Here is a 144,179-nt window from a genome sequence, read left to right on the forward strand (position 1 = left end):
TGCACAAGAAGCTTTTAATTTGCATTTTTAGTACTGGCAAGTTTCTGTGAGACGTCCCTTACTCGGCTACGCGGGGAGAAATAGAACAGGAGTGATTACATCTAGGTCATTTAGTAACGAACAACTGCAATAAGCGCATTTATAGACCACAGAAAGGGAAGCCGTGCAAGTGGCCGCGAAAAGAGCAGTAACCTGCAGCAGCGGCCCCGGGGAGGGGGACTTAGTTAAGAGGAAGCGGCAGGCTGACGTCGGGAAGGTGAAGAAAGAGGCTTTTTTCTGCCGCAGGCGCAGGGGGGCGGGAGGCGGCTGAGGTAGGAGCCGCGCAGGCACTGAGTCACACAGGAAGCCGCCGGGAGGAGGGCGCAGAGCGAGAGCAGCCGGCCGGCAGGCAACTTCCTCTCCCCGCAGCGCAGCGCGGCCGCTCCGTCCCAGCCATGTGCCCCTGGCGCTCCACTCCGCTGCTGCTCCTGCTCCTCGCCCTGGCTGCTCCCGGCCGGGCGGACACCGAAGGCAAAGCAGGTAACTCTGGCCTCTCGCGCTCTCTCTCATGTCCCCCCCCGCCCCTGATCTGGGCAGGGAGGCGAACCCGAGGCTTCCTCGCCGATGGCAGTGGTGGAACCGGCTCTGCCTCTGCCGGCGTGCGCCGCCAGGACGGCGATGCTTCCTCCTCCCCGTCGGCTGGCGGTGACCTGGCCGAGCTGTACGAAACGGGATCGTCCCTGGATAACTTCCATCGTTTATTCAGTTGGGGGGGTGGGACTTCTGTGCGCTACGGTCACTTTCGCTTAGATTGCTCCATTGTTAGCTTGACCTTTGCCTACTCGCCGGCTCTCTCTCGTTTGGAGATGTTGAGACCCCCCCCTGGAAGGGCGGCATTGCGATGCAGGCTTGATCTGCTCCCTGCAGCATCTTCCCTCCGCCTGCTGCACTTTTCAGGGTCACCGAGCTGTACTGCAGAGGACACGATCCCTTCCCCGTCAAATCAAGTCTGCTCGTAGACACAAACCAACAATCCATCCCATACCAGGTTTCTTAGAAAATAAATGCACTGTATTTTGAATAATGAACATATTTTCTTTTTAGTGACTTTAGACGCCAAGTATGCTTTCTCTGTCAAGAGATGGATTTAGACAGCTAGAACTTGTTATAAGCTTATCAGTGGAGGTTACAATTCTACGTGCATTGTACTCACACTTATGGATGCCATCTTGGTCTTTTGTTTCTAGTCCCCTGTCATGTTTTATGTATGGGCCACCAGCACGGGACATTATGCATTCTGCTCGTGGTATGGTATAACAAGAGTCTTGCTGAGCAGGAAAATCATGGCTTATGTGTGCATAATTCCTTAGTCAAAGGTGAACTTTCATGGTTTTATTTTCTTCAAAGTATTTTCTACTTGCTGCCCCCTACCAGGAGAATTTCAGAATCCTATTTTAATTTGAAATAATGGCATCCGCGGTTCCCCAGTCCCTCAGATCTGATGACATTTCTCGGGAAAAGAGAGTGTGCAGGGGAACTGTTAAACTTTAATGCCCAGAAGCCAAGAAATTTCATGTCTAAGTGTGAGGGGAAAACAAATATTGTACATCCATCCTTTTAAATTTGAGAATTTGAAAGTAAATTTTTCTAGTTTCTGTTTATTGAAATCCTGTTTGGTCTGTAGAAACAGGACAGACAAGCTATAAGGTAAAGCTATGCTATTATAACAGCAATATTTGCCTAGAGTGCGTAATAACAGCACTAACCTACTACTGGGTGTTCCTAGTTGACCAGTGACACCCAGAACCATTTGCTGATTTGAGTATACAAGTTTCCTGGCTCTTATGCTCGAATTGCATCACCATGATTGTGCTCACATTGTATCTCATTTGCAGAACTCTAGAATGTCTCTCTTTTTCAAGGCTGCTTTTTTTTAAAAATTCTTAACCTCTTCTCTCCAATAAATATATTGAAAGACTCTGGTATATCCTGTTTGTTTGACTCGACTGGATTGGAAGCTCCATGGAGCAGGGGCTGTCTCTTTTGTGTATCTATACAGCACTGTGTATATGCTTAGTGGCAGTTCAGAAATAAGTAGTAGTAGTAGTAGTAGTAATAAGTAATGGTGTAGAACAGATTCTTTCACAGCTTCTGTGTGTCCTCGGCTGTACCTACCATCCCATTCATTTTAGTTTTGTAAGCAAGCAGGTGTTCAAACATGATTTGGAATTAAGCATAAAGAAAAATGTATTTTATAATACATATAAAAAGTAGTGAATCAAATTTGAACCTTGAAGTAGGGATGTACAATCGTTTTTCCCAAATTAGCAATGTCAACAAAATTGCCTAATTTGGAATGGTTCGGGAGAACTGAAAAACGATTGATTTTTTTCCAAAATTTTGGGAAAAATTCATTTTTGAGTCAGTGTGTACTATTGGGAGTTAGTGCACGCTCGTTAGCGCGCATTAACTCCTGATAGTATGCACTAACTGCCAGATTAGTGCGCACTATAGAGAGTTAGTGCACACTAACCTGAAAATCGGGGCCCCCGAAAAAAACCCCCCGAACCACGGGAAAAACGAAATTCCCGCGGGGGGGAGAGGGCCCCGAAACAAAGCCCAACACGAAATGTTTACCCAAAGCACATCTTTACCTTGAAGTATTCAAGTACTTATGTCACACAATGAGGACTATTAATGATGCTGAAACAACCTCTTTTAGCAAGTGTGTACTTATCAGGACATTTTATCAGCCACTCCCTTACTCACTATTAGCAAACTTTAAAATAATGCTATATACCTATTTCCATTTCTTTGTTCACTTTCTCCATTAAACTATTCTTAAATATGGTATTGAAATCTGCTTCTACAGTACAATATTTTGAGAATATGTGGATGATCTCAGTAATAAGAGTTCTGTCCATTTTGTCATGCATCGAATCAGAACTGTACAGGATGGTGTCATTGAGACTATGTGTTGGTAGAACATGGGGTCTGAGTTAAAAAGATTTGTACCACTTTTGCCCCACTGATTTCCCCGTTGAACTGAAAAGAGTATTTTATTTATGGGGAGAGGGGGACATGAGGCAGACTTTTAATAAGTCAGCCATGGATGCTTCTGGATTAAGTGCACACAAACTGTGTAATAGAGACATTTGTCTCTACAAGGCTGCTGGTTCCTGGTTTTTGTTACAAGCAGATTCTCGTAGGGCAAGTTTTAGCTGTAATCATATTTAATCCTTTCTTTTGTTTTCTACTACTGCTGATGCAGCAAAGCAGGAGTAAAAACTATAATGCAAGGCTAGAACTTGTGCTTCCTAGATTTTGTTTTGTCTTTTGAACACACTTGTTTTGTAAACTGGTTATTTTTAACACAGAGTATTAGTGAGATTTTTCAGAACTCCAGCCTGCTAGTTTCTTCATTCTGCTATCTCTTCTTCTGGTGTTGTTCCTCGCTCTGCATACCTCTAGTAGTGCTATCAAAATGATAAGTAGCAGTAATCTTATTTCTTTCCAGTGTAAATTTTATTTCTTATATTTTCATACTGTTTCCTCAGATGTGCACTTTTTAATTTGAGCTATTCCATCTCTTTTTTAAAGATTCCCTTCCCTGACTGTACTTTTCAGTTGTTCATGTTATATTCATAATTTATACAGATCGATGAGATGCCTGCCTGGGATTCTGGTAATGATAAAGCATAGTGCTGCATACTTAAACAGAAGGAGAGGAGAATTGGCCCAGTGGTTATAGTGCCCGATTATGATTCAGAAGTGCTAGCAGATACACTGAAAACTCATCTCAGACATTGACCTTCTTTATGACCTTGAGGAAGCCACTTTGAGGGCAATTTTCAAAACAATGTTGCTGCATTAAAATGAGTTAACGTGTTTAAATTATCCTCTTCTGCCCAGCTAAAAGTAGGCATGGGCTTCCATAATGTACATACATTTAGTTGGATTGCAAGGAGATGTTTCTGTGGGCATGTTTTAGTTGGGGGAGGAAAACAAAGCATGTATTTGACAGGTTACTTTGCTCAGCTGTCCACACACAATAGCAGTTACAAACCATACATGGGCTAAAAGTGCCCATGTACTTTGTAACTATGCGGCTCTTTGAAATTTGGCATCTCTATCTCCTTGTGTCTTTGGAGTTCCTTGAAATGAAGGCATGTGACTTAAATTGTGTCTATGGGAAGAATACTTAGTATGTCCGACCTTAGTTTATTTTGACAATTTCATAAATGGTGTCTCCTCAGCATTAATATATGTATCAAAAACAATGATTCTGAATTACCAACCAAATTATCTAAAATATTATTTTCAGTTCTGTTGCTTGAATTTGCCTACTAGTAATTTTGTTTTGTATCATGTCTTTCACCAGCCTGGATCCTAGTGTAGTTTGTTTCAGAGCATGTGTATAGTTTTCTTGTGGAGGGAAAGTCTAGTTGCCAGTTGTGCTGGCTGATCTACATGACAGCTTCCAAAACAGAGACTGGTGTGGTGAAGAAGGCTGTCATTCTCTAATAATTGTTGGGTAAATGTACATTGCCCAGACTTACACAGGGGATAAGTTGGGGGGAAGGATTTGAACTTTGGAATTTCAAGAGCTCTCCTGGCTTGTAGTTTAATGCTGTAAGTACTAGCCACACGGCATTCTCAAACCTAGAGCAATTTTATCTATTATTTATTTGGATTTAGCTCACACCTTTTCAATGGTAGTTTAAGGCAAGATACATATAGGTACAGAAGGTATTTCACAGTCCCCAGAGGACTTACAGTTTTAGGGCCCTATTTACTAAACAATTTTCCCATTGACTCAAAATGGGAGAAAACCTTTAGTGAAAAGGCCCCTAAGTTTGTAGTGAATACAATGGAGGGTGAAGTGATGCGACCAAAGTCATGAGCATCAGCAGGATGTGAGCCCTAACTTCCCTGGTTCTTAACTGCTGCTTTAACTGCTGAGCTGCTTCTACACGGTAATAAAGGAAACCAGTCCTGGGTTTTGGCCTGTTAGTTTCCTCTAGAGATGTGCATTCGTTTTTGCCAAATTAGACAATTTCAACAATCATTTGGCATGGTTCAGGGGCAACGAAACCCAAAAAGAATTTTTGCAAAATTTCGTAAAAATTTGTATTTTGGGTTAGTGCACACTGACGGGACTCAGTGCACACTACTGGAGTTAGCATGCACTAACTCCTGTTAGCACGCATTAACGTTTTAATGCTAGTGTGCACTAACCCAAAAATTGGGGGCCCACAAAAAAAAACAAAACCTGATCCATGGGAAAAACAAAGTTTCCCGTGGTTCCCTGAAAATGAAGCCCGAAACGAAACTACAAACCAATGCACATCTCTAGTTTCCTCCTCCTCCTTTGGGCTTTCAGTTTAATTGGAACTGGCCTCTTACTGAGCTACAGTGCTATGGGTCTTCATTCGCACCTATCTAGGGAGTTTGTGGGGTTGAGTTTTCCCTCTTTTTGTATCTCCCTACCAGCTCAGCCCAGCCATCACAGCAACAGTCTTCGGAGAGGAGCATCAAGCATAGCATTTGGTCCTGAGTCTAGATACTAGTGGTCATGGCTGAGTGATGTCTAAGGCCTTCCTTCCTCCCCCCGCCCCTCCCAGGTGATATAAGTGCTGCCTCTGCATCATCTTCAGCCCCTGTTGGCCCAGAGAGCAGAAGTCCTACTAGGATTTGCACACAGATCTTCCACATGGCATAGCACTATTACTGATCCAGTGGATCACTGGTAGTGCTATGCCATGTGGAAGATCTGGCAAGAAGAGTTAACTCTCTAAGGGGCCGATGCAATAAACTTGCGTAGAAAGCGGGTACTGAACAGTCAGCTGGCGTCCGCTCTTGTAATGCCCCCAAGGTGGGCGCTATTAGATTCACTTTGCGTTGGACCCGCATTGAATAGGCGCTAATCCCCTTATTGCATTAGGGGATTGATTAGCGCCTATTCTACCTGCGTCCAACTGCACGTTAACAGTGCGCTCGGCTCAGCGCACCATATTGCCTCGGCCCCCTAAGGTCGAATAGCTTGTGGAAAGTGTAATACTGATTTAGGACAAATATAAGGATTATAAAAATGCTGACCGTTCAGTCTCCTTATAGTATACCTTCTGGGATACTATAGGTAAAGCATCAAGTTATTAGTAACAATTTTATGCCACTTTGTCACAAGAATTATAAAAACTAACCATTTACAATTTTATCTTCTAATAGATGCGTACATGGCTGAACAAAATGTTGATAAAGAAAATTCAAGGATCGTTTCTAATCAAACTGTAATGGTGCAAAGTATATCCATCCCAGGTAAATTTGCTTAAACTAGTACCAGTATAGAAAAGTTCTTAAATAAATAAATATGACAAGTTGTAATTAAATTTTCTACTGTTTATGATTAGTGAAATAACTGTTATACCAGCTCAGTCCAGGTTATGCACATATACATTAGAATTTAAAAGCAACACAAATTTTAAATAGCCAGGCATAGATTAAAAATAGGCAGAACATGGATGTTCCAGAGCTGGGGCCAGCACTGCCATGCTTAACCCCTAATTTTCCTCAGCCAGCACACGCATGTTACTGGTATAACTTTACTACAGCTCTTTGGTAGGTGTAGGGGAGAGAGAGAGAGAGACTGTTTGTAGGCCTCAGCCTGACACTCAATATATGCACTATTGTAAAGCAGCACTTTGATTCGGGGTGAGTTTTCGGGAGGTGGGTTGGGGTTTGGGGAGTTGTGTTACAGAAACATTCAGAGGTATTCATTGTAAAATTGACAAGAAATTTAGACCTTATAAGTGATGAAAATTCTAACCTGAGGAGTCGATTTGTTCCCTGCAGTCTGCTAACTGCATTGTAAAAATCAACTCCTTTTCATCTCTTATAAGGACTAAAATTATTTAATGATGCCAGTCTTACAATGATTACCCCTGAATGTTTCTGTAACACCCTCCCCCAAACCCCAAGCCACCTCCTGAAAACTCAATCCAAATCAAAGTGCCCCCCTTTCAATTGTCCATATATTGAGTGTCAGGCTGAGGCCTACAAAGAGCTAATAGTGAGAGTGCTGAAATTTGCTTCTTTGCAATTTACTAATGTTAAAAATTTTGAAGATTTGTGTCTACCCAAAGCATGCCCACTTCTTTGTAATGGAAAGTTGCTTCCATTTTGCTGAAATCTGTGAGCCAGACCAAATTCTTAGGAGCTGGACAGATGAGCTTAGCCCATGCAGTCCACTGGACAGTGGAATAGGAGAGTTTATAAAGGCCTCATGCCAGTTGATTTTCCTTCTATGTTCCCTTTCCTGTCACTCAACATTCTCCACTGTCTCCTTCCTGGTTATTTATCCTCATACTCCCTCTCACCCCCTCTACTGCCTCATCTCTATCCCATTGCTTTATCTTATGATGTTTTCCACTCTTCTTTCTTCTCCTTGTGTCTCTGTCCCCATCCACCATGAATTTCCCACCCCTTTCCCCAAAATTTCAAAAATAGAATTAGATGCAAAGTGAAGTGAAGAAAAAGTGACTGAAAGTTCGACAGTGCCACAAATTGTAACAACGAGGGCAATTTTCAAAAGCCATTTATGCATATAGATGCCTATTTACCCGTGTAAATCAGTTGTCTGACAGTTTGCTCATTTTCCCTGTGGGTAAAAATCCAGTCACTGTGGGACAACGCAGATACTATTAGAGATGTGAATCGGAACCAGAATCGGATCCGATTCTGGTTCCGATTCACATCTATAGAGATGTGAATCGGAACTGATATCGGATCCGATTCTGGTTCCGATTCACATCTCTAGATACTATTATTACCTGCATTGTGGGAAGGCATTCCTAGGGTGGGGAATGCCACAGCATGCACACTCGGTTTTGTATTATCAAAACTATGTGCACTGTTTGAATGGAAAAATGTATCCACAGAAAAAGCAGGTACAAACCTCTGTTGGTGCTTTTCCCATAGGCGGTTTCACTGTTGAGAACTGGTACAATGTCCATAGGTTCTAGTGCCTGAATTGTTTTTAATATTGGTGGAATTTTTGAAACATATTCATACGCTATATGATAAAACAGTGAAAAGTCCCACAATCCTATAACTGAGAATAAACTTTTGTTGTACCTTTGTCTGTATTTGCCTCAGTGAGGAGGAATAGCCTAGTGGTTGGGGGGGGCTATGAACCAGGAGACCAGGGTTCAAGTCCCGCTGTTGCCCCTTGGGCAAGTCACTTTACCCTCCATTACCTGGGGATAGGGAAATACCTACAATACCTGAATGTAAACCAATGTTGGTATATAATAAATAAATAAATGGAGGTGTTGCCTTTCCTCTTATTTGTCTTCTGACTCTTTTTCCTATTTCCCCCTTTCCAACCTCTCTCTTTTTTTTTTGGCTGTTTTCTCACCCATATTGCCTCTGTCTCCTTAATTCCCCCCCCCCCCCTTTTAGCCCTCTATCCTCCTTTCAACCCCCCCTTCTTCTAGGCTTCTCATGTTTTACCCCCTCTTCCAGCTCTTTTCATCCTCTTCTTAACCATACTTCCGGTCCTGTCTTATTTTCTTGCCTTCTCTGTCTCTCTCTCTCCACCACTTCAGCTCCCTTGTTCTCTCAGCTTCTCCCCCCACCGCCACCCACAGCCTTCTCTGAATTGGCGTCCGCTGGGAGCTGCTTTCCATCTGCGTGGGCCTGGACATACATGCCCATGCAGGCCAGTTGATGTGCTCAACTTTACACAGGCCAGGAGGAAATCCTGGTTACTGTGGCAACCTGGCACCTAGGGATTATTGCAGCTCTGTTGTAATAAGATATGGTTTAGACTTTAATTGATTCTTTAAAAAACAATTATGTATGTGTTTACATCTTTTTCAAAGTTTATTGCACACTTTCAGGGTTTGTTTTTTTTTTCAGAGAAATGAATCCCTGATATATAAAAATCCCAAAGTATTCTAATTCTATGAATAAACAGAATTTTTATATAATCCTTCAGTGAAAGAGCCTTTATCAAACTTTTGAATTATTTATTTGAGTCTAAAACACAAAGCACCTTCTCTGTAATGTTGTAGTCATTGCTCAGTTGGAGTCGGTCTGTAACTCTGCCTTCGCCAGGATCTTTTCTCCAACTGCTCCTCTAGTGTCTGTTTTGCCTTTCTCAAAATGCTCAATGCATCTGGGTTGTCTGGTCATTGATTGGACCCTGATGTGGGTCATTGAATAATTATGGATTCACAGTAAATTTAAAATTTATATTCTATTGTTTTGGTAGGCTATAATATAATAAAACTAGCCGTTAAGCCCGTAACAACGGGCTACATTAAAACAAATTTTTTTCGGTCCATTTCCTTCCCCCTCATTTTCCCTCCCACCTCCACCTCCCCCCTCATTCTCCCTTTCCCCTTCCTCTCATTCTCCCTTCCACCTCCCCTTCATTCTCCCTTCCACCTCATTCTCCCTCCTCTCCCTTCCACCTCCACCTCATTCTCCCCTCCCCCTCATTCTCCCTTTCCCCTCATTCTCGCTTCCCCCTCATACTTCCCCCATTCTCCCTTCCCACCTCTCCCTTCCACTTCCCCCTCCCCCCTCTCCCTTCCACTTCTATTCTCACCTCACTCTCTCTGCCCTCCCCCTCCCCTCAGTCATTCCCCTCCTCTCCCAGCTCATTCACAACCCCTTCGGGTGGTGCGCGCGTGCCGCTACAAATCCTGGTCCTCGCCGCCGGTCCGGATCCTGGTCCTCGCCACCGCCGCTGCCGCTACGGGTTCTCCCAGTGCCATTTTTTTTAAATAGGCCAACTCCGGGTCCTCGCCGCCGCCGCCAGTCCGGGTTATCGCCGCTGCCGCTATGGGTTCTCCCAGTGCCATTTTTTTTAAATAGGCCAACTCTGGCCGACGTGCTCGCATGCGCGGTAGAGCTGCTCTCTACTGCGCATTTGCGGCACGTCTGTCCCATCCCATTTATATGGTAGATGGCTATACATACAGGGGTAGATTTTTAAAGTTACGCGCGGGCGTAAATTTGTTCGCGCAACCCGGCGCAAACAAATCTACGCACAATTTTATAAACCTGCGCGTGCTGCCATGCACATGTTATAAAATCCAGGGTCGGCGCGCGTAGGGGGGTGCACAATTGTGCAACCTGCGCGCACCGAGCCGAGCAGCCTGCCTTTGTTCCCTCCGAGGCCGCTCCGAAATCTGAGCGGCTTCAGAGGGAACTTTTTTTCCGGTCTCCCCACCTTCTCTCCCTTCCCCTTCCTAACCCACCCCCCAGCCCTAACTAAATCTCCCCTCTACCTTTGTTCAGAAAGTTACGCCTGCCCGAGGCAGGCATAACTTGCGCGTGCCGGCTGGCTACCAGCGCACCATTCCCTGGCCCAGGGGCTGGTTCGGAGGCCTCTGCCACACCTCCAGAACGCCCCCCGGGCCTGCACCATGCCCTCGGCCCTGCCCCTGGAACGCCCCCGAATGCCGTGCCACCCCTGACACGCCCCCAAGCAAAGCCCCAGGGCTTACGCGCGTCCCGGGACTTTGTGCACGCCGGCGGCCTATGCAACATAGGCGCGCCGGCGAACAAGTCCCCTGCGCGTGTAAATCCAGCTGGATTTACGTGCACAGGGCTTTTAAAATCTGCCCCACAGTATATATATTCTAATTATAATTAAGAAAATAATTTAGCGCCTGCTTAGAAAATATAGGTAGGTTTATGATGGAATAAACCCTGATTATGCCATTTTGGCTTGACACCTGATTTGCATAAAATGTTTTACTGAAAGAAAATGTGATATGCCATGCACTGTGCAAAGTCAGAAAAGCACACAGCAAAAAGTGGTACTCGCAGTGCTCTATGTAAAGGCAGCCTCTGCCCTCCTTATCCCAAAGGCAACCACACAGAGGCCAACCTTAAGTTAAGTTGAACACAATAAGAAAACTTACTCTAACCAAAGTAAAGAAATAAAAAAGAAAACAGAGGAAAGGAGAAGAGAGACATAACCTTTGGCTTTTTTTTTTTTTTGGGCGGGGGTGGGGGGTCGCAGGGGCATGCATTCTCATCAGGCATGCCCACTGCACCAGAGTAAGTGAGCAGACTGGATGGGCCAATTAGACTTTATGATCACGAAGGACTGTAGTTTACATTTTTTCATTCTTTCTCTTTTGAGTCCACTGCATTCCAGGGATCTGCACTAGATCCAACGGGGGCCTACTGTTTGTTGTCACGAGGGGCATCACATACCATTCGAACCAGTCGGACATTGGGGTGGGTAATGTTCAACTAGGACTACTTTTAGAGAAATAGGATAGCTACAGCTTTTCAGAATTTTCCATTCAAAAGCATAGCTTACTAACTCATGAATGCCCTGAGCATTACAAATGAAGCCGATTTAAACTACTGCAAAACATGTGACTATAATTTAATCCATCAGATTTTTTCAAATTTACTACATTATGATGAAGCACTGAGAATTTAAACTGCTGTATTATTAGTTATTGTATTTGCTGAAATACACTTTTTTTTTTTTTTTAAAGAATTGTCTGTTGCGTTAGAGAAAACTGTTGTAATAGACAGACCTACCATCATGGAACTCTCATGTGAGCTGCCCAGTGATTTGGGGAGCTTACCAGCCATCGAAGTATTTTGGACGCACCATGATGAAGAAATCAATGGAAGCAGGTCTACGTTTAATAAAACCGGAAATCCGTGGCATACTCTTTATAGGTGAGCGACTCAATTTGATAGCTTGTAGATTTATTTATTTAAATAATTTATATACCGGAGGTTCCTGTATAATATACATATCACCCCGGTTGTAGATGTGTTATAAAGACCTCATTCATGTGGTTGCTAGAGAATATTTTTTGGTTTCTGTTGTCATGGAACCATTTAGCAAGTGCTGTAGCAAAAACAAGGTAGAACTCATTTTTTTGTGACATGCAGTGCTGTGGGAAATCACACATTTCAGGGCAATACAGTCTCTCTCTAAGCAGAGGTTGCCAGCCAGAGCAAAGATGCTTTTGTGAAGGCCGGGAAATGCCTACTTTCCACACTCCACCATTCATTGGACCTGTAGAATTCCATAGTCGGAGAGGTCACTTTTGACCCAGCTCCTGAAGTCCTGAGGTCAACACTCCAATGGAGTGGAGGGCAAAGAAGAGCATGAAAATGGAAACAAAATGAGACACAGGGATGTTTCAGAAACAATGTTTATTAGGGATGTGAATTGTTTTATGACTATTTAAAAAAATCATCAGATTTTTTAAATCGTCAAAAATCGTTAGTCGTGATACAATAGATATTCCCCCGATTTATCGTGAAAAATCGTAAATCGGGGGAGGGGGGAGGGCGGGAAAACCGGCATACCAAAACAACCCTAAAACCCACCCCAACCCTTTAAAACAAATCCCCCACCCTCCCAAACCCCTCCAAAATGTTTTAAATTACCTCGTGGTCCAGTGGGGGGGGGGGTCCCGGCGCGATCTCCCGCTCTCGGGCCATCAGCTGCGTTAAGAAAAATGGCGCCTTTACCATGTGACAGGCCTCGGAGGTGGGTTGGTCCAGGGGCAGGGCTAGAGGCGCCCGGTTCAGCGGCTATTTGCTGTTGTGCCAGGGGATCGTGTGCCGGCAGGCTGCTGGCATGCACAACTTGCTCCTGTGCAGGAGCAAAACGTAAGTTAAAGAAATGGGGGGGGCCTAGGATAGGGATAGAGGAAGGGGAAGGGAGGTTAGGTAGGGGGTAGGGAACTGGAGAAGCCTGACGATGCTTCGCCATGCGAATTCGCTACATTATACCCCCCTTGCGCGCACCGACCAGGATTTTATAACATGTGCCGCCAGCGCACGCATGTTATAAAATTGCGCATTCATGTGTGCGCGCCGGGTAGCACGTGCACGTGAATGCACGAGCGTTCTTTTTAAAAATCTACCCCTAAGTGCATAGGAAGGGGGATTATAAAACAGGGAAAATAAATGCAGATTATTTGCAAATGAAGGTTCATTATTCCATAGCTCAGTAGAGACCATATCTGATTGATTAATCAGAGTTGGATGCTCATAGGAGCAGGAGGAAACTTCTGGGCAAAAAAAAAAAAAGCTTTATATACATTATGGGGTAGATTTTAAAAGGTTGCGCGCAGGCATCCATGTGCGCATGCTAACTGGCGCACACACATGGACGCCCGATTTTATAACATGCGCACGCCGGTGAGCGCATGTTATAAAATTGGGGGTTGGCATGCGCAAGGGGGTGCACATTAGTGCAAACTGCTCGCGCCGATGCCCGCAGCCTTCCCCTGTTCCCTCACAGGCCACTCCAATTTAGGAGCGGCCTGGGAGGAAACTTCCCTACCCCCTAATCTATCCTTCCTACCCTTTCCCCTAACCTTCTTGCCCCCTAGCCCTATGCTAACCCCCCATAAAAGTTCTCTCACCTTTTGTGCCTGCCGGCAGCTTGCCCGGCACACGATCCCCCAGCACAGTGGCAAATGGTCGCTGTGCCGGGGGCCTCTAGCCCCGTCCCCTCTCTGCCCCTTTCCTGAAGCTCCGGGACTTACATGCATCCTGGGGCTTTACACTCGTGGCCAGGCCTTTTTGAAATAGGCCCGGCGCGCGTAGGGCTTTTAAAATACGGCCCTATGGGAATAATTTTCAGAAGAATTCTCTGCAGGTAAACTAGTGCTTACTCTGCATATCCATGGGGAAGGGCCCTTTGAAAATCCATTGTCCTTCCCTCTGGGGAGAACAGGAGGCAGTGGGGGTAGGGTTAGGGCAAGCTGCAAAAAGTACACATGGGAATTTCATTTTAAAATCCTTATGCATTCTTTAACCAATGCACTCTATGCCTGCAAATTATGCGGGATAAGAAAAAGTGCCTGCAGTGGCCAGGGAAACTCTGTGGGGAGCTTCCCTATGAAAGCTGGTTTGAAACTTTGTTAATATTCCCACAATGTGTTTCTTGTTTATGTTTCATAGTTTTTCACAAACTTTGCTTTTTAATTTTTAATAATGACAGGCAGTTCAAATTGTATTGTCTGTTTCTATATTATCCTGTCTATATATTCTATTTTGACTTCTCAATGATGTATATTAGAGAGAAAGTAGCAGGTTTTTTTTTTGGTTTTTTTTTAGATTTCATATCAATGATAGCAGTCACATGGGAAATTATTGCTGCATTTTTAAAGCTGATAAAGAAGTGAAAGCAATATTCCATTTAAAAGGTAAGACCTATCTGCAACTTTATTAAGAAGGGACTTGATCCTGATGATAGTTTTTAACTGGATCCATATATCTGCTTTGTTGATGAGGTTTACACATACACAATTTGCACTCTGGTTAGTCATATATTTTCTTTATGAAATGTACATAGAAATATAGTAAATAATGGCATAGAAAAGCTGAAGTGGCCTATCCAGTCTGCCCAGAAGTTTTTTAGGGTTGTAAATGTTGCTCTGTGCAGGTTACCTTCATGTTTTTCTTGAAAGCACAATTTAATCATTTCATTGCTGTGTTGGGTTGAGCCCCTTCTCCGTGCAGGTTACCCCAATGTTTTATTTCAATCTTCTTGCCAATAAAGGATCCTCTGTGTTTATCCGAATCTGTTTTGAATTCCACTGTTCTCTGGGAGGGCATTTCATGTATCCACCACAATCCCGTGAAAAATATTTTATTATGTTGTTCCTGAACCTAGCTCCAAGTAGCATCAGGCTGTGACCCTAGTTCTATAGTGTCTTTTCCATTGGAAAAGGTTTATTTTTGCATTATCTTTCAGATATTTAAATGTTTGTCTCATATCTCTCTCTGTCTCTTCTGTCCTCTGAAGTATACATGTTCAGGTCTTGATGTCTCACCTCATATGTCTTTTGGTGCAGACTCCACACTATTTTGGTTGCCTATCTCTTCTCTTTTTGAGACTCAACCTGTACTACTGAGCAGTATTCTAAATGAGGCCTCATCAAGGGCCTGTATAGGAGCATTATCACCTCCTTTTCTCTGCTGGTTGTGCCTTTCTGTGCACCCTAGCATCCCTCTGGCTCTAGCCACTGCCTTGTCACACTGGATGTATTTATATGTCGCTATCATGCCTCTAATTTCTCTCCTTTCCTCCAGGGTATACATTTCTAGATCTTTAAGTTTATCCCCATATTCTTCATGGTGAAGACATTTTTCCATTTTTATTAACTGTCCTCTGGATTGACTCCATTCAGTTTATATCCTTTTGAAGGTGCAATCAGTACTCCAGAAAAGTTCTTACTAGAGACTTATACAGGGGCAATGTTACCTCCTTTTTCCTGCTGACTATTCCTCTCCCTATCCACCCAATCATCCTTCTGGCTCTTGCTGTCACTCTGTCTACCTCTTTGACTACCTGAGGTCAACATCCCCAGATCCTGCTCTTGTTTTGTGCACAGAAGAACTTCACCCCTTATACTGTACTATCTTGGATTTTTGCCATCCAAAATGCAGACATGTGCATCTTTTTAGCATTCCATCATAGCTGTAAACTTTAGACCAGTCCTCAAGCTTCACTAGATCCCTTATAATGTTTTCACACCTTCCAGGATGTCTGTCCTGTTGCATATTTTGGTATCATCTACTAAAAGGTAAACTTTTCCCCGATTGCCCTTCCACAATATCATTTATGAAAACGTTGACCAGAACTGGATTGAGGACCAATCCCTGCAGCACACCACTGGTAACCTCACTTTTCATGGAGTGAACTCTGTTTACCACTTACCCTTTTTGGCCTCCCATTGAGCCAGTTTCTAACACTGTCAGTCAATTTAGGTCCCATACCTACAATGCTCAGTTTACTTATGTCTCCTGTGTGGAACCATGTCAAAAACCTTCCTGAAATCCAAGAACAGTACATCCAGCACTCTCCCCGATATAACTCTCTGGTCCCCTAGCTGAAGAAATTGATTAGATTTATATGGCACAGTGCCCCTAGCCTTACTGCCCTCTATAGAAGTATGGAAAGGGGTTGCTGACTGCATTGCAGCTTACCAAGGCACTGCTTTTTTTCTCACTATATTGATTTATATATGTGCCTATGAGTGCTGGAGTCTTCTCCATGGACTCCAATGGACTGGGGCTGAATAAGGGTTGAGAAGAGTATGTAAATGAGGCAATCTTATAATTGAAGCGCAATCATATGATTTTGGCTTTTTACCCTTACTTTAACCTGACATTATGGCCTGAACATGTTCATTGTTGTTTCTTCGTTGTTTTCTATTATATATCTCCAAAATGCATCATGAAGACTATACATATTGTAATTATCCTGACAACACATTCCACAGCTTGGAGCTGGGCAAACCTGTTCTCAGAGCCTCGTTTTATGCTCATTAGTGGTTAAATCTCCATTGTTTAGCCTACCACATTGTCTCTGCTCAGTCTTAAATTTACATTTTTTTTAAATTTATTTACCTGTCCTTCTCATATGCTTATTTACTATAGTCCCCTTTCTAGCCTTAAATTGGATGAATTGATTCCTTAGTAGAAACAATTATCTTCAGCCAAAGTTTTCAACAATTATTGGGATGATACCTGCTCTGAAACATTCTAGTGGAACATATGTATAGGCTGGCCAATTTTGTACAGGAAAAGATCAAGAGAATGAAGAAACTTGTTCCACAACATTTTTTTGGCAAAGACACTTGGATGGGTTGTGTAACAGGACATGAATGCATTGTTTAATAAAAGACTTAGTAATTGGTAGAATGAAACAGGCGAGGCTACTTTATATAACCATAATCGCCTCCTAGTCAGAGAAGGGCAAAGAGGTCATTTCCTACTGTGAATGCTGGCTCAGACTGGTCAGCTTACCTGAAATTTTAGCCCTGGTTTCTCAGCGGACAATCTGGTTTTCATCTGTATTTGAATTTTTGTGGTTGAGTCTATTCTTGGGTAGGAAAACTTGTGAGAGCAGTGTTAACTATTTCCTGTTGGATTTTGTTGTGTTTTGGAGAATTATGGGAATGAAAGTGTTGCATGAGAATTTAGGGTGAGATTTGAGATTTGATTATAGGTGATAAAGGCGATGATTAATTATTTTTTATTGTGAGCAGGGTACTTTGTACCTTTACCATTTATTTTCTCTTTCTCCATCCTAGAGAGAAATTTGGGCAACTTCCTGAAGCATGCCTAAGATTTTCCTCATCCTGGGTGCTAGGATCGCTCAGCTCAGCAGTATAGAAACCTGGCTGAGCATAGTTGTGTGTTACAGCTTTGGAAGGAGTGGAGTGGTTTTGCCAGTGCCTTCACAGACCTTGAAGAGGAACTGTCCTGTGTGAAGAGTTGGTTTGTTTTCGAACTGCTCCCTGCTCAGAAGGGCTGTTAACCCTGCCTGAGGGGAATGAGATAGAGGGCTACTTTGCCCTGCACTCAGTTAAAATGGGGACCATAGTTGCCAAGAAGTAAAGATTGTTATGGCGAAGTATTTATTTATTCTTGGATGGTAGGAAACCTTTTTATTACCACCTTCCAACTGACTTTTTGGAGAAGAGATTTCCTACTTTCTTGTCACCAGGAAGGGACATTGACTCAGTATTGGAGAGAAAGAGACCAAGGCACTTGAAGTTTCATTCCATCTGTATCTAGAAATTTTTATTTTTATATTTTAATGATTTTTCTATTTCCATTTTTGACCGTTTATTAAGAGTTTAAGCCTTTTGTCTGTGTTACATTTGGTGGCTCAGGGGAGGGCCCCACAAGACGCCTCACTTACCCCTGACATAGCTGGACCTGTCCTGCAATCAGCACATGGCTTCTTGCTGCGAATATTCCCCAGCGTGGTCCGAGATGCCGCCACCACCGCTCCTACTGCCATCCTTTAGGACAGTGGTTCTCAACCGGTGTGTCACCAAGAACACGCAGATGTGTCGCCACACTTCCCGGTCCCCCGCTGACCCAGCTGCTCCCTGGTCCTCCTCCGTCCGGGCTTAAAATGCTGTCAGCCCGGGCGGAACGCGGCAGATCAGGTGGCGTCAGCGGCATCGGCATGGTCTCTTCTTCCCGCCCCCGCGACCTGGAAGAGGAAGTGGTGAGCATCGGGTGCGTGCGCGGGAAGAAGAGACCTTGCGAGTTTGGTCAGCGTCGGCCCGAAGAGCAGAAGAGAGACGCGGCCGGAGGAATGAGCAGCGCGGCTCGGAGAAAAATGAAGAAGAACGTCAACCCCCGCGGCCGATGAGACTCCTTTCTCCGCTCGAGAGCTGAAAATGAAGAAGGTTAGGGTTGGGAGGAGGCTGCTGCTGCCACTAGTTCCGGGGAGGGAGGGAAGGAGAGAGAGTGAATGAGCAAGCATGTGTGTTTGAGATCCTATGTGTGTGTATGTGAGTGAGATAGCATGTATGTGAATGATTGAGAGCCTGTATATGTGAAAGAGAGTATGTCTGTGATTGAGAGCCTGCCTGTGAGAGAGAGAGCATGAATGTAAGTTTAAGATTGGGAACCTGTATGTGTAAGTTTGTGATTGAAAACATATTTGTGTGAAAGAGTTTGTGTGTATGATTGAGATCCTTTGTGTGTGAGAGAGATCATGTGTATGTATGATTAAGAGCCTGTGTGTATAAGTAAGGGAGAGAGCATGTGTGTCTGTGTGTAATTGAGAGCCAGTGTGAGAGAGAGCGCTGGTATATGACTGAGAGAGGAGAAAGTTCCAAGCAAACCACCCCTCCTCCTAATTCAAAACAATTTTAGGACACCTGGATATCAAACGTTTCCAGGTATGCAGAACAAAAAAAAAATTTGTATCCTTATTTTTCATTACTGGGTCTTTGTGTCTGCTATTTTGAAATATTTTATTGGTATCTAGAAATTTTTTATATGAGTTTTTAATTATTGGATATTCCACTCATCAGCTGTTTCAAAATAATCTGTTCTTTTTGTTAGTATGGTTTTACTGCTACTGATTTTATATTTCTTGATTTGTTTTATAAGGATGGGTGGTTTCTTTTTTCCTTTATTACACTGCATACAGAGACTGGCTTGTTGCGGTTTCCGATTCAGTTTTTTCTGCATGCTTCTACCGTGTTTCCCCGAAAATAAGACATCCCCCAAAAATAAGACCTAGTAGAGATTTTGCTGAATTCTTAAATATAAGACCTCCCCCGAAAGTAAGCCATCCCTTGTAAACAGGGGCGGATTGACCTATTGGGGGATCGGGCTTCCCCCGGTGGGCCGGGCAATCCTGTGACGTCATTTTTTTTTTTTTTTTAAATAAAGTTTCCAAGGTATTAGGGGCAGAAGCGAGCAGTGGTATCCCGAGGGGAGCCAATGCCCCCGGGCGCAAGGAGGCTCATGTGGCTGCTGAGCCTCCTTGCCCGAAGAAAACAATCGCGTTCAAACGCGCTGATGCTCTTCCTCCTTCCTGCCTGTGCAACCCCGGAAGTAAACGTTGCCGGAGCCGCATGGGCAGGAAGGAGGAAGAGCATCAGCGCGTGCAGAAGAGGAGGAGCCACCGCGGGCTGCTGCGAATCCCAAGTCGCAGCGGCCAAAGAAGAGGAAGAGGCCCGGTAGCAGGGCCGAGGAAGAGGAAGAGGCCCGGTAGCAGGTCTGCCGCGGCCCGAGAAGTTCAGGGCCGCTGCAGAGCCCATCCTGCGGCGACCCGCGAAGAGGAGGCCCAGAGGTGAGAGAGAGGCTGAGGGTCTGTAGAGGGTGTGTGGCTGACGCAGGGGCAGCCAGCAGCTCTATTAGACATCCCCTGAAAATAAGGCCTAGTGCATCTTTGGTAGCAAAAATTAATATAAGACACTGTCTTATTTTCGGGGAAACAGGGTAGTTATGCGTTTTGGTCTCTTTATTCTTTGTTAGGTGAGGGTCAGCACATGTGATTTAGGTGAGGTTTTCTGCTGGCGTGTAGTTTCTGTGTAGGGCTCTATAGCAGCCTGATTTGGTCCGTTTTCCTAATAGGAGATGTATTGGTGTCTTAAGGCCTGGTGTAATATTTCAGTGTTGCCTTTTCTTAGGTAAGGTGGTTACTGTTTAATTGCTGGAAATTGGTACTGTTTTGGTGTGGGATGTTTACTATTTATGCAATTTCTGTTCAGACAGAATATGTATCTTTTCCTTGTGTCATTTTAAGCAATAAAAATAATTACCGGACCTTTACTTTTTATTTCCACCGTGAATTGTAATGAGCAGTGTGTCACACATGTGAGCGTGACCTGTAAGGTGTGTCACGATGGGGAAAAAGGTTGAGAACCACTGCTTTAGGAACATGCATTATATAGGTCCCGTGGTGGGAAACATTGAACAGCACCCTCTGATGACGTCAAGCTGACTGGCTTACTTAAGCAAGGGACTCAATACTACCTTGTCTCAGCAAAGGGTCTCCTGCCATCGCAATGTGTGTTGTCTTTGAGTTCCTGGTTCCTGTGTCTAATGTTCCTGTTTCTTCGTCCAGCCTTGCCTCTCCAGCCTTTTTTGCCTCCTTTTGCTTCATCTAGCCTTTCTTGCCTAGTCTTACCTTGTATCGACCATCTTGTCCAGTGTCTTCCGTGTGTCCTCATCCACCTTTGGCCTGACTTCCGTATCTGACCTTTTGCCTGAACCTGAACACGATTGCCTACTGCCTGACCCTGACCACCCTTGTCTGCTGCCTGCCTGGACTTTGGCGTGCCATTGTACTCTTGCTCTAGCCACTGCCCTAGGGACCTGCCTAAGACCTTCAGGCCACCAGAACCCAAGAGTTCAACCTGTGGGGGGGTGCAGCTGGTATAAGTGAAGTTCCAGCCTGACCCGCTACAGTGCATGTTTGCCAGCTGCCGGTGTAGGCCTTGAAGGTTTGCCTAAGAGGCTGCATCAACTATGCTGTAGCACAAAGGGCTCACATCCATGCTACACCTCACAGCCTGCTCTTTCTGAATTGGAGAACCAATCTACTAAGATCTACTGGAGTGAGTAACTTTGTGAGAGAGGTTGAGTGTGACTGGAGAGATTGGCTCCTTTCTGTCGGTGGAACCTTGACACCCCAGTGGTTAAGCATGTTGTGAATGGAGAGAAGAGTTAGAGGTCCAGGAGAGTGAGATTGGCCCTGGGGACTATGTGACCCCTTTCATTCTGGCAGTAAACTGAAGAGGGGGGTTACATTTGTGTTTCCATTTGTTTTCCTGCTCTAACTCTGGTTACTATGTGGCCTGTCTTCCCTTTTTTAGTGATTGTCCAGGCAGATGTTGTGGAGGCTCCAGGAGGACACGGATCTACCTAGGCATCATAAATTGTATTCAGGTTCCATTTTAGGAGTTTGTAATATGACTGAGTCTGAGAAAATTGTAACGCTTTGTCAGATATTACAGTCTGTTAAGAAGAGCGAGCTGAAAGTGATAGATGTGTTGATATTGGGGGAGAGGCAGTGTTTGTTGCAATGGAGACTTTTTGGGAGATGTAGAGACCTTTAAAGAAAAACAGAGGAGTGGTGGTTATGGTTTATCTGTAGCCTTTTGACAAGGTAAACCTTTTCATTTCCTAATGGATTTTTTTCATGGTTGCCCACTGCTGATTTTGCCCTTTACCTCCAGAACCTTAGCATGGGGAAAAGAAGGAAGGGGTAATTTTGAACCATTTCACTCCTCAGTCACCTTGGAGGGGGGTGGGGTGGGCATAAGGGTCATTGCTGCCTTGGAAAGTCCATGCCTACCAGGGTTGCCAAATGGTGCCATTGGACCATATAAAAAGGAGGCCTGTTAGGCCACCTGGAACTGTGCCATACAGCTCCTGTACATAAGAATATAAGAACATAAGATATGCTATACTGGGTCAGACCAAGGGTCCATCAAGCCCAGTATCCTGTTTCCAACAGTGGCCAATCCAAGTCGCAAGTACCTGGCAAGTACCCAAACATTAAATACATCTCAAGCTACTATTGCTTATTAATTAATAGCAGTTTATGGATTTTTCGTCTAGGAATTTATCCAAAATCTTTTAAAACCCAGTTACACTAACCTCTGTAACCACATGCTCTGGCAATGAATTCCAGAACTTAGCTATACACTGAGTGAAAAAGAATTTTCTTCAATTTGTTTTAAATGAGCTACTTGCTAACTTCATGGAGTGTCCCCTAGGCCTTCTATTATCTGAGAGAGTAAATAACCGATTTACATTAACTTGTTCAAGACCTTTCATGATTTTGTAAACCTCTATCATATCCCCCCTGTCGTCTCTTTTCCAAAATGAACAGCCCTAACTTCCTTAGTCTTCCTCATAGGGCAGCTGTTCCATGCCCCTTATCATTTTGGTCGCCATTCTCTGCACTTTGTCCAGTGCAGCTATATCCTTTATGAGATGCGGCAACCAGAATTGCATACATTTTTCAAGATGTGGTCTCACCATGGAGCGATACAGAGGCATTATGACATCCATCGTTTTTTTTGCCATTCCCTTCCTAATAATTCCTAATATTCTGTTTGCTTTTTTGATCGTCACTGCACACTGAGCTGATGATTTCAATATATTATCCACTATGACACCTAGATCTCCTTCCTGGGTGATAATGCCTAAGATAGAACCTAACATTATGTAACTACAGCAAAGGTTATTTTTCCCTATGTGCATCACTTTGCACTTGTCCATGTTAAATTTCATCTGCTATTTGAAAGCCCAATCTTCCAGTCTTGCAAGGTCCTCCTGCAGTTTATCACAGTCCGCTTGAGATTTAACTATGCATAATTTTGTGTCATCCACAAATTTGATCACCTCATTCCTCATAACCCTTTCCAGATCATTTATAAATATATTAAAACGCTCAGGTCCAAGTACAGATCCCTGAGGCACTCCACTGTTTACTTTTTCCACTGTGAAAATAGGCCATTTAAACCTACTCTCTGTTTCCTGTCTTTTATCCAGCTTGCAATCCACAAAAGGACATCACATCCTATGCCATGACTTTTTAGTTTCTTAGAAGCCTCTTGTGTTGGACTTTGTTGAACGCCTTCTGAAAATCCAAATACACCATAATTACTGGTTCACCTTTGTCCACATATTTATTCACCCCTTCAAAAAAATGTAGGAGATTTGTGAGGCTAGACTTCACTTGGGTAAATCCATGTTGGCTATGTCACATTAAATCATGTCTATCTAAATGTTTTGTGATTTTATTCTTTATAACAGTTTCCATGATTTTTCCGGTACTGAGTCAGACTCACCGGTCTATAGTTTCCCAGATTATCCCTGGAGCCCTTTTTAAATAACGGGGTTACATTGGCCTTCTTCCAATCTTCAGGTACAACAGATGATTTTAATGATAGGTTACAAATTAACTGAAATAGGTCTGAACTTCATTTTTTAGTTTTTTCAGAACCCTGGGGTGTATACCATCTGGTCCAGCTGATTTACTACTCTTCAATTTGTCAGTCTGGCCTACCACATCTTTCAGGTTCACCGTGATTTGGTTCAGTTCATCTGAATTATCACCCTTGAAAACCATCTCCAAAACATTTGTCTCCCCCAACATCCTCTTCAGTAAACACCAAAGCAAAGAAATCATTTAATCTTTCCGCAATGGCTTTATCTTCCCTAAGTGCCCCTTTAACCCCTCAATCATCTAATGGGCCAACCGACTCCCTCATAGGCTTTCTGCTTCGAATATATTTAAAAATATTTTATTGTGAACTTTTGCCTCTAAGGCCAACTTCTTTTCAAATTCTCTCTTAGCCTGAATTATCAATGTCTTACATTTAACTTACTAATGCTTATGCTTTATCCTATTTTCGTTTGATGGATTCTTTTTCCAATTTTTGAATGAAGACCTTTGGGCTAAAATAGCCTCTTTCACCTCACTTATTAGCCATTCTAGCAATCTTTTGACCTTCCATACTGCTACTACTATGCAAGTGAAATTTATTTTCCTGGCATTTTCCTGACTGTTGCTGTTTTCTTTGACATCATTTCTGCCTCAGAAGATCCGTGCTTACCAGTGACATCATCAACTTGCACCATCAGCCTCAGCATAAAAAAGGATGTCAGTTAGGTGGAGCCCTGGACATTGGTGTTTATGGATAATGGATACTGGTCAGTGACTTATGTTAGTTATAGGGAGATTACTGAAGTTCTTTGACAATATAATGTTTTTTTTTAATTGTAAGTTTACAAAATTGTATTACCATGCTAGCTATGATTCTGGTATTATTAAATCAGGGCCTTTATTGTGATTTACCAAGTAGGAGAGGCATCCCTTAGAAGAGAGTTTTATTTTCCCTTTCAAGTCAACCTAACATACGGCTCGATACAGTAAGGCCGCGGTAAAAACAGTGCGGCAGTGTCAGGCGCACCCTTCCCCCCCGCACGCACAGTTCTCTTCACTAACTCCCCGATACTCTCCTCTAATCGCATGCAAATGCATGCCGCGGCTGTGAAGCATTAGGGAAGGGTTATGCCCGCGCAACCCATTTTACTGTATAGGCGCTGTAACAGCGCCTATACAGTAACCTGGGTGCGCTGGTACCTGTCATTTCAAATGACATTTGAAATGACAGGCACCAGGAAGTGTAAAAAAGTGTAAAAAGTGTAAAAAACAAAAAACCTGTGTGTTATATAAAAAAATAAAACAATTTTAAATACCTGTCGGAGGGCCGTGGGTCCAGGCGGCCGGTGGGCGGCGGGCAGCCATCAGCGGCATCCGGTAGTCCCTTCTCCCTTCCTCCCTCCCTCCCCTGCCTGGATGAGCGCCAAAATCGCACGGGCGGGTCGGCAGCGGGGGGGGGGGGGGGGCGGCAGCAGGATCCGGGAGCGGCGGGTAGGCAGCAGCGGGGTCCGGGGGAGCAGCGGCAGTGGAGTCCGGGGGGGGGGCAGCAGCAGCGGGATCCAGGGGCGGCAGCGAGATCCGGGGAGCGAGTAGTGGCAGCGTGTTCGATCGGGCAGGCAGGTAGGTGGCAAAATAAAGATGGCCGCCTGCACGGGAAAATCGTGCAATTGGCCGCTGAAGACGTGACGTCACACCCCGTGACGCCAAACGTCGTGACGTCACGTCTTCAGCGGCCAATTGCACGATTTTCCCGTGCAGGCGGCCATCTTTATTTTGCCACCTACCTGCCTGCCCGATCGAACACGCTGCCACTACTCGCTCCCCGGATCTCGCTGCCGCCCCTGGATCCTGCTGCCGCTGCCCCCCCGGACCCCGCTGCTGCCTACCCGCCGCTCCCGGATCCTGCTGCCGCCCCCCGCTGCCGACCCGCCCGTGCGATTTTGGCGCTCATCCAGGCAGGGGAGGGAGGGGGGAAGGGAGAAGGGACTACCGGATGCCGCTGATGGCTGCCCGCCGCCCACCGGCCGCCTGGACCCACGGCCCTCCGACAGGTATTTAAAATTGTTTTATTTTTTTATATAACACACAGGTTTTTTGTTTTTAACACTTTTTACACTTACCATAGCAGGCCCGAGCCTTGCTACTTTTTCATTTGGTTTTTTTTTGCTTCGGGAGGAGGGGACCGGACGGGGCTGCAGGAGACCGGACGGGACCAGGGCAGGTAAGCAATGTTTTTACACTACACTACACTACACTAACTCCTACTAGGGGGAGGCGGTAAACTAGCAGGTTAAGGCCGCGGCAGAACAGCGGGTTACGGAGGAGATAATATCAGCGCCCGTTACAGTATCGCAGGGGAATAGCTAATTCCTTCATTATACAGCTTTTTCGTTCATTTACATGCTGGGTGCGGAAAGGGTTTAGGAAAGGGTTTAGGAAGCGCTAAGGACGCGTGAAACTGGAGACTGTATCGCTGGATGGCCTTACTCGTCTGTATTGTGCGCTCCCAGCACGTTACAGACCGGGAATCTTTAACTCAACGTTACTGTATCGACCTGATAATTGTGAAGAATGTTGAGCCAGGGATTCAGATATGGTATATTAATGCCAAGTCTATTAGGGAAAAGGCAGATTGTTACCAATGTGATTGATCAATATAAGTTGGATGCATTACTAATTACAGTCATGGCATCACAAATTTGACAATGCTATTTTAAAGCAGTCTTGCCCACTAGGCTATTCTTATTTGCAACAAGCTCGCTTGGTTAAATAGGGAGGGAGTGTTTTGTTGATTTGTAGAAAAGAATTGTCTGCTTCTAGGATCAAGTCTATATTTCCTTCTGTGAGTTATTGTTTTTTAAGATCATTGATTGGTATTATAGTGTTATTTATTGTCCTTCAGTCTGTCTGTAGTAGAGTTGTCTAGTTTAGTATAATTTATAGCAGGTCTCCAGGTAAAGTACACTACGTTATTGCAAGTTGGAGGTTGCGGTCTTCAAGTTGAAATGGCATTTGAGCTTCCAGTTGTGTGTAATTGATTCAATATCCTACTCATTGGTCAGGTCACATTTTAGATTTATTAATCTGTTCTGAAAATTGGGTAGGACTAATTGTTGATCTTGTAGTTTTAGATGTTTCATGGTCAAAACATTTCTTAATTTTATTTAAGCTGAAAAAGATGGGTAAATATGTACTCAATACTTATGTACAGAGAATGGTGTGTCCACAGGTAGATATGGAATTGTTTAAGTCCCAGTGGCAAAGGTCCATGTGTGTTGAGGACTGGGACACACTCCTTGGGGATCAGGCCTTTGAAAAATGGCACACTAATTTAAATGATGTGTAAGAGGTACTAGCTCCCCAACAGGAAGCTGTTTGTAGAAATAAGGATAAGCATGCATCTTGGTTTTCTCAAGTAAAGATGCTAAGAAAGTCTGAGAAACTCGAGAAAATTGCATGGTGCTTCCTCTAAGGAAGAATATAAATCCTATTGAAACAATATACATCAATCTGTTTAAGGGCTAAACACAATTTTTTACACAAACCTTGGAAAAATTACTGAATCACCCTCTTGAGTTGTTTTCTTTGGTGAAGAATGTGTCTTCCAAGCCCTCTAGTAATAGTGATGTTCTCCCTATTTGGGATGCATTGGCATCTTTCTTTGAGGATAAAATAGTTAAAATTGAAAAACATTTAGCTGCAGTTGATCCTGTTCCTTCAGTAGATGAAGATAGTAATTGTTTGAAAAGTGGCCAATTATAGGCCAGTGACTGTGCTTAAACTGAATTCAGTGATCAAGCAACAAGCTCTGATCTGTGTCCTTTTGTGGCAGTTAAGAATTAGAAGGATAACTCTTTGAATATCATGAGGATTTTGATTAACAAGTCCTTGGATGAGGATTTAATGCCCTGGTATCTCAAGAGGGCTACAGTAATGCCCATTAAGAAGGACATTAATATCACTCAGATGAATTCTCTAATTACTGCCCAATTACCAATCTGCTAATGTTAGCAAAAATCCTTAAACTTCATTTTATTGCAACTGGATGATTTTTTGAGTACTAATAATGTGCTAGATCCGCTAGATTCTCAACAGTATGGTTTCTGAAAGGGACATAGTATGGAGTTTCTGCTGCTTTTCCTCTTGGATTCTTTATATTGTTGTTTGGATTGGGGCACATGAGTAGTGGACCCTTTTGCTGTAGTGTGGTTGACAAAGCCTAGTAGGCAAACTACTAGGCCCACGCTAACAGCTGGTGAACACACCCTGAACCTGCACTAGACTGGAGCTTCACCATACCAGATGACAGGGAAGAGTAGTCTGAGTTCATAGCAGAGGTAAATATCAGGCAAACAGGAGAGGGATCGAGACGAAGGAAGGCTGGAGGCAGGACTGAGCAAGACAGACTGGATGGAGAAGGGCAGGCTGGATGAGGCAAGGCAGTTTGGACAAGGCAAGGCTGGAACACTGGAACAAGACTGGAATGCAGGGACAAGGCTGGGTCAGGAACTCAGGAGCAACACGCACTGCAAAAAGCAGGAGGACTGGTTGCCAAGACAACATTAGGGAGCACGCTAGGGCTTATATACCCAGCCACGTGACACCATCAGAGCATGCCAAAAGTCTGGTGTCCCACCGTGGGTCCTTTAAATAGTGGTGTGCCGCATGCACATACCTAGGGAGGGCCTGTTGGAGGAGAAGAGCTGTGGCATCATAGTGACGTTCTGCCATCAAGCAGCTTCGTGGCACCCTGGGGTGAGTTGGCTGGTCCTGGTGCCTTGCCACAACTATCCTATCATAACAGTAACCCCCCCAAGCCCCCTTTCCAGGCCTTTAGGCTTCTGAGGGAAACAACTGAGTATTTCCATTACCAATCGAGGGGCTTAGAGATTATAGAAACATAGAAATGACAGCAGAAGAAAACCAAACGGCCCATCCAGTCTGCCCAGCAAGTTTCGCACTTTTTTTTTGTCTCATACTTATCTGTTTCTCTTGGCTCTTAGTAACCTTTTGGTTCTATTTCCCTTCCACCCCCACCATTAATGTAGAGAGCAGTGTTGGAACTGCATCTAAGTGAAATATCTAGCTTAATTAGTTAGGGGTAGTAACCGCCGCAATAAGCAAGCTACACCCATACTTATTTGTTTACCCAGACTATGTAATTCAGTCCGTGTTGGTTGTTGTCTGTATATAGATCCACTTTTCTTCATTCATCAATCAAATTTAAAGTGAGACGAACAGAACAGTGCCACATCAAGCTAGGTTGAGAGTACATTGCATAAATCTCATCTTTGGGTGAGTGGGGTCATCAAATCTTCACTAGAGAGCACTGTTCTGTTTGTACATCTCACTTTGAATGTCAAAGTGGCCCCTAACCCCTACACTAATACCTAAACCTCACCTCGGGTTACTAGATGGGCCTCCCATAGGGATATAAATATCTATCTAGTGTGAGTGCATTATGGCTAGTCTCTCTCACACTCTCTCTCTCTCTCTCTCTCTCTCTCTCCCTCTCCATTGTCCCCCCAGTGGTTGTATGTAGGAAATACCACATTCTGGCACTTATCTCAAAGTGCAAAAAAATTATTGCAATTTGCAGTAACTTAGCTCTTTGCATAGGTATTAGTGCAAATTGCGATAAAGTGCCTATTGCCATAAAACACACCCCCTTTTCTCTCGCAGGCGATATTTAGTGCATTTTGATTAATCCAGGCCTTAGCTTATAAGCCCTCTGGGGATAGGGAAATACTTCCATTACCTGAATGTAAAGCTCTGAAAAAAAGTGCAAAAAGCGGAATATAAATCTAAATAAATAAATAAAATAAATAAATGTATGAGCAGGAAGGAACCTGTGTGTGTGTTTAAGCATGTGTGTGTCTGAGCATATATGTTTGTGTGTGTTTGAACAGAAGCAGTGGTGAGTAGATGTCTGAGCATGTGTGTGAAAGAGGGAGCATGTGTGTGTATGCAAATGGGAGCACTGAGACAGATGCAAGCTCCAAGGATGATAGAATAACAGATTTAAATAATAGTAAGTTCTTTTTGAGCAGTAAATTCTTCATTGTATATCAGGGAAGGCTGCGGTATCGAAGCATAGGGCGTTCTCTTCGTGTGTGAGTCTGAGCATGTATATGTGAGAGAGAGAGATTGTGTGTGTGTGTGAGTATATGTAAGAGGGAATGAGTGTGTGTGAACATGTATAGGAGGGAGCGTGTGTGAGTCTGAGAATGTGTGTGAGGGAGAGCAAGCATGTGCATTTGAACATGTGCATGTAAGAGGGAGCATATACTCGAATGAGGGAGAAGAGCGTATGTATGTTTATATATAGATATATATCTAGAAGAGAGGAGAAAGTTTATGCATCCCTCTCACACTAATCTTTGACAATCTCAGAGTGACTGGAAATCAAAGGTTTCTAGGTATGGAGAGCGTGAATTATTTTATCTTTATTAGTTTTAATTTCTGGATACTGTTTGATATATCTGCTGTTTTGAAATATTTTATTCATGTTTGAGAAATTTAAAACATTGTTTAATTATTGGATCTTCCATTCTCCCACTGTTTTAAAATATTCTGTTTATTAGTATGTTTATGCTATTAAGATTAATGTATTTATTATATTCCTTGATTTTATTGTTTAATGTCTGAGGATTGGATATGTTTTCTATTTTCTATTGTTTCACGTTGTCACGTGGCACCCTCTAGTGACGTGTCCTTAAGGTGTCTTCTTGGGGTATTGGGACCCTTGCGTACTGCTTGTACTTCCTCAGCAGCCAGTACAAACGTGTGACTAGAGGTAATGGGGTGTAGTCTTGTCCATAGGGTATCTTCAGCAGCCTTGACTTGCCTGGGGAAGAACTCCTAGGCCAGTATTAACATGTGGTCAGGGCAGTCAGGACTCTTAGGAACTGGGTTTACCATCCCCCTGCTTTCTCAATAGCTTCAAGCTTCAGTGTAGGCTGACTTCCGTATAAGCATTAGGGATGTGAATCGTTTTTGAACGATTAAAATTATCGTCAGATAATTTTAAAATCGTCCAAAATCGTTAGAGTGCACGATACAATACAAATGCCCCCGATTTATCGTCAGGGGCATTTGTATTGTATCGTTAAATAGGGCGCGGGAAAACCGGCACACCAAAAAAACCCTAAAACCCACCCCGAACCTTTAAAACAAATCCCCCACCCTCCCGAACCCCCCCAAAATGTTTTAAATTACCTGGGGTCCAGTGGGGGGGTCCCGACGCGATCTCCAGCTCTCTGGCCACGGCTGCGTTGAGAAATGGCGCCGGTGGCCCTTTGCCCTTATCATGTGACAGGGCAAAGGTAGCGCCGGCGCCATTTTGGTTCCTGGCTCCCGACGTCACGCGTGCAGGAGATCGCTCTCAGACCCCTGCTGGACCCCCAGGGATTTTTGGCCAGCTTGGGGGGGCCTCCTGACCCCCACAAGACTTGCCAAAAGTCCAGCGGGGGTCCGGGAGCGACCTCCTGATTGCGGGCTGTATTGCCAATCTTCAAAATGGCGCCGGCGCTACCTTTGCCCTGTCACATGATAAGGGCAAAGGGCCACCGGCGCCATTTCTCAATGCAGCCGTGGCCAGAGAGCTGGAGATCGCGTCGGGACCCCCCCCCCACTGGACCCCAGGTAATTTAAAACATTTTGGGGGGGTTCGGGAGGGTGGGGGATTTGTTTTAAAGGTTCGGGGTGGGTTTTAGGGTTTTTTTGGTGTGCCGGTTTTCCCGCCCTCCCCCGATTTACAATTTTTAACGATTTAAGAAAAAAAACAAAAAACACGACGATCAGATTTCCCCCCCCCCAGCCAAAATCGATTGTTAAGACGATCGATCACACGATTCACACCCCTAATAAGCATACTACTTCTTTACCAGTGTCTATTCTAATGGTTAAAACTTCCCTTTTTATCTAACCGAGCAGGGAACCTCCCCTTCTAGTCTACCTGGGCAGGTCCCTTAGTCTGGTTACCCTAACTCTCTCTCTCTCTCTCCAGGACTCCACAGCCTTCAGTTACTACTTCCACTAAATTAGTCTCAGCTTGATAAAGGAGTACTGTCTCATTCCAGCTTTTAAAGCCCTTGATATACCACATACTGTTTTTATTAACACCAAACTTCAGTTTCTTTAAGTTTTTTCAATTAAGGATTTATTAACTTTAGAACAGTTTAAGCTTTGATACAGCTACTGCGTTTTCCCAAATAATACACACCTTTTGGTTTTTTTTTTTAGCCTTACAAACTCACAGAACTCATTGGTTACTGCTCAGTTATAATCAGCGGTTCAGTACACACATTTCTTCTCACAAGCCTTACAGACTGACAGAACTCCCTGGCCACTGCTGAGGTACCAACAGTGGTTCAGTACCCACATTTTCCTCTATAAGCATTACAAACCAACATAATTTACTTGGTTACTGCTTAATTACAAACAATGGTTCAGTTTCCCATGATTTCCCTATAACTTTCACCACTTCTACTTATTAATTAGACAGCTGCAAGGGTTCCAACTAACTTCCTAGTCCCTAGGAATTATTATATGACTCAACACAGTTTAAACCTACCCCTTTTACACTGTTCTTTACTCTAATCCCAACCAGGTCTATATTAACTCCATTTCTCTGCCTTACTCTCAGTGTACAAGAGCCCTAACTCAGTATTAAAGTCTTTTAATGGCAACCAAAAGGAACTTAGCTTAGTTGCTGCTAATATCTAAGTCAGGTGGCTCTGGATCTTCTTCAACAGCAGGGAGCTCTTCCATAGCATCCTCTATGGCTAGTTGTTTCAAGACTGTTCCTCCTCCTCTGCCCCTGCTTAACTGCTCCACAAGCTTCTTATTGCCCCTCCCCCAAGTCTGAGAGGTGTTAACCAACTCAATTAGTCCTGAGCCAGGTGTGATGACATCTAGCACAAGAAACTAGGTAGAGGCACTATGGGAAATTTAGTTCCCTGCATCCCTACTTTTGCCGCCTTCTCTCTTTTTCTTAACCTAAACCTGCACTGCTCCTAGAGGTCTAACCAGGGACTCCTGCTCAGAGACCAAGCCACAAATTGGTGCATCACCACAACTGCATAGAGTCTGACTTGTTGCAATTTTCCTATTCAGTTTTTGCCTGCATGTTTCTATTTATACTTTATGGTTTCTTTTTCTTGTATTTAGTGAAGGTCTGCCCGTGTTATGCATATGTGACTGAGGAGAGGTATTCTTCTAGTGTGTAGGATTCTATAGCAGCTAGATTTGTTCTGTTTTCCTAATATGAGGTATATTGGTGTTTTAGGGCCTGGTGTAATGTTTGTATTGTTGTCTTTTCATAAGTAGGGTTGTGCATTTTAAGTGCTTGTAGTTAATGCTGTTTTGGTGTGGGAGGTTTTTAATATTTTAATTGTAATTTACTCATGGCTTTCTGAGAGTCAAGCCCAGACCTAACGTGCATTATAGTAGCCCTAATGCCATATGAGTTCCAAGTGTCTTTTTAGTAGGGTTTTCTGGTTGGCACCAAAGAAATGCATGCAAATACTTGTGATATTTTTTTTTTATCTCAGAAGACTGTACTTTGAATATTCTTTTTTATGTAAAAGCTATTATAATAAATGCATAATTAACTAGGTATGTGGAGAAAGCAGGAGGTGGGGGTGCAAGGGTATAAGATTTGCCTAGGTCACCTAATACTCTTGCACCAACAATGGGTTCTGGGGGAGGGGTTAAAACCCAGAGGGTAGAGGGTAACAGTTTTTAAAGTTTAGGTCACTGGGCTTTTTTTTGGCAGGCCTGAGACAGAACCTGAATTAAGTGGGGTGGGGCGGGGGATAGCACATTAATTGTTCACACAGGGCAGCAAAAAAGCTAGCACTGGCCCTGGATCCACCAGGTGGGTACAGGGTTCCTTAGGGGCTGGCAATGGCTTTAACAGCCCCCAAGGGTGACCACAAGAGCTTTTATGCCTTGCACAAGTAGAAGAGGATACCACATAATGTTTTACATTGTGCTTCACTTGAGGCCACCAATAATGGCGACCAATTAGCTCCAGAATTTCTGGTGACCCAGAGAAGTTCTGCCATACAAGAATCATTAGCTCTAGAGTTCTGGTGATCCCGAGATATTCTGCCAAATAAGAATCATGAGCCCATTTGAAGTCTCTTTCTCTAAGTCATATAAGGATGATGGTTTTTCCAGGTGGTATGGTGATGGCAGCAGCTACCACAATCCTTGCTGGGTCTATGATGTGGTGAGAGACCTCAGGAGCATCTTTGGTCTCAAATGATAATGACAGAGTGTCTGCTTGTTGGTTCTTTTCTGCAGGACACTAGTGTAATTCAAAATCAAATCGATTGAAGAATAATGACACCGAGCTTGTCGGGGATTCAGCTATTGGGCCTGTGGTAGATATTCCAGATTTTTGTGATCCATGTAAATGGTAATCGCGTGTCTGGCTCCTTCTAATAGGTGGCGCCAGTCCTCCAATGCTGGTTTCAGTGCTAGGAGTTCACAATCCCCACTTATGTAGCTTTTCTTCGCTGGGATGAGCTTCTTTGAAAAGTAGGTGCATGGAAAGAGAGTCCTGTGGTCATCATGTTGAACGAGGACAGCCTAGCCTAAACCCCAATGGCAGAGGAATCTACTTCCCATACAAAGGGTTTTGATAGATCCAGATTGTAAAGACAGGACTCCCAGAGGAATTCTTGTTTGGGTCAGTGTCTTTCTTCATGAGAGCGGTAGGAGGAGCTACCTTTAGAGTTTCCAGGTTTGAACTGCCTGTAGTATTTGGCAAAGCCCAGAAAGCATTGTAGAGCCTTAAATCCCTCAGGCTAGGGACAGTCCAAAATGGCCTTCTGCTTTTCAGGGTCCATGTACAACCTATGCCAGGAGTTTGTATAACTTATAAATGGCAATTCCTCTTATTCAAAAGTGTGTTTTTCTAGCTTGGCCTATAGATGGTGTTCTCAAAGTCTCTGCAGAACCTGCTTCACGTGCTGCCAGTGCTGTGCTAGGGATTGGGAGAAAATGAGAATATCATCTAAGTACACAATCACATGTGAGTACAGGAGATCCCAAAAATCTCTCACTGACCATGTGTTGGAAGATGGCAGGGGTGTTACATAGGCCAAATGGCACCACTAAATACTTATAATGGCTGTATCTGGTGTTAAACACCATCTTCCATTCGTGTCTTTCCTGAATCCATACTTTCCTGAATCCATACTAAGTCAGCTTAGTGAAGATTTGAAATCCTTAGAGACGGTCAAAGTGACAGAGGATAGTGTTTTTTTCACAGGATCACATTGAGACCCTTACAATCTATGCAGGGCTTAAGGGATCCATCCTTTTTTCCCACAAAGAAAAAGCCTGCTCCTGCAGGGAAATATGAGGGCTGGATGAAACCTCTCTTCAAATTTTCTTAAATATAGTTAGATATGGTCTATGTCTCAGGTTTGGACAGAGGTTAGACACGCCCTCTAGAGGGCATCTTCCCTGGTAGAAAATCTATTGGGCAATCGTACGATTGATGAGGAGGTAATGTCTCAGCCTCTTATTTACTGAAGACATCCAAGCAGGCAGCACACTGGGGTGGCAGACCTGGTGAGAAGTGTAGCTTGAGCTATGATGACTGATAGCAGGACCTGAGCAAGGCAATTTTGTATGCAGAAAGGACTCCAACAGTCAATTTGCAATAGGGGTGGTAGCCAAAACATTTTTCTTAGTGTTTTTTTTTATTGTTTTGGGAGTGGGCCATTTCGGGTCCACCCTCGGATCTATTTTTGTTCTGTTTCATTAAAAAAACAAAACAGAACCCACCCCAAACCTTTCCATTGTATTTTAATATTGAGCTCACTCCCTGCCCCAGAGCTCACCAAAATTTCCCTAATGGTCTAGCGGGGGGGGTCCAAAAAGCGACCTCCCACTCCTGGCCCATTAGCTGTCATTATTCAAAATGGCTCCGGCTGCTTTTTGCCCCATCTTGTGACAAAGACTACTGATGCCATTGTCACATTGTTTTTTAAACTCACAAAATTAAACGAAATAGGAAATATCATTGGTTTTTCCTATTTCATTTCAAATGACTGCACATAACTAATTTACAATGTGTCTCAGTCTGACTGCTTGGTAAAGGTGGAGTCAGGGCAGCAGGAGGATAACATGATTGGCTGCCTTGTGGATCACATAGAAGTTGATACTTTCGCTGTGATGAAGATTTGTCTGCATTATAAGGGGAACAGTGACCATAGACAGGTGAACAGGCAGGGGATCGCTGTAGACAGAAGAGATAGTGAGCGCACATTGCAAGGTGGCTCTGAGCAAGTTATATTGCTGAACTAGTGCCTTCAGTAAAGTTTACTTCCTGACCCAGAGCCAAGGAAGACCTCTGTGTGGATCAGGGTCCCCCTGATAATGAGGCAAACAGGGACTACTAATTGTGGAGAATAAGAGATTCGACCTAGGGTTCCCTATACAGCCAGTCCTAGGTGTGTGAGTTTCCCGACTTCTTGGGGCAGAGGTTGGCAAAGTGCAGAGATTTAATTGTTTTTATCTACGCTTCTCCTCGGTAATTCTAGAGCAACCCAGCTGCATAGATTCTTCAGCTGGGACTGTCTGCACAGGGCTGGACGAGGATGCCAATGGATGTTTGAACTGAGGAGCCAGATTAATGGGATAGTGAGAAACCTTTTTCTTGTGCATCAACCCTGATGGCTAGGAAATCAGACCTTCTAGAGTTGGCGGGATATCATGCCCTGCTACCTCATCTTTGATTCACCGAGACAACCCTTGACAAAAGATGGCTGTCTGGCTGTCTTCTCCCCAGTCTATATCTGAGGCCAGAGTTCAGAATTGCACCACATACTCGCCTACAGTGAGAGTCCCTTGCTGGATCTACAGCAGTTCCATAGCTGCAGATGTAGCATGGCCTGGTTCATCAAACACCAATTGAAACTGCTGTAGAAAGAGACCAAAATTCTGAAGGAGAGGATCATCTCACTCCCATTGCAGAGAGGCCCACACAAGGGCAGAACCACCCAACAAATACAGCATGTACATTACCTTTGTGCAGTCAGACAAAAAAAAAACCATGGATCTCAAAAAGTATTTTGCATTGGTTTATAATGCCCCTGCACTCCTTAGGATCCCCCAGGTATTTGGAAAGCAGAGGAAGCTGTGGCAGAGATCAAGCAGATCCAGATGGAGGCATGGCCACTGAAGATGGTACTAGAGCGGGAGATGGTGGCTGGGCCTGCCAGTCTTCCATGTAGTCCTGTTGCAGCTGGATATACTGGGCTAGACCGGGTATGGCCTGGAGTGTGGACGAGTCCTCCGGGTCTATGGCCTCAGCAAACTTGTAAGAATAGTGGACCATTGTGCTGTGTTGTGGTAGATGCAGCCTAGTAGGCGAACTTACTAGGCCCATGCTGACAGCTGGCAAATGTACCCTAAACCACTAGAGTGTCCTCTACTGCATAAATAATACCCCTCCTTCTAGATGATATAATTGTCCGGTTACAGGGCCCACCTGCAATTGGGCTGAGGTCATTGTAGGCCCCCGCAATCTACTGATGGTACTAAAATCTGTACATGAGTCTCAGTCCTTGATTAGTCAAGAGCATAATTCTCACACGGTGGTGTCTCTGGCAGGGTGTTTGTCCAGAGCTAAAGGAGGAATCTGTATCTCTGGGATGACAGTGTACTTAGCATTAGGAAATCCCTTAGTCTCATGAGGCACTCCCGTGTTTGAGGATGAGTATAGAGATGTGCATCCCCAAAATTTTTGTTTTGGTTTGATTTTTGTTTCAGGGAGGGGGGGGGGGGTTGGTTAAGATTCAGTTTTGTTTAATTTTTTTTCAGTTTGGTTTGTTTGCCAAAGTGAAAAAAAATATAAACAAACACCCACTCAAAACAAAAAAAAGAGCAAAAAAAAAAAAGCCTTCACTGGGACCAGGCCTTGGGGTTTATGCCTGATATGATTCTAGGCAGGGCACCAAGGCCTAGCGCCTGCAAAGGGGCCAAGCCAAAGAACTGCTCCATGTGCCAAGGCCTCGACCTGATGCCTGGTCATAATGCTGAGGTCTAATCCTGTCACCAAGGTGCCATTTTGATGTATGGCCATATGTACTCCTGTGCATCAATAATGGCGCTGTCTGCTCCGGAGGATGGCACCACAGTGATATCTCACCAGGCCTATGACCAGTGTCATTGGGAAGCCTGATCATAGGTCTTTCGGCCAGGCTTTGGTGCCGGGCCTGTGCTTAGGCCTAGTCCAAATGACAGAAACATGTCTTGGTGCTGGGCCTAGGCCTAAGTGTGGGTCAGGGCCTCATGCCTGGTGCTGGGCCTAGTTCTTAGTGTTGGGACCAGACCTCAGCAATGGGAGCAGGCCTACAGTTGGACCTCAGCACTGGGATCAAGCTTCGGGCTGGGCTCCAGCAAAAGGCCTAGGACTTGGCATTAGGCCCAGGCCTTGGGCCTGGGTACCAGGACCAGATCTTGGCTTAGGCCCGGCCTCTGCATTGGGACTGGGCCTAGGTCATGGCACCAGGACCAGACCTCAGTGATAGGACCAGGCCTCAGCAATGGAACCAGGCCTCGAGTCTGGGTTCTGGCACCAGAACCAGGCCTTGAACTAAGCTTCACGATGGGACCTGGCTCCAATGTCAAGGCTTGGCCTCAGACCAGATCAAGTACTGGATCCCATTATCCGTGCTGTACTGCAGTGCTGTGACTAGCCCTAATCTTGGTGATGGGACAAGGCTGAGGTCTCGCCCCACCAGAGGCCTGGTTTTTTTTTTTTTTCTTTTTTTAATGCATGAATATGAAAATACCTGAAAATTTTCTGATGTTTTCATAGGAGGCTCTTTTCAGTTCATTCCATTTGGTGCGAACTGAAAATGGCCACATTTGTTGCTTTTTAGACATTCATTTTAAATGAATTCACATTACTACATGAGTGGTCTTGGTCAATATGGTCTAGATTTTGTCAGGGTAATTTTCAATCGGCCGCATATGTTGAAATGTATGGGTACTTTTTTACTTGCAGACTTTAGCCAGAATTTTCAAAACAAATGTATGTACATATAAAGGGTTTCTGTTAGACCCCCTACTATTTTATTTATTATTTATAAAATTTAGAGCCTGACAGTTCACAGATCTCAGTGGGTTACAGTAAATATACATAGTATTAAAAGAAACATAACTCAATACTGATATGTAATATTTAAATAGACAAGATAAAAACATACATACAAAGTATGGTGGCTTATTCTCAACCAGATGTATTACAGTGGCTGACATGGAAGTGACCAAAAGTGTAAATTAGACTGGAAATGCAGAAGAAAACAGATGCAATTTCAGAAGTTGTCTAAAGTGTAATAGGTCATTTTCTGCCTTAAGGATATCTGGGAGTTCATTCCATAGTTGATAGCCTACATATGGTCACAACACTAAACAAATCGGATCTTTTTTAAAATCAGGGACAACCAGCAGACCTTTTGATGTGGATTATAAAGAATGGGTGGGACAGTAGATGACAGGTTTGGGAAAACCACTAGGTGTAAGTCCTGTCATAAATTTAAATACCAATGTCAGGATTTTAAATTTAATGACACAGCATATGGGCAACCAGTGAAGCTCTGCTAGAGCTTAAGTAGAAGAATATACCAATTGGTGTGGGGAGAGACTTAGTGGTAGCATTGTGGGTTTATAACTCCCTCATGTGGAAGCCAGAAATGGTACGTTCCTTTAGTACTTAGAAGCAGTGCACCATTTTACCTTGTGGATTCCCTTTTTGATTTTGAAGAGGCAGCATGTACTGTGCTGTGCTCCAGATTTTCTATAAATTAACTTTTGGCGCCATGGAGATCATTTGATTTGGATGGGAGTTTCTTTCCACCCTCCCAAACTACTTTAAAGATTAATTTATTTAAGTTTGGCATTCTCAGTAATTTGGGACTCAGTTAAGCTAATTTAAGTTCTACCCTACTATCAACTGGGTGAAGTTCACTTCATATAAGATGGACCTGAGATCACCAAGATCGAAGGAGAGGTTGACTTCCAGCCATCCTACAGAAAGGAAGAAGAAAATGAGGAAGGAGGAGTTGGAGTGGACCCCAGCCGAGCCAATAAACATCTACAACAGATAAGGAAAAGAAGATCTACTTATATCTTCATGATACTGAGAAAGGAAGAAGAGAAAGACTTATGTCTTTCAGATACAATGCATGAAACTGAAGATTTCAAAGTGGAAAACTACAGAAAGGAGCTAGTAGATAAAATGACTATGATATATAAATTCCATCAATTGATAGTCTACCTACATTGGGAGAGAAGCCATTAACTTGCCCTAAATTCAATGGAAGGGAAAATATAAACCAACTAAAGACGTAAATTAACTTGCTTTTACATCTTGAATATGAGAGAGACTATGATAAGCATTAATTTAAAGAACTACATCAATTAGCTTTAACATTTGATTTTTAAAAGACTGAAAAAAGTCACAAACTATTAAAATGCACATTGATACACCTTAAAAGATAATATATCAGCTATAAAAAACATTATTTCATCAATTATATCTTATTAGTAAAGAGAAATGTTGGAAATCACCAAATCTCTCAAGTGTTTCATTTTGTGATTTTAATGATTACTAATGTTGTGATCATCACTGCTATATTTAAATATATTGAAATGGCACTTAAGTTTAAGCAATGCAAAGGTTCTTGAAAGTAAGCTTTCCTCTGCACAGGAAATCTGGCAATCACATCTTACTGCATAATATCAGTGTTCCCACTGAAATATACATTTCAGATAGGGCCTCTGGAACTGTTATCCGATTTCTACCATCACAGGGATTATATATTTCTGGCACCCGAACAGGGTCACAGCAGAGCTTGTCTTTATTGAATTTTGTGAAGAAGTTTTATTTGTGACTGTTTCTGTGCCCAAACCACTGCGTTTCTACTAATTTCATAGTTAAATCAACATGGCCACTGTTCCCGCCATTTGAGGTCTTAGACTTGCAAAAGCACACAAATTGTACCAAGAAGAACCCCTACTGCTGACCTATAAAGCACCCATGTGAGAAGAGCAACATTATTGTGTTGGTCACATTAATGACATCATTGTTAACGTAAACCAAACACATGAGGAGACAGCATGGCTGTGCATGAGAGATGGGGAAGCAGAATAACCTGGGTGCCATTGCTTGCTGTGCTACTCCTGTCCTGTATTGGACTGTCGTTTACACCACCAAAATTTCTGGTTAGGATCACTACTGCTGCCATCACCATATGCGCGCCCACAAAGGGATCGTGGACATTTGTCTTTGCATGCGCTGCACCTACTGATTGGTTGAGGTGAGTGAGATCATCAGGCCCCACCTTGACTGCCATATTGCCATCTACTTTGTGACATATTGCATCACCAGGGCTGGTGCTTCCATTAGGCAAACTAGGAGGTCACCTAGAGTACCAAAATTATGGGAGTGGCAAAATCCAACCAGCATGAGGTCCAGAGGGGGAAAGCCAATACTGCCAAAGAGGGGAGTGCTGTAGCTGCCACCAATAGGTAAGCTGGGCGTTTGGGGTGAATGAATAAAGGATTGCCTAGGACGCCAAATACTCTTGCACTAGCCCTGTGCAACACTAATTTAAGCAAATGAACAAATGGCAAGAGAAAATCATTTTGAAAATGCTAATGCCTACCATGTCATGGGAAGAGTGTGGTTTGAGCTTGATGATGCCATACCCCTTATCTGTTTTGAATGGACTGTATGTTGTATGCAACAACGTTGGATTCTTATTCTTTTGGCTTGTGAAGGATGCCAAGCTAAGCTATTTGTATGAAAAAGATCTGAAAATGTTTCTCCACCTCTTACTTACCCATTTCTGCCTGGGGCTCTGTTATCACCTCGGGACGGTGATTTTGCTGCTGCCCATGTGACTGAGCGTACTTTTAATTCATCTAGACTGGGAAGTGATCTAAGCCGGCCAGATATAGAGTTGCCCATCTTGCCTACAATTTTGGCTCCTAAACCACTGCCTGCCATCACAGCTAATTAAATTGCTAGTGCTGCTGATACATCTACCAAAGAGGCTGGCAGTATTAGTAAAGAGGATGATAAACAGGTGCCTACTCTGAGTAAGTACTAGCATTGGGGGCAGGGGTGACTCCTAGTTACTCCTGCCTGTGGGCGCCAATATTCAAAATGGTGCTGGCTGACCTGAGTTTCCCTTTCACCACACATGCTTTTTAACACATTTTAGTAATTAGAGGCCTGAATGACTTACATTCTTCAAGAGGGACCACTTTTCTTTTTTTTGTTTTAAGAATATTACTGTAGAGAAACGCTTGAGGATGATGAAATTTTAGAAATGGCATCTGTTTTATAAGTCATTTACAGCGGCGGAGTCACGATGTCGGACCGGCCCAGGTATTCGCCGCCCAGGACAAATCATCGTGCACGGCAGACCACATGACTGGAGCGATCGGCCCACCGGGGGATGCCCGATCCCCCGATAGGCCAATCCGCCCCTGGTCAAATATATATATATATTTTTAAACCCAGTACCTGTAATTGATTCCAATAATACCGTGCAATTGCATGAGAAGTTGAGTTCCCTCTGTTGGAATGCTACAGCATGAAACATAAAATGGACTACTGTTTGAAGGAGAAGGCCATTTCCAAAATTGGAACTTCCCATGGCAAATAATTATAGCATTCAATTGTGATACTATCTTTAAAAAAAAAAAAATCCTCAAAACTGTGTAAATCCTTTAGCACAAGCTGATGCAGTGTTTATAGTGCTCAAACTGACTTGATCACACTAGTAGCTATATTAAAAGATGGTATCAAAGATTAAATACTGTAAATTTAAGCAATGAAAGAAAATAAATTCCATGTCTTATTATGTGGTGTTAATGGAATACTGCATTTGCAAAAGATTTTGCTTAGGCTTGTTATTGTGTTTGTAAGCACAGACAGTTAAGGTATTGCTGTGGTAGGACTAATTTAGTTTTATGCATAGCACTGATTCTGGCTTTGCAGCTTACGTCTTTGCCCTCTGGAAGCAGTGGTTCTCCCACAGGTATGTGGGAGGTTACTTCCTTCTTTTTCACCCAGATCAGAGCAAGATATCAGCAACTCCTGTTCACGTGGGCCCGGCAGGACACCAACTTTATCTTCCCCTGCCTGGCCTGGCAGTGAGGCTGCTGATGCTCTCTTCACCCCATGGGGACATGAAAGCAGGAGCATGAGGGAGAGAGGTGCATGCTCCTTAGATCCACGGTTGGCTTCCCCTGCTGCTACCTCATCTTCTTCCTCTCCTCAATACTTCTTGCCCTCATCTGCTGTTGGTAAAGCAGAAGGGAGACTCTGGATTGGACTGAAGGCTTATGCTGGCTGGGAGCCAGGAGGAGGGGTAAATGTGCTGGGCAGGAAGGCCTTGGCAGATAGGGAGTCAGGAGTCTGCTGGGTAGGAAAAGGTGAGGGAAAGGAGGTTGGGGTTGCTGGGTAGGGAGGGGTGAAGGAAGGAGAGATGGAAGTGGAGTGAGAGATGGAGGTGTGGGGACTTCAGGGTTGGGGGAGAGGGGAGGTTAGGGAATGCTGAGCAGGAAGAGGTGGGAAAGAGGTGGTCAGAGGAATGCTGGGGAGGGAAGGGCAGGGAAAGTTGAGCAGGGGAGAGAGGTGGCACAGGGAAGAGGATGCAGAGGTGGAGGGTGTCGGAAATTTTGGTCAGGGATATGAGCGTGTGAAGGGACAATTGAGTAACTGGGAGAAGTGAGGGTTGATGGGGGCATGGAGGGGAGTGACTGGGTACAAAATCCATAATATGTCATTTCTGAGAATATGCATTTCTTCTGTCTTTGAACTTTGCTTAGTGGAGAAGGAAATATATTTCTGTTTCTAGTTCTCCAGTTTTGCATTGCAAGAGGAAGGTCTTAATGCTTCCGTTCCAGTTTTTGTTTTCGCATTTGTAATTTGTGGTATTTTATTCTATATTAGGTGAAGGTAGGTCTGTCTGTATTCTATAGTGTGTGACTGAGACGTAGGGATTTGTATCAATCTTATTTGTTGTATTTTCTCAATATTTTATATTGCACTGGTGGTGAATTGCTGCCTTTTCATGGGCAGGGGTATTGCTGTTTCATTTCTTGGAGTTAATGCTGCTGAGGTATGGCAGGTGTGATAAACATATACAGAATGGGGTTTGTTTGTATTATTTTACAGTGCACCTGATAGTAGAGGGAGTTTGTGATGCTGTTATTGAGATGAAACCAGAATCAGAAAATCTTTTTTGTATGGTGAGTTGTACAGGGAAATGTCTTAGTTCCGCTCTGCACTCTTTCAGGCCGATACAGTACAGTGCGCTCTGACAGAGCGCACTGTTAGCCTGCTCTTGGACGCGCGTTTTCCCTTACCCCTTATTCAGTAAGGGGAGGAAAACGCGCGTCCAACCCGCGGCACCTAATAGCGCCCTCAACATGCAAATGCATGTTGATGGCCCTATTAGGTATGCGCACGGGATACAGAAAGTAAAATGTGCAGCCAAGCCGCACATTTTACTTTCAGAAATTAGCGCCAACCCAAAGGTCGGCGCTAATTTCTTCCGGCACCGAGAAAGTGCACAGCAAAGTGTTCGGTCAAGCATTCCCATAATTTATTGAGTCATCCACAGCCTCCACAGACTGTCACATACTGTCGCTACCCAGGGCCTATGTTCATGCTTTTATTCAACCATAATTACTTCCCCCCTCCCCCCTCCATTAGCAAACTTCCCTCCCTACTTGGATTGATATCCCTTAAGTCCATTTCGTTTTAACTGTTCATATTATTCTTTTTTCCTAGTTATGTTTTCCAAGTTGTTCACACCCCTGTTCATTGTAAGACATATGTTGTCATTATTTACTACATGTTGGAATGTAAACCGGAGTGATAAGTAACTCTGTTACCTGAACTTCGGTATAAAAAAGTTATAAATAAATAAAAGCAGTAAAAACTGCTTTTCTGTGCACCCTCCGACTTAATCTCATAGCGATATTAAGTAGGAGGTCCCGAAGAGTAAAAAAAAAATAAATTTGAATTCAGCCCACGGCTGTCTGGCCGAAAATCGGACGCTCAATTTTGCCGGCATCCGGTTTCCGAGCCCATGGCTGTCAGCGGGCTCGAGAACCGACGCCGGCAAAATTGAGCGTCGGCTGTCAAACCCGCTGACAGCTGCTGCTCCTGTCAAAAAGGAGGCGCTAGGGACGCGCTAGTGTCCCTAGCGCCTCCTTTTCCCCGTTTCTACCGCGCCACCTAATTTGAATACTGCATCGCGCACACCGGCGAGGGGCCGGTGCGCGCGCCGGGAAAGCGGGCATTCGTCCGCTCTCCCGCGGAATTTACTGAATCGGCCTGATTGTTAGGAAGCAGGAGGACTCCTGTGGATGTAGAGTATATGCTTATATTTAGTCCCATGATGGTTATGTGTTCAGTGTGTCACGCATGTGAGCATCATCTCTCAGGTGTGTCCTGATAGAAAAAAGGTTGAGAACCACTCTCTGGAGGATGGGGCAGGACTGGTAGGGAGGGATCATTGTAAACTGTAGTTTAATCAGGAGGAGGAAAAGAGAATGTGTATCTTTAAAATGCTTATTCTACAATAAATGAATGCAGCTTGGAAAACCTTTTAATACATTTCTTGGCATATTTTCTCTTTATCTTTAGTTCCTAAGGTCAAGGGAGCTGACAAACCCATGGTTACTTATGAAAGGGATACTGTTGTTATGAAATGTGACAGCTCAAAATATGATCCTGTGGAATGGATTTGGTACAGGATGAATGAAAGTGGCCAGGTAAGATAAAATTTAATTGTTCAAGCAAATCAGAAAAATTAAAAAAAAAATGATACAGTAGCAAAAGTCTTGTCATGTTTAAGTGACCAAGCAAAACATAGGGGTATGCCAGTTGCTTTGAAGTGTCACAGGTATCTGGTGTTTAACAACAAATTCTATATTCATTGGAACTTTGGTTAAAAAATAAGACAATAAGGAAATGGATTACTGACCAAGTCATTGGCTGCATACTAGTACCAACCAGTGAGCAGAAACTTACATTAACTCTGTTCCATTGTGTATTTTAAAGGAAAGTTGTTGGTAAGCACAAAAGAAAATAGAAAAACTAGGTATAAAATTAGAACCAGAAAGCAATTTAGGAGAAAATAGAAGTAACATGGACATACAGAACATAATGGCAGAGAAAGCCCATGAGATTCATCTAGCGTGCACCCATTTTCCCTTTCTGCTACAATACCAACCTTCAACTATAAACTGGTTTCATAGCAACTAAAAGGCCAATATTAAAAAAAAAAAAAAAAATGTAGAACGGATAACCTATGTGGCTAAATTTTGCCACATAAGTTATCCTGGATATTCAGCAGTATAAATGTCCCATTGAATATCCATAAAGTTATCTGCCTTCGTGTAGCCAGATAACTTTATTTATTTAGATATAGTTGCTTCATTACCCTGCCTTCCCAGTTTAAAAATATTGCCCAAGTTAACTGGCTGTATCCCAGAGAATGTAGCCAGTAAGCGGCCTTACCATTGAACAGAACAAAAGGTTCCCCACGGGCTTGGTGGCTCAAATCACAGATCCCCACTCAATCTGTAAATCATGGACCTGCCCGGCCGAGCCTCTCCTACCTCCCCCCCCCCCCCCAAGCCCCCCAGAAAGCATTTTAACACTAAAAGTGCTAGAGATCAGGGGCTGGCCTTCCTCACCCACTACCCATTTCTAAATAATTTTGCAACAATGAGCCATCCTCTGCCTTCCAACCCTAACCCTCCCATACCTCCCATATCTTCTCAAATCTGTATCTTCTGCAGGGATTGTGCTTTGCTGCTACCACGCTCCATTGCTGTGACAGCTGCATCTCCACTTTCCCTCCTTTCCTCTTGGGTATACATATTTAGGTTCTTAATTCTCATTTCATAATGCTATGGTTCTGGCTCACCTCCATTTGGTAGTCCTACTTTGTATTGCCTCTATTTTGGAGATCTCCTTTTGGAAGTATGTTCTCCAGGATTTGACACTGTATTCCAAGTGATGTTTCATAAATGTCTTCTACAGACTTCTTATCACCTGCATTTTTACTACTGGTAATATGCACCCTTAGCACCATAGCGTTCCTTTTACGCTGGTCTCTGCCTTATCAATTTTTAATATGACCACCGTGTGATCTTTCTTGCTTGGTGCATATCAGTACCTTAGTCCTCTCCCATCCACATCATTTGGGTTTACATTTAATGACTCACTGTTGCGAGCGCAGCCTATGGCTGGTGTTGAGAGCATGGAGGCGCGGTCGCTAGCTCATAGGAGAGCATGAGCCCCTGAACCACGGCACGACTCAGGGAGGAGCCCCAAGGCACACCGTGGGAGGTGAGGGCATGCAAGCATGGGTGGAACAGGAACAAGACAGGACTGGAACTAAAGCAAGGAACTCGGAACAGGAACAAGGCAGGGTTAACCCTCCGCTGGACCTACATGCACCAATGAGACCCAGCAGCACAATGCTTGTCTCAGAAGTAGCCCTCCAGCCACTTAGAAGCCCTTCTGGACCCACCGCTTGGGAACAACGAGTGCGTGAGGCTAGACAGAGGCTGAGGGCAGGAACAAGCCAAGACAGGAACTTGGAAGACTCAGACGAAGACTCCTGGAACTTGGAAGACTCAGACGAAGCCTTGGAACTTGGAAGGTACAGGTGGGCAATCCCCCTCAGGGCGCCCTACACGCCCACCTGTCCTACTGTGCTCCCTACACAACCTGGGAAGGCTGGTCGTGGACCACGCGGGAGCGGGACAAGCGCCGTAAGGGGATCCAACCAAATGAGGCTCCAATGACCAGAGACAGGAACCGGATCAATACGGACTTACCCTTGGGGTGGTCATCTGGAGGACTCGGAACTTGGAAGACTTCAGGAACATCAGGACTTCAGGAAAATCAGGACTTCAGGAAACGGAACAACGGGACCTATAAGAACATGCCATGCTGGGTCAGATCAAGAGTCCATCAAGCCCAGCATCCTGTTTCCAACAGTGGCCAATCCAAGCCATAAGAACCTGGCAAGTACCCAAAAACTAAGTCTATTCCATGTTACCGTTGCTAGTAATAGCAGTGGCTATTTTCTAAGTCAACTTACTTAATAGCAGGTAATGGACTTCTCCTCCAAGAAGTTATCCAATCCTTTTTTAAACACAGCTATACTAACTGCACTAACCACATCTTCTGGAATTTGTTGCGAGCAGGGACGCAACACTCGCCTTTTCCAAATTTGAGCTTAAGGCAATTTTCAATGCAGGCACTGTAGCTATTTCCCTGCCCAAGTGGACTTAGAATCTAAGTTGTACCTGTATCATGTACTACTTCCTTAGATTTTTTTCAACTCAAATGTATGAATTTACCTTTATGTTGAAACTTAGCTGCTAAATTCTTTACCACTCCTTACAGCTTCACAGATAATTCCTCAATTTCCTACTCTTTCTGGAGTGTCCAACCTTATTGCAGATGTTAGTATTTTCTGCAAAAAGACAAACTTTTCCTTCTATTCCCTCTGCAATATCACATATGAAAATATTGAAAAGATTAGGACACAGAAATAATCCCTATTTCATTCTATTGATTGCCTGAGGAACTATCTAGAGCAGAGGTTCTTAACCTGGGGTCCATGAGACCATTCCAGAGTTTCCTCCAGAAGGGATCCAAGAAAGTTTGGGCTGCTGCTACCTGTGATTAGTTGAGTTGCTGCCACAGGCCAGGGGGGTGAGATGAGGGTTTTTATGGCCCCAAAAACTTCACCCCACATTGCTACAGACCAGGAAGCGGAGGGGCAGAAAGGAGCCAGTTGCACCCATTATAAGCCTCAAACCACACTACTGCATGTTTAGCAGAGGTGGGAAAAAGAGGGACCAATTGCAGCCCTCAAGAATCATAAACCCCACTGCTACACTTTGTGAGGATGTGGGAAAGAGAGAGGCCAATTGAGGCTCTCAGAGCTTTTGTAACCTAGGCTGCACACTGAGGAAAGGAGAGAGAGGCTGAGTTATCACAGTAGTGAGAAACGTTTCCCACTAGTGCCACGTCTCTCCTACTGGCCTGACAGAGATAGGAGAGGGGGAGCTTCACCAGAAAAGTGAGAGTGGCTCAAAGGAAGAAAAGAGGAAATGAGACTGGGGAAAGACAGGAGAAGGAAGGAGACAGGAATGAAGGAAGAAATGGAGGATAAAGAGGGAGACAGGATTCCATGATTGACCTGGTTAAGGGGGGTGAGAGTGGATAGCAGCCTATCAAGGAAGAGAAGGAGTGGACTCTCGGGAATCATGCTGAACAGAAGTAGAGAGAAAGGGAGGGACAGAGGACTGCCATAGTCCAGGAAGGAAGAAGGGAAAGGTGGCCACCAGGAATCAAGGCGGAGAGAGGATGAGACATTAAACACAAAAGTTATTTAGCGGGGCACACAGACAAAGATGGAGCTCTGATAAGCCTTCTTTCCTTTGAAAAGCAAGCTATTGTTTTGCTTTTTCTAAAATGTAAATAATTATTTAGTGACTATCATTTTCTGTATTTGTTGTAAGAATCATACAATAAAATAATAAAGTGTAACAGAAAAGCAGAATAAAAAGGGGTCAATTTTCCAAACTTTTTGTGTGGGTGAACCCCTGTTTATCCATGTCAAAAGGCCCTTTGAAAATTGCTGTTCCCCACCACTGAGGGTAAAAGTACCTGCGCTATGAGCAGCATGAATGCTTTTACCTGTCGGGGGGAAGCAGCAGGGATTTCAGTTTGACAGCCTGGAGCACACCTTCACGCATGTACTTTGCACTTGCTTCAAAGCAGGTGGTTTTCCCCTATCAGCCCAAGTTTTCAAAAGAATGCCAAGGGCAGTTTCCCTTTGAAAATTAGATTGCAGCTCTGCAGGTACCGGTGCTGATTTTCTGTCAGGTCATGCCAGGTTGCCAACCTAGAACTTTTTTGAACTTGCTTCCTTTTCCCCATTTCAGCTGGGTTGGAAGGTGGAATGGCCTCACCCTTCAATTAAGAGGGGAAATTTTAAATAGCTTTGGAAATTGCCCTCCCTGCATATTCAGTTTAGATAAAGTTTTATACGTTAGGAATGATTCTAGCGTGCAATCATCATTTCTTTTCTTATGGCATGCAAAAATTAAAGAGAATTGTGTTGGGGTCCGTGAAGCTTTTTATAGCTAAAAAGCGATCCGTGTTCCCTGAAGGGTTGGGAACCTCTGATCTAGAGAGTTGATATTGCTTGTCCTTGCTATGATTTTCTGGGTTTTGCTTACTATTCCTACGTTGAAAAGTAGCAATATAATATTCACATTGTTAGTTGTGCTGAATTTTGCTGTGGTAAAAAGCAAATTTTACAATAAATACTATGGCTATATATCATAAGAACATATAATAAGATGTGCCATACTGGGTCAGACCAAGGGTCCATCAAGCTCAGCATCCTGTTTCCAACAGAGGCCAATCCAAGTCACAAGTAACTGGCAAGTACCCAAACATTAGATAAATCACAAGCTACTATTGCTTATTAATCTCCATAAAAGCAGTTTATGGATTTTTCCTCTAGGAACTTATCCAAACCTTTTTTAAACCCAATTACACTAACTGCTGTAACCATATCCTCTGGCAAAGAATTCCAGAGGTTAACTATGAGCTAAGTAAAAAAGAATTCTCTTCAATTTGTTTTAAGTTAACTACTTGCTAACTTCATGGTGTGCCCCCTGGTCCTTCTGTTATCTGAGAGAGTAAATAACTGATTTACATTAACTTGTTCATGTCCTTTCATGATTTTGTAGACTTCTATCATATCCCCCCTCAGTCGTCTCTTCTCCAAACTGAACAGCCTTAACTTCTTTAGCCTTTCCTCATAGGGCAGTCGTTCCATGCCCCTTATCATTTTGGTCATCCTTCTCTGCACTTTCTCCAGTGCAGCTATATCCTTTTTGACATGCAGTGACCAGAACTGCACACAGTATTCAAGGTGCAGTCTCATCATGGAGCGATACAGAGGCATTATGACATCCTCCGCTTTATTTGCCATTCCTTTCCTAATAATCCCTAACATTCTGTTTGTTTTTTTGATCGCCACAGGACACTGAGCCAATGATTTCAATATATTATCCATTATGACGCCTAGATCTCTTTCCTGGGTGGTAACTCCTAAAATAGAACCTGACATTGTGTAACTACAGCAAGGTTATCACAGATAACCACTGTATTTGTTAAATATGATCTCATTTTTAGCACTTTTCAAGTCATATAAAAATATGCTTAGGCTGGGTTCAGCTTGACCATCTGTCTATCTAGAGGCATGACTGGATCAAAATGTGTGTGTTAATGGGGGTGGTGGGAGGGGTTGGGGTTAGGGTTGGGGAGCAAAGTGAAGCATGTGCCATGCACTTTCTGTACTTTTTAGAATTATTTTAAATTTAATTATATTTTTTTAAAGTGGTTTTTTTAGTGTTTTAATTGTATATTTTATATTATTTTTCAGATTAATAGACTATTGAAAGTATGTAAAAGTTAAACTGACAAGTTGCTTATATATATTTTTGAATTTGCTACTGCAAACTCTATGAATGTAAAGCGCCTTGACATGTATTTGAAAGTCGGTATATAAATTTGTATTGCATACAGGAATTCCGGTATATAAAATTAAAAATAAATAAATAAATAAAGTTGAATAAATAAATAAATAAAATAAATACTGAAAGTAACCGCAGTTTGATAAGTATGAGGTCATTTTCTTTAGGGTCAAAGATGAGAAGCATTAGAAAATTGATGCATATACATGGCTTTCACTTCCTTTTTTATTTGACACTATAACAGGATTACATCCTGTCGTGTTGAGAGAAATTGACCTCAGTTGGCACCAAAATCATTTTATTCTTATACAGCAAACTTATGTTTGCTGAATTTAGACATACATCTGAAAAGATATTGTAAAACTTTGAACCAAAATCTGTGAAAAGTTATAGGCATTGTAAAATTTCAGATTGTCTTCTGCTGACCCTTGTACACTCATAAAAAATGTTTCCTAGAAGTTCCATTATGAGTTTAGTCATTTTATAGCCCTTGATTGCCCCTATTTAAGGCTCTACCTGCTGCTAGCTGTCTGCTAAACTTAGGAAATAAAAATAAGTACCATACTCATGCTCAGTCTCATAGCTGTAACCCCACCCCGGTGTGCCTGTCCTGCATGGGTGGGCCATAAAAGAATTTATAGTCTCTTCGAGGCAGGGACTCTGACTAGCGGTTGACATAGTCTTTTTTTCTCCCCAAGGCATGGATCCTTTGTTGCATGAGTGGAAGTTATCTTCCAAGGCCCCGAGTGCTAAGGGAGTCTCTATGTCTGTGTGCCCCTGGGAGAGGAGCATCCTGAGATGAAATTCACATTCAGGCCAATTCAGTACGGTGCGCTCAGGCCGAGTGCACAGTTAGCACCCGTTTGGATGCGCGTTTTTGACGCGCTATTATTACCCCTTATACAGTAAGGGGTAATAGCGCATGGAAAACGCACGTCCAACCCCCCCCCCTGAAACTAATAGCGTGCTCATGAGCCTATTAGTTAGTCCCGCTCGATACAGAAAGTAAAATCTGCAGCCAAGCTGCACATTTTACTCTCAAAAATTAACTCCTGCCAAAGGCAGGCCCCAAAAATAAAAAAAAATAAAAAATCTTAAAAAAAAAAAAAAACATCGGCCTGCGGGTTGGAAAACTGACGCTCAGTTTTGCTGGCGTCCGTGTTCCGAACCCGTGGCTGTCAGCGGGTTCGATAACCGACACCAGTAAAATTAACTGTCGGCTGTCAAACCCACTGACAGCTGCCGCGTCCGCCAATAAGTAGGTACTAGGGACGCGCTAGTGTCCCTAGCACTTCCTTGTTAGCGCAGGCCCTCATTTGCATACTGAATCGCGTGCCCAGGAGAGTGGCCTGGGCACGCCTTGGGAGAGCGGGCGCTCGCCTCGGAGAGCTGGCTCTCCTGCGCATTTTACTGTATCGGCCTGATTATGGGCCATTATGCAAAAAAAAAACCACTCCAGACCCCGAGGTGGTCTCCATAAAATAAAGTTCAATTGCGGATAAGCAATGATAAATGGGCTCAATCTATTCAATTTCAGCCACACAATTAATCTGTAGACTTTATAGTTCTTTCTGTCAATCTCTGCAGAGTATCCCTCACAGGGACCCAGGATTTCCCCACTTCCAAGAAGTAAAAGGAGTGGAGGCCCTGGGTGGAAAAGGTACCTGCTTTTGGTGATGTGGCAGGGTTTCCCCTCCAACTCTGGATAAAAATATTCAAAACAGTCTTTGCAAAGAGAGTTGCAAAATTCTCTCCTTCTCCCCAGGGCAAAGACTTCTGTGTGGTGTTCTTAGTGTTCTCAATTTATTTGTTACCCACAATTTGTTGTTTCTTGGTGCTTGGATCCCTTTATAGGAGGAATCCAGATGGAACAGCAACTTCTGATGCTCCCTTCAGGAGGAGGGGGCAGTCAAACACTTCCTCCTGATTCTCAAACACAAAGTTTCTTCCCTTGTAAATCAGTTTATCACCAGGGGGTCCTGGCACCGGGTCACCACCTCCTCCGTCCTAACTAAGGTGTAGAGGGTTAGGTCTTCCTCACCTGGGCAGCCCCAAAAACAGGGCTCCCCAATCCTTGAGTCCAGGTGGTGCCAGGGTTTCACCAGGCCTCCTACCAAGAAAATGTAAAAGCCCAACCAGCTAGTTAGTAGACTGGATGGAAACCCTTCCAATCCTAGTCAGCTTCCACAGGCTGGGTTAGCCTGTTTTCCTTGATTGGGCCTGAAAAAACAACAAAGGATAAGCTCATGAACTACCTCCTAACTTCACAAAACCCATAATAGACTGCCCACAGAACTGCTTAAAAAAAACCCAAAACTCTCAGGTGGATGGTCATTCCAGAGTTCTCAAAGGGAGGGGTTGCATTTATTTATTTATTTATTTATTTATTTATTTAACAGTTTTATATACCGACCTTCATAGTAAATAACCATATCGGATCGGTTTACAATAAACAAGAATATAACTGGGGTAGCAATTCAAGTAAACAAAAGGTAAACAATAGGTAGGAATAAGTCAAAAAAAAAAAAAAAAAGAGTCAAAGTTACAATCAACAGGGTAAGAGAACTTGGAAGCTTGCAGGAAGCTGGAAGGAAGAGAAAGCAGGAAATAAATACATACAAAGTGATAACATATTGCGTACGGGTTAAAGCTTAATGGTGCTTTAATCTGGAAGAGTCAGAGTCTATTCGTGAGAATAAACACCGTGATGGGTAAGCGTGAAGGACAACTAGTGATTGTCTGGTGGGTTGGCGAATGCTTCTTGAAAGAGCCAGGTTTTAAGTCGTTTTCTAAAAGTTAACAGGCAAGGCTCTACTCTGAGGCTTGATGGGATGCTATTCCAAATAGATGGGCCAGCTATTGAAAAAGCTCTGTCCTTTGTCATCGAAAGGCGTGAGGCTGTAGTAGGAGGGAATTTCAGAGTGCCTTTGAGAGTATCTCTGGTTGGTCTGTTAGAGGAGTAGAGTTTGAATGGGATTTCCAGGTCGAGTTGAAGATGATGATGGATAGCTTTATGAATTACTGTGATTGATTTGTATAGAATTCTGAAATTAACTGGTAACCAGTGTAGGTTCCTGAGGATGGGAGAGATGTGTTCGCTGCGTCTTGTACTGGTCAACAATCTCGCAGCCGCATTTTGTAACATCTGCAGTGGTTTGGTAGTAGATTTGGGGAGGCCTAGGAAAAGGGCACTGCAGTAGTCTATTTTGGCGAACAGTAGCGCTTGGAGGACTGTCCTGAAGTCGTGGAAGAATAAGAGTGGTTTAAGACGTTTCAGAATCTGTAACCTGAAGAAACAGTCTTTGGATGTTGTGTTGACCATTTTCTTGAGGTTTAGTCGATTGTCTAGTATTACCCCAAGGTCTCTAACCTGCTTGCAGGTAATGTGAGGGCTGTGTGGTGATGGTGGGGAGATATTGATTTTGTTTGAGGAGATGTGGAGCAGCTCTGTCTTAGAGGCGTTGAGAACCAAGTTTAGGCTGTTAAGTAGGTTAGTGATGGATAGAAGGCAGTTGTTCCAATGGGTGAGCGCTTTTGAGATTGATTCTGTTATTGGGATTAGAATCTGTACGTCGTCTGCGTACAGATAATGAATTAGGTTGAGGTCTGTTAACAGTTGGCAGAGGGGGAGGAGGTAAATATTAAAGAGGGTAGGAGATAGGGAGGAACCCTGAGGTACGCCAAGAGTTGATTTAGTTATGGGTGACTCTTTATTGTTGATTTTGACTTTGAAAGTCCTATTGCTGAGGAAGGACTTGAACCAGTTGTGGGCAGATCCGGAGATGCCGATGTCTGTTAGGCGATCCAGCAGGCTGGTATGGTTGACGGTGTCAAATGCCGCTGAGATGTCTAACAGGATTAACAGAAAGGAGTGTCCTTTGTCTAACCCCATGATAATATGGTCAGTAAGTGAAATGAGAAGGGTCTCCGTGTTGCGTGATTTACGAAAACCATATTGCGATGGGTATAGGATCTTGTGGTCTTCGAGATATTCAGAAAGTTGGGTGTTTACCAGTTTCTCCGTTAGTTTGGCAACGAATGGGAGGTTCGAGATGGGTCTGAAATTAGCTAAAACATTCGGATCTAAGTTGTGTTTCTTGAGGAGGGGCTTGAGTGAGGCGGTTTTTAGACTGTCTGGGTAGCTTCCTTGCGTTAGAAGACTGTTTATGATACTGGTCAGAGGTCCTGAGATCGCATTTGGGATGAGAAGCAGGAGTCTCAATGGGATGTTATCGGCCGGATGGCTTGATGGTTTCTGCCTTTTTAAAAGGGATTCAATCTCTTTGGTGGAGATTGACTCAAAACTGTCGAATTTAGGTCTAGTGAGAGACTGGGGATTCTCACGTGACTTGGGAGGTGTAGTATTTGAAGGCAGGAGGGCGAGAGTATTTAAAATCTTCTGTTGAAAGAAAGAAGCGAGTTCATTAGCCTTGTAAAGAGCATGTTCATCTGGAATAGGTGGGGGGGTAGATTTGGTGATTTGTGTCACGTAGGCGAATAGGGCCTGGGCATCATATTGGAAATGATGTATTTTGTTTGCATAGTATTCCTTTTTTTTCTGTAGAATGGCGGTCCTGTAGTGATGTAAGAATCCCTTGTAAGTGGAAAGTGTAGAGGTGTTGGGGGTTTTGCGCCATCTATTTTCTTTATGGCGTAAGGTCTGTTTCATTTGTTTAAGTTCAGCGCTGAACCAGGGTTGATTTCCCTTTTTTGTTGGGTTGATTGTTTTGGAGACCATAGGGCACCATTTATTTGCGACAGCTTCTGTAATTTTTTGCCAGGAGGAAAGGGCTGAGTCGGGGTTGGCTAAGTCTAAGTTAGAGAGTTCTTTGGAGAGCTGATCGCTGAGTGTATCCGATGGACATGCTTTCCTGAATTGAATGGTGGAAAGGTGTGTGGCGGTGTGTGTCTGTTTGTGTGTGGAGAAGGAGGATTCTATCAGGAAATGATCTGACCAAGGGATTGGGGTACAGGAAGGTTCTCCTTTGCAAGTGAAATTGGAATTGATAAATATTTGATCCAGAGTGTGTCCAGCTTTATGTGTAGGGCTGTTGATGGTCGGAGTAAATCCCATAGCGCCGAGGGTGGTGAGGAGGGCTTCGCAGTTTGCAGAAAGAGGTGTTGCGTTTGTATGGAGGTTGAAATCCCCCATGATCATTGTTGGAAGGTCTGAGTTAATATGTTTCACGATGGATTCTATAAGGGGTGAAGGGTCCGCTTCTAGAACTCCCGGGGGAGCGTAGACTAAGAGTATTTGTAGGTGTTTTGACTTGACTAGACCCATTTCCAATTTGGACTCTGTCTTGCTTGAGAGTATCCTGTCTTGATTTGAATAGTATCCTCCCCATTAGAGAACTACACTGCTCTAGCTTTAAAACGGGATTTACCCAGGGCTTACTGGTGACCGAAATTGATTATCGGTCACACATCTATAGCAAATACACAAGGTTTCTACTGATACTCCATACACCTTTAGCCAACTGATGTACTGACTTATGGTATGAACCTTGTGTGCTGCTGCCAGTGTTTTCAAAGTTTCTCCCTGATCTTCAGCTTCTTGAGTTTTCCATCCTCAGCCTCCAATCAAGATAGATGGTTCCTCATTTAAACGTTGTGCAACATCATCAAGACTTGATGCACTTGATTGGACTAATTAGGCCCAAATCATTGGTGTGGTCTAGTCATCAAAATCAAGTTTTCAGAATATCAAATGTCTACTCTATAACGACCCTGGTAGAATTAATTGCACAATTATAGCTCTCCTCTGGGCCAGAATATAGATAGAAGAATGGAATTAGCAGCCAGAACAGCAATAGCTACTAATTATCCCCTGCAGAGTAAGAGGGTCATCACACAATGTCATCTACTACTGACTTCACACTTTTCTAGACCCACCCAAAGTCTCCGTCTCTGCTACCCAGAGGATCCCAACCACTTATGCTTTCATACAGAAATGTTTGTGTTACAATTCTGCTCGCGGGCCTAGCCATGAGCAGCCTCTCACCTCCTGCAGCCCAAGTGCCACCGCCATCCTTGCTCCACGGCAGGCGGAGCCGCCGTCGACCTTGCCCTTCTTCGCGGCATGGAGCCGCCGACATCCCGGCCTTGTCTTGCAGCCCGGAGGCTGCCAATGTCACCTCTCCCGGCGCGGCATGGGAGCCGCAGCTGCCTTCTTTGTGGCAGTGAGCCGCCGACATGCTGTTCCTCCCTTGTGGCCTGAAGGCCACCAATGTTCCTCCTTCTCCGCAGCATGGGGCCACCATTGTTACAGTCTTCTTTACGGCATGGACGCCGCCGCTGCTGTCCCCAGTCCTGGCCTTTCCCTAGTTGTGCGGCAGCTCCTCTCCTCGATATTTAAAGGGCCCGTGGCGGGAAAAGCCCCATGGCCTTACCTGATGACGTCTCCTGGCGTCACATCTTCAGCCCTATAAAAGGGCTCCTCGCCTGTCCCTTGTCGCCTTCGCAAGGAGCTTGCCTGCTTCTGGATTCTTCATCTCATCTCTTCATTCCAGGAGGCTCTGAGGTCCACCTTCACTTCTTCAAGGTCCTCTCTTCTTCGTGGGAGCTCCCTTCATCCGTGGTTCCTGGTCTCTCGTCGGATCCTGCATCCTTGTCTGTCCTGTGCCTTGTCATTCCAGTTCTCTGGTTCCTGCCTCCAGATGTCCTCGTCTCCAGATGTTCCTGTCCTCAGTCCTCGTCTCCAGTTGTTCCAGTACTTCAGTTCTTCCCGGTTCTTCCAGTTCCTGGCTCTAGATATTCCAGCCTTGTCTTGCCGCCGGATTCCACAACCAGATGTCCATCCTGAGTTTGCTGAATCCGTGTTTGAATTTAAGCCTGAGTCCTGTTCCCTGTCATTGGAGAACTGTTCCAGTCGGATCCATCTTCTGGTGCTGCCCGGATTCCTCTTCTGTCCTGAGCTTCAGTCCTGTGCTTGTCCCGCTCTCCGTGTGGTCCGCGACCAGCCTCTTCAGGTTGTGTAGGGCGCGCAGTGGAACAAGGTGGTCCGCGACCAGCCCACAGAGGGCTGTGAAGGGCACCATGAGGGGTAATGCCTGCCTGAGTCTCCAAGTGCCTCATCTTGTCAGAGTCTCCAAGTGCCTATGTCTTGTCCAAGTCTCCAAGTGCCTATTTCTCATCCAAGTCTTCTAGTGCCTATGTCTTGTCCTTGTTCTACAGTCATCGCCTGTCCTCAACCTCTGTCCGTTTTGTCTCTCCTGCCGCTCTCAGGCAGTGGGTCCGAAAGGCTAACAAGTGGCCGGAGGGCTACCCCAGAGACCAGCATTGTGTTGCTGGGTCTCTTCTGATGTATTCAGGTTCGGCAGAGGACAGGGCCCCAAGTCTTCAGCCTGTCTGTCTGTGCATGGATATGTCTCGCTGCCTCGGCGCTTCTCCGGAATCCCCTCTGGGGCCGTGCTGTGGCCCAAGGGCACACTCTCCTGAATTGAGACCACTCCCTAGTGCTCTCCAACATTTTGCCTTAATATGACTATCATGACATAATTCTGTAAAAATGGCTGGGACCAGATGAAGATGAGAAATAGATATAGGTATCATGCCACAATTGCCTCAAGATCAAAAGAGAGCAGCTGAGGTTTCTGCGCCTTCCAAACTGCCCAACAGCACAATTTCACTAACAATATAAAGGACTCAGAAAAAAACATATGTGTGTGTGTATATCTATATAGTTTTATATATAGTATTTATAGTATGGAGGGTCCATGCACAAGAGAAGGGCAGGAGTATACCCTAGTCACTCATGCCTCATCAGAATCCTTATAAAAACGATACCCGATCTGAGACAGGCACCATTTTGATGTCACATATGGTGTGAAACTCAGGGTTGACTGGCACATTTTGAAAAGCATTCCAGCAGGGCAGGAATGAGTAGTGATCACTTCTTCCTAGAGATGTGTTTAGTTTTTACATGTCAGCTTGGGCTTCGGGTCGTTTTTTTTTTTTGGCGATTTTTCACTAAAAGAAAAACCCCACCAAAACCCTTAAAATTTAGTTTATTACATCCTCCCCACCCTCCGGACCCACCCAAAACTTGCCTAAAATCCATGGCGGTCCAGCGGGGGTCCCGGGAACGATCTCCCGCTCTCAAGCCGTCGGCTGCCAGTAAACAAAATTGTGCCATGGCTCTTTGCCCTTACCATGTGACAGGGGCTACCGGTGCCATTGGTCGGCCCCTGGCTGCCGACGGCCTGAGTGCAGGATATGGCTCCAGGACCCCCACTGGACCACCAGGGACTTTTGGCAAGTCTTGGGGGGGTCAGGAGTCCCCTTTCTTGTGCCTGGATCTTCACGGAGGTCCCCAGCCATGGCAGATTTCTGAAGGTGACAGGAGAAGGGGGTGAGAATGGCTCAGGAAGGTTGCAACTGGGAATCACTCAGTCAAGCTGCATAGGTCCAGGCCCTGGATGATTTCTTTGGTGATGGTGGGGGGGCCTAGGGAGACGATGAAAAGAATTGATGGTGCCTGGAATGTCCTGCTTAGATTTATTTATTTATGTTTCAGTGCAGCAAACAAAACAAACCAAAATAAACATTAACATGAACAAAATGAGGGCCATGTAGGATCTTCTCCTGGCTCCTTTTGGCTGCACTTACCTGCCAGGTCAAGTTCACTGCCTGGCCCATCTCCTTGGAGTGTTGTGACATCATCATCTGGAACCAGCTGTTGATAAAAGGATGCGTTCAGTGGCTGCTTGTGGGCCATGAAGGATCTTCTCCTGGCTCCTTGTGACTGTGCTTACCTCCCAGGTCAACTTTGTTGCCTGGCCCCCCTCCACAAAGTGCTGTGACATCACCTGGAGCCAGCAGTCGATAAAAGGAGACATCCAGCGGTGCACCACCACTGGTGCACCAAAGCCATACTTCTAAAGAGTGCACCCCTTAGTGTGTGTTTGCTCACACACTAAGGGGTTTGCTCACACACTAAGGGGTTTGTTTTTACCTGACTTTCTCTTGCCCTCTGGTTCCCTTCGTTTTATTATGGTTAAATGGAAGGGTTGAGTGCAGAAACTTTCTGTTTCTCAGCCTACCAATCAACACACTATTCATCAAATGATCCTGAGGTCTGTTGGGCAAGGATTCTCAGGAGATGGCCTTGTTGCTGACTTGGCAAGTGGAGCAGCGGGAAGTCAGCCAGAGACCAAAGCATCACTTAGTCCTGAGATCCGCATTCCTCCTCCAGCACCAGAAGCACGATCATCTGCTGTGGTGGCCCATCGCGTGCCAGGAACCTAGCAGTTTGGCATGGTATCAAGTACATCATTATGAGCTAGGTGGGTCTATTATGGGAGAGTCTCTTTTGCAGATACCTGCTGTAATTAGCATCAAAAATGTATGGCAGGATTTTGTTTTATTAGAAAAAACCTATTAACAGGAAATTAATGATCTTGCTAATTCTATGGAGACTTCTAAAGAACAAGTTTCTGTTCAACAGAAGGCTATGATGGGAGGCTTACAATGTATTGAATCTCTAGAAAATCACTCAGATTCGTAATCTATGTTTTCTTAATTTTTCATTCTGGTCACCGCATCTCAAAAAAGATATAGTTGCGATGGAGAAGGTACAGAGAAGGGCAATCAAAATGATAAAGGGGATGGAACAGCTCCCCTATGAGGAAAGACTGAAGAGGTTAGGGCTGTTCAGTTTGGAGAAGAGACGGCTGAGGGGGGATATGATAGAGGTCTTTAAGATCATGAGAGGTCTAGAACGAGTAGATGTGAATCGGTTATTTACGCTTTCAAATAATAGAAGGACTAGGGGGCATTCCATGAAGTTAGCAAGAAGCATATTTAAGACTAATCAGAGAAAATACTTTTTCAATCAACACACAATAAAGCTCTGGAATTTGTTGCCAGAGGATGTGGTTAGTGCAGTTAGTGTAGCTGTGTTCAAAAAAGGTTTGGATAAGTTCTTGGAGGAGAAGTCCATTAACAGCTATTAATCAAGTTGACTTAGGGTATAGCCACTGCTATTAATTGCATTAGTAGCATGGGATCTTCTTAGTGTTTGGTTAATTGCCAGGTTCTTGTGGCTTGGTTTGGCCTCTGTTGGAAACAGGATTCTGGGCTTGATGGTCTCTTGGTCTGATCCAGCATGGCAATTTCTTATATTCTTATGTTCCTTGTACTCCCTTAATTGCTTCTCAATAGCTTATTGTTATGTATTTAAAGAAAAGTTTGGTCTTGTTGAGGATTATGAAATTGTTTTTGCTAATAAACATGCTTTGGTCATAAAATATGCATATTTCCTAATGCTTCCAGGCAGACACAGACTAGAAGGACATTTTTTAAGTACAGAGATACCATGTTAAGTTTGGGAGGTGAATTGTTCTTCGTTATCCAGCTGAATGTTTAATAAAGTTAGATGGTAATAGGTTTGATTTTCTTTAACCTAGTCAATTGAAAAATCTTTTAGTTAGCAAAATTGCTTCTCATCCTGCTTCTACTCCAGAGTCTAATGTACAGCAGTGTTGCAGATATAATAAATTTTATGCCAGTTTTTCCTTTAGCCTTCAGAGGGTTGTGTTTAGGATAATTTTGTATGATTATTTCCTGTGTGTATAATAGGGATGTGCAATCGTTTAGGACGAATTAGAGAATTTCAAGGAGCGGACTGGGAGGGATTTTCCCTTCCCTCCCTCTACCTATACTCCCTCCCTCTTCCCCTCTCCTCTCCTCTCCTCTCCACTCCTAAACCCTACCTTATCTTTCCTTTTTTTTTTTGTTTCATAACTTACTTGATGAGATTGACAAGTGCAGCTGCAAAGGTTAAAAGTGTTCAACAGGCATGGACATTGTTTAAAAATACAATCCTAGAGACGCAGTCCATATGTATTCCACACATTAAGAAAGGTGGAAGGAAGGCAAAACAATTACAGTCATGGTTAAAAGGTGAGGTGAAAGAGGCTATTGTAGCCAAAGAAACATCCTTCAAAAGTTGGAAGAAGGATCCATCTGAAGAAAATAGGATAAAACACATGCATTGTCAAGTTAAGTGTAAAACATTGATAAGACAGGTGAAGAGAAAATTTGAAATGAAGTTGGCCATAGAGGCAAAAACTCATAATAAAAACTTTTTAAAATATATCCGAAGCAAGAAACCTGTGAGGGAGTCTGTTGGACCAATAGATGACTGAGGGGTTAAAGAGGCTCTTAGGGAAGATAAGACCATTGAAAAAAGAATAAATGAATTCTTTGCTTCCATGTTTACTAATGAGGATGTTGGGGAGATACCAGTTCTGGAGATGGTTTTCAGGGGTGATGAGTCAGACGAACTGAACAAAATCACTGTGAACCTGGAAGATGTAGTAGCCAGATTGACAAACTAAAGAGTAGCAAATCACCTGGACCGGATGGTATGCAACCTAGGGTACTGAAGGAACTCAAAAATGAAATTCTGATCTATTAGTTAAAATTTGTAACCTATCATTAAAATCATCCATTGTACCTGAAGACTGGAGGGTGGCCAATGTAACCTCAATATTTAAAAAAGGTTCCAGGGGCGATCCAGGTAACTATAGACCAGTGAGCCTGACTTCAGTGCCGGGAAAAATAGTGGAAACTATTCTCAAGATCAAAATCATAGAGCGTATAGAAAGACATGGTTTAATGGAACTCAGTCAACATGGATTTGCCCAAGAGAAGTCTTGCCTAACAAATCTGCTTCATTTTTTTGAAGGGGTTAATAAATATGTGGATAAAGGTGAACCGGTAGATGTAGTGTATTTGGATTTTCAGAAGGTGTTTGACAAAGTCCCTCATGAGAGGCTTCTACGAAAACTAAAAAGTCATGGGATAGGAGGCGATGTCCTTTCGTGGATTACAAACTGGTTAAAAGACAGGAAACAGAGAGTAGGATTACATGGTCAATTTTCTCAGTGGAAAAGTGTAAAGAGTGGAGTGCCTCAGGGATCTGTATTTAGACCGGTGCTTTTCAATATATACATAAATGATCTAGAAAGAAATACGATGAGTGAGGTTATCAAATTTGTGGATGATACAAAATTATTCAGAGTAGTTAAATCACAAGCAGACTGTGATACATTACAGGAGGACCTTGCAAGACTGGAAGATTGGGCATCCAAATGGCAGATGAAATTTAATGTGGACAAGTGCAAGATGTTGCATACAGGGAAAAATAACACTTGCTGTAGTTACATGATGTTAGATTCCATATTAGGAGCTACCACCCAGGAAAAAGATCTAGGCATAATAGTGGATAATACTTTAAAATTGTTGGCTCAGTGTGCTGCAGCAGTCAAAAAAGCAAACAGAATGTTAGGAATTATTAGGAAGGGAATGGTTAATGAAGCGGAAAATGTCATAATGCCTCTATATCGCTCCATGGTGAGACCACACTTTGAATACTGTTTACAATTCTGGTCACCGCATCTCAAAAAAGATATAGTTGCGATAGAGAAGGTACAGAGAAGGGCAACCAAAGTGATAAAGGGGATGGAACAGGTTCCCTATGAGGAAAGGCTGAAGAGGTTAGGACTGTTCAGCTTGGAGAAGAGACGGCTGAGGGGGGATATGATAGAGGTCTTTAAGATCATGAGAGGTCTTGAACGAGTAGATGTGGCTCGATTATTTACACTTTCGAATAATAGAAGGACTAGGGGGCATTCCATGAAGTTAGCAAGTAGCACATTTAAGACTAATCGGAGAAAATTCTTTTTCACTCAACGCACAATAAAGCTCTGGAATTTGTTGCCAGAGGATGTGGTTAGTGCAGTTAGTGTAGCTGGGTTCAAAAAAGGTTTGGATAAGTTCTTGGAGGAGAAGTCCATTAACGGCTATTAATCAAGTTTACTTAGGGAATAGCCACTGCTATTAATTGCATCAGTAGCATGGGTTCTTCTTAGTGTTTGGATAATTGCCAGGTTCTTGTGGCCTGGTTTGGCCTCTGTTGGAAACAGGATGCTGGGCTTGATGGATCCTTGGTCTGACCCAGCATGGCAATTTCTTATGTTCTTAAAAAGTCATGGGATAGGAGGTGATGTCCTTTCGTGGATTACAAACTGGTTAAAAGACAGGAAACAGAGAGTAGGATTAAATGGTCAGTTTTCTCAGTGGAAAAGTGTAAACAGTGGAATGCCTCAGGGATCTGTACTTGGACTCATGCTTTTCATAAACCCTGGGATTCACACATGTGAGCCTTTTAAAATCTACCCTTCAGGCTGCACATCCTTAGTATTGTATATTGTTAGACTGAGAGATGGGAGTTCTCTCTGTGTGTAATTGATGAGTGCTGATGAATATTTTTAATGTTACTTAAGGCTTGATTCACATAGGAGTGAATGTTCAAGGAGTTCTGTGTGTAAAAGTAGAATATGGGCCAGATTTTAAAAGAGATACGCACACTGGGCCTATTTTAAAAAGGCCCAGCGATGCGCGTAAAGCCCCGGGATGCATGTAAGTCCCGAGGCTTGCAAAAAGGGGCAGGGAGGGGATGGTGCTGTCCGGGTGCGCATTTGCTGCTGTGCCAGGGATTGTGCGCTGGCAGTTGGCCGGCGCACACAACTTGCTTCAGTCCCAGGGCTGAAGTAAGTTTGGAGATTAAAAAAAAAATAAAGCAAAGGAAAAGGTAGGGGGGAAGTGGTGGGGGAGGAAAGGGAAGGTGAGGTGAGGGGGGTAGGGAATTTTCCTCTGAGGCCGCTCCGATTTCGGAGCAGCCTGGGAGGGAACTGGGGAAGGCAACGCGGCTCGGCACACGCAAGGTGCACAATTGTGCACCCCCTTGCACGCATCGACCCCCGATTTTATAACATGCGTTCGCCTGCACGCGCATGTTATAAAATCGGGTGTACATGTGCATGCGCCGGGTAGCACACACATGTACGCCACACGCGCTTCTTTTAAAATCTACCCCTATATTTTGGCAATTTTCGAAAGTGCATTTGCATGTGTAAAGTCCATTTATGCATATAAATCCTTTTGAAAATTACCTCCTAAGACTTTTCCCCACATTTTGTGTCTATGAAAAAAGTCCTAGATGAATCAGGCCCTTAATGGTAAAAAAGGATGATTGAATAAGTTGTGACCTTGCCTGTCTTACCCTGGGATTCATCATTCATCATAGCGGAACGATGGCCCACGGGAAAAAAAGGGGCAGGGGGGTCAATATTGTGCAGCTGGCCGCGACACGGTGGTGAGGTTTCACCCACCGCGGTGCAGCCATGCCGCACACTATGCCCCCAGAGCACCACGGGAAAAGATGATGTTATTTTCCATGGTGCTGCCGGCGATAATGTGTAAAACATTATGGCCCGCAGTGCTGCTGGGCATAACCCTGCCCACACTCCTCCCCTTTCCCTGATTTAAATAGTACCACTGTGATGCAGCCAGTATCGCATGCATTAGGACCTTACCGCATGCACATTGCAATTTGATAAATGACCCTCTTAGCTATGTATGACGATACAGTATGTATGCTTTGCATATGTATCCTGCGATGAGGATCTGTTCCTTGCAATTACAGAAGTCACAATGCCATCTGTTAGGTGAGAAATGGAAATGCTTTCATTAGGAATCCATTATGGCTCAGATATCAAGCCCACTTTTATATGATCACCCATAAATTGTAGATTTATGTGAATACCTTCAGAGTTCAGTCAGAGGTAGCCTCTTACTGAGCGTTTTAAGATTGGACTTTGGTTTAGATACTAATTCAGCTTTTGAAAATTGTTTTCCATAGCAGAATTAAGAAGCTGGATTGCTATTGGCAGTTTTCCCATAAATAACAAGGCTCCTTTTCTATCTGACTCATCCTTGCTGTCCCTAACTGGCAATGTGTGCAGTATGTGAATTAAATCTCCTGAGCTTGGTGCCAAAGACAGAAAAAAGTATCCTGACATTTATAAATAGGAGCACAAAGTTATAACTCTTAAACTTACACTTTAGTAAAGACATAGTTTGGATACTTTCTGAAAAGACTTTCAGGTCGATACTGTAACGTGCGGTTGAAGATTTCCCGTCTGTAACGTGCTGGGAGCGCACAATTCGGATGCGTAAGGCGATCCAGCGATACAGTCTCCAGTTTCACGCGTCCTTAGCGCTTCTTAAAACAGACGCATAACCCTTTCCGCACGCAGCATGTATATGATATGTAAATGAACGAATTTGCTGTATAATGAAAGAATTAGCTATTCCCCTCCGATACTGTGACGTGCGCTCAGATTATCTCCTTTGTAACCCGCTATTTTGCCGCGTCCTTAACCTGTTAGTTTACCGCCTACCCTCTACTTGGTGTTAGTGTGGTGTTTCGAAAATTAAAACGGGAATAAAGTGTAAAAAATGGGGGCGATTTCGGCGCTCAAGGCCCCGTCTGGTCTCCGGTGCAGCCCCAGTCCTGTCCCCTCCTCCCGAAGCAAAAAAAAAAAAAAAAACCGAAAAGTAGCAAGGCTCGGGCCTGCTACGGTAGTCCCTTCTCCCTTCTCCCGATTTCGGTGCTCAAGGCGGCCGGGTGGGCGTGCATTCATCCAGGCAGAGGGAGCCGGCGGTGAAAGCGGCTTCCGGCTCCCGCTGCCTGGATGAATGCACGGCCCCCGCCGGCAGTGAATGAATGCCCGTGCGATTTTGGCGCTCAAGGCCCCGTCCGGTCTCCGGTGCAGCCCCAGTCCTGTCCCCTCCTCCCAAAGCAAAAAAAACGAAAAAGTAGCAAGGCTTGGGCCTGCTACGGTAGTCCCTTCTCCCTTCTCCTCTCCTCCCGATTTCGGCGCTCAAGGCGGCTGGGTGGGCGTTGAGCGCCGAAATCGCACGGGCATTCATTCACTGTCGGCGGGGGCCGTGTATTCATCCAGGCAGAGGGAGCCGGAGGCCGCTTTCTCCGCCGGCTCCCTCTGCCTGGATGAATGCACGGCCGCCTTGAGCGCCGAAATCGGGAGGAGAGGAGAAGGGAGAAGGGACTATCGTAGCAGGCCCGAGCCTTGCTATTTTTTCGTTTTTTTTTTTTTTTTTTGCTTCGGGAGGAGGGGACAGGACTTGGGCTGCACCGGAGACCGGACGGGGCCAGGGCAGGTGAGCGGGGGCTGGGGGAAAGTTTGCCGAGCATCGGGGAACATAACTGTCCACTTCCTGGTACCTGTCATTTCAAATGACATTTGAAATGACATTTGAAATGACAGATACCAGCGCGGCCGTGAAGCGTTAGGCCCGCAAACCCAGGATACTGTAGAGGCGCTCTATACAGTAAAATGGGTTGCGCAGGCCTAACGCTTGCCTAAGGCTTCGCAGCTGCGGCATGCATTTGCATGCAATTTGAAAAGAGTATCGAGCGGTAGGTGAAGAGAACTGTGCGTGCGGGGAACGAGGGTGCGCCTGACACTGCCGCACTGTTTCTACCGCGGCCTTAGAGTATCAATCTGTTTTTGAGGTGTTTTGTTGATATTATGACCCATGAGAGCAAACTTGAGTGGTTTGGATGTTATTGGATTCCTGAGGTGGCAATGTTTCTTGGTATTTACGTTTACCAAATCTTTTCTCATGTATTGGTTCTGTATTTAGGAACATGTTATTTTAAAGTGGTCCTTTTTTTTTTTTATATGGGGAGCTCTGAGAGGCTAATGTGATGTATTGGATGTTTTGTTTTTACTGCTTATGTATTATATTGTTGGGTATGCTATTGATGTATGATTATTACATCATTTGGCTAATGCTTATTAGTGTATTTTTAAATTGAGTTTTTTTTGTTAATTGTTTTGAGAAATTGTAGAAGTAGTGCTCATAAATACAAATAAATGAATTAATTTATGGATTCATTTGAGAATGAGTGGTGAATATGTGACCTATGTGATCTCGAAAGCTTATGCACTGCAACATCTTTTTTTTGTTTTTTTGTTTTTTTTAGTGCTTTGAAAGGTATCACAACTTAAAGACTCCAGTTTTCTCCAGGACCAATATGGCTACTGGAACTCTGCACTATGTGAAAAGGTTAGCATGAATGTGTAGACCAGGGGTTTTCAGCCAGAACCACAACTAGATCTGATTTTCAGGATATCCACAATGAATTTTCATAAGATGTATTTGCATATTTATGGTTGAAGAACATGGCTAATTTTCATAATATGGTTACCTTGAAATCCAGACCTCTTTGCAGTCCTTGAGGACAGGAGTTGAAAATGCTTGATCTAGAATAGGTGGAGTTCCACTGTGAGTGTACCAATAATGTGAATGTAAAGAAAGAAAGTGATTTAATAATTTTGGCATGCATTTACATTATTGTGAGGTTTCTATAGGTTTTCAGGTCAGAGCTAAGCAATATTGTCCTTTTAGGGGTCAGTTTTCAGACTGTCCACTTTAGGACTCTTGCATCTGTGGACCCTTGGGCCAATGCAGGATTGGTGCTACATGCAGGGAGGAGCTCTTCAGGTTCCCTCTGACTCAGATAAAGCAGAGTCCCAGTGGGACCTTTGCCTATACCAGCCCTCGTTCACCACGGCTTGAGTCTTTGAGTGCCTGAGCCAGCAGGAGATAGGTGGGGTCTGTGTTGGTGGGAGAAGTGGAGGTCCATGGAAGCTAGGTTTGTAGGCAGGTGGTGGTCTGACAGGTCTGAGGTCCAAGCAGTAGTGGGAGGCAGACAGTGGTCAGGCATGTCCAAGGTCCAGGCAGTGATTAGAGGCAGGAAGCAATCAGGTGTATCTGAGATCAGGCTAAGGTCAAATCAAGTATCCATCCAAGAGGAGAGAAGGGATGAATAGGCAAGACAGACAGGCAAAGAGAAGAACAGGCAGGCAATGTGGAAGGAGATTAAGACAGAAAGTAACTGAGGACAACTGGGCGAAGACAGAAGACACAGCGAGTATGAAGACCAGACTCTGGGACTGAAAACAAGATGCTAGAAACAACACTCTCAACTCGGGAGTAGGTGGATCTGTTGCTGAGGCAGTGAAGAAAAATCAACAAGGGCCTTTTATAGGCCTTAACATGTGACATCTTCTAAAGGTGTTACAGGGCTTGTCTCACTGTGGGCTCTTTAAAGCCAGCGATGTCGGGCGCATGCACGCCTAAGGAGAGGTATGGACCATCGTGGTTGCCAGCATCCTGCTGCATGGGATCCCAGCAGCGCGTTGCCACAAGAAAGGCTAAAGAGGCTCGGCTGCATCATGAGCTGGTAGGGACCCATTCAGGAGGATAAGTGCGGCGATTCATGGGAACAGCCCGTGAAAGACAAAACATAACAGGAATGAAGTCCATGGGTACTTTTCACTGTAAAATTTTGCATCGTTTAACAGAAAAGTATGCACGTACCTTTCCTTTGAAACGTGCCATGAGTACAAACTACTCATAGACTTTTGCACCTGCTTTTTGTGTGGGATATTTTCTACAGAAAATAATGTGTGTAGACTTGGGAAATACATTAGTTTCCCAACCTGCCCAAAATATGCCCTGAAAATGCATCGCCATTGTGAAACACTGTACATAATTTTAGTCTTTTCAAGAGGACAGTTTCATACAGCCAATTTATCTGGTTTTGAAAATTGTCCTCTCAAGTGACGCTGGCAGAGGAAAAACTACAGTAGGTGTTGTTTATAATTAAGAGAAGGTTTTTTTCAGGTTATCTCTTGAGGGCATATAATAGAGTAATAAGGTGAGTTCTCTTATTTTTGCTATGAGGGAAAAGCATCAAAATTGCTCCCATTGATATTATCGGACACAGCGTGTCTACTAGGGATGTGCATTCGTTTTAGACGAAATAGGAAATATAGACGATATTTCCTATTTCGTTGCAGTTCGGGGGTCCCCGAAAATGATAGGAAAACCCCACGAAATTTCATGTGCTTTTCTTATCATGTTTTTTTTTGGGGGGGAGGGGAGAAAGGGCACATAAAAAAAAACAAACCCAAACCCACCCCAACCCGTCAATCTAATTATTTATAATCCCCACCCCTCCTGACCCCCCCAAAACTTGCCTAAGTCCCTGGTGGTCCAGCGGGGGTCCCGGGAGCGATGTCCTCCTCTCGGGCTATCTGCTGCCATTAATCAAAATGGCGCCGATGGCCCTTTACCCTTACCATGTGACAGGGGCTATCGGTGCCATTGGCCGCCTCTGTCACATGGTAGGAGCAAAGGCTATCATTTTTTAAGATGGCACCGGCCGTCCATTGCTCCTACCATGTCCCCCACAAGACTTTCCAAAAGTCCCTGGTGGTCCAGTGGGGGTCTGGGAGCGATCTCACCATCGGCTTCCAGTAATCAAAATTGCGCCGTGGCGCTTTGCCCTTACCATGTGACAGGGGCTACCGGTGCCATTGGTTGGCCCCTGTCACATGAAAGGAGCAATGGAGGCCCGTGCCATTTTCTAAGATGGTGCCAGCTGTTCATTGCTCCTACCATGTCTTGGGGGGTCAGAATCCCCTTTCTTGTGCCTGGATCTTCATGGAGGTCTCCAGCCATGGCAGAAAGAAGCGCCGGCCATCCATTGCTCCTACCATGTGACAGGGGGCTGACCCAAGGCTATCGGCGCCATTTTGATGCGAGGCAGGCCGGACAGCCCGACGGCACGGAGGGAGAAATCGCTCGCGGGACCCCGCTGGACCACCAGGGATGTTAGTATGTCTTGGGGAGGGATCGAGATGGTGGGGGGGGGTTGTATTTAATGTATTATAGTAAATTTTATTGCTTGGGTGGGCCCGTTTTGTTTTTCCCCATTTAGTTTGTGTCGTTTTTCCAAAAAACTAACCGAGGAAAAACGAACTTTACCCGAAGCGGTCCGACTCAAAAAATGACCTGGTAGAAAAAAAACGAAGCTCATCTCTACTAAATATCTCCAGGACATTTGCCCACAAAACACAGTGGGCAGTCAAGGTGAGGAGAGCAGTTGGTGGGGGAGATTGGTGAATAGAGCCCATAGGACATATATTACTGTTTCTGTATCATTCTGGAAGAGGCAAAGGCAGCATGCATATCACTCAGGTGATATAAGCGTAATTGCTGAAGGTTGCTGTGGCAATGCATGGTGAACTGGCAGGATGGCCACAGATTACCAGCAGTCTTATATTTGCACCATGGAATGAAAATTATACATATGCACCACATGATGAAATCAACCAAGCCTTGTGTAAGATTGTACAACACTGCACTCCGTTAATTTCTGTCTGGAATCTATTGGTAGATGTCTACACACTATACACTATTGTTCAGGCTCTAAATTACATTTTTTGTTATATTTATTAGGTTGCTGTTAATGAATCTGTTATGCCATCTAAATATGAAGTGACAAGAAAACGAGTAAACGAAACCAAACTTCACATTATGGACCTCTCTGCAGATGACAGTGGACTGTATCGCTGTGTGGCAATTTTTAAAGTGGGACAAGTTAAAAGCGAAATTCAGCTTAATGTTCTCAGCTACATGGCCCCACTCAAACCTTTTATTGCGATTGTTCACGGAGGGTGGTTGTTCTAGTAGCTATTATTCTAATCTGTGAGATGCAGACCACAAAAGAAGCAGGAAAAGGCAGGTAAGAGTTTTCCCATTTCATATCTTATGAAAGCAATTTAGGGTTTCCAGTTAGCACAATGGGATTAGAATACTTTTAATTTTATTTTTTTTTGAGCATATGAAAACTCATACCCAAGACAACATTCTATTTGAAATGACTTTGACTGGTATTGCCAATAATCTAAGGAACATTTATCCTCATCACAAATTATCACACAGAAAAGCCCATTGGTAACTTGTTATGTTAGGTTGTCAGACCTAATATAACAAGCACCCACAATAATGACTTTTATACTGTGGGATATTGTTATTGAGTGTCTTGTGAATTCCCATTCGGTTTGTTCTTGGACAGTTTTTGTTCAGTGGCAACTGTCAGGACTAGGTCAAACTTGCTGTTTATCTCTAATTTTTCTCAACTGGAAAGACTCTCTGCATTATGTGATTAAATAAAAGATAAGCAACTTTATTAACTTAAAGAAATTATGAGGTTGATTCACCCATATTACCTCCAGATAAGCATCCAGAGGTAAATTGACATTCTGGAAGGCTGACAGAAATGTTTATAGTCAAAAAAACAAACTGGAATAAATTCCTTATCCAATTCTTTTTGCTTTTGTTATTAAAATTAAGTTGGAAATAGGTGGTGTCATCAAATTTGTGCTATATATTGTCCCTGTAATTTATGATCATTGCATCTGGACAAAATTTAGTGTAACTCATTCTAACAAAAGTGCTCTATTAATTCAAAAAGTATGTCCAAAAGATCAACTTATCTCTGAAAGATTGTGCTTTTCCAATGGTCTCCTTATCTGCTACGCAAACCACAATATGATGGAAAATAAATGTAGTATAAAGGAAATCAAAGCAGTCTGAAGATAAAACATCTTAATCCAAGGAGATCCCAGTGCTAGCATTTTGACAAAGAAAGCCGTCTGCTTCGTGGGCTCTTGAATAAAAATCAAAGGAGACTTAAAATACTCTGCAGTCGATTTTAAAAGCGTTTGCTTGTGCAAAACTGCCCACATATGCATGCATGTTTGTGGGCCTTGCATGAGCAATGAGAATTTTAAAAAGCCGCAAATTACACTTGTATGTACCCATGCACATGTGAGAAATAAGGGGGTGGAAAGGAATGGGGCATGCACGTGCTGGGGCAGGGCCAACACTTACATGTGCAACTCCATATTTTAAAATCAAAACCCGCAGGGCTCGTAGGTTAGATAGTTGCCTAACTTTACTGCTCCTGCTGATGAGGAGCAAGTCTGTAGATTAGGGCTTATAGGATAGGTTGAGGGGTGCAGGTCAACTGGGTGACATGCAGGATGAAGAACCAGAGGGCTCTGAAAGACCTCAATATTAACTGGACAAACCGGTAGACTAATTGGAAAAATGGGAATGTGTCTTTTGCAAGCATGTTTTAAAATCTGCCTACATATGCATGTAAAAGCTGACAGTCATCTATGGAAGACATGTGTGCTAGCTTTGCTCGACTATTCTCTTGAAATTAGGAGCATAGTTATGCTTAAAACATGCACGCGTGATTACGAATGCCAGCGTATCTTCATTTGCACACCGATACGCGCATGTATGGGCGCATGTGCATTCGTTTTAAAATTACCGTGGCAGTGTTAGGGTGATCAACACCTCTGATTCATCAGTAAGCAGACTCTGGGAAAAGAACACAAAATGCCGTTTTATAGATTTCACCCAATGGTGGGAAAATCAAATGAAATATCTGACATGTCAAAAAAACTAACCAATAGAAACGTTGTATCCTTAACGTTCTATGAGTAGTCAAACATGTAACAAACTTATGCAAATTTATATTAAAAAAAAGTCGTCTAAATCATTCTTCAGTCCAAAAGGAGAAACAATCTGTAAGTTGTAAATCCAATTTTATTGTTGTTGGGTAATTGCAGTCACCACCACATCTGCAAATGAGTAATTTTCTCTGAATTATGATTCAAAAAGATACAATATGCCACAATAGGAGCAATATAAAAAATATGAGAGACACAAATGAAAATTACATATAATGACTTGTACCCAATAAAGAAGAAGAGGTATCATAAGCCAACAAAGTGCTGTCAAGTTAATCCCCTGTCTCCTGTACTCAGTGGGCTCCAAACAGGATTCAGACAAAAGCACTGGCATTCAAATCATTTACCATTTTCTTCATATTGTTCTATTTACTATTGTGCAAGTATGTGAATTTTTAAAAACTCACAAGCAAATGTATTACAAAATATTCCAATTGTTAAAATGCACAACCTCAAAATGGTCACCAGAAAACGATTACTTATCTTTTACATAGCTCGATGTGAAAGGACCAGTGTTGTCCGCTCGTAATGCCCAACAAAGGTCAATATTTTGGCATTCCTTCTGCCGTCTTCAGGGGTCCAAATTCACAAAATTGACCAGCAAACTAGGTTCAATCACTAAGTGACATGCCATTTTGATTGGTCAATTTTGAGAATTTGGATCCCTGAAGAAGACAGAGGACCGCCAAAATATTGGCCTTTGTTTGGGCATGATGAAGCAAGAGGGTAGGTGGTCTAAGAAACGCTGTGTGGGCAAACAGTGGATTAGACACCAGATGTTGTCCAAAAATTCTTTTATTTGAATGGAGACACAAGATTCAAACTATCTGCTCTTTTAAAAATAAATAAATAAATTCTTGCCGCTAACCAGATTGTCAGTACAATCAAAGAAGAAAGTAAGGACTATAAAATAAAAGGCAAATTGTAAAAGCCCTGTGCACGCCAAAACTTGGCACGTGCCAAGTGGATTTTAAAAGCCGCCTGAGGGCACACGTACTTCCCGCTGCATGCACAAAGCAAACATTTCTGAAAGGGGCAGGGAATGGGAATGATCTGGGTGGGGCATGGGCGTGTCAGGAGAAGGCCAAGAGATGTGCAAGTAAATACATATGCACACAGAGCGCGCCGGGGGTCCCATGCCACGTAACTTTACTACTGCTATGGATAGTGTGTAAGTAGTAAAACAAAAAAATCTAGGCTAGTCAGTGGGGTTTTAAGGGTTGGGTCTAACAGGGGGAAAGGAAGGCTATTAAATTAGGGGGATTTGGAAGTCCTATCTTTTAACTGGGTGAACTGGGAACAAGCTGGAAAAATAGCTATGGCATCTGTGTGCGTCCCTTATAAAATTCCCCCACTTACATGGTAGAAGTGGCATTTGCGTGCACATGAATGCGCATTCAGACTATTTTATAACATGCGCGTATTTTATAACATGGATACATCTCTGGATGCATGCTGGCAAACGTTCGCACATGTGCGCCCACATGCCAGTATTAAACTTACCATCCTTATTTATCCATCTGTGAACAAATGACTGCTAGGAAAAGCATTCAAGCAGTATGAAAAGATTTCCTGTTCATGAAAAGGGAAAGGAAAGGCTAAGCTATATAGACAACTTTAATATGTGATTTAAAACATGGTGTAAAGTAGAAGGATTTAGATATATAGGAGGCTGGGGCCGTGTATGGAATAGTAAAAGACTATATAGTAAAGATGGTCTACATCTGTCCGTTGCAGGAAAAATTATCCTAAATGAGAAATTAAGGTCATATGTCATCGAGCCTAAGTCTAGGGCCTAAACTGGTGCCCAGCCCGATGCCAAATCCTGTTGCCAAGGCATAGGCCTGGGTCCAATACTTGGATCCAACTGAGGCCCAAGTATGGGCTTAGTCCTAGGGCCAGTACTGGGGCTCATACTGACATCTGTTCCCATTGCCTAGGACTGAGTCCAATGCCAAGGCCTGGCCGAGCCCAGGTCCTGTCACTGAGGCCTAGGCTTGACACTGGAGCCTAGCCCAAGGCTGGGTCTCATTGATGAAGTCCAGGCCTAGCTTTGATACCTAGGACCAGTCCCAGTGCAGGTTCCCGGCCAAAGACTAGACATTCTGCTATCTTCCTTTTTTTCCAAAGAGTAAAAATTATGTTCTCTGCCTGAAGGACACACCACAGTGACACAAATGCAGTGCCTTCCTTCAGAAAATACAGCACTATTTTGTTGTACAGTCATATATTTCGACAACCGGATATGAAAATGGTCCCATTTGGGAGGGGCACCGCAGTGATGTCGCTGAGGCATATCCTTTGGTCGAATAATGTTATTTTTAATCTCTGGAAGAAAAGAGAAGATGGCAGAATGCCCTCAATTGCCCCCTGCTCTGGAATGCCTCTTATATGACTAAGGGGGGTTATTTACTAAAGCTTTATCGTGTGCGAAAAGGGCCTTTTCGAATGTGATATGCAAATTAGGGGAAGGGGAGGAGTCGGGGAGGGGAAGGAGTCGGCCACAGCACCGCTGCTGTCAATAATGTGAGGAAGAGTATCGTCAGCAGTAGCGAGGCGAATAACACCACCTTTCACGGTGGTGCTATTTGTTTGAAAGGCTGCAGCCGGCCGCACTGTGGCCGGCAAAATCGCGCCACCATTCTGCAAAGAATGATGAATCCAGCCCTACGTTTGTGCACATTATAGAAGTACACATGAACTTTCAGGTGGCTGAATATTCACTTACCTCTATCTGAGTAAAAGGCAACTAAGTGGTTCATATTCAACTGCTGTGTGGCTCGGTTAGTTAGTCGAATAAAATTATCTGACTAAGTCTGTATATTTAGCAGCGGCAGGCTCTCTAGCTATACAGCTAACTTTAGGACAGGTCTACAGGTCGACCAGAAAATAGCCAGATACGTTATCTGGCTAACTCTGAATATCGGAATTAGCTGGATAACTTGTCTGGCTAACCCAGCTCCTCCGAGTTGATGTCCCCAGAATGCCGCTAACTTATTTGGTCAAATTTTAGCTGGACAATAAGTTATCTGGCAAGAATTTAACTGAACAAGTGCCCAAATATTGATTTAGTGATTAACTTCTGAGTTTTTTTGCTAAATAGATCCTGACTATAAAAACCTCAAAGACTTTAAAAACATTACTGGCATATTGTATATCCCTTCTTAATTTTGGATAAAAGTGCAGTATGAATGCTCATTACTCTATTATTAATGATGGAGTTCACCAATGTGTATAAATATAACCCTTTGTCTTTATTCCTTTTGTCACACAGTGACGAATGTGAAACTGAACAAGCAGAACATCTGTACGTATTGCTTTTCTTTTACAGGTTCACACTATATGGCATTTATATACTAATAGGTAGATCTTTAAAAAGTACGCGCGCGCGTACTTTTGTTCGCGCAATTGGCACAAACAAAAGTACGCCGGATTTTATAAGATAACGCGTGTAGCCGCGCGTATCTTATAAAAATCCAGGGTCGGCCACGCAAGGCTGTGCCGAATCGGCAGCCAGCGCGCGCTGAGCCACCATCCCGCCTCCGTTCCTCAGAGGCCGCTCCGAAATCGGAGGTTGCCTCGAGGGAACTTTCCTTCCGCGTCCTTCCACCCCCTAGCCCTACCTAAATCCCCCCCCCCCCCCATCTTTGTGCAAGTTACGCCTGCTTGAGGTAGGCGTAACTTGCGCGCGCCGCCTCGGCATTCCCTGCACAGGCCGCAGTGCCGGTGGACCTCGGGACCCGCTTCCCGGCCCGCCCCTGAACCATCCCCACGCCCCCGGACCCGCCCCTCCCGCCCCTGACCCCGGACAACGCCCTCCCGCCCCTTTTATACGAAGCCCCCGGGACTTACGCGCATCCCGGGGCTTTGCGCTCGCCGGCGGCTTATGCAAAGTAGGCGCGTGAGTGCCCTGTGCGCGAAAATACGGGAGGATTTACGCGCGCAGGGCTTTTAAAATCTACCCCAATAGGTCTTTTACAGAAGTTAAATTTTCCCGATTTTTATTGAATAAGGCTGTAAAGCTCCACTTCTCAATAAGTAAGTTATATTTTTGCTATTCCAGAAGTCAGAAGACAGTAATGGTGTAAAGAGTGACGCCACCCCGGCAAAGAAAAGTTTAAATCCATTTCTGGCAAAGGTAAATATACTGCACTGCTGCTGCGAGACACAATTGTACAAATGTAAGAATTCCTGTAGATGGATTATGTTAGATTTTATCCTGATAAGAAGTATTTCTGCACTTGAAGCATATTGTGCTACTTTTTATCCAGTACAGTTGTTAAAAGCTGGAATAAAAATCACTTAAAAAAATATAAGTGAACCAAAATTAATCAAAAGCAAAATTATACATTGCTATGTTCTTTCAGAGCCGTGTTTCCCAACCCTCTCCTGGCCTAACTCAAGTTACTTGAACAAATGCTTTGAAATATTGACCTCTTAGATTTCTTTCTGGTTCTATATCCTTTATTGTATACGTTTTTGAAAGGTTTTGCCTTTGATGCTTTTCCACTTCTTGGTATATAAGACCATGGTTTAGTGCTGAACTGATGTATATTAATAATTTCTTTCACTTTGGAATTGCATGGCAGTCCACACGTTGCAGGGGAGAGAGGGGAAAGGAATGAAAGGATATGAGAATATTAATTCAACACCTTTTAAGTTGTTCTGTTAAATATTCTGTTTGTGTGTCACTGTTTGGAGAGACATATTTACCGGCAAAAGGTACAGGTAAAACAAGCTGTTTCCACTACCTGTTATGCCAAAACATCATGAACCATAGTTGAGTGACTTTTGATTCCTCTTCCAGTTTTGAGGATAAATGATTACCATTCATGTAGAGCAGCCATTGAATGTATTTCTTTTATACCATCTTCCCAGGCAAACAAACCTGCCCAAAGCAGTGAACCAATAAAAGGATTCACAATTCACTTTCCCCCTTCCAAACTTCCACTCCCCATCCTTCACCAACGCTCCCACCCCCACCAGTCACTCTCTATTAAAAACCCTGCCCATACAAATACTACAAAGAACCAGAACAAACCAGGACCCCATCCCCCCCCTCCCCATCACTAGGAGAACAGCCATGCCTTCACTTTCTTCCTGAATACCAGTAATCAGCTCAGTCCTGACATGCAGCGGGGAGCTCTTCCATAGTATGGGCCAGCCATTGAAAATGCCCTGTATAATTTTTCATACCTCCCCAAAAGTAGGTGCATCATTTTTACCTCCTTCCCTGACTGATACAACTTTAATTGATCTTGAGGTTAAGATGGCCCATTTGCCAGAGGAAGTTATATGGAAGAGTCAGATGTTCTCTAGCTATGCTGCATGATATCTCACTTGTCCATGACTAGTATTTAAACCTGTACACCATAATCTTTACTTGCTAAACTTTGTTGGCCACTTTACCTTATATTCTCTGTAAAGTCCATTTCTACTTTACACACTTTGAATTCTGTGATTGTGTCTTTCGGGTGCAGGCTAGACTCCGGGTGCATCCCCGCAGGAGTAGGGCAGGACCATAGGGCAAAACTTATGTTCATCTTCTGCCTAGCCAGCCACTTCCCCCTCAGGCCGAGCCTGGGGGCTGGCAGGGCCTGGCTTCTTTGGCAGAACATCATGGTAAGTCAGGCTGGTTGAAGCTGGACAAGGCAGAGCAGGCACAGATAGGAACTGGGGTGAGGAATAGGCTGGACATTGGAGCATAGTCAGACTAGAAGCTGATGACTGGATACTGGAGTAGGCTGGACGCTGAGGACTGGATTGTGGAGCATGCCTGACAGAATGGACAGATACAGGCTGGAACTGAGGACTGGATACAGGCTCAAGCTGGGGACTGGACACAGGATCAGACTGGGGACTGGGAAAAAGACAAGGAACTAGGCAGGACTGCATAAGACAGAACAAGGTTAGACAGGAATAGGACTGGACTAGGCAGAACTAGCAACAATGAACAGGGAAGTCCAACAGGGCTCAAGGTTGGCTATGAGAAGATAGGCCCAGAGGCCGTAAGGTAAGGCAGAGTGGCCTAGGAGGCCAGAGAGCAAAAGCAAGAAGGCCTGGGATGCTACAGGGTAAAGCAGAAGGCCAAAAGAGGTCACATGGGCAAGACAGAAATCCTGGATAGGCCATAAGTCAAAACAAGAGGCCAGGGCAGGCCGTAAGGCAAGACAAGAGACCCAGGCAGGCCGCAAGACAAGACAGGAATGAGAGAAACAAAGTGACCAGGTCAGGGAGCCAGGTGACTTGATGAAGAGGCCACTAGTTAATGACAAGGCAGGGTTAAATGGGGCTGATGTTTGGGCGTGATGAACCTAGGGAGGAGATACCTGGCAAGGCTATAGGCAAAGTTCACTGAGGGCTTCTGGTGGAGAGAAGCCTGCACAGCAGGCTGAACCTTGGCATGGAGAGCTGGTGTAACAGGGGAAACTGTGACAGGTTGGAAAAGACATGTTATAAATAAATGATAACTAAACAGCAGACAGTAAAATATAAGATTGCCTATTTCATGGGTCTTTTTCTCCCTCTAGTGGCATTAGTCTGAGTCAATCTTTATTTGGTCAAGAGAAAAAAATTGTATGCCTTTTTCAGCTACTTTCCACTGTTAATGTTACTCTCCATCTGATTATGCTTGATTCATACTTTTGGAGAGAAATTTTGTAAGAGCTTGCACAAGAAAGGCAGCAAATATGGTAATAAATTACACCAGTTTTCAAAACAAACATATGCTTATATGTGTGCTTTGAAAATTACTCCACCAAAGCTATTCATACATAATATGTACCTAGAAACCTTTCTGGAAATTTTATGTGCATACATTTGAAAAAACTCATTATTCCATGCAATAATATGATATTAACAACCATAACTATACTAACAATGCATTATAACACTGATCACACCACCAACACAAGTAACACAAATTAAAAACATTCATAACATGGGTCTAACTAAGCCCAAAACTTATATATGCAATTGGTTTCTCCAAATATTACTGGAATAACAGATTAAACAGCCAAATCACAATAATATTTTGGAAAAAAGAAACATAATCATCTTCAGCTTGCCTCCAAAGCTATAAAGTTCCATAGAGCCAGGGCAAACAATTGAAAAGATTTATGCTGAGTTGTGCCTAATTTAGGTGCAGGGATAGTAAGTAACGTGCTGGGAAGACCTAAGTAGCCTAGTAGTAAAGTAGCTGATAAAATGGTTCTGTTGAACATGCAAACATAAGGATTGCCATGCTGGGGTCAGAACAAGATCCATCGAGCCCAGTATCCTGTCTCCGACAGTGGCCAAGCCAGGTCTTAAGTATCTGAAAGATCCCATAAAGTTGATCTAATTTCCTGTTACTCACTCCAGGGCTACTAATAGCTTTTTTTTAGTCTACCTGGCTAATAATGTGTTATGGATTTTTCCTCCAGGAACTTGTCTAAACCTCTTTTAAACACCACTGTGCTAGTTGCCGTGAACAGATTCCACAGCGTGATATTGTGCTTAGTGAAAAAGTACTTTTTACGATTTGTTTTGAATCTGCTGGTCGTTAAATTCATGCAGTGTCACCTAGTGTTGGTGTTACCTGAAAGGGAAAATAACCGGCTTTTTTATAGTCATTCCACATCACTCATGACTTTAAAAACTTCTCCCCTCTAAGCCATCTCTTTTCTAAGCTGAAGAGCCCTACCTGTGTAGCCTCTCATTATAGAGATGTTCCATCGCCTTTATCATTTTTGTCACCCTCATCTGCACCTTAACTATTTCTGCTATGTCCTTTCTTGAAATGGGGTACACATCCCGGCTTTTTACAGAGGCAATGTAATATCTTCCGATTTATTCTCCTTCCTTTTTGGATCATTCCTAACCAGGACCGCTGCAAGGTTATTAGACACCCCTAGATGAAAACTTACAGCCTGCTGCCCCCCCCCCCCCCCCGGGTGACACCCTCCCTACACACAAATACAATTATGCATTTATAATAATTGAACATAAAAAGGCATTCAAAGTACAGTCTTCAGATGTAAAATTATCACTTACAAACATTATATTATATTTACATGCACTGGTATGGTGCCAACCAGAAAAACCTGCCAAACAAAAGTAAATGTTTATTAGATGTGGGGCTGGGGTCCTCAGAAAATCATGAATAAACTGTATTATGATTATTGTGAACCTGCCATACCAAAACAGTACTAATTACCAGCACTCAAACAGTAAATAACTCTACCTATGAAAAGGCAATACTGCAAATAATACACCAGGGCCCTAAAATGCCATACAACCTCCTACTGGAAATAGAACAAGCCAGGATTTATAGATCCCTATAGAGAAACTACATGCTAGCAGAATACCTCACTTTAGTCATACATACAGAACACAGACAGATCTTCACCAAATACAGAATAAAATCACCATAAACTATAAATAGAAATGTGTTGACAAAAACTGAACTGTAAACCACAAGAAGCCACACTCTTTATGCAGTGCAACAGTGGAAAAACTGAAACATCATTAAACAAACAATAAAATCAAGAAATAGAAATTATCAATAGAGTAAAACCATGTTAATAAGAAGAATAAATATTTCATAACAGCTGACAAATAGAACAAAATCCAGTAATTAAAAGTTATACATATTTTCCAAATACCAAAAAACTATTTAAAAACAACAGGTACATCAGACAGCAACCAATAGTTAAAATTAATAAAGATTAAAAAAAAAAAAAAAAAAAGTCCCCTGCTGTCCCACACCTGGGGATCTTTTGAATTCCAGATGCCCTGAGATAGTTGTGGATTAGCAGGGGGAGAGGAGAGGAGTTGTTGCTCATCTACTTTATCCTGTCTTTCTCAAATGTACACACATGCTTGCTCTCTCATACATACACACATATGCCCCGTCTCTCATATATTCACACACAGCCCACAGACATCGCTTTCTCTCTCATACATTCAGACATGACTTGTCTCTCACACATGCACATACACAAACATGCTCTTTTATACATGCACACACACAGACATGCTTTCTCTCTGATGCATGCACACATACATACAGACATGAACTATCTCTCACACATGCACATACACAGACATGCTCTCATCATGCATGCACACTCAAACATGCCTTCTCTCATACACTCACACACAGACACCTGCACGCATGCGCACACACACCCACACGCACATACACACCCGCACGCACATGAACATGCTCTTTCTCTCACTGCTCCTCCCCTAGCAGTACAAGGCCAACAGCAACAGGCTCATCCTTCAGCCCCCACAGCCCACAGTGCTCTTCCTCATTCTTGTACATAATAGTACATGCTTAGGGCCAGAGACACAAGAACACTTAGACTCAGTAAAAGGTATAAAGTAAATTTTATTTGGCATTATAAGTGTTCTTGGGAGATGCTGGATATTGGGTGCCCTTTTCTTACAAACTGACCAGCATCTCATTGGATACAGGAAGTGACCCTTCTTTTATAGTTAAACATACAGTATTGTCGAAGTTTCTAGAATTACGTGACTGGCCCAAAGACTCATTTACAGAGACACATCATGCTGTTGTCATGACAACCTATCCCTGAACTGCCCTGACAAGTTTTCCCAGATGTAGCCTATTTGCCTCACTCTCCAGAATAATCCTTGTGTTCTGTTAATGATCTTGTCCAGTGAGATTTCAACAGAATAGTGCCTGAAGCTCCCGCGTTGGTTCTTCTTCGTTGTGACCCATTGAATAGCCCGTCCCTTCATGGTGCCAGCTGGTCTAACCTGCTCAGGGACATTCTGCAAGTCATGCTCAAGTCACTCAGAGTGCATTCAGCTCTGACAGGCCACAGAACAGCAGAGGCATCTGGGTATTTTCCTTCTCAATATTGGTTGTCTGATCATGCATACCTCCTGATTCTTCAGTCCTGCAGGGGGCTGACACGTCCTCTGCCTCCTGCACAGCTTCCTACAGTTGAGCAGGGACCAGGGCCAACGCTATAGCTTCCTGAGTGGGCGTGGCCACACTGCTTAGCTGCTCCTGCTCTTCCTGCTCTTCATTACCAGGGCCAGTACCCCGCTTTTTCTTGCGATGAGGATGCACTCTCTTCTTCTTCCTGCATAGTTGGCATCGGCATGGTCCTCTCCTTCTTCCGTCCGCCCATTTGGGACCACACCAAGGCACTTTCTCTTCCAGGCACTTGGGCAGGAAGAAGGAGAGACCATTCTATGGCCATTCCCAGTCGCCTAGTTCCACCTAAGAACATAAGAACATAAGAAATTGCCATATTGGGTCAGACTAAGGGTCCATCAGCCCAGCTCCTGTTTCCAACAGAGGCCAAACCAGAGGCCACAAGAACCTGGCAATTATCCAACACCTAGTGCTTCCACCGGTCCTATGCCTAATAGTTTATTTGGTTTTGACCACCACCGTACATTGAGCTAGGATTTCAACATACTGTCCACAAGGACTCCAAGCTTCTTTTGCTAGGAGTGACTCCCAATATAGAACCCAGCATGATGTACCTGTAGTTGGGGATTATTTTTCCCTATGTGCATCATTTTGCAGTTTTTCCACATTAGATTTTATCTCCTGTTTTAGTTGCTCAGTCTCCTAGTCTCACAAGGTCCTTCTGAGTTCCTCACACTCAGCTGCTTTATAACAAATTTGAATAATTTTGTGATAGGGATCTGCAAATTTGATCACCTCACTCATCGTTCCCTTTGCAGATCATTTATGAATGTGGTGAAAAAGCACAGACCCAATGCTAATCCCTATGATACTCTACTAACTGCATCATTAAAACCTTTCAGGTATCTGAAAGTCTGCATTACATCACCCCTGCACCTCCTTTCTTCCTAGGTATACATATTTAGATCCTGCAGTCTATCTTCATTTTGGTTGCCTTTCTCTGGACCAACTCCATGCCTTTGAAAATTGCTCTCTTGATGTAGTAGTAGCTCATATTTCTAATAGCTGTCATTTTACTTATTTAAATACCACATGCTTATTTGTACCAATGCTTCACAAAATTTTATCCAGTGCAACTTCTTGTTAACATTGAAAATTCTTACAATCTGAGATAGTGACCAAACGAAAAGAGAAGACTTCCAGTCTTCCTCATCCCTTTCCCCAATCAGATCTCCAATTCCCCCACTCAGCCAAGAAGTGGTAGTGACAACAGCAGGCAGCCCATCGTCACAGGTCCTGATCCTGCACACAGGTTTCAGGTCTAACAGGAAACTTACACAGGAAGATAAGGCATGGCCTGTGAATACACACTGGCTTACAGATCCCATGATGACTGCCACTGCTTGTTTCATGTTGGGAGTGGAAGTTCGGAGGGGAATGGAAATAAACTTGTTTTGTAAAAATCCCATCCACTGATTTTGTGACCTCATTTTGGGTCCATGATCCACAGTTTGGAAATATCTGATTTGGAAGTAAAATAATAGTATTAAATTTACTGTACTGCTCGTTTAAAACTACTGACAATCCATGGAAATAACACAGAACTGCAGTGGGCATTTGCAGCGACTCTATTGAAGTCAGTGAAATATAGGAGCAAGTTGTGGACTGCCCCTGTCATCTGTGGGACACTGCAGGCTTCATATGTTCATATTTGGTCCTTATGTTTGAAATCTCCCACTTTATCCCCTTAAGTTATGAAGGGTCTCCTTGGGCTAAGATTTCTTCCACCAATCCCCCCAATATCCTTAAAAATGTGTTGACTTGTATGTTGGGCACAAAAGGAATGCATGAGATCATCAGGTACAATTATGGATGACAGTATCAGTGGGGCAGCATTGAGGAGCTCTTCTGCCTTCCTCCAATATCACTTTAGAAGATGCTGAAGGCCAAAGGGGGTATGTGTATATATGGAAGTGGGGCTTAGGTCAACACTTTTTCATGAATGTTGGAGGGAATGGGGGATCTTTGCCCAAGTATGCCCTTTCCGATTTTGGGGAGGGATGAGGGGTAGAGAAATCTCAGCCTGAGGGTGCCATGTTGTTCAGTTGTGAGGGTAGGGGGAGATTGGAATTCCCACTATGGTCTGTGATAGGGATGTGCATTTGTTGCTACATTCGTGGTATGCACATCTCTGACAAATGGATAGTGGGCACACAAAAATGAATGGTGTGCACTTATGTACATGCTGAGTACATATGCACACACCATTCATTTCTGTATGCCCACTATCTATTTGTCAGATATCATGTACAGCCAAAACAAATCAAACAAATGGAGGAACAATGCAGATGCCTAGTTTGTGACAGCTACTGGTGGCTAACCCAAAAATGTAACTAATCTTCTGAGGTGTAGTTAAGTTTTTGAGCTACTAGGCAGGCTAGCACAAACTGTGTGGCTTAATGTGACTTGCTTAAACTGTTTTAATTAGCAATGAAATGATTTCCATGCATTTGCATATGACATAGCTCATTGCTATATTTTTTGCATTAGGATTGATATTTTCTTGTTAAGAGTAATACAAGCATGTGTATTACCATTAATGTGTGCTAATGTTTTAACGCAGCTATGTAACACACATTAATGTGTTAATGCTCTTTAGTAAATAGGCCCCTTGGTATTATTCAGTTGCCATTGGAACTGTTTTTATCTACTTTTGAATGGATACAAAGACTATCATCCATTTCTAATCAGCAAATTCCTAGGTAAGGAACCATAGACAAGTTTAGATCCTATTAATGGGGAAGTGACTAAGCAGACTGAGCTTCTAAAACTTCTTGGGGGAGGTTCACCTGCACAATACTAAAGGAAAATCAAACGTCAAAGGGATATTTGTGTTAGTTTTAACTTCCTACTAAATTAAAGATTTTGGAGTATCCCTATTTCCAAATCCTTTGTAATATTCTTTATTGGAAGTCTGATACATTTACATTCTTCCTGTTTGAAAATGTGTGTTTACAATGTTCAAAAAATCCCTATAATTTTTATTGTTTTTTGTTTTTTTTTATACAGGAGAAAAAATGAAAATCCAAAGATGTCGAAACAACTGCGACTGAGATTAAGATAAACAGCTATGCAGTCCAAACACTTCCTTTATTGTCATGTTTTCTGTAGTCTTGAATAAATGAATGAAGGCTACTTATTGTGTAAAATTTTACATTAAGCAATCTCTGTTAAAGGAAAATCATTTTATGAACACAGCACTTTGATGTTGCATGTATGTATTATCTAAGCAAATTTTGTATTTTTTGCTGATTATTAGATATGATTTTACTACTGAATCTTGGGTTCAGCCCACTTAATGAAGATAAGAACATATATAAACTTGTATTCATAGAAACACAGAAACATAGAAACATAGAAGTGACGGCAGAAGAAGACCAACGGCCCATCCAGTCTGCCCAGCAAGCTACGCAGTTTATCCATTCCCCCCCCCCCCTTTTTTCTCCCTCCCACCCGTCTCTATTGGCTTCCAGCACCCTCCGGCCCCAATTCCCTTCCACCCCTCCACCAATGCAGAGAGCAGCGCCATCCTAGTGAACATCCAGCTCAATCAGGGGTAGCAACCGCTGCAACCAGCAGGCCACACCCCTGCCCCTTACCCACCCCTGTTTTGTTTGCTTGTTTGGTTTTTTTTTTATTTTTTGAGATGGCAGCCCTCCATCCTTTCGCTCCGTGAAGGTGGAACACCAATCACTGGCCACTGGCATCCCGCACCGTGAATGCCTCTGTGGCTACTGCCGCTCCGTGCAGTGGCTCCATGCAGTGTTTTGTTGCATGAAAGTGGAACACCAACTGCTGGCCACTGGCATCCCGCTCCGTGAATGCCTCAGTGGCTACTGCCGCTCCGTGCAGTGTTTTGTTGCATGAAAGTGGAACACCAACTACTGGCCACTGGCATTTGAGGTTTATTCCTTGCAGAGTTTTGTGTACTGGTGCAAAGTGACAACAGTCTTTAGTAAATGTTTCTTCTTATTTACGATCTAATACTGTTGATAGTAATAATATTTTAGATGGAATTTTAAGCATTTTGGACCTCATACCTGTAAATAATAGAAATATTTTGTTTTGACTTGCAACTAATCCAATACAAGATTTTAGCCATTATGTATCTTTCTTTCAACCAAAGCAACCTTCAAAACGGGTGTACACTGTCTTGTTCATGATTCAGTCAACTCCATTGTTTACCAATTACACATTAAAATCTATAAATATTGCTCTCATTCACTTATCTCAGTTAACAAGTTATGTAAGTTCATAGCTATGAACTGTGTCTATCATGTAAATAATTTCATTTGGATTAGCAAGAAGCACTATACCTCATTATTTTGGGTTACATTGCTGCTGCCCTGTGTGCAGAAAATCATTCTGCAGGCTGCTTTATTCATGTTGGTTGATGGACACTTTCCTATCGCACATTTTAGGGTTACCTTCACACCTCTTCTTAATTTGACAGTTTGATTGGTGGTTAAGTCAGATGATATCTATCAAAATTTTCAACTTGTCCAGCAACATATCAGAAATAGAATAAATGTGTTTTTTTATTTTCCCTTTCGCAATACCAGTTACTAGATGTTCAGCAAGATAAAATAATTATTGTTTTCTCCTATGTTGTTATTCAGAGAGAAATCTTTAGTACAAAGGCCATGTTAGTAATCAACTACATTGGTAACATGTGCAACTGCAGAAATTCCATAGTTTCCTGCAAATTGAAGTGGATAGCTGCTAAAATAGTTTATTTATTTGGTTTATATTCTGCTTTTCAGCACTTCAAAATGGATTACATTCAGTTACCATAGTTATTTCCCTATCCCCAGAGGGCTTACAGTCATTCTGGGAGATTCATCAAGCCACAGCAGGGCTATAACGCGTTAAACAGCATATATCATGTGATATAGCCCTGTCGTGATGATATCGTGTGATATTCGTGATAATTAATATAAATTTGGCCAGATTCCCTCCCCTATTCCAATGAGTTGTTTTGCATCATATTTGCATGCATGAATTTTGCAAATCCATGCAAAGTAGCTCATGAACAAGTAATCTGATGTAAATAGAATAACGCAGCTGACTTATTTTAGTTACACCTTTTGGGAAATGGACAATCTAAAGTGGGAGCAGAGACACCCTAAGATGGGTCCTGATTCTCCCGCATAAAATTTAAAGGGCCCACCTTCCAAAAAAAAAAAGCTGCAAAAAGTTAAAAAGGTGTGCAGGAGTAAAACCTGACCCCACTCCTCACCCCGAGGCTGCCACTCGAGGTGGCCCCAACAATGAAAATATAAAAATAGAAGTAAATTTCATGCAATGACGGGCTTCCCCCTCAAACACAATCAACATGTATCATATAACAGCCATACGGTACCCCACCCCCTCTTTCAATACAAACGGTGTCAGGTCCCGCCCTGGTAACCCAACCCCTGAATTAAAAGAGTCAGAGGATGGACAAGGAGCATCTTCCATTCCTTTTCTGGTTGACGAAGGTGAAACTGGGTCTGGCTTCTCCCTTTCTGCCTGTAGTAGTTTCCCTACAACCTGACTTGGATAAGCAAGAAAGTAATGCTGATGCTGAAAAATTTGAGAAGACACCAACAAAGCTTTTCATCAAAAAATGTATACTAAAATTAATAGAAAAGCTCATTATTACTATCTCTTGAATAGGGTGGTTTACAAAAAGAATAAATACATAAAAAATGGGAAGTCTGAATCTAAGAGTAAGAGAACTCCTTCTCTTGATGGAGCAGCTAAACTTGGCCCTGCAGAAAAGCATAAGTGATACAGTTGCATGTACTACTACAGTACCAGCAGGGTCCAATTTGATGAATTACATAACAGCATGAATAATATCCCTGTTTGAAAGTTGAAAGATGTGGCACATGTAGCTGTAATTAATGTATGACTTTCTGCTTTCAATTCCATTGAACAGCATGGCATATAAATGGTTGCAGGTATGTTGTTCACAGAGAAGAATATCTGGTAAAGCTGAAAGAAGCAGGGCAAATAATCAGAATATCAAAGGTGAATGCAAAAGAAAGGATAGTTAAGTTGGTAATGAGAGGTGACAACCTTTTTTCAGGTAGGTCAGTGGTAGGGGTGTGCATTCGTTTTGACGGAAAAGGAGGCTCTAGAATGAGGGGTCATGACAGAATTACAAGTCAAGACTTCTGAATAGGTACTGCCACACCACGCGCCCTACACAGCCAATCAAGGCAGGTCACGAACCACGCTGGTGGTTCCCAACTCAGGTTACTTGGAGGTTCCATGATGAACACTTTGAAGTCTGCACCGAGACGCACCCTCCACAGCCAGTGAAGGCAAGGCATGGACTACGCTGATACGGTACAGGTTTATGCAGAGTTCATTCATGTGGGCAAGGCAAACGCAAGAGGCTCCAAAGACCCGGAAAGAATACAGGAAAGGAGAAGAACCTCAGGATCCCAGGGTCTCGGAGTAAAAGGCTCGGCACAGAGCTCTAGCAAACTCGGAGTGTGGAACTTGAAGCTCGGCGGATTAAAAGCTGGAATGTTCTGGAGGCTTACGCAGGCGAGGCAAAGGACATTTGAATAAAAGAAGATCAGGACATGAAAACATCCAGAGAGTAGGATATCAGGACTTCAGGGGCTCGGAAGGACGAACATCAGGAACATCAGGATCTGGACGGACAAGATACAGGATCCGATGAGAGACCTTAACGAAGACAAAGATGAAGACATGGAATTCCAACATGGAATATAGTGCCAACAAGAAGCAGGATGAAGAGAGGTCCTAAGGAGGACAGGCTCCTTGTGAAGGCAACAAAGCAATGAAGACAGGCCCTTTTTATAAGACTGAAGAGAAGGCTCCCACAATGACATCATAGAAGAACCTCTCCCATGCTGGCCCTTTAAAAGGTGAAGAGAGACTCGGCCTCGCCCCTAAGGAAGAATGGGCAGGACCTTGGAGAGCAGCGTCCCTACAGCTGAGCGAAGCAGGAGCAGGAACAGGCCGCAAAGCAGGCCCGATGTGGTAGGCGGCTTCCTGCCGTGAAGAGGACGCCAAAGACGGCTCTCCCTGCCGCGGGAGAGAGCAGGCCCATGCTGCAAGGAAGACAGGTCCCAGGGCGGCCCCCAGGCCACATGGCAACAGCGTCTACTGCCTCCTGCCACAACAAAGGCAGAAGCAGTGGGGAGCAGCAGCAGCCTCCAGGCCACGGAGTGGTGGTGACAACAGCGGCTCCGGCCGCGGAGGCAGGAGATCTCAGAGCAGCCTCCTGGCCATAAGAGCTGCACGGGAGCGGCTCCAGCGGCACAGAAGAAACATTGATGGCCTCTGGGCCTCAGGAGAAGCCAAAAAGAAGGTGAGAGCCTGCCCGCAAGCAGAATTGTAGCATCAGGCTCAGTGGTCTATAATTTCTAGGCATATGCACACATTTTTTTTTTGTTGGTGTTTCGTTTTCAGGTCTGGGGGTGGGCCATTTCGGTCTACTCTGTGAACCCGAAAACTTTTTTTCATTTCTATTTCGGGAAAAACCCGAAAAAACAAAAAACCCCACCCCAATCCTTCAAATTATTTAACTATAATCCCCCCACCCTCCTGACCCCCAAGACTTACGAAAGTCCCTTTTGGTTGCCCTTCTCTGTACCTTCTCCATCGCAACTATATATTTATTGATTTGCGGCGACCAGAATTGTACACATTATTCAAGGTGCGGTCTCACCATGGAGCGATACAGAGGCATTATGACAATTTCCGTTTTATTAACCATTCCCATCCTAATAATTCTTAACATTCTGTTTGCTTTTTTGACTGCTGTAGCACACTGAGCCGACGATTTTAAAGTATTTTCCACTATGATGCCTAGATCTTTTTCCTGGATGGTAGTTCCTAATATGGAACCTAACATCGTGTAACTACAGCAAGGGTTATTTTTCCCTATGTGCAACACCTTGCACTTGTCCACATTAAATTTCATCTGCCATTTGGATGCCCAATCTTCAAGTCTTGCAAGACCCTCCTGTAATATATCACAATCCGTTCGTGATTTAACTACTCTGAACAATTTTGTATCGTCCGCAAATTTGATAACCTCACTCGTCGTAGTCCTTTCCAGATCATTTATACATATATTGAAAAGCACCGGTTCAAGTACAGATCCCTGAGGCACTCCACTGTTTACACTTTTCCAATGAGAAAATCAACCATTTAATCCTACTCTCTCTTTCTTGTCTTTTAACCAGTTTGTAATCCACGAAAGGACATCGCCTCCTATCCCATGACTTTTTAGTTTTCTTAGAAGCCTCTGATGAGGGACTTTGTCAAATGCCTTCTGAAAATCCAAATACACTACATCTACCGGTTCACCTTTATCCACATGTTTATTAACCACTTCAAAAAAAATGAAGCAGATTTGTTAGGCAAGACTTCCCTTGGGTAAATCCATGTTGACTGTGTTCCATTAAATCATCTTTCTATATGCTCTACGATTTTGATCTTTAGAATAGTTTCCACTATTTTTCCTGGCACTGAAGTCAGGCTCACTGGTCTATAGTTACCCGGATCACCCCTGGAACCTTTTTTAAATATTGAAGTTACATTGGCCACCCTTCAGTCTTCAGGTACAATGGATGATTTTAATGATAGGTTACAAATTTTAACTAATAGATCACAAATTTCATTTTTTAGTTCCTTTAGTACCCTAGGATGCATACCATCTGGACCAGGTGATTTGCTACTCTTTAGTTTGTCAGTCTGGCCTACTACATCTTCCCAGTTCACAGTGATTTGGTTTAGTTCATCTACTCATCACCCTTGAAAACCATCTCTGGAACTGGTATCTCCCCAACATCCTCATTAGTAAACACAGAAGCAAAGAATTCATTTAGTCTTTCTGCAATGGCTTTATCTTTCCTAAGAGCCCCTTTAACCCCTCGGTCATCTAATGGTCAGCCGACTCCCTCACAGGTTTCTTGCTTTGGATGTATTTTAAAAAGTTTTATTATGAGTTTTTGCCTCTATGGCCAACTTCATTTCAAATTCTCTCTTCTCTGGTCTTATCAATGTTTTACACTTAACTTGACTGTTGTACTTTGGACATTGAGGTATAGGCCCTAATTCGCTGCAAAAGACGACACCTCCCACAGGGCAGAGCCCTGCGGGGATTTGCAGCAATAGGCTAGCTCCAAGCAGAGATGGACCCAGAGAAATATAGTTTTCATTATACTGCAATGTAGATGGTGACCCGAGGAACAGGTAGTGTTCCCAGCCAGAAGAGGAGTTGTCTGATGGCAATGTTCCGTTCTGTGGGCTGCAAGGTAGAAAAGCAGTTCCACAGTCTCACCAGGTCCCATGAGGGAGATGAGTGTGGTAGTGGTCCGCGAAGCGGGGTAGGCTGAGAACCCAGGCCTAGATGGAAAAGCCAGTGAGAGTAGATCTGGTAGTGGTCCGCGTTGCGGGGTAGGCCGAGGATCTGAGAAGAGAGATGAGACAATGCAGAGACAGACCTGGAGTGGTAGTACTCACACTGATACTGGTGGTTGTAGAAGCAGAGATCTCCCGAGGAGCGGAGGTCCGGGACAAAATAAGGCCCCCGAGGAGCTGGTACCTTAGGCATCCTCAAAGGTGGTAGGCAACCCCGGAGGGTAGACAAGAGTGAGGCAAGGTCCCCGAGGAGTGGGTACCTTAAGCGTCCTAGCTGGTAGCAGATAACCCCGGAGGGTGTAGAGGAGTGAGGCAAGGCCCCCGAGGAGAGGGTACCTAAGTTGTCCTGGAGCGAGAGTACACAGAGCGGAGGCGTCTGGTAGCGAGAAGAGATCAGCATGGATGATTCCTTGCTAACTCATATCTGTATTCATGAAACGAGATTAAATACCAGAGCTTGTGATGTCATGCGATGGGGATGCCCCTGAAGTTCCCGCCATGACGCATGTAAAGGACAAGGCTACGCGCGCAAGCATGCCCTAGGTGACTCTGGGAGAAAAATGGCGAATGCAATCGCCCATGCCGGACTGGGAATGCCAAAGAAGTCGGTGTGGAGAAGCAGAGGCAGCCATCTTCCCAAACTGAGCTGAATCGGGTAGAAAAAAGGTGAGCAATAGAGGGCACAGCTGTCTGCGACCAATGGGTGCAACATTGACAATGCTTGTGTTTTATCCTATTTTCTTCAGATAGATCCTTTTTCCAATTATTGAAGGATTTTGTTTGGCTAAAATAGCCTCTTTCACCTCACCTTTTAACCATGACGGTAATTGTTTTGCCTTCCTTCCACCTTTCTTAATGTGTGGAATACATCTGGACTGCACCTCTAGGATTGTATTTTTAAACAATGTCCATGCTTGTTGAATACTTTTAACCTTTGCAGCTGCCCCTTTCAGTTTTTTTCTAACTATTTTCCTCATTTTATAAAAGTTTCCCTTTTGAAAGTTTAGTGTTGGAGCTGTAGATTTACTTATTGTCCCCCTTCCAGTTATTAATTTAGTTATGATCACTATTGCCAAGTGGCCCAACCACCATTACCTCTCTCACCAAAGCCTGCATTCCACTAAGAATTAAATCTAAAATAGCTCCCTCTCTTTTGGTTCCTAAACCAATTGCTCCATGAAGTAGTCATTTATTACATCCAGGAACTTTAAGTCTCTAGCAAGTCCTGATGTTACATTTACCCAGTCAATATTGGGGTAATTGAAATCTCCCATTACTATTGCACTGCCAAATTGGTTAGCTTCCCTGATTTCTCTTAGCATTTCATCATCTGTCTGACCATTTTGTCCAGGTGGACGGTAGTATACTCCTCACTATACTCTTACCCAACACACATGGGAATTCTAGCCATATAGATTCTACTGAGCATTTGGTCTCTTGTATAATCTTTATTCTGTTGGACTCTATACTCTCCCCAACATAAAGTGCCACACCCCCACCATTGATCCTCCCTATCATTGTGATATAATTTGTATCCTGATATAGCACTGTCCCATTGGTTTGCCTTCCTTCCACCAAGTCTCTGTGATCCCAATTATGTCAATCTCATCATTTACTGCTATACGCTCTAACTTTCCCATCTTACTTCTTAGACTTCTGCCATTGGCATACAGACATTTCAAAGTGTGTTTTTTGTTTGTATTAATAACCTGCTTTTCAGTTGTTAGGGATAATTTGGAAATCATTAGCTTCAGTGATTTTCTATATATAGGCACATGGGCTATATCTATAGGAGCAATGGATGGCCCGTGCCATTTTTTAAGATGGTGCGGGCCATCCATTGCTCCTACCATGTGACAGGGGCTGACCAATGGCACCGGTAGCCCCTGTCACATGGTAAGGGCAAAGGGCCACCGGCACCATTTTGATTACTGACAGCCAATGGCCCGAGAGGGGGAGATCACTCCCAGGATTCCCGCTGGACCACGAGGGACTTTTGGCAAGTCTTGGGGGGTCAGGACAATGGGGGTTTGTAAATAATTAAATTTGAAGGGTTGGGATGGGTTTGGGTTTTTTTTTTAATGTGCCCTTTCTTCCGCCCCCCCCCCCCCCCCCCCCCCCCCACACACAAAATTTCGTGGGGTTTCCTTTCATTTTGTCAGGCTCCCAAAATGCAATGAAATAGGAAACATCGTCTTTATTTCCTATTTCGTTGCAAACGAATGCACATCCCTAATAATTTCTCAGATCACCCCTGGAACCCTTTTTAGATATTGAGGTTACATTGGCCACCTTGCCATCCTCAAGTGCAATGGACAATTTTAATGATAGGTTACATATTACTAGTAATAGGTCTGAAATTTCATTTTTTTAAAGTCTTTCAAGAACCCTGGAGCATATACCATCTGGACCAGGTGATTTGCTACTCTTTAGTTTGCCTTTCTGGCCTACTAAATCCTCCAGGTTCCCAGTGATTTGGTTCAATTCATCTGAATCATCACCCCTGAAAACTGTCACCAGAATGAGTATCTCCCCAACATACTCAATAGTGAACACCGAAACAAAGAATCTATTTAGTCTTTCCACGATGGCCTCATCTTCTCTAAGTGCCTCTTTAACCCTTAATCATCTAACAGTCCAACCAACTCTGCTGCAGGCCTCCAGCTTAGAATATATTTTTAAAAGTTTTTATTATGAGATTTTGTCTCTACAGCCAACTTCTTTTCAAATTCTCTCTTAGCCTGTTTTATCAATGTTTTACATTTAACTTGCCAATGCTTATGCTTTTTCATACTTTTTTCAGATGAATCCTTCAAATTTTTTAAGGAAGATCTTTTGGCTAAAATAGACTCTTTTGCCTTGCCTTTTAACCATGCCAGCTATTGTTTGGCCTTCCTTCCACCTTTCTTATTGTATGGAATACATCTAGACTGCACTTCTAAGTTGGTATTTTAAACAATATTCATGCCTGTTGTACACTCTTAACCTTTGTAGCTGCACCTTTCAGTTTTTTCTATTTAACACAATTTATCAGTTTCCTTTTGAAAGTTTATTGCTAGAGCTGTAGATTTACTTATTGTCCCCCTTCCAGCCATTAATTAAAATTTGATTGTGTTATAGAAACATAGAAATGACGGCAGAAGAAGACCAAATGGCCCATCCAGTCTGCCCAGCAAGTTTTGCACTTTTTTTTTCTCATTCTTATCTGTTACTCTTGGCTCTTAGTAACCTTTTGGTTCTATTTCCCTTCCACCCCCACCATTAATGTAGAGAGCAGTGTTGGAGCTGCATCTAAGTGAAATATCTAGCTTAATTAGTTAGGGGTGGTAACCGCCGCAATAAGCAAGTTACACCCATGCTTATTTGTTTACCCAGACTATGTAATTCAGTCCTTGTTGGTTGTTGTCTGTATATAGATTCAGTCCTTGTTGGTTGTTGTCTGTATATAGATCCACTTTTCTTCATTCCCCCTGCCATTGAAGCAGAGAGTTATGCTGGATATGCATTGAAAGTGAAGTATCAGACTTTCTCCCTGCCGTTGAAGCAGAGAGCTATGCTGGATATGCACAAAGTTAGACTTTCTCCCCTGCCGTTGAAGCAGAGAGCTGTGCTGGTTATGCTGGTTATGCTAACTATTGGCAAGTGGCCTCACCACCTTTACCTCTCTCACCAAATCCTTTATTTCATTAAGAATTAGATCTAAAATAGCTCCTGTTTTTGTTGGTTCCTGAAACAATTACTCCATGAAGCAGTCATTTATTCCATCCAGGTACTTTATCTCACTAGCAAGTCCTAATGTTTCATTTACCCAGTCAATATTGGGTTAATTGACTTGGTAAATGAGCATGCATGCTCATTTTAATAATTACTATCATTGTCTTTAGTCCTGCTTAAGGATTACCAAACCCTAGAGGCTTTGATGAGTTCTCCAGCATTACTGGATAGGATAGCTAATCATTTCTTTAATTAGAGTCCAGACACAATGCCCAGACAACTGGGTTCCAGGCACAGTCAAACATCCTGGTCACCTAGAAGGAAAAAGAAACACATAACACATAAACATAGGTCTTCAGGTTCTGTTATGGCTTCTTTGGGTCTTCCCCCTTGGAAGCCCTCCTCTGCCTTTCCATCAACTCAACAAAGGGTGGTGGTAAATGGAATTCACTCTGAGGAAAGAAAGGTGATTAGTGGAGTGCCTAAGGGATTGGTCATGTGGCTATTTTTTTCAGAATAGAATAGAGAAGAATAGTTTTGCCTTTTGCAGATGGCATTAAGATCTGTAATAATGCATACTCCTTAGGGAGTAGAGAAAGCATAGTGATCTAAGAAAGACTGAGAAGAGGTTGAATGCTTAGCAGTTGATATTCAGTGAAAAAAAAGTGCAGAATCATGCTTTGGGGATGCAGAAATCCAAGTGAGCAGTACATGGTTGAGACTGAGAAACTGATGGACATCAACAGGAAGAGAGACTTCAGCATGATCATGTTGATGATCTCAAAGTAGTAAAAATGTATAAGTTGGTAGATAGAGCTAGAGGGGATGCCATTGTGCAATCTGCAGAAACAACAGAGATGATCATACTTGTGTACATGACATTGTGAGATCTCAAATGTGTCCAATGCTAGAGGCTGTTCCTCTGAAAGGAAAAATGCTAAATATAGTCCTAAAAAGGCTACCAAAATGGTGTAGAGCCTGCACCAAAAGCCATATGATATGAGATTTAAGGATCTAAATATAAAATCATCCCCCTCTCCTCCCAGTTGGGATACATAAAATATGAGAGGATGGGAGACTCAATGTCACTCTGAGAGGTTTCAGGATTGAGAAATGTTCAAACAAATGTTGTAGTGGACCTATTCAGAGGCAGCAAAAGGGTTTATACCTTATTGAACTACACAGGGAGTCCTGACCCTCAGTTCTCCCCTCAGTGAGCTGTACCTCATTTTATCTCAATGATTGCTACAGGTAGACAATCTCATCCCAATTAAACTCCAAGCCACAGTAATATCAATCAATAATTTAACTTCTATTTTCTATGGTTACCAGCAGATCAACTGTTTACAAAAAGGGTTAAAGGATAGTGAAATGTATCAATTTTATCAGATTCACAGTCAAAATATTCAAGTTCAGTAATGACTTGTCTAGTAATCCAAAAACCCCACTCTTCCCAACATTTCCCCTCTTAACAACCTTTGAATTACTCCTGCTCCATTCTCCTTTAGAAGAACCTTTCTATTATGATCCTAGCACCTCAACAAAGACAACAATCTTCCTCATGATGTTATGGCCGCCGGCCGCAGCAAGCCGCGACCGGGGCCGACTGTCATGGCCGCTGGCCGCAGCAGTCTGCAGCCGGGACCAGGTACTCACCCGCGACGTCGGGTGGGCCCGGAGGCTCCTGCAGGAGCAGGGAGCCTCCTCTGGCGTTCTTCCCGTGGCCTTGGCCCCTGCCCAGGCCGACCGCGGAGCCCAGCGGGGCTGAGCTAACTCCTCCCTCTTCCTGGCTGCATAGAGCTGTGTGCGTGGCTAAAGAATAGATTTAAAGGGGCCATGACAGGAAATGTTGTGGCTCCCTCCTGAGGCTCCTCCCTCTTTCCAGGTATTTAAGGCAAGGTCTGCTCCTCAGACCTTGCCTTGGTATTGAGGTTCTGGTCCTGAATCCTTTGCTGGCATTCCTGGTCTCCGTTCCTGATCTTCGTCCCGCTTCTGTTCTCCTTCCTTGTTGGACTGATTCTTGGCTCCTGACCTTTGGACCGACTTTCGTTCTTCTCTTGGCTTGACCTTGGACTGGCTGTGGACCCTTCTCTTGGATTACTTCTGGATTGGCTGCGGACCCTTCTCCTGGATAGCGTTTGGACTGGCTGCGGACCCTTCTTCTGGCTTCGACCCTTGGAATGGCCTTTGACTACTCTTCAGCTTTTACTCCTGGACTGACTTGACCTGCTGGAGGCGGCAGCTTTCTGGAACCTACGACCTGCAGGAGGTGCCTGCATCCAGACCAATCTTCAGTCTTGAGGGAGTCTCCTAAGTCCCAGCGACCAAGTTCCTACGGGCTCCTCCTGGGGGAACCGCGAGCTTCCAGGGCGAAGTCTTTACTCGACGGGTGAACGTTCAAGCCTTGCCCTCCAACGGTAGGGACCAGAGAGGGTTAACTCCCTCTTTGGCAGCGCTAACCTTACCTCGGAACAGGGGTCCACTTCCGGATCTGTAACACATGATTGGTAAGGTACAGACCCTACTACTCAACATATCATCTTCCACTCTATTCCCATGAAGTACTTATATCAGAACACTAGACATTCTCAATCCTTATTCCAGGCTATGTATACCCAACAATACAAAGGACATTCCTAGCAACCTTCTCATTTTGGTTAATCAGATACTTTTACTTCCTATGGTCCTCAATTGATGATGGGGCCAACTTCTTCTCCAACTCCTCTGTTGTAAGACAAAGACTGATTCCCCAGGTTAATTTCCAGTGAGAAGAAATACCTCTTATGCCTTGGATCTGTCCCCTTGAAGAAGAAAGCATCTGCAGGGCCCTTTCCTCATAGGAGAGGTCACTGGGCTCCCTAGCCAAACTGGTGGCTTCTCTCAACTCCTAAGCCATGGTGAAGTCTTCCTCCTGCCAAAATTGGGACCACAATTATAGTCCTAAACCATCCGTTTAGGAGATCTTCTTTCTATCCTTTGAAGGAAAACCATCTTATAGCCCTCATTGGCCAAACAACATCTGGAACTTTCCCTCTGTGGACTTCAGGCACATTAACCTATAGCATTGTAAAAGATGTGCTACGTGGTAGGTTATTACATTACAGAATACAGTACACTTATTTTTTAAGCATTGAAGTTTTACTTATAAGTTTGAGAATAAGCAATAAAAGCATACAAGATTTGAGTTTTGCATTAAGAATATATACAAAGATACTTCCCCTCACAGTTTCCAGTGGAAACACAGCACTGGAGATCAGGAATAATTCATCAGTCACTTTAATATCCAACAAGCTATACTTCAAAACTATTCTTTTTTCTGATCTAACCAGGCTGTCTTGATTTTGGTCTTTTATGCTAATTTCCTCGATCTATGTTCCAGTTTCTACTCTGGGCTACTCCCATATGTTCTTGTATCTGCTGAGGCCTCAACTGTCTGGCTAATCATATCAGCAGCAAGTGTGATTAGGTTGCTGATGTCTTGCTTTCCCTGACATCTGCACCATTAACCTCATCAATAGCTGCTCGTTAATATATCTGATCTCATGACTTTTTCTTGTTTCAAGCAAGCTAAGAAAAATAGCATACATATTCTCAGAACTTATAGCCTTAAGTAAAGCAATTATACTAGCAATATTATTGATTATCTTTGTTCCACAAATACAAAGTTCTTCATATAAACTAAATAACTGTTTAAATAATTTTTTCACAACCATGGAACTCTCATCACTCTCTCTGCCATTTGGTGGCTATTCACCAAAATGCAGGACTCCAATGTTTTATCTAAAACATTCAAACCTGAACAAACGTTGTACATTTCCATGAACAAGGTTATGTCTCCTTCTTTAAGCATTCCAGATCACCCACTGGTGAAAAGGGTCCATGTGTGGGACCTGTCACATAAATGTATATATATATATACTCTAGAAGAAAGGAAAAACAGGGCCACTAGAAGCAAATATTTTTAAGAGGAAAGGATGATCTATAACATGAGGTCATAGTATAAGATACCAGGAAGGCAGACTCAGGAGCTACATCTGAAACCATTTATTCATGGACAGGATGGTGGATGCTTGGAACAGAAACAGATAAACTTAGAACATTATGGCAGATAAAGATTATAGGGCCCATCCACATCTCCTATGAAAGGGTATATACCCAGGAACCCTGGAAACCATTAAGACTAGGGCTTAGCTATCTGGACCTGGACCACGGTAACACAGGGAATTCTGGGTACAAGCTGTCTCTTCTGGCTTGGGATTATAATGTAGGCTAAGAGGAGAGCACAATGAGGCCCAGGACTCAAAAAATGTGAGTAATAAGAGATAGGCAGCCCCTTAAGAATAGCTAACCTGTTTGTGTTATCGTGTAAAATGAGAGAAGGCAGTTCTTTTGCATAGGTGCCTGAATTTGTGTTGTGTGAACTATGAAAGCTGGTGATTTTATTCACTGTAAAAATAAAGCATTTACAAGATAAAAAAAAACCTTGAATGCTCATTTCTGTGCCTCACTTCTTCTCAGCTTTATAGTTCTTTCCTGTCCCTCAGAGATCCCCTATGCTTGTCCCATGCTCCCTTGAAATCTGATGCTGTCTTTGTCTCCACCACATCCACAGGTTGGCAATTCAATAAAGAAATATTTCTATAAATTACTCCTCAGTCTACCCCTTTCACCCTCATCCCACCATCAATTGTGTGAATGTTTCTTTAGATCATACAAGGGAGGTGAGATTTCTAGATATTATAAATGACTGCTTCTTAGAGCAGTTGATCCAAGAGCCCATGAGACAAAATGCTATCCTAGAACTGGTCCTCATTGGTATGCAGGATCTTGTACAGGGGGTAACAGTATTAGAACTGTTGAGCAACACTGACCAATATATGATAAATTTAACAATCATGTTGGAATAAAAGTCCAGAACAAAACTGCAGAGGCTTGCTTGAATTTGAAGATGAAGTTAGTTAGACTGCAAGCTCTTCTTTGACCACAAGATGTCACTTTTTTACCATCATTTGCAATAATAGTTAACTGTTCAATATCCTACCAAATACACTGTACTTTAGTTTTTGTTAAAGAATAAAAATGAAATTCAATAGACTATTCCATTACTAAATAAAAAAATAGCAAAATCAGATTCAGCACAGGGATAATGCCTTCTGCTTCTCTACAGATCATGTAGAAACATTGTTAGCTGAGCACACTCTTTGTTGATATCAACAACGACAGCTGGGGGAAGGTTAGGACAAGATAAGAAGCCTAAGTGTCTTACTTGTCCTGAATTACATTATCAGAATCTATTAGAGTATTGTTGTGCCAAATGTATACCTAGAACATTGTGCATACAAAAGTTCCTGTAAGGGAAAAAAAAAAAAGGTTGAGATGGGCTTTGAATCTGGGAACTGGCAGCTGGTAACTTATTACTTAGACTATGGGTGGGCACTATGGAGTGCAGCAGGCAGAACAAAACGAGTTCTTGCATGAAGCTTGGTGGAAGAGGCAGGGATCCAGTCCCTGAGGAACCAGTTTGGTCCTCGGGGTTCCTAAAGGAAGTGCTGGAACTAGGAAGTTGCTCACAGCAATCTTAAAAGCTAAGAGTTGAGTGGAAGAGACTCAATCTAAAAGAACTGTAAGCCTCTGAAAGAAAATAAGTGTTCTATGTAGGGGGCCGATGCCATACAGTGCGCTCAGCTGAGCGCACTGTTTAACCCGCTGTTGGACGCGGGCTAAATAGGTGCTAAGCCACCCCCTAATGCAATAGGGGGATTAGCGCCTATTTACTGTGCATCCGACACGGAGTGAATGAGTTAGCGCTCATCACATGCAAATGCATGTGAATGAGGCTATTACTCATTCACTCCAAATGCAAAAAAATAAATGTGCCTGGAGCAGGTGTTAATAGCTGAGCACACTGAAAAAAAGTACAGAAAAGCAGAAAAAACTGCTTTTCTTTACTCTTTTTAAAGTTAAAAAAAAAGAAAAAAACCTCTGCCTTCCGCTTTGAAGACTGACGCTGATATGCTCAGAGTCGGTTTTCATAACCAGTCGGCTGCAGTAATGAAAACCGACGCCGATAAACTCGGCATCGGTTTTCATAATTGGCTGATTGCAGTTATGAAAACCGATGCCGAGTTTATCGGCATCGGTGTTCATAACTGGCAGATAGCCGGTAACCGCGGGGAGGTGTTAACAAGGAGGCGCTAAGGTCGCGCTAGCGACCCTAGCGCCCCCTTGCTAGTGTGACCCCCTAATTTGTTTATTGCATGGCGCCCCCTTGCAGGCGCCATGCGTGCGCTAAGAAATCGGGCGCTGAAAAGTCAGCACCCGCTTTCCGCAAATTTTAATGCATCGGCCCCTAGGCTTTGAAGGTAAAAAGAACACTTGTACATCCTGATAAATGTTATGTATAAGTAAAGCTCTGTGTTGAAATGGAAATGATGTGCATTCTCTTTAAGCTCTAAACTTACAGTTTGCTGAGAACACAATACTTTGCTTTCAGATTTTGCAGCTGTCTGGAGCCTTTCCTAAATCTCAAACCAGAAGGCATAAACTACAGTAAGCAGGAGTAAGCAACAAGGGAAAAAGAGAAAAAGGTGTTCAGCTTTGTTTGTGTTTACCTGAAGTTTTTTTTTCCTTCTCAGAGCTAACTGACTTATCCTTGTCTTGTGTCAGAGAGGGGAAAGCAATTTTATGTGTAACCAGTACTCTGATAAAGCTAGGATTTTGGTTCATGTGTTTGTTTATGGAAGTGAACCTGAGATGCGTAAATAAACGCAGGAGTGCATGCTGACTCAGCTTTCAAACCTGCAGCCCAGGTGGACATGTTTAAAAATCTCTCATCAACTTTTAACAGCCAAAGGAAAATATGACAAGGCTATACAGTCTTTTCAACAGATTTGGGACTTCTGCGGATAACGTTCAGGTATTTCCTTAGCCCTAGAGGGCTTACAATCTAAGGCCTAGATTTCCTAAGTCACATTAGGGCTGTAATGCATGCATGATGAACTGCATTTAATGCGTGTTAAATGCTGTTTACCATATTGCATCTCCCCTATCATATGGTAGAGGCAAAGGTTGGTTGGCGCCACTTTGGAAAATGGTGTCAACTGGGCCCAGGGATAGGGGGCACTCAAGGGCAACGCTGGATCACCAATGCTTTTATTTTAATGTATGAGGGATCTGAGAGATGGGGAGAGGGTCGGGGGGGGGGGGGGGGCCCTAGACCATCAGTGAGTTATTTTGAGGGGGATGGGGAAGGGGTGAACCTAGACCATCAGGGAGTTCTTTTTTTTGAAAAGGGGGCCTGGTGGGGTTGTGGGAGTAATTGTGGAGCATATTACTTTGGGGGGGGGGGGGGGTTATACTGCAAAGGAGAGGGTTTTGAGCAAGGGGCAAGGCATCACTGCACAATTTTAATATCCATTTTTTAAAATGTTGCATTCTGGGGCCGCCATGACAGAGGGTGGGTGGGGGTCTACCAAGACCCCCAGGGGGACTTAGCTTCTTTGTGGAGGGAGGGGGATATTTGGCCTCAAGCCTTTAATGCCATAGATGTCCAGTCTGCATTGTGCCGCCATCATGTGTGTAGGCCCCGTTTCATGGTGCAATATTTTCTCACATGTTTCTCCTGTGATAAAAAATCGTGCTTTGAAACCACTACAATATTTTGTTGGGACGGGTCAAACTATCATGGGAACACCTTCCTGCAATAAAATATCATGGCTTAGTAAATGATCTCCCTAAGTTTGATTCATTACTGCAGAGAATGAATATTCATGGTATTTATGCCTTAGCAGAGTAGGTATGGGGGATAACTCAAAGAAACTGACTGATAGAATGAACTGAACATAATGTATCCCATTGTCCCAAAAGAGAATTTCTCTTTGGTTAATAAATACACAGGCTAAGGATGCAAGTGTTTTACGATAACCTTAAAAAGTATGTTTTAATATGCATGGCAAGGAGAGGGCAGGGGCAGAGATAAGTTGTTAAGAAGAAAGTTATTTTGGGTCATGTAATCCCCACCATTATTTCTTATTATACTAACTATGCAATGTTATACTTGTAAGTAAGTTGACATTTTAGGTATAGTTATAAAAAGATTCTTTGCTCAGCAAAACTGAGTTCAAAAGACAAATGGAGACATATAAAAAACTCTTTGTAGTCCTTTTGTTTGTTAGTTATAGAGGAATGCAAATGCCAGTGTTCCTTTTGAAAGTTAAAAAGAGTCATTATCACTTCAGTGTAATGATGAATTCATTCTCTATGATGTCCCTATCTTCTCAGCAGGGGCCACTGGAAGCCCCTGCTGAGAAGACAGGGGCTTCCAGTGGCCCCTATCTTCTCATTTTCTAGATTACACTGACACCAAGTGGACACTACTGGAAATGGAGAATACAAAACTTACAATTAATTTTTCGAATTGTAGACTCTGGCATCAGAGCTTGGGTGGGCGATACCTGCCTGGAATACTAATGAGCCTTTTAAATTAAGTATAAAAGCTAATGATGCCCTTGTATAAGAAAGAGAGAAAGGGAGAGGTAGAAGAATGCAATCATGAGGTGAGGCTATAATTCTAGCTTCCAATTTGCTGGCTGCTGGTTACAAAGGAAAGCAGTTGCAGGTGGCTGGAAATTTTCTTGTTATCAGCATCTGAAGAAAAGTACTTATCCAGTAGTAATGAGGGAAAGGAAAATGATTCACAGATTTTCCCTGATTTTGGTTTTATTTCAAGCTAGATTATCAGTACATAGAATAATATTAAACTAATTTAGTTCAGAGAAATTTCAGAAGATTTGTCGCAACTTATTTAGAGTAGACAGGGAATATTATTATTTCCTTTTGTGAGACTTTGGGCATTCATTTCTGCGAAGCATGTTGATCCTGGATCCACATAGGGTACTGGAAACAAATCTTCACCAGCATTTGCAGCTGCTTCACCAATCATCTGGATGGCAGGAATTTGATCTAAAGGATTCCAAAATCACATGAGATTAAACTGAGTGCCTACATGATATTCTGGCCAGAATTTGGAAGGGAATTTTGAAACAAAATAAATTTTAATTTTCTACATGTGAACTGAAGTGAGATTTAGGGCAGGATTAAGGTTTTCAGTTATAACTTTAGAAAGCTAATTTTCTTTATTTTCCAATGCAAGCATGCTATGTGTTTCGGTTTTCTATTGAGTATAAGAATCTCAATGTGTTATGTAGATGTGTATGCACTACTTTTGTTTGCATTATATTATATGTTTATGTATGTATGTATGTTTTTGTTTTCTGCTCCAGCCTCTCCTCCCCTTCCTTGGAAGACCCTTTGGGCGAGTTAAACATACCCATTCTAAATCACACAGCTGAGAGGTGGAGTAAAGTTATTTATGCGGCCCCCTCCTCTAGGTAGTGGGGGATTATATACTATTTGATTGAACCTGCTACTACTACTTGATAAATGTAAGATGCCTGATGTTTTTGTCCTAGTAAAAGTTTATTTAAAAAAATAAATCCTTATACTATGTACTATGCCTGGTTGTTTAGCCGGTCTTTTTCATTCCTGCCTCACAACCCATGGGTTTAATTTTCATTCTGAAATCAGAGTTCATTACTTTTGCTAACCATTATGTAGCACCACTATAGAGAGAGTTAACCAACCCTCACTAGCAGAAACCCTAGTGTCAGATTGTGTAACTAGTGACCCAAACACAAAATTTATATTTGTAGTACCAGCAACTAGAGGAAATAAATGCTGCTTTATGAGCTGTTATGATAAGAATCTACCGCACTACTAACCCACCACTCCTAGAGCACCTTGATGGCAACAGGAGGCATTATAAAAAAATCATCAATGTGATCTGCATTTCATAATGTCCCCTTAATACTTAATGTGAACTGCATTCACGTTGTCTAGGTGATAACCATGCTCAGTGTCGGTGCTTTAGAATTGGTAACTCCATTGCTGGGTAATGTTCCTGTGAAAATTTTTAAATGTTTGCAGACTTACACCAAACTTGCAGAGAGCCTTGTAGCAACTGTTACAAGGGATGGGCTTAGTAAGCATCTATGCAACCTACTTTGGCAGCTTGTAGCAGATACCACGTGGAATCAAACAGCCCGGTGTTACCAATTCCATATAGAGCTAAGGGATGACATAAAAAGTGAGCTAACCTGTATGGATCCACCTGGATGATTGGAAGACCTCATAGATGTAGCTGGTGCTACTTAAGGATTACAGGCCTACCGCACATGACCGAGCCTCTGAGGAAGTCAAAAATCAACAGCAGCACAACCACTGTATGCCAGAGTTGGGGGATCTCATGTTCCGGGCAGTTTCAACCTAGAGGTCAACAAGTGATGGCTGCTTGCATGGACACGTCTGGACCAGGGATCTCTAAGTAAAAACAAAAAAACAAAGGAGAGCTGGAATACTTGGACTCAGAGAAGCTGGAACTGACTCTGTCAGACTGTGGGTACTCTGGCAACATGCAGAAGAAAAATATATTCTGGAGGCCAGAGACATGTTGGTTGCTAAGGGCGGAATTCTGCAATGGGAACTACTTGTTTTTAAGGAAGTTTTTGAAATGATACTTTGAAAGTGATGATTCAGCTCTGATTCTTTTTAGAGGAGAGACCTTTGTGTATATACAAAGCTGTTTTAGTGTTTTTCAAATTTGATGGACTTTGCCCTTCTGAAGGTAGTTATGGATAGTACCCATTAATGCAGTAAGAGGCTGGAGAATGGGTCTGGGGTGGGGGTGATGGGGAGAGGATCTGAGGGAGCTTCTCTGTTTGTTTAAAGGTGTCTTGAAAGTTTAAAATGAAACTAATGAAAACAAACACAATTTTGTTTGTCTTTCATTTAATTCATAAGTAAGTTAACCCATTTAATTCATTAGTAAGTTAACCCATCAGAGTAGGTATTAAATAGCATTTAGTTAACAAGTGTGAGGTAAATAGCATGGAGAATAAACATATTAATTATTTACCAAGCTCATGCCAAACCTTAAGTTGTAAATGACGTGCCTTCATTCATTCATTTATTCATTATTTATTTATTTACATGCACAGACATGCTAATTTTAGGATGCTCATGCTAGCATCTTTAAGGATTCCTTTAATGCAAAATAGGCGCGCAGGCTGAGAACCAGAGAAACCAGGGTTTAAATCCTGATTCTCACATTGTAAATCCTTTTGGGCAGGGAAATAACTAAATGCATGAATTGTAACTCACCTTTAGCTCAGATTTGGAAAAGGTGAGCAATTAAATTTAAAATCCAAATATATGTATTTTTATGAAATAAGACAATTGCTAGTTGTTTTCTGTCTGATATTTGTCTTCCAGAGGCTAAAACTAATTTTAGTGAATTGATGTCTTACTTGCCAAATTGTAAGATTTCTTCTGTGCAAATGCATTGCTAAATCTTTTACATTTACATATAAAATAAATGAATTATGTTGTAACCTAGCCTATCATTTTCTTTTTGAAGAAGCAAAAAGATTCTCTGATTTATGATTGCTTATAATTTTTTTTGCATATGAATGAATTTAATTATACTATAGAAAGCTAGTTAAAAATAAATTCCACTATACCCTGAAAAGGTCAAATCAGCATGAAGTAAAGGTGAATTTAAAGGCCCCATTTTATTTTAAATTTTTCACATTCAACCTATGTTTCCTGTGAAAGTGCTTTCACCTATAAAAGTGCTGAATTCACACACAGCAAAAAATTAAAATAATAATTCTTCCACAATATCTTATTCCATCTCCTCTGCTGCTATTCTCCCCTCCCCTGGGGGAATGTGTGCTTTGAAAATGGGGACAGAGTCAGCAGAAAAGCTTGATTACAAATGGGTTTTTCCCTTTTGGGAAAAAGGAAAGCAAAGATTGTGCGTAGATATACCTGCTGTAGGGCAGGTGTGTATACTTTGCCCAGCTTAGGAACATTGAGAAGTTGCAACCTTTCCTTTCTGTCTGCTATTTTATCTTCCCACTGTCAGGCATGCCCTTGTCTTCCCTTGGTTATATTAATGAGATGGAACTGGCCTGATGCCCTAGCAGTAGTGCTGTGCAGGGAGCCCAGGCTCAACTCCCAGACCTGGCCTCTGCTCTTTGGGCACTAAGCAGCTATAAGTGCTCCAGTACAAGTGTTCTGTTTTTTTATATATGTAAGCCAAAATAAATATATTTTGCCACCTCTTTAGTTTGCATGGATTATCTTTTTTTTTTTTTTCAAATGATAAAATACAAGGGTTATAGTAACGCATGTAGGAGGAATTAAACCTAGATATTTCATGGTTTTGCTATCTCTTATGAGTTGGATTTAGCTGAAAGTTATCTTCTAAATAGCCATTGTCTTTGAGTTTCCATTGTTGAGAGGATGAGTCTTCCTGCTGAAAACCCATACTTCTGGATATGTTGTCTCAATGAGCATTATCAAGTTTTGACCAGCTATCCTTCCAGTCCAGACTGATTGTATGAGAATGGTTCATGATTTTTGTTCTATTTCCTACACTATTATTTACTGTAAAAGCCGTGTAATAGCTATTATTACATAGTATATTGTTTATTTTCAGTGAAAGCCTTTTTTAGTCTCTTTAGCTATTCTCTGACTTGCGTCTGGCATATGCAAGGAAGTGTGATGCCTGTCATTTGCTCCATTCTGTTGCAATATGTGAGTTGGAATATATGTGTCTCACCTGAGTACTAGAGCAAAGAAGTCAAGACTCTATAGTTCTTCTTAAAACACTTTAAACTAAAAATACTTTAGAACTAAAAGTTAATTTGATGGTGATGTTCTGAGATGTACATGGCATGACATTCAATACCATTATTTTAATCAACTGATCCTCCGCAGAGGTATATTTATGATAGCATATGTCACAATAATTCGTGCAGCAGCTTCCAAACCATCATTTTCATTAGGTTAGAGAAACTAATTTGTTCGAAAAATTATGAAATTTGTTTAACTATTTTCTATTACGGCTGTATTTTCTTTTCATCTTTCAGCTCTAATCAGGGTTTGCTCTACACTCATGAAATATTACTAATAGGTCTTCACTTTTTGGTTGCAATACTCCCATTCTGTCAGTAATTATTCACATTTTCTCATGCCTGGTGTGAGCATGTGTGTGTGTGTGAGGAATGATGGAGATTAGGCTAAGGAAGAAAATGTGACGGGGGGGGGGTTACCCCTGCTCTTAAAGGGTTAATTTGTATCTGCAGAGCAGTAGTGCAGTGCTATTAGTCATACTCATCTACTAATAGACAAGGGCTTATCCTGGAGATAACAAGAATTTTAGAAGGCAGGGTTAATTGATCTGATATGGAGCCAGAGCCTGACTTTTTCTATATTACAGTATCTTGGCTGCAAGACTCTGATGTAGTCCTGCTCAAACAAATAGAATTATACAATTATCAAACATTCTTTCAAAATAGACCTACAGAGAAGGGGTGGGATCCTTTTGATATTAGTTAAAAAAATCTTTTAACTTTGAAATTTCTAACTCTAAATGGGGCATATGTTTGATATGCCCCTCCCACTGTTTTAAACATAAGCCCTACTTCTATTTGTGAGATCTTGTTTTCCTTTGATGCTGATGAAAAGGATATGGTGGTATTAGATGGTTTAAATTTTCATATCAATGTTTTATCTCTTTCCAAAAGTTGTAAATTAACCTTTATTATTTGCACCCAAGCCTTATCTTGGGTACAAATCATAAAGGAAGCTACTCATAAACTCAACCACACCCTAGATCTTGTTTTCATAAAAAAAAGTGTCAGCATTTCTGAGGGACTTTAAGTTCAAATGAATAAAGGTCCCATGATCCAATCATTGTTTGATTAAATTAAAAGCCACCACCAACAGTGAAGTGAAGGCTCTCTGTACCCAAAAAAAAACCCCCAACTGTTTCCAAACAGGACAGATTTCATACTAAGATGCTGAGAGAAGCTTGGTTATCTATGCTGGAAGAGGCTAATATGTGCTGTGTTGACGAAGCTACCTATTATTGGAAACAGTCTTTACAAATATCTTTAAACAGAATTGCACCCTTTGGAACCATCACCTTCAAAGTTCCTTAGAATAATTTGGAATTTTTTCTTGTTAAGCAACAACAAAGGCAGATTGAGCATCATTGCTAAAGACTAATCTCCAGAATGATTGTGATAAATATTTAACCACATTGCATAAATATACAACGGAGACTAGGCACCAATATTCTAAATGCCCCTAATCATTCTAGAGAGCTTTTCTATATTGTAAAAAAAACCTAATAGCTCCCAATGAAAAGAATAGGGATAGTGATAATAGAGATAGAACATACCCAGACAGTCTTGGACACTTTTTTATTAATAAAATTGTTGTGTATTCATTTAAATATCCTGATTCTAGATCTTTAAGAACTCCGTCATAAACCCTCCAATTATTTGGGATACTTTTCACGAAATTACTTCAGAAGAAATTTCTGAAATTATTAGAAACCTAAAAACTAATTTTTGTACTATGAATGGGTGTTCAAATGCATCCGATTTCGGAGCGGCCTCGGAGGGAACTTTCCTTCGCCCTCCCCCCACCTTCTCCTCCCTTCCCCTACCTAACCCCCCCCCCCGGCCATATCTAAACTCCCCCCTTACCTTTGTCGGCAAAGTTACGCCTACTGAAAGCAGGCGTAACTTTGCGCGCATCGGCCGGCTGCCCCGCTCCGTGGTCCGGACCCAGGGGCTGTTCTGGAGGCTGCGGCCACGCCCCCGGAACGCCCCCGGGCCGAAACCACGCCCACGTCGCCTCCCCCGAAACGCCGCATTCCGCCCCCTAAACGCCGCATCATCTCGACATGCCCCCCGACACGCCCCCGACAGGAAGCCCCGGGACTTACGTGCATCCTGGGGCTCTGCGCGTGCCGGCGGCCTATGCAAAATAGGCACGCGAGGGCCCTGCGCGCGTAAATCCTTCCGGTTTTACGCGCGCAGGGGTTTTAAAATCCGCCCCTTAGAGAGCATCTTCATTTGCTCTGCAGATACAACGCAAATGTTCCTGTATTCTAATTTTCACTGGAAGGATCATTTTACCGATATATAACAAATTACAGGGGCATCAAACTAAGTAAATCACCCCTGCTGTCTCACAGGTGGAAGAGGACAATAACCCAAAAGGCCAACAATTGGGGAAACATAGCACATCTCCACTGAATGACAATTGGCACATGTTACAATGTCCAAACTGAAAATGACCTCCATGGTTCTCACTGTCCACCTGATGGTTGTAGTTGGAATGAACAGTCAATCTCTCAGGTTCCTTGCTCATTTAAGGGCAAAAATAGGACTTTGTTGGAAAACATGATGTACTCTCAGAACATTCCATTGGGTTCTGATACTCCGCTGGATTCTCCAGGTATCAGGAGAAAAAGGGAGAACACATATCAAATTAATAGTGTGAAAGGGGGGAGAAGATTGTAAAATCAAATCTCTATTAGCCCATCTACCCTTTTTGAAAGCCCATTTCAACACATTAGTAGGATATCCCCTCAGGAAATTACCCAGACCAGACGGTATATATCCATTGTTCCACAAGGGTTCTGAAAGAACTCAAAAATGAAATTTCAGATCTATTACTAGTAATTTGTAATTTATCATTAAAATCATCCATTGTACCTAAAGCCTGGAAAGTGGATGATTTAGCTCTGTATTAGAGCATAGATTTCTTAATCTTAAAAACTGACCAATTGGTAATTCTGTCTCAATTTAGCAGGATGGCAGCTCATATAATGAAGTAATGTGTTACTGTCTGTCTTTTTTCTAAAAATAGAAAAATGGAAACCCTCCTTATCATTACTGATGGAGATATCTAAGAAATAAACTTGTGTTTTACTAAGAGTATAGGAGAAATATAGGTTGGGATCAAGAGTATTCAACCAACCTAAAAAACTTTCTAAATCCTTAACCTCCCCAGACCCCAACAAGATGATATCATCAATGTACCTCTTCCATAATATAATGTTGCTTTTATACTGACATATTGAGAACATCTTTCTTCAAAGACTCCTAAATACAAATTAGCAATATCGGGAGCTATAGAGGCCCCCATTTCTATACTCTTAATCTGTTGAAAAAAGGACTGGTCAAATTTTTTAAAATTATTTTTCATAGCAAAGACAAATTATCTATCAAAAATTGAGTAGGCATATGAATGGGTTCCACCCTGGTTCAAAAAGGATTGCACAATTTCTATCTCACTGTCCTGGAGAATTTGGTATAAAGGGAGGCCACATCAATTGTGGCCATCACCAAATTAGGGATAGGCACATACAATTGTTCCAAAATAGTAAAGATGTGTGAAGAATCCCTAATGTAAGAGGGCAATTGCGTGACAAAATTGTGTAAGAAAAAAATCTATAAAGACTGATAATGGCTCCAAGAGAAACCCCCGGAAGGATACAATTGGTCTACCTGGGGGCTTCACTAGTCTTTTGTGTATTTTTGGAAGACAATAAAGAACTGGACAAATAAGAAAGGGGACCTTGAGAAAAGCCAATTCTTTATGAGTGATCCAGCCTTTGTGTAATGCTTCTAAAATGTTATCTATTTATTTTTTAATGTCCAAAGTGGGATCAGATGAACTGAACCAAATCACAGGGAACTTGGAAGATGTAATAATCCAGACTGACAAACTAAAGAGTAGGAAATTACCCAGACCAGACAGTATATATCCATTGTTCCACAAGGGTTCTGAAAGAACTAAAAAATGAAATTTCAGATCTATTACTAGTAATTTGTAATCTATCATTAAAATCATCCATTGTACCTAAAGCCTGGAAAGTGGATGATTTAGCTCTGATATTTAAAAGGGATCCATAGGTAATCCAGGAAACTATAGACCAGTAAGCCTGATTTCAGTACTGGGAAAAAATCATGGAAACAATTCTAAAGAAAATAAATCACAGACTATATAGATAGACACGGTTTAATGGGACACAGCAAGCATGGATCTAAGCAAGGGAAGGCTTGCCTAACAAAACTGCTATATTTTTCTGAAGGGGTTAAAAAAATGTGGATAAAGATTACCCAGTAGAAGTAGTATATTTGGATTTTCAGAAGGCATTTGACAAAATCCCCCATGAGAGGCTTCCAAGGAAAATTAAAAAGTAATGTACTTTTGTGACCTACAAACAGTTAAAAGACAGGAAAAAGAGAATAGGATTAAATGGTCCATTTTCTCAGTGGAGAGAGGTAAACAGTGGAGTGACTCAGGTATCTGTATTTGGATCAGTGCTTATCAATATATTTATAAATGAACTGGAAAGGGGAATGATAAGTAAGGTGCTCAAATTTGCAGTTGACACAAAATTATTCCGAGTGGTTAAATCACAAGCAGAATGTAATACATTGCAGGAGGACCTTGCGAGACTGAAAGATTGGGTATCCAAATGGCAGATGAAATTTAATGTGGACAAGTGAAGGTGCTAATTACACAATGTTGTTTCATGTTAGGAGTTACGAACCAGGAAAAAGATCTAGGCACAGTATGGGCAGGGGTGAGGCCTACGCCCCAACCCCCTTCCCCTGTTCCTCCCTCCCTCTCTTACTCTCCATGCCCCCCCTGCCATACCCTAATTAATTTGCCAATACACGGGTTAAGTCCAAAAATGCTTTATTGTTGGAAATGTTTATGGCAGTAGCCCACAACAAAAGAACAGCAAACGTTTGACACAATAATACAATGTCATAAATGGAACAATTCCACAATATGTTCTATACCATGCAACTATACGGGGTTAACTTCTGGTAACCAGCACCCCAAACTAGTAAGCGATAAGCAAGCTGCCACCACAAATGAAAATACACCTGGCCGTAGAAGCCAGAGTGCCGCAGAAGACACCTGGCCACAGCAGACAGGTGGCATTGGAGGATATGCTTACCAAGACCTGACCATAGAAGTCAACGTCTTTGGTCAAAGCGCCCTACATGCTGCACCTTCTCCCCCCTTTTAGCCATCGAAGAATCAAGGGTCCAGATCAGAACCTGTTGGGCCACTGGCCTGATCAGAGCCTGTCTGCTCAAACATGCCCGGGCCGCTGGCCCATCTAAAGCACTGGTCCCCCTGCCCACCTTGCTCTCTCCAGCTGGCAGCAGTCCTCGAATGAATATGGCAAGGCCGGAGGTAAAATCTAGGTGCTAATGTGCTGGTCACTGTGGACTCATTTACCAAGGGACCCCCAACAACTTCGGCTGCAGCCAATTTTCCCAAGAGGGCCTTGATCACATCCTGTAGGTTGGTGTTAAATATATTCCATCCTATGTCAGACAGGTGCACTCCATCTGGTCTAAACAACCCTGAGTTCTCAACTAGCAATTCATGCCTGGAACACATCCCTTGAATAGTGGGCATAAATCTACTAGCCTACAGGCTGATACAGTAAGGAGCGGTAGGAAGAGGTGCGTTACTGCCGGGCGCACCCGCGTTTGCCACACGCACAGTTCGGATCACATACCGCTCGATACTGTATTTAAATAGCATGCAAATGCTAGCCGCGTCCAAGAAGCGTCCGTGAAGTGTTTGGCCCATGCAATCCATTTTACTGTATAGAGCGCTATACAGCGCCTATACAGTATCCTGGGTGCGCTGGTACCTGTCATTTCAAACGTCATTTCAAATGACGTTTGAAATGACAGGTACCAGGGGGGATTGCGAGTCCTCTCTCCCCCCTCCCGAAGCAAGGCTCAGGGCGAAAATTAAAACAAAAGTGAATAAATTGAATAAAGTGTAATAAAAGTAAACTTACTGCATGTGAATTTTCTTTAAATAGTCCTCTTTCTCTCTCCTCCTCCCGAGGCACACACCACGGCTCTCCTGCCTCCCGGGGGCAGCCGGCGGCGAAAGCAGCTTCCAACAGCCCCCGCCAGCAAAGGTGAATGAATGTGCGCCTGTGCGTGCAATTTGGGCGCTCAAGGCGTGACGTCACGACGTTTGGCATCACAGCGTGTGACGTCGGCGTTCGCTAATGCACTGCCTTGAACGCCCAAATTGCATTCATTCACCTTCGCCGGCAGGGGCTGCTGGAAGCCGCTTTGGCTCCCCTGCCCCTGCCGGCGAAGGTGAATGAATGCATGCCTGTGTATGCCTGTGCATGCAATTTGGGCGCTCAAGGCAGTGCATTAGCGAATGCCAACATCACACACCGTGACGTCAAACATCGTGACGTCACGCCTTGAGCGCCCAAATTGCACGCACAGGCATACACAGGCGTGCATTCATTCACCGCTGGTGGGGGCTGCTGGAAGCCGCTTTCGCCACTGGCTCCTTCCGCCTGGATAAATGCACGCCCGCCGGCTCCCTCCGCCTGGATGAATGCACGCCCGCCGGCGAAGGTGAGTGAATGAATGCCGCCCGCCGGCTCTCGCCTGGATGAATGCACGCCTGCCGGCTCTCGCCACGTACGGGCGTGCATTCATTCACTCACCTTCGCCGGCGGGTGTGCATTCATCCAGGCGTATGGGCGTCCATTCATCCACCTTCGCCGGCGGGGGCTGCTGGAAGCTGCTTTCGCCGCCGGCTGCCCCCGGGAGGCAGGGGAGCCGCAGTGCGTGCCTCGGGAGGAGGGGAGAGAGGGCTGTTCAAAGAAAATTCACATGCAGTAAGTTTACTTTTATTACACTTTATTTACTTTTGTTTTAATGACATGTCGAGCCGATTTTCGCCCTGCGCCTTGCTTCGGGAGGGGGGGATTTTGCCCGGAGCCTGCCTATTGCTGTTACACCACACTAATGCCAGGGTAAGGGTCCCGGGGGGTGAGGGAGTCGTTTGCCCATGAAATTTCGTCTCTCTGACCTGACGCTCCACACTAACGCAGGGGTAAGGGTAGGCGGTAAGTTAGCAGCTTAAACGCGTGGCAAAACTACAGGTTAAAAAGGAGATAATCGGGGCGCACATTACTGTATGGGAGGAAATAGCTAATCGGAGCGTTTACATCTCATATACATGCTGCGGGCGGAAAGGGCTACCAGTTGATTTAAAGAAGCAGTAAGGATGAGTTAAAAGGGATAGTGAATCGCGGGTTGGACTTATGCGGCCAAATTGTGAGTTAGAAGCGGGTTAGAAGCAGGGTAACCGCGGCCGCGTTTTACTGTATCGGCCTGCTACTTATTAAGAACATAAGAAATTGCCATGCTGGGTCAGACCAAGGGCTATCAAGCCCAGCATCCTGTTTCCAACAGAGGCCAAACCAGGCCACAAGAACCTGGCAATTACCCAAACACTAAGAAGATCCCATGCTACTGATGCAATTAATAGCAGTGCTTATTCCCTAAGTAAACTTGATTAATAGCAGTTAATGGACTTCTCCTCCAAGAACTTATACAAAGCTTTTTTGAGCCCAGCTACACTAACTGTACTAACCACATCCTCTGGCAACAAATTCCAGAGCTTAATTGTGCATTGAGTGAAAAAGAATTTTCTCCGATTAGTGTTAAATGTGCAACTTGCTAACTTCATGGAATGCCCCCTAGTCCTTCTATTATCCAAAAGTGTAAAAAAATGATTCACATCTACTCATTCAAGACCTCTCATGATATTAAAGACCTCTATCATATCCCCCCTACTTATGTTCTTAAAAGAATGACAAGCCCACTAGGCGATGGCCACCGATGATCTGGTTTTTCCTTGCCCCTTCCAGTGCAGGATGTATCCTATTGACAAGGTTACTGATAGGGGCAACATTTCACCCCCCCCCCCCCCCTCTTCGATTCCAAGGAAGGTCCAGAAGTCGTACAGAGCCTGACCATAACTCCTCCTTGTGTTCTCTGATAGGGAGCCCAAAATCAATTCTCAAAAATTGGGGGGCCAAATTGCCACATTTCTTCTGGTATCAGGGTTGGGAGATGATCAGCCTCCGGCGCATGGCATCTGAATGCTACACACTGGAACATCTGCAATGTTATTCTGTACGCCGGGAATATGTGCTGTGTGGCAAGTGATATTATTGCTCAGGCAAGTGAGCACCAACTGTCTAATGAGAGTATTAGACTCAAAGGTCTGTGCCGAAAGCCCATTGATCACTTGCACTACTACCATATTATCAGATCTAAATATGATGCAGGGCCTGGCTAGTGCCTTCCCCCATATTTTAAGGGTCACTATGATTGGGAACAGTTCCAAAAAGGTCAAATCCCTGTTGATTCTGCACTCATGCCAACTGGGAGGCCAATTCTCGGCACACCAGGCTCCTCTGAAATAAATGCCAATTCCCATGCCTCCGGAGACATCCATGAACAGTTCTAGTTCGCTACTCTGCCTAGGTGGATCCTGCCAGAATGTCACCCCATTAAATTCTCTTAGAAATAAATCCCCTACGAATAGGTCTTGTTTAATTGAGCTAGAAACCCTTATACGATGATGCTTTCTAATCACACCCACTGTGAATATAGAAAGCCTACTCAAAAAGGCCCTTCCCATTGGGATGACCGTAGAAGCAAAGCTAAGGAGCCCAATCAGAGACTGAAACTGGAACAGGGTCATTTTTCTAATGCTATCTAGGACCCTATGGGCCTCACGCAGCTTGAAAAATTGTCTATGGGAATCTTAGAGATCTGAGCCTCTGTGTCCAACTCAGTTCCCAATAATTTGATCACTCTGGAAGGCCCTTGTTTTGTCTTTTGCTAATGGGATGCTAAACTCCTGCACGATGGCCTGAATTGTGACTAAGTGTTTGCAGTCATCTGCGTCTCTGCCCACTAGCAGAAAATCATTGAGGTAGTGGATCACCTACATGGATCCTGATCCCTGCTCAACCACCCTTTGGAGAAACAAACTAAACAATTTGAAATACGCACAGGATATTGAGCAGCCCATCGGTATGCACCGGTCATAGTAAAATTGGCCTCTAAATTGGAACCCTAGAAGGTGAAACAAGTCCGGGTGGACGGGTAACAGCTGGAGGGTGGACTCAATGTCAATCTTTGCCATCGCCACCCAGTCTCCCACTGCCTTGTTAGGGGCTGGCTGTCTATTCATTGCGAGCTCAGAGAGGATCTTTCTTTCTGCCTCATCCTCATGTGTGGATAGCGATTGAGAATTGTGGGAGGGGCCGGATGGGCAAGGAGGGTCCGCTTGGCATAGGATCTGAAAACCATATGTGAAACCATCTATAAGCTCAGCAGCTTTATCGGGGAAAGGGTAGAGCTGCAACTTGGGCTTCATAGTGCTAACGCTGACTGTTGTTGGTGCCAGGAACTTCAGAGGGGCAGCTAGCCAGGTGTGGTTGTAGCCTGCGTTCCCTCGTACTTCAGCATTGAGTAGCCAGGTGTGAGCCGAGACCGCAGGTGGAGCATAAGTGTTTAAACTTGCTATTTGACCATGTGCAGTGGCCTGCATTATACCGATTACATATGTCACGCCTCCCACTGGGGGGGGGGCTGCAGGACTATTTCTCGAGGGCCACCTGAGCTGAACATTGACCTATCATACCAGCAAGACTTGTGCAGTCATTTCATTCAAACAAAGGTCCAACATTCTGTGTCTCCAAGAGATAGAACTATCTTGGGCCATGCTCTTTTAGAACCTTATATAGTTCTTTAACCAAGCCCACCCACCACACTTATGTGTTTCATGATCGTGTCCAGGTACCTGATAAGGTAAGTGGCCTGCTTTGGCTCGTGCTCAACTACTACACTCATAAATATATGATAAGCATTGACCCAATTCTGTATATTTTTTAAGATTTTTGGTCGCTTCTCCTTAGTATCACTCCCCCCATCTTTTTCCCATCCCTCTGGCTCGCCCACCTCCAGATCCTTTATTAACAAAGAAAATATATCGATAAACTCATGATTCCAGATTTTTTTCTTTTTTGCTAGGGCACTGTGTGCTATTGAGCTAACCCTGCACATCACCTTTTCATTTGCAGGGGAGGCCTTCCCGGCCTGACCTGCAGGAGGGCTGGGAGGTGCTCTAAAAAACATAGCCAAGTTAGACTTAAGGTCCATGCCCCACACTTTTGCTGCAGAACCCCTCCTCCTGGATGCCAGCCTCTTCTTGAATGACTTCAGGGCATTCTGCATAATTGTGGCCAGGGCTAGCTCATCATCACTACGGCCTGTAGAGGAACCAGAGTCAGAGTCATATAGAGGTTGCTGTCTTACCTCTGCTCACTCCCCAGGGGCTAACCCGGCCTCTCGCCATGGCAGATTCCTCTGAGGTCTGCGTAGGAGGCCTAGATCCTCTTATATGAGTGCCCATTTCGGGTGTTGCTGATCTCTTCATATGCTGCCTTAGCCAGTTTGTACCATGAGCCTCTGCCTGCTCGCGGAGCTCAGATATCAGCTCCTCAACATCGGGTTGGCTTATCCAAGCAGAGTCATTCATGAGCCGTCGGTGACCACAGTTAGATGATCTTTTCCATCCTCACGGTGCCACGTCTGCAACCCGGTTGCTATTTTGTGCTCTGCCTTTCATTGACACCTCGTTCTTCTGGTCTGCCATCCTCTCCCTGCTGCCTCGAGATTGAGGTCGAGCTGCCAACGCGTCTTTTCGCTTCGGGGCCATATCAAAGTCTGACAACTGATACGACCGGAGTTCTCAATGGAAGGTCTGCAAACTGTAGCATGGCAGGAAAATTGTTTCAAAATTCAAATAAGTTACTTTGTTCAATTAGAACCCATCCCTAGCCAGCCAGGTGGCCCTGAGAACCGGCATGATCGCCCTTAACCAGCATAGTCACCCTCAACCAATATAGTCGCCCTTAACCGGCACAGTCGCCCTTATAGGCACGGTTGCTCTGAGCTGCATGGTTGCCCAACATGGCCGCACTCAACAAGCATGGGCTGCCCACCCTCTACAAACATAGCTGGCCACCCGCAACAAACATGGCCACCCTCAACCAACATATACCAATTATAGCCACCCATTACCAACATGCCCTTTACATGCCCTTAACCAACATGGCCGCAATTAACCAACATGGCTGCCCTTAACCCACATGGCCCTGATTCACTAACATGACCCCTATTCACTAACATGGCCGTTCATAATCCCCATGACTGCCCTTAACCAAAATGGCTGCCCTTAACTAACATGGCTGCCTTTTAACAATGAACCATGGAAACCCCTGATAAACTTGGCCCCTTTAAAGAACAATGTCTGCCCTTACCTTCCCAATTGCCCTAAACTCCCAAATTGGCCAAAAAGGCTCCTGACAAGTGAGGCACCACCTCTCACAGCCCACCTTTATGGCCCCCAAGGACTCAAAAGCATGCCACTTAACAATTAAAGTTCTAAATAAAGATTCCCAATATCTATTTTTTTTTTAATTGTGCCCGCATGTCAGACCATGTGGCCTGATCCCAAGCCCCAAGTATCTGCCCAACTCTGTCCTGTCTCTTTTGGCTTTTGTTGATCCTCGGCCTATGTTCATTGATGCTGCTGCCTGCAGCGATTGCACCTTACCACCGCCCATCGGTGCTGCGAGAAGTGAATCAATTATGTAATTGTGCTCAGGTGGCAGCTGACTGCGGTCCGTGCCATGAGGAAGGGTGGGTGGGGGTCAGGGACAAGCAATGCCAGTGCACCTGAATGCCATGATCACAGGGGCCCAGCCCGCAAAAAAATCCCAGGAGCCCCCCCCCCCCCAAAGAGACCTGTCCAGACCCAGAACAGGAAAAAATCTACCCTCAAAAGAATCGCTTCCTTCTCTCTGCCGCCTGAAAATCTGAGTTGTGCAATGCATGGGGTGTCATGGACACTCACAATGCCGATTTGGCTGATGCTGGGCGAAAGGGAGCGTACCAAAGCACAGCTCCCTTTTGACCCCCAGACCCGGCCAATCAAGTGCCACACTTCTCCCTCCCATGTCACCCTTCTCCTCACCTCCCCCGCCCCTTCCCACCATACTGACAGGCCTCCCGGCCCACCTCGCCCCCACTGTGCCTTGCTACCCGACAGAGTTGCAGGGTCTTTATAGTGGAGAATACATTGAAATAGTTGGCTCAGTGTGTTGTGACAGTCAAAAAAGGAAACAGAATTTTAGAAATGATTATGAAGAGATTGGTGAATAAAATGGATTATGTCACAATGCCTCTGTATTGCTCTATGGTGAAACTACACCTTGAGTACTGTGTTCAGTTTGGTTGCCACATCTCAACAAAGGTATAGATGCTCTGGAGAAGGTACAGAGAAGGGTGATCAAAATGATAAAGGTGATGGATTGGCTCCTCTAAGAGGAAAGGCTAGAAAGTTTAGAGCTGTTCAGTTTGGAGAAGAGTTGGCTGAGGGGGGATATGTTAGAGGTCTACAAAATCATGCCAGAACTAGAAAGGGTAATTGTGAATTGGTTGTTTATTCCTTCAGATAACAGAAGCACTTAGGGGTACTCCACGAAGTTAGCAAATAGCACATTTAAAACAAATCAGAGAAAATGTTTTATTCAACAGACAATTAAGATCTGAAATTCATTGCCAGAGGCTGTTTCTAAGGCAGTTAGCTTAGTTGAGTTTAAAAAAGGTTTGTTCAACTTTCTAGAGAATTTCATAAACTGCTGGGAGATACACACAGTAGTTGGGCCGGCGCACACTGCACAGATTTTAAAAAGTGCACGTGGGCATGGTCTGGTTGGGCAAGTCACATTCCAGGAATTTTGAATGAAACCAGTGTGTAAATATTTACGTGTACCGGGTTCCCTAACCACATAACTTTACTTCTGCTGTGGATGGCATTAAAACACACACAAAAAAAAAGAGGCTAGTTAGCGAGATTTTAAGGGTTGGGGCTAAAAGGGTAAAATGGAGTCTTATTAAGAAGGGGGGTTAGGAAGTCCTATCACTTAACTGGGTGAATTGGGAATGGTCTGGGGAAACTGGTAATTTTGTTGGTGCACATATCTACCAAATTCCCCCCACTTAAACGGTAGAGGTGTCATTTGCGTGCACACTTGCGCGTCCATATGTAATTACGTGCACATGTATGAGCATACACCCTATTTTACAATCATGTGCTCACACACATGCATATGTTAGAAAATGGCTGCGACCTTTACACGAGCCGGCTTATGCGCGTACATGTGCGCCCGCATGACTGTTTAAATGTTACTGTTCCTGGGAATAGCCACTGGTAATTATCAGCATTCGTAGCATGGGATCTATTTCATGTTTGGGTACTTGCCAGGTACTTGTATCTTGGATTAGTCACTATTGGAAAGCTGGGCTTGATAGACCCTCAGGGGTAGATTTTAAAAAGGTGCGTGCTACCCAGCGCACGCACATGTACACCCGATTTTATAACTTGCATGTGCAGGCGCGCGCAAGTTATAAAATCAGAGGTCAGCGTGCGCAAAGGGGTGCACAATCATGCACCTTGTGCATGCCGAGCCGCACTGCCTTCCCCCATTCCCTTCCCCCTAACCTGAACTTCCTACCCCTTCCCCTAACCTTTCCCCCCTAGCCCTACTCTAACCCCCCCCCCCCGTCCTTTTTCTTACCTTTTGCGCCTGCCTGCGATCCTCCGACACAGCAGCAATGGCCGCTCTGTCGGAGGCCTCTGGCCCAGCCCCCGTCCCCGGACCGCCCCTTTTGTAAAGCCCTGGGACTTACATGCGTCCCGGGGCTTTACACGCTTCGCTGGGCCTTTTTAAAATAGGCCCGGCATGCGTAACCTTTTTAAAATCTGGCCCTCAGTCTGACCAAGTTGGCAGCTTCATTTCTAATCTGCCATCATATTCTGTTTTTCTATGTAATGTCTGACAAAGAGTGATAATGACACAACATTCTCAGATGCAAAATAAAGTGAAACTGCAGATTTTTTTTTTGTGAGCAATACTCATAAGGAGCTGCATGTGAAACGCTTAGGTAACCAATGGGACTATAAAAGAAAATAATGTTAATTATAACAAAAATGAGTGTAAAAATAAAATGATGTGCAAGAGAAGATGACTATTCTTACTGCAAACATCTGTTCTCAGGAGCTCATCTATTGTACTTAGGCTGGAGACCCCAGCTTTGGAGTTTCTCTTTTTAGATGTGCTTTCACACAAAACACAGTATTTTACTAGATGTTTACACTTTACACTGTACCTGTGGGTGTGATTTTATTACTGGTTCTGTGCTTCCAGCTCCCATCTATATCCCTGCTGGGGTTATTGGAGAGCTACTCAGAACATGTATAGCTTTTAATAGATCCTATCATGGGTTTAGATATCCATTCTACAAGATGAGGATTCCTGGCTCATTTTAATCCCAAAACCACAGAGAAAATAACGTTAACATTTGTTATTGTAATGTTTTGTAAAAAAAGTTAATAAATTTCATTTTTGAAATGTTGGCATTGATGTTTATTACTGGTGAAAGTTTTGAGGACAGAGATCAGTTTTCTATGGCCTCACATAGTCAAACGTTTTGTCTACATAATCATGTCTCCATTGCACTGAAGCTTGATTTCCAGAAAGAGTCACCAGCATAATATAGCAAACATCTTTAATAATCAACCGAACTAGTACAAAATAATTATAATAAATAGAATATGAGTCACACATTTTTACCCTAAAATCCATAATATAATTTTAGGTGCATTAAAATGATAAGTTTGGTTAAATCCATAGGACCTGATTGTAAAAAGCATTTACTGGTACTCGAGTAAAACTGAAAACTGCTATAATAGTAGTTACATTTACGTATGTTAATTCCTTTTGAAAATTAATCACATAGTGACCTTTAATTGTACCAGCCTGCTGCTTTTTCTTACATATATTTGAGAAGTTCTCTTGTTCCCAGTTATTATTTGAAGTTACAATGAATGTGTTTTCTCATTATTATACTGTAGCGCTATCGTGTCACATTGAGAGATAAATGCGCTTCTGTAATTTCTAAAGATCAAGAACTGATTTTTTTTTCAAGCAGGTGCTGCAGCTCCCTTATGTTTCCTAACCGCAATGGCAATAAACAGGAAACTTAAATTTCACATGGGAAGTGGGAAATATTGTTCCTTGAATATTTGCGGTGACCTTTTGGCAGGCATGATAACTTGCTGTCCAGAAGAGGGAAATATATCATTTTGTCTTTCCCCTCCTACTTTATCATCCATGTGTACCTTTGCAGACTGCATTCAAGGTCATAGATGCTGCAGTGGGGGGAATCTGGATCATACAATGCTTTTTCTATGCAAACAATCCGATTACGTAGCTGCACAGAGCTGAATAAATGCTTTATAATGAATTCACTTTCACTAATCATTTACTTTTTATGCTTCCTACTATTTTCCAGATCAATGAATCTAACATGATTTTACATTCGGCCCATTTTCTGCATTTGTTTCTTCTTATGCAACTCCAGTGCTATTAAATATTTGAATGTAGATTTGATTTCTTGCTGCTGGGTTGATCCAAATGAAGTATATAGTTTTCACACAAGATAACCTTGGATAGTTACGTTCACTCTACAGCAGCGTGCACCAATCTTTTGTATAGCAGGTAGGAGTGAGTCATTCATGTTAGCTGCCAGACCTAAAGTCACTTTAGAAATGAAGGTGTAGCCCGTAAACTACCTCTCATAGCTGCCTTAGCCAATGGCATCCCTCTAATTTTTACTCTCTCATCACATTTAACCCAAAGTTTACACTATTCAGTCAATTTTCAGCCACTAGCCAGCCAGCAAAATTAGCCAAATAAACTTATCCAGCTAAGTTAGGCCTAGATTAATCATTCCTGCGGATTGATAAGCTGCCATGGTAAAGGGGGCGGGGGGGGGGGGGGAGAAGGGGCAGGGGTGCTAGTGTGCAGCCGGCCGCATCATGGCGGTGCAGTTTTGCTAAAAGGTAGTGCTATTTCCCACGCTACTGCTGGCGATAATGTCCAAAACATTATTGCTGGCAGCGGTGCCGTCACCCCATTTCCCTAAACCTCTCCCAAACTCTTCCCTAACTCCACCCCTTCCCCTAATTTTAATTTTACTGTCGCGATAAGCAAGATAATCGGCTATCGCACCTTGGAAAATGACCCTATTGGCTGGGATATTCAGTGCTGCAAGCATGCCACTGAATATACCCGGCTGATGCGAAACGATAAATGACCCTGTTGGCTGGGTAAGTGCACTCTGCCACAAAGCACCTCCTGGATGCCTGTAACTTACCTGGCTAAATTTTGAGCCAGATGAAAAGTCAGCCAGCCAAGTCTGGAGATCAGGCCAGCAGGATTTTAAATCCTGAGGTTTTTCTGGCTAAGTCCAGGATTTAGCTAGACAAACCACTTTCGGTCTTGACTCCTACATGTGTAAGTTCCTATGCTAGTATGCAAAACGAATCTGCAAACCATGTGGAACAGCATTTTTGGAAGAGTATGATGACTGATAAGTGCACATAAATTACTATTTTACATACAGTATCCACAGCTGTAAATAGAAATCAGCCATTATTTATTGAAATGAAGCTAGAATTGCTTCTGGTACTTGAATTGTTTTAAATTAAATTTTTGACTGTACATGTCTTCATAATGACCCAAAAATATATAGTGATTAGAGCATTGTTACCAGTACTTCATGTATTTTGTTCATTGTTTTTAATGAAGCCAACATTACTGACCTGCTGCTTAGCATCTCTTCAGATATAATACAGTTTGTACCAAATGCTTCAATAAAACTCTATTAATATGCATGAGGCACACTACAGAGAGTAAATCACAGCTGCTAAATGTAAGTGTGTACTGATTATGTTGCATGATTAATCATTTTTCCATCCAAAATCATGAGAGTTAGATGTACAGGATTATTTTTCAAGCAAACCGCAAATCTGCAAATAAATTATTATGTCTTTTTCATTTATGGTACCCAAATGCTAATACATAAAGTTTAAGGAGCAGAAGACATTATTATGGTAACTTTAAACAGGCGTGCAGGCGTACATATATGAATGTTTGCTGGCTCGCATCCATGGACGCGGTTGCTGTATAAAATATGCACATATATTCTCGCATGGTATAAAATAAGCTGAGCATGCGCATAAGTGCGCACAATTTTAAGTAAGCGCACTTATGCCCAAAAATGCCACTTCTACCGCATAAGTAGGGGGATTTTAAAAGTCATGTGTGCCAATGCAAATGGCCATTTTCTCATTCCCAGTTCACCCGGTAAGGCATAGGATTTCCTAACCCCCCCCCCCCCCCCCCCCCCCCCCCCCAGTTAAATAGCCTTCCTTCTTCCCTGTTAGTCCTGACCTTTAAAACCCCGCTGATCTTTGTGGGTTTTTTTGTTTTATGACTTTCACACCATTCATAGCAGAAGTACATTCACGTGGCAGGGGACCCTGGTGCATGCTTGTTAGAGATGTGAATCGGAACCGGAATCGGTTCTGGGAGGCCTAGGGAGGCCTAGTTTTCATTTTTTGGCCATTTTTGGGGTGATTTTTTTATTCATTTTTTTCACAGAAATTAAACAAATCAAGCAATCCATGAACCAAAATTCATGGGAATAAAAAGTTCCAAAAACAAACTGGAAATGAAAACACATTATTTTCCCCGCACATTCCAAATGGCAACATATTCCAACGTGTAGCTGTGCCTACTAAGTCTTCAGTGGTATCCTGATAATAAAATTGTAATATAAAAGTACCTTCCATTTCCTTCACTTACTCTCGACTATCCCCTTGTGTTAGCTGTCGATCGCCTGTGACTGACTGAACGGCTCAGAGACTTTTCACATTTTGCGGCAGATGCTTAATACTTGTACTGAAGGATCCTGAATTTATGATGTGATCTTGATTCTGTTTTGGCGAAAAAGTATTTCCTGTTTAAATTGCTGTTGTTTCCAAAAACAGAGCTCACATCAGAAATTTTTTTTTTGAAGCTTTCCATATGAGTTTGTTGAGATGGCATTTTGATCCTGTATTGTGTATCCTTTCCAATGTAGCCCCATTGGCAAAACATAAGCATGTTGGGGGATCGTACCATATGTGAAATTTTTCGAATAAACATGTTAGCTAAACTATTTTGGAAACTGAACTTCTCATAGACTAGTTACTTTTTTAACTTAAGGACAGATTTACTCAGAGTCCCTCTTTCCTTTACTTATTCCAACTAATTTCAATATGCAGAGCCAATGATGGAAAATTCCTTATCAGTATCTGCTTGTAGCTTTCATGGATGTGTATTTGTTTATAACAAATGTGCAAAATTTGATGAATAAGGCCAGTTCATTTCATTCAGGGGTCCCCAAAATAAGTCGGGGGCTCTCCGAGATGAAAAAAACCTTTTGTTGCATTAATTTTAAATGAAAGGAGCAAAGAAAGGGCCATGCCCTACAACCATGTGCAACATTGGTAGCTCAGCCTAGGTCTAGACATAGGCCTGAAGTTGTGGCCATGGCCAAGGCCCGAGTGCTACTCTGTGGTCTCAGCCTTAGTCCATGGCCTACGACCATGTGCAACATTGGTAGCTCAGCCTAGGTCTAGACATAGGCCTGAAGCTGTGGCCATGGCCAAGGCCCGAGTGCTACTCTGGGGTCTCAGCCTAAGTCCAGGCCAATGCCAGAGCCTCAGCTGAGACCCCCCCAAACAAACTTACTGATCTGTTGTGTATCCACAGAAGCAGCCAGGCTAGGTCTCGACATCTAGGCCTCAGCCTAGGCCATAGCCAGGAACCATGCCCAACACCATGACCCAGTCTGGAAGCCAGGTCCTGATGCAGGGGCCCAGACCCAGTCCTGATACAGGGGCCTGGCCTGGAGGCTGGTATGAACACCTGGGCATCAGCCTAGGACAGAGCCCAGCCCCAGGCCCAATGCCTGGGCAATTCTATACATCACAATGGTGTTATCTGCTAGGGTGAATGAGCTGGAGTTATTTAACTCTGGCATGAACCCAGCGGATGACGTCAGTTGAAGACGAAAGAAGATGACTGATGTGATTCATGTCCTGGGCTCCGGGCCTGGGCCTGACTCTAGGCTGAAGCCCAGGCATCATGACCTGGCCTGCAGAGCAGGCCCCAGAGTCAGTCCTGAGCCCAGACTCCAGCTTAAGCCGAGGCCCAGGCATTGGAACCCAGCTTCCAGGCCTGGCCATGGTGCCAGGCTTCGGTCCGGGCTCCGACCTAGGCTAAGGCCAAGGCATCAGCCCTCAAGTAGGCCGAGATTGAAATTGCAGTGACCAACCATGGCATAGGCTGATGTTTGGCCTGGGCCTAGGTATTGCCGATGGATCCCCACCAGACTAGTTAAGTGGGGACCAGGGGGAACCTGGCCCCAGCATTTTTCCAGGTGGGAGACCCTGTTTTCATTTTTTTGATATTTCTTTTTTAATATTTAATTCATTTTTTTCACACAAATGAAATGAATCAAATATTCCATGAACCCGACTTCGTGTGAAAAAAATCTGAAAATGAACTGAAAAATGAAAACAAACTTTTTTTTTCCCTGCACATCCCTAGTAGCTTACATGCTGCAGTTGAAGGAACACATAGTAATGCCTGAGTCTGCAAAGTATGTTGTGGCTCTTACTAAGTAAGTTTATCTCTAAGACTAAATTAATCCTGATATACAGTCTTCTGCAACAGAGTGTAATACTTAATGAACGCTGAACAATGGGTAGGCAGTGCAACTCTTTCATATATATAGTGACACTGTTATTCTAATGCAACCCATAAATGACCCTCATAACTCTGTTCTGCACTAACTGTACAACCCTTATCAAACAGTTTGGTAATCTGATGTACACAGAGTTACAATAATGCTCAGCACCACAGCCATCCTAAATTCTAATGGTGATAAAATTGTCCTAAGAGGGTAAACCATTTTCATCTTATAATAAGTGGTTTTCACCACGTTTGACCTGACTCTTCATAGACAACTTGAAATCAATGGGGTCATTTTCCAAGGAGTTAATTCCACAAATTGTGCTAACAGCTGTTAAAGTGATTTGCAAATGCATAATTTTGGGGGGGGGGAGAGAGAGAGAGAGAGAGAGAGGGAGAGAGAGAGAGAGAGAGAGAGAGAGAGAGAGAGAGAGAGAGAGAGAGAGAGAGAGAGAGAGACTTGCTATAATGTCTACTCCCTAGACAGGTATTTGTATCCCTATAGGAGGCCCACCTAGTAACTCGAGGTGGGGATTAGGTATGAGTGTAGGGGGTTGGGGGCCACTTTCACATTCAACATGAGACGTACGAACAGAACAGTGGTCTCTTGTGAAGATTTGCTGGCCTTCGGAGGGAGGAAACTCACTCCAAGATGAGATTTGGGCAAGGTTCTCTCCACCTAGCTTGATGGACACTCTACCTGGGCAACAACAAGCTAGGTGGAGAGAACCTTGCCCAAATCTCATCTTGGAGTGAGTTTCCTCACTCCGAAGGCCAGCAAATCTTCACAAGAGATCACTGTTCTGTTCATATGTCTCATGTTGAATGTGAAAGTGGCCCCCAACCCCCTACACTCATACCTAATCCCCACCTCGAGTTACTAGGTGGGCCTCCCATAGGGATACAAATACCTATCTAGGGAGTAGACATAATAGCAAGGCTCTCTCCCTCTCTTCCCCCTTGCAGAACACTGAAATAGGCTGTCTGGACACTTTTGTGCACTGCGATGATTTGTTGGTTGTTTTATCGCGCACCGTGAAGATGTTTTCGCGATTCGCGAATACATTTGCGCAAATCGCGAAAACATCGCGGCACGCGAAGTTTCCCCGCTGCACGAAAAAAGCCTCATTTGCATGGGAAACGCCCCTTAATGCGTTAACCAATGCAATATTGGAAAATGATGCCCCAAGATTGCAAAACTCATCAGTTATGGTAGAAATAAATGCTCCATCCAAACATGAAATAGTAATTTGAGGAAAATTTTTATCACCCAACCATAGATTGAAGGTCTTATCAGAAATTTACACCATTTATTAGCTAACCATTCATTAATGATTTTAAAGCACCGAGAAAATGCCTCTTGAGAAAACTCTCCTTCTTTACTACAAGGAATATAAAACTGGATGTCATCTTTATACATTTTAAATATCAAATTCAGAGATTCAAGCAAGGAATCCAAGGGCTGAAGGTATACATTAAAAAGGGCTGCTGATAACACAGTCTTATGGGACTCTGCATTCATTTGGAACCCAATAAGATGTCATACTATTCCAACTTACCTGATACTGTCTATCATAAAGAAATGACTCCGACCAATTCAGCACCATTCCACTTATACACAAAGCTCACAGCTTAGCAAGTACCAAATGATGTGAAATCATGTCATATCGATTTGAACCAGTATTCCCACCTTACAACCATCAAGACTATGATATACATCATCAAAAGGGATACTAGCAAAGTCTTAATATCATGTTGCTTACAAAAACCATAGTAAGGCTTAGATAAAATGTTGTTATCATCCAAAAAGTCATCAAACTTGTTGCGCGTCCCGTCTGCGGCCCTACCACTGATGGCCCTGCTCACCTGGTCCGCGCTCTGACAGGCCCCAGCCTGGTTTACCCCGCTGCTGCAGCCAGCCACTGCCGTCCCCGGCGCTCTGCGTAGGCATCCTCCGCCTCCTCCAAGCCTTCGACCTCCCAGGCTACTCTGCAGGCCTTGCGCAGCACCTTGGCATCCTTCCATGCCGGGGCCATGCCCCTAGGCCCGCGTGTGCGGATCCTGCAGCCCTTTAAAGGGTCCGCAACAGGCACTCACTCCATGGTGCATCCGGATGTTGACAATTGAGCTTCCTACTTAAAGCGAGGCCCTGTCCCCAGGACCTCGCCTTGGCAAACGAGTCAACACCTCCGGTGTAGCTAGTTGCCGTCCTACGTTCCTTGATCCTGTGTTGTTCCTGTGTTCCTTGATCCAGTCTCTGTTCCAGTGTTCCTGCGTTCCTGTGTTCCTGTGTTGTTCCAGTGCTCCTGTGTTCCTGTGTCCCAGTATCTGTCCTGATTCCTGCTCCACGTTCCTCCTCTGGTAGTACCTTCTTGGACTGATTCACGGTACTTACCTCTGCTTGCCTGACCACGCTTGACCGCTGCCTGGACCTGACTCCTGCTTGCTTGACCATGTCTGACCACTACCTGAACTGAATTATATGCTAGTGACCACAGTGTGTTGTTTGCAAGAATATTTGTTGATAAATCTAAATCAAATGAAAAGAGAAAAAAAGGGAAAAATAGAGAAAAAATGAAAGAAAAAGTGGGAGGAAAATTTATAACCTCTAGTTAAACACTAATATTAGTGAATAGTGACAGACAGTTATCATGCATCAAGATCTAATTGTGGCAAAAAACTGTATAATACTACAATTGAATAAAAGTGAGAGAAAAGCGAAATAGTGCGCTGGAGTACAGAAAAGCTGTGAAACTCAAGTCTCCCTATTGTATTAAATATCCACTATAGTGATATATACATCTATCAGCAAATTAAATCACAAAAAAAGTAAGCAAACGTATATATGAAAAAAACATTGACTTGTGAATTTAGCAATTAGATGCAGAAACCATACTGGAGAGAACTAGGATAAGAGAAATGCTGCTACCGCGGCAAATTTGCAAAAACAGATTTCAAACCGGAGCAATATTAACATTGCTGATACCACTCTGAAGAGCTCACTGAAAATACTAATCAAACGTGAATGTAAAGAGCACAGTATATATATATATATATATATATACTAATTGAATCCAGCAACCATAACATAGTAAACTGAATAGGAGAAACGCTACTGACACGGCAACACTTATAAAAAAGAAAGAGCAAGTATTCAAAACGGAGCAGTGCTGAACATTACTGATAACACATAAAAGTGCAAAAAGCTAACAAACCAAAATTAAATAATGTTTACCGTTCTCTGCAGATCAATATGAACCGTCTCCTCTCTTATCAATACAGAAAATCAGATCGATGTCATCTCACTATTTAAAGTTCATTTTGGCGCCAAAATCCCTGAAAAGTGGTGTGGTTAGATCGAACATAAATAAAAACAGGTTTTATATATTGCTTGTCAGAAATAATAGAGCAATCTTAGTGAATATATTTAATAATTTTTTGTGCTCCTACCAACTTATTACTTTGGAAGGTTTGGAATGTTTGGCTCCAAAATTACTCTGACAATCACTCAAGAGAAGGGGAGTGGTTTAGCTCAAAACAACTTTATTAGCCAAACAAAACACAAAGAAAAACGGCAGCGATCTATAAATGTATAACAAAGTCAGCACTACCTCTCTCTTTGTTTAAAGATGTTAGATTAAATAATGGCAACTGTAAACATATGCAAAAAATATTCCAATGATTTTGATAAGAAGGGGGGATTAGAGAAAACAATAAGAAAATAAAGACAGGGAAAAAGAAAAAAGAAAAAGGGGAAAAAATGATGGCTTATATATATGCTTGTAAGGCAATTCAAGCGTTCTTATTTTTTCAAAAAGAGTTATATATGCGTTAAGAGATCTAGTATGTGTTAAAAAGCTATGTGTAAAAATTGGATATTAGAATGAATGAGCTTAATAATGACTAAATGAGTGCATGATGTGGTTGGTCATAAACAGAGATCTTCCTTGACATCAGATGGCGGAGGCGGAGGGGGCTGCCCACCAGCACCGAGCACTTTTGAGATGTTTCACTGAAGATAAAAGCTCAAAAAAATGAGAAAAATCAGCTTTAAAATGTGAATGGAGATCGCTATGAAGAAAAACAGTGAGCATGAGACCCGTCCCCTTGTGATGTCATCCAGCCCAGCGTCGAGCCGGTAAACGGCACCATTCCACCTGGTACCGAGGCGGAGGGGCGCGACAAAGGGGCACTCCCCTTTGTGCACCCCTTCGTGCAACCCTTGGTGCTACCTTTTCTCATTTTTTTTTCTTTTTAACTTCTATGTTTCTTCCACTTTTGTTTACCTTTCTCTTTTTTCATAGTTGTTATCCCTTGTTAACAATTTTCATTGTTATTAATGTTAAATGTATTTGAGAAAGGTAACTTTTTTTCTTGCATCTCCTGTTTTAATGTAAACCGGTATGATTTGTATATTACACAAGAATGTCGGTATATAAAAATGAAAAATAAACAAATAAATAAATAGATGAATAAATCTAAAAACAAAAATGTTCAATAATAAAATGAAAATTCTTAGATTAAAAAGGGGAACAAAGCTGGTGTGTCTCCATAAAAAAGTTGTCACACTAAAATATATTGAAAAGAAAAAATAATAAAGAATACAAAATTGTAAATAATCCTAAAAAAATGTATGCGGATAAAACATATAATAAAATTAAAATGAAAAACATTTTTTGATATATGTAGGTCTCTTAAATCGTTAAAAAACAAACCATTGGCTATAAAAACACAGAGAAATCAATATCATTATTCAAACCATTTGGAGTGAGGGTGTTGAAATTATATATATATATTTATTCTAGTTGTAGAAGTAGAATATCAAAATCACCTCCTCTCCAATTTGGGGTCGGCTGTTGCACAACACAGAATCTGTAATCACTGAACTTGTGGTTCTTTAAGATTGAATGTTCTACTAATGGTTTGGCAGGTATAGAACGTGGTCACTAGCATATAATTCACTTTCACTATTACATTGCACCTCTGTCACTAATATACAATTCATCCTTATTAAGGCTGCATTTTGGCAGATCATTTTTCTTATTGAACTCAATATTAACAATTTTAACAATTTTTAAGAATAGCTTTTCAAATATTTAGTTTTATAAATACATCATTACAGTTTGTTCAATATTTGGCATGATTATATCAGAAATATATCAACACAATTTTTGGAATCTCTTGCAGTATGTGGAACCATTAATGAATGGAACCAACAGATGTTAAGGATTACTTACTTCATATAAGGTGTGTCATTTTCACATTCCAAGTTAAACAATTTTTCTTTCTCCTGTTTTTTTGAACACATTCAAATTAGTGTTATAACTTTTACAGATATGCCTATACTGTGGATGACATTTTGAATTCCATTGTGACTCTATCAGTGTTTTCAAATTCAAGGTATTAAAAATATTTTGTTTTTTTGAATAATTTATATATATAGGTCTCTTATGAATATTTACGATGTTACTCATATGCTCCTTTCCCAACATACGTGATCTGTTTATGGTATATCTGTTCTGTCATTGTGTTTTTATGTGAGGTTCTTAATCTTTGTTTTATTTAATTATTTTTAATTGTATGTAAGTAATTAGTCTGTTTTTTAGTTATCATTTTAATCATTTTATGATTTTTTATGTATTTATGATTTATTCTATTTACATATGTTTACTTGTAGCCCCTGAGGCAGCCACTGGAATGTGGCGAAACTCGGCCTGAGTCGGGCATTTTTAATGAATATGTCTCCACCCAATAAAGATTTGGCAAAGATTTCCTTGGGTATCTATTTCTTTGTTGTTTCCTCACGGCTTTGTTAGATCGCCTGCCTTGCTGTTTTTTGGGTCCATCACTACCTGAACTGACCACTGCTTGCCTTTGACTACATTGACCGCTGCCTGGAACTGACCTTTGCTTGCCTGACCACATTGACTGCCACCTGGAACTGACCTCTGCTTGCCTATTGACTACGCTCGGGCTGATCTTGGAACTGACCCTCGCTTTGGCTGACCACCCTCGGACCAATACCCTGGCTTTGACCTTTGTGCTTTATTCGGATACTCTATTCATTCCTCCTGTGACCATCAGACCAGCCTACTCGGGCGCTGCCCGTGGCCTACCTCAAACTAGACCTACAGGCGCTGCCTATCTCCCCTGGAGAACTTCCTTTTCCTGTTTCCTTCCAGAGGTCTCCAGTGATCCTTGCTCAGGTCTCGTATATCCTGTCCTCATCAGCTGCTCACCTTTGCTCTTGGTGGGAACACCTCTCCGCTACCTCTCCAGGAGACCCTCAGAGGCCCATCTAAGCCCAGGTGGTCCGGGTAACCAAGGGCCCAACCTTTGGAAACCCCGGATTGCTATTGGTGAAGCTCCAGCTAACCTCTGTCTCCTTGTGTGCTCTACCTCCTGGTGATTAGAGGGCCGTACCAATCCTGCACCGGGCCAAGGTTCCACCTCCAGCGCAACACAACTATTCAGGTACTCATGTCTCAAGAATCTTACTGAGAGCACTAAGATTGGAAATGGAATGAAAGATGGCAAAGCTGATGAAAACACAAAATTCAATTGTCATGGGAAAAATATAATCCATGAGTTCCAATAAGATATGCATTACATTATTTCTGTGTGAACCACACCGCGACAACCAAAACTGCTCAGAACTGTCTATATTGCAAAGCTAATACATACACCAAAAACACTGTCTATATTCTCTGCTCACAGTTTATATCTATAAACCATTTATTAATCCATCATTTTCTAAAAACCTATGTATTTTTTCATTTCACTCATATTGTTTCACATAAACAATAAATCCATTTCTTAATGTGTTACCCACACCCCCATTCCACAACCTCTCCAACATAAAATTCAAGACACAACATAAAACAAACCCTACAGACACCAACATACATCACACGTAATGAAGAGACCACACACATTTAACATCAAATAATCCTTGTGACACAATAATTTAAAAGTCCAATAGCATTCCTTGAACATTCCCAGACTATTATGTCATGTCAGACTGCTCCTTTCTTATGATTCAAAACTCTATATTAGATGCCATCGTCACATAAATTGACCAGTTCATCATACAAAGATACAGTGCTGTGCACACCAATGTTATATAACACAGTATCTTGGTGTTCCGTGTTTCCAATGACAGTAAGTAACCAGTTCATCATAGAAGGATACAGTGCTGTGCACACCAATGTTATATAACACAGTATCTTGGTGTTCCCGTGTTTCCAAAGTCAGCAATTGACCAGTTCATCATAGAAGGATACAGTGCTGTGCACACCGATGTTATATAACACTGTATCCTGGTGCTCCCGTGTTTCCAATGACAGTAAGTAACCAGTTCATCATAGAAAGATACTGTGCTGTGCACACCGATGTTATATAACACTGTATCCTGGTGCTCCCGTGTTTCCAATGACAGTAAGTAACCAGTTCATCATAGAAAGATACTGTGCTGTGCACACCGATGTTACATAACACAGTATCCTGGTGCTCCCGTGTTTCCAAAGTCAGCAATTGACCAGTTTATCATAGGAGGATACTGTGCTGTGCACACCGATGTTACATAACACTGTATCCTGGTGCTTCCGTGTTTCCAAGGTCAGCAATTGACCAGTTTATCATAGGAGGATACTGTGCTGTGCACACCAATGTTATATAACACTGTATCCTGGTGCTTCCGTGTTTCCAACGTCCATTTCAAAGGAGACAACCCTTCAAAGAAGCATTTATTCTGATTGCAATATTGTCCCGCTGAATCCGGTATTAGTGTTCATCCATGCCCGACGCTGCAGCATTTCGGCAGCATTCAGCTGCCTGAATCAGGGGAACAACTTGTCTAATCTAAAAACTGCTATATACGCTATAGGAGTTGTGCTTACTACTAATAAAATATACAAAATAAAAATATAAAATATAAAATGCTAAAAATAAAACATAAAGATGAGAACCAGAATAAAGAGGAATAGTGTTTAGGGTGATTCTGTTTTTTTTAAATGTATAAATTTTGTTATATATTCAAAAGAAAGGGGTTATTTGAATGCAAATCAGGAGAAGGTAGAATTACTGTGCGTCAGTGGATCCGTGCATGGGGGGAGGGGTTATTTAGCGTGAGTACACTCACGCTCATGTGCACATAGGATAAACTAATGGTGGTGAGCTGTTTGGGTGCTTCAATGTGGGTAAGTGCAATTTGGGGTCGATCAGGACGGGGGAGGTGAGGATGATGTGTAGAGTTTGATTGTGTGTGTATGTTTTTATGTTTTTAGATTAGACAAGTTGTTGCCCTGATGCAGGCAGCTGCATGCTGCTGAAACACGGCAGCGTTGGGCATGGCTGAATACAAATACCGGGCATGGCTGAATACTAATACCAGGTTCAGGGGCACAATATTGCAATCAGAATAAACGCTTCCTTGAAGGGTTGTCTTCTTTGAAACGGACATTGGAAACACAGGAGCACCAGGATACCATGTTATATAACATCAGTGTGCACAGCACAGTATCTTTCTATGATGAACTGGTCAATTGCTGAGTTTGGAAACATGGGAGCACCAGGATACCGTTTTATATAACATCTGTGTGCATAGCACAGTATATTTTTATGATGAACAGGTCAATTGCTTCAATTTATGTGACAATGACATCTAATATAGAGTTTTGAATCATAAGAAAGGAGCAGTCTGACACGACATAATAGTTTGGGGACGTTCAAGGAATGCTATTGGAATTTTAAGTTGTTGTGTCACAGAGATTATTTAATGTTACATGTGTGTGGTCTGGTCTCTTCATTATGTGTGATGTACATTGGTGCTTGTATGGTTTGTGTTATGTTGTGTCTTGAATTGTATGTTGGAGAGGTTGTGGAATGGGAGTGTGGTTAATTAATGCCCAAATCTTACGTAGTGAAGCAATATTGGTTTAGCTTAAAGTTTGAAACACATGACATGAGAGGATCACTTGACTGAACAATTTTTTTAAATATTTGTCACGTACACAAGATGGCGCTTTGTTCCCATTTGGTAACAATGGGCACATATGGTACCATGTTCCCAACACTGTTTTAATTATGAACTAATGACATTAAAATCATAGACTCAAGTATTTTAAGCAGTTTTGACGGAAAACTATCTAGTAACTACAGAAAACCATTTAATTAGCTACGGGGAACTATTTAGTAACTGTGTTCTCAATCAGCAGAGTTTGTTTGATCCAATGATCATTGGGTATGATACTGCTGTTCGCAATGAAGATGAAGCGGAACCCTGCACTTGGTGCACACCAGGCGGGAGTTCTTCTTGCACATCCTACATCTTCCTTGTTTCTCTGATGGAGTAAGGTGATGATTATAACCATCAAACCTCACATCACTGACTGGTCTACAGGAAGGTCCAGATTTCGATGGTGTGCGATGTTCTGAACACTGAAGCAGGGTGCGAACAATGTGCCGACGAAACTCCAGGTGATCAAATTTACCTCCTACTTCAACATGAAGACGCCAAGCTGCAACAACTGCCATGTTGATGCCGTAGACAAATAGAGGCCACCACCATTTCTTTGAACGAAACACTGGACGGTAGTTTGCCATAAATCTGTCCAGTATGTCCACTCCTCCCATATGGGTATTGTATAAGCCAATTACCGCTGGCTGTGGAAGGTCAACTGGACACTTTCTGGCTTTGCTCCACCTTCTTGCTTTTCCCAGTGGTTCTATGTTGTTGTAGTTTGAAGCTACAATAACATACTGGTTGTCGTGCCATTTCACAGCCAAGACATGTCCGTCGCATACGGCATCAAAGCAGCCTCTCTCCTTCTTTTTCATTTGGCTTGTCTCCATCAATGAGCACTGCTTCAACCTATTTTCGCGAACAGTTCCAGTGGCCTTGATGTTTTGCTTTTGCAGTGCCAGAAGAAGATCATATGAGGTGAAGAAGTTATCAAAGAATACTTCATGGCATAATGGATTTTCTATGCAGCTCAGTAATGATGTCACAAGATGATGACCTAGCCCAAAACTTTGATTCTGACCATCCTGTTCGCAGTTGGTCTTTCCACAATAAACATCAACATTGAAAGGATAACCTTTTGATGAGGCCAGAACCCAGAGTTTATAGCCGAAGCGAATCGGCTTGCCTCGAATAAACATTTTCGCAGAATGGTGTCCATAATATGGGACCATCTCTTTGTCAATACTCAGATGCTCACTGAATACTCCAAACTGCTGCAGGCGACTATTCAGTGCATCAATGAAAGCACAAACTTTGTACAGTTTATCATTTTGATTAATCTTGTCATTGTCTGAAGATGTATGTATTTCTTTATGTCCATGAAACGGTTACGAGTCATATGGGATGAAACAAAGGATTGCTGAACATCTTCATCCCGATTCCAATATAGCCATTCACGAGGCAAGGAATTATACCCGCTAAATAGAAGAATTAAAAAAAAAATGTCCAATTCCTTGGCCTCAAGTTCAAAATCCATGTTGTTCTTCTGCCGAGCATATCGAACGCTTTCGGTCAGAATCATGTTGCTCAGCTCATTGTCATAGTACAGTTTGAAAAGTTCAAATGGTGTTTTATCCTGAAGTTCAGGATGCCTCTGGGCTAAATTTTCCAGCTGAGCTGAAGGTATTTTATGCGTATACTCCACTTTCTTGCTCCATTTAATACCATGTTTCTCTCCTTTTTTCTGAATAACTTTTCGCCTTTTCTGCTGCCTCGAAGTTCCATCAGAGGAACCAATGGCTGCCGCATCCTTTAGTATAGCTACAGTTTCAGGCACTTCATTTGGCAGAGCCGAAGGCAGTAGATCATCTTCGTCAATCACTTCTTCATCAGACACATTATCAACTTTATTTGGAGGTAGCAACACTATGGGCCTCATTTTCCAATATCGCATTGGTATCGCATGCGATACCAAAAAGGGGTGTACCTTATGCTAATAAGCATGTGTATCACAAATTGCACTATCAGCTATGTGAACTGCTGTTATCACCAGTTGCACTATTAGCCCAATTTGGGCTACATTGCCAGTATATTGTGGTTCACAATGTCTCCTGACAAGCCTGTTTCAGTATGATGCAGACTTGGGGGGGAAAGAGAGTGAGAGAGAGAGAGAACCTTGCCATGGTGCCTTCTCCCTAGACAGGTATTTGTATCCCTATGGGAGGCCCACCTAGTAACTCGAGGTGATGTTTAAGTATTAGTGTAGGGGGTTAGGGGCCACTTTCACATTCAACGTGAGACGTACGAACAGAACAGTGGTCTCTTGTGAAGATTTGATTACCTACGGAGTGAGGAAACTCACTCCAAGATGAGATTTGTGCAATGTTCTCTCCACCCAGCTTGTTGTTACCCAGGTAGAGAGTCCATCAAGCTAGGTTGAGAGAACATTGCACAAATCTCATCTTGGAGTGAGTTTCCTCACTCCGTAGGTAATCAAATCTTCACAAGAGACCACTGTTCTGTTCGTACGTCTCACGTTGAATGTGAAAGTGGCCCCTAACCCCCTACACTAATACTTAAACATCACCTCGAGTTACTAGGTGGGCCTCCCATAGGGATACAAATACCTGTCTAGGGAGGAGGCACCATGGCAAGGTTCTCTCTCTCTCTCTCTTTCTCTCTCTCTCAAAAGTCTGCATCATACTGAAACAGGCATGTCAGGAGACATCATGAACCACAATAAACCTGTAGCACACAATGTAATGAAAGAGATATAGTTATTGGCTGCGTTAGGAGCCGCACTAACAGTGTGGCTGTTTTGCGGCACACGATAAATCTTCCCTACATTACATTTGCTCCGCCCTCTGAATACGAAATTAAAAATTTGCATTTGGAAATCACATTAACTGCGGTTTGCGGAATTATCACACACGGTAACTCCTTGGAAAATGAGGCCCTATGTCTCTTATGTCATCACTTTCTACGGCTTTGTCAATAACATCGGCTAAACGTTCATATTCTTCTAAGGATTCACCATCTTCACAACTTTGATACTCATCTAATTTGAATGTTAATGCTTCTGCACTGGAAAGTCGTTTCTTAGACATTCTGTAAAGATATAACAGCATATTGAATATTAAATAAACAACTCAGGAAGCTCAAACAACCCAGGGGTCCCAAACATCTCAGGAATCTCACTCACGCCATCCACAAGAAACCTAGGTGTAACAATCGACAGCCAACTTAACCTTAAACACCACATCTCCAATACGATTAAGGATGGATTCTTCAAACTACAAACACTGAAAAAACTCAAACCCCTTCTCCAAGTGCACGATTTCCGAACAGTCCTTCAATCAATTATTTTCTCAAAACTCGACTACTGCAACTCCCTCCTCCTTGGCCTCCCAGAAATCCACATCAAACCCCTCCAAGTTCTATAAAACGCCGCCGCCAGAATCATCACTAACAGCAGAAAATCCTCCCACATCACACCCACTCTCAAAGAACTCCACTGGCTGCCCATCACACAAAGAATCCAATATAAAACCCTCACCCTCATACACAAAAAAATAAACAACAACGAAATGAACTGGCTAAACACCGCAATACACCCATACCCCACACAAAGAAATCTCAGGTCCACCAACACTGGCCTTCTCTCCGTCCCCAATTTCAAAACTGCACACCTCAACGCATCCCGCAAATGAACCATATCAATAGCGGGCCCTACCCTATGGAATTCCCTCCCCCACCCAGCTCAGAAATGAACCCTCATCGCAAGTCTTTAAAAAACATCTCAAAACATGGCTGTTTATAAAAGCCTTCCCACCAGACCCTTAACCTGCCCGAACGCATCACACCCTCCCCCGCATGCATCTCACCCCCCTTACCGCCCTCCCCTGACCCACCCACACACCCCTATTCCCCCCCTGACCCTACTCCCCCCCACCCATCCCTTCTGCCTACCTTCAATCAATTCTGATACCTAAATTTACATTGTCACTATGTTATAATGTATATATGTTATATGTTATAATTGTTACCATGTATATTTGTTAGGGATGTGAATCGTTTTTTGACGATTTAAAATATCGTCCGATATATTTTAAATCGTCAAAAATCGTTAGGGCCACGATACAATACCAATTCCCCTGATTTATCGTCAAAAAATCGTAAATCGGGGGAAAGGGGAGGGCAGGAAAACCGGCACACTAAAACACCCTAAAACCCACCCCCGACCCTTTAAATTAAATCCCCCACCCTCCCGAAACCCCCCCAAATGCCTTAATACCTGGGGGTCCAGCGGCATACTAAAACACGGCACACTAAAACCCCCTAAAACCCACCCTGACCCTTTAAATTAAATCCCCCACCCTCCCGAACCCCCCCCCTCCAAATGGCTTAAATTACCTGACGGTCCGTAGCGGCGGTCCGTAGCTTAAATTACCTCCGTAGCCTTAAATTACCTCCGTAGCGGCGGTCCGTAGCTAAATCGGGGGAAGGGGGAGAGCAGGAAACCGGCACAGTAAATCGTGTAGTCTTCAGCCGGCGCCATTTTGCAAAATGGCCGCCACAAAATGGCGGCGGCCATAGACCAAAATGATTCGACGCAGGGGGTCGTTCCGGACCCCCACTGGACTTTTGGCAAGTCTTGTGGGGGTCAGGAGGCCCCCCCCAAGCTGGCCAAAAGTTCCTGGGAGTCCAGCGGGGGTCCGGGAGCGATCTCCTGCCGCGAATCGTTTTCCGTACGGAAAATGGCGCCGGCAGATCGACTGCAGGAGGTCGTTCAGCGGGGGTGGACCCCCGCTGAACGACCATTTTCCGTATGGACAATGGCGCCGGCCATACACGTATGGCCGGCGCCATTTTCCGTACGGAAAACGATTTGCGGCAGGAGATCGCTCTCGGACCCCCGCTGGACCCCCAGGAACTTTTGGCCAGCTTGGGGGGGCCTCCTGACCCCCACAAGACTTGCCAAAAGTCCAGCAGGGGTCCGGAACGACCTCCTGCGTCGAATCGTTTTGGTCTATGGCCGCCGCCATTTTGCGGCGGCCATTTTGCAAAATGGCGCCGGCTGAAGACTACACGATTTAGTGTGCCAGTTTCCTGCTCTCCCCCTTCCCCCGATTTAGCTACGGACCGCCGCTACGGAGGTAATTTAAGGCTACGGAGGTAATTTAAGCTTCGGACCGCCGCTATGGACCCCCAGGTAATTTAAGGCATTTGGGGGGGGGGGATTTAATTTAAAGGGTCGGGGTGGGTTTTAGGGGGTTTTAGTGTGCCGTGTTTTAGTGTGCCGCTGGACCCCCAGGTAATTTAAGGCATTTGGGGGAGGGGTTCGGGAGGGTGGGGGATTTAATTTAAAGGGTCGGGGGTGGGTTTTAGGGGGTTTTAGTGTGCCGGCTCACGATTTTAACGATTTTCACGATACTTTACACACCCAAACGGCAACAATACGATTCCCTCCCCCTCCCAGCCGAAATCGATCGTTAAGACGATCGAGGACACGATTCACATCTCTAATATTTGTTATAATTGTTACCATGTTATAATTGTTACCATGTTATAATGTAAAATAGGGCGGACCTCGCCCTATTCTCTCAGTTACCTGTAAACCGATGTGATATCTCGATCGAATGTCGGTATATATAAGAAAATAAATAAATAAATAAATAAATAAATCACTTAAATATAAGGATGTTCCCAAATGGGAACATAGTCACAGTTGTGCCCATTGTTCCTATTTGGGAACATCACAGAATCGATGCAATTTACATATCTATAAACATTTTCAATTTTAAAATAAATAAAATCAAAATGATAACTAAACACTTTTGTATAGTTTTCCAGCAAAATTTGTAAAAAATATTTTATTCTTACCTGCAGAGGAACTTTTTTTTTTTTTTATATTTATACTTTATTAAGTTTCTCAAACATTTTTTACAATGAAAGAAAAGGTATAATGTAAAAAGAGCAAACAATGTACATCCACATTTGAATCAAAATAAAGCAAATACTTTCCTCTGTTTTACATATAAGTCCACTTTATAGGGGAGATTATTTAAGAAAATAATTCAAAGAAATATTCATATTTATTTGAATATAAGAGAGAAAATAAATTTTTGACCAGCTAACTTCCAACTAATAACTCAATCTCTACCCGCCCTTATCTGAAAGGAATACCTCCAAGTTAGAAGGTTCAAGAAAAACAAACTTATTTTTCTGGTAAATCACAATACATTTGCAGGGAAACTTAAGAAAAAATGTTGCCCCTAGGGCTAACACTCTGACGCATCGAAAGAAATTGTCTCCTTCTACACTGGGTATTCCTAGAAACATCGGGAAATACTTGTACCAATTTGCCACAAAATAGAAAACTTTTATTCTGAAAATATTTCTGTAGAACATGATTCTTATCTTGTTCTAAACAGAAAGCCACAATTAATGTGGCCCTTGTGGCTATATCATCCGTTGAAGCCTCTAAAAAAGATGTTAAATTTGGGCTTTTTTCACTC

The 144,179-nt window shown here is 43.1% G+C and overlaps 1 protein-coding gene and 1 long non-coding RNA gene across 2 annotated transcripts; both read left to right on the forward strand.

The window, feature by feature from the left end:
• The first annotated feature begins 310 nt into the window (after window positions 1-310).
• Window positions 311-71,340, forward strand: EMB (embigin). The gene is given in 7 exon segments (XM_029577691.1): window positions 311-519; window positions 6,208-6,297; window positions 11,508-11,697; window positions 14,104-14,192; window positions 44,913-45,040; window positions 71,036-71,245; window positions 71,248-71,340. Coding segments are annotated over 7 exon segments (870 nt in total). The 5' UTR covers window positions 311-434; the 3' UTR covers window positions 71,326-71,340.
• Window positions 71,341-76,375: 5,035 nt separating this feature from the next.
• On the forward strand, window positions 76,376-86,212 carry LOC115076358. Its single transcript, XR_003852735.1, has 3 exons — window positions 76,376-76,429; window positions 77,186-77,260; window positions 86,087-86,212. It is a non-coding gene; the product is annotated as an uncharacterized LOC115076358 (long non-coding RNA).
• The last annotated feature ends 57,967 nt before the right edge of the window (window positions 86,213-144,179 follow it).

The sequence above is a fragment of the Rhinatrema bivittatum genome, chromosome 1 (assembly GCF_901001135.1).
Source record: "Rhinatrema bivittatum chromosome 1, aRhiBiv1.1, whole genome shotgun sequence".
Taxonomy (NCBI): domain Eukaryota; kingdom Metazoa; phylum Chordata; class Amphibia; order Gymnophiona; family Rhinatrematidae; genus Rhinatrema; species Rhinatrema bivittatum.